This window comes from Podarcis liolepis (genome assembly GCF_965112155.1).
Source record: "Podarcis liolepis genome assembly, chromosome: 17".
NCBI lineage: Eukaryota > Metazoa > Chordata > Lepidosauria > Squamata > Lacertidae > Podarcis > Podarcis liolepis.
Genome location: NC_139571.1, coordinates 12,293,223 through 12,399,053, shown reverse-complemented (window position 1 = coordinate 12,399,053; position 105,831 = coordinate 12,293,223). Strand labels below are relative to the sequence as shown.

The 105,831-nt window shown below is 44.0% G+C and overlaps 1 protein-coding gene across 2 annotated transcripts; it reads right to left on the bottom strand.

Moving 5' to 3' along the window:
- Nucleotides 1-13,790: 13,790 nt before the first annotated feature.
- Nucleotides 13,791-83,283, bottom strand: TRPC4 (transient receptor potential cation channel subfamily C member 4). Of its 2 annotated transcripts, none has more exons than XM_083483313.1 (11): nucleotides 82,809-83,283; nucleotides 70,608-71,012; nucleotides 49,892-50,410; nucleotides 29,757-30,093; nucleotides 27,186-27,325; nucleotides 24,537-24,850; nucleotides 21,516-21,711; nucleotides 19,806-20,000; nucleotides 17,978-18,019; nucleotides 16,793-16,882; nucleotides 13,791-15,905 (listed from the first exon to the last, which is right to left on the bottom strand). In XM_083483313.1, the coding sequence occupies exons 2-11, from the start codon at nucleotides 70,983-70,985 to the stop codon at nucleotides 15,210-15,212; spliced, it is 2,907 nt and encodes a 968-aa protein (XP_083339439.1). In that variant the 5' UTR covers nucleotides 70,986-71,012; nucleotides 82,809-83,283; the 3' UTR covers nucleotides 13,791-15,209. The 2 variants fall into 2 exon arrangements, with proteins under 2 accessions (XP_083339439.1, XP_083339440.1); XM_083483314.1 differs by having other exon boundaries at nucleotides 29,925-30,093.
- Between the last annotated feature and the right edge of the window lie 22,548 nt (nucleotides 83,284-105,831).

The window sequence follows — 105,831 nt, the reverse complement described above, 5'->3', positions numbered from 1 at the left end:
GGACGAGATAGTTAGACAGTGTTCTCGAAGCTACAAACATGAGTTTGACCAAACTGCGGGAGGCAGTAGAAGACAGGAGTGCCTGGCGTGCTCTGGTCCATGGGGTCATGAAGAGTCGGACACGACTAAACGACTAAACAACAACAACAGTCACCGTAAAGGGAGATGGTGTTGTTAGGAAAGTGGGAGGAGGAGATCAGTTTGGAGCAACACCATTGTTAAGGTTCATTGCGTTCTTTTGTCTCTCGCTATTAGGATTGACTAAAACTCATTAAATAGGACTCTGCCTCGTTTACTCTGCTCTTGCTGCAACGGGGGAGGAATAGCTGTCCCGAAGCCTTGGCAGAGCCTTGGCAATAAATTTCTGCACGATAAATCAAAAATGAATCCTCACCACGTCCAACCCAGCCTGTTGCTCTCCTTTCGCCATAAAGCCTTCTTGTGATTCTTTCAGCAGTCGTACTGATCGATCCACACCACTAATTCTCAGTTTGTGTGATGGACATGACAATACACCTGCCAAAAGAAATCAGTTACAAGATGCTGCAAGCTTCAGCGCTTGCCCACAATGGATGGCACCTGTTACATGTCTGAAGGAAGCTCTGTTCTGGCCTTCTTTCTTCCCGCACAGCCTTTGCCCTGGGCATGTGATTCTGCCTCATTTTCTACATCTGGAATCACTGAATCATTTTTTAAAACAGCAGAACTGTCTGACCTCAGAAATGTTGCCTGTCCCCTTTGTTCATAAGCCCCTGGTCCAGACGTGTTTTGTGGCTGATGCTTTTGTTTTTGTAAGAGAAACATCTGGGTGTAAGCAAATGGTTTACCTTCCATTGTAATTCCAGGTGTGGGGGAAGGATGGTGCCTCAGCTATCAGAAACCGGAGGTGTGCGTGCAGTGGGAGGTGCCCTTAGCAAAAGTGTGCCTCAGGATAAGAAAGGTTTCAGCTTAAGAACGGACCTCCGGAACGAATTAAGTTCGTAACCAGAGGTACCACTGTTTATATATATTTAGTGGTATTCACACAATCTAAAAAGCCAAGTTGTTCACGATATGTGACTATCTGTGGGCTAGAGGTCATTAATAGGCAACAAAGATAGAGTTTATTGAAGAGCCTCTACAGTCGTACCTTGGAAGTCGACTGGAATCAGTTCCGGAAGTCCATTCAATTTCCAAAATGTTTGGAAACCAAAGCACGGCTTCTGATTGGCTGCCGGAAACTCCTGCAGCCAATTAGAAGCCATGGAAGCCCTGTTGGACTTTCAGCATCTAAAAATAGTTTGCAAACCGGAACAGTCACTTCTGGGTTTGCTGCGTTCAGGAGCCAAAATGTTCGAGAACCAAGCTGTTAAAAAACCAAGGTACGACTGTGTTAGAGTCCACAGTCTGTGTTAGAGTCCACGACACAGTGCTAGAGTCCAACTGTGTTAGTCCAAGCTAACGTTACCTGGATCGGGGCCTTTATAGGCTTATTGCATGATTTCAACAGCCTCACTTTACCTTACTATGAAATGCAAATATTGATGAGCTCAATGAATTATTTGCGAATCATATAATTGTAGGGTTGTAAGGGACTATCATCTAGTGCAACTCAATATGCAGCTGTCCCATATGGAGATTGAATCTGCAACCTTGGCATTAACCAACTGTACCAAGCTCAAGATTGCAAAGCCCTTCACTGCAGAATTTTGTCAGTCCTTCGGCATAGCGGAGGGGTGCACGTGACACTCTTCACACAGGTGTGAGGGAATTGTGGGGTTGTATTTGGCAGGTTCCCCTCCTCCTGCGCAACGACGCATGTGCTAAGCCCTGCAGTTGGCACAAGTATGAACGGGTCCTTCACACAACCACCACACGTCCATTGTTTGGAAGATAGCCCCAACAGCTGCCAAGCATATGGTAGGTCATGAGAGCAGCCGATGAGCACACTGCCATGTGGGGCGAGACTAGCCCGCAAGATCCTATGAGCTGCCGTACATGCTTTGCAAAGTACAAGATAGTTTCCTCTAGAAATGTCCCTGAATGCATCAACCTTAGCATCGGCAGAACATTGTGGGACCAAGCACATAACTGCTGATTTTTAAGCCTACGCTAACCTATTTTGCAATGGTAATTTCAGATATACGTACATATACATGGAACAGTAACAATGCAAGCTTATTATTTTTAACCTTTGCCTTAGGAACCTTTAAACCTGTCCTATTTTGAAGCTAATCATTTATGAATTTAATTTAACTAGACTTTAGATCTTGCTTAGAAAACTTCGTGCCCTTTCTAAATATATTGCAAACCTAATTCTAAAGCAGGTTGTTTTCCTAAGGTGGGGATAGAACTATCACACATTCATATTATTTTCAAAATTTTCAAAGAAACTTCCATCTGGAGCATTGCTGGGGAAAAGAACGTTGGAGAATTTTGAAAAAAAGTGGGAAATGCTCCAGTTCTTGTGTTTGCATCTGGTGAGGAACAGAAATCAGTCAAGCCAATATGATTGATAGTTGTTGTTCACATCTCTGCAAATAATACATAATTTTCTTTTGGGTTTTTTACATTGTTTTGACATTCACTTTACAGCCATTGGAATGGATTTAAGTTAGCTAAATAGTTACATAGTGGGCAATGAGAGGAATAATGTAGTATCTGGCAGAAACTGAAATGCAGGCAAAGTGGAAAGAGCGCTGATTGTGATGAATACAGGTCAGAATGGAAATCTCTGCCTTCTTAACATGCCTAGCTGGGGATTCCACATTCTCATCCTATGAGAGGAGGGAAATCAAGGGAAATCAACTGCAGTCATCCATTCCTTACCATTTAGATCAGGGGTCAGCAACCTTTTTCAGCAGTGGACCGGTCCTCCGTCCCTCAGACCATGTGGTGGGCCAGACTATATTTTGAAGGGCGGGGGGAGAACAAATTCCTATGCCCCACAAATCACCCAGAGATGCATTTTAAATAAAAGGACATATTCTACTCATGTAAAAACACGCTGATTCCCGGACCTACCACGGGCTGGATTAAGAAGGCGATTGGGCCACATCCGGCCCCCGGGCCTTAGGTTGGCGACCCCGATTTAGATTTTGCCCCCCAGCTGTCTTCCAACAAATGTCAAGCTTAGAGCTGGGCTCAATGGGCTACTCCAAATTTACTACCCCGTTTTTCAGGAAGTGAATATGGGTACCCATTTCTGGCGATTTCTTCAGAGCAGCTATTTTTGTGGAAGGGGTTTATGAGGAACAATGGTAGTGGCTTTTTCTTTTTTAACCTTAATTTCAAATAATTAAAGAAAAAGACCCTAGTTGTTTGCTAAGCACTGCAACTGTGAGGAAAATCAATGTCAGTCAACAGCAGACAAGTGACTGTAGGAGTTTTGAACTTCTTTTATTTTCTGCCATCTATTGTAAAGGCCTTTGAATGTATACAATCAAAAATGACTTGACTATAGGAGTGTCATCACTGCTATTTGCAATGCCTGTTAAGTAAGAAACCAAAGTTTTTATAACCTATTAAAAAGTTTTTGTTTTGTTTTTTAAAGGAAAAGTTGCTACCTTCTCTCAAAAAATTGTAACCTCCTCCCGCAATTGGCCAGTAATTTTCAAGCCCCCTTTTCACTGCCCCCAGTCTCCTTTAAAAGCTTATCTGAGGGGAAGCAATTAGATCAGCACTCCTTTGGATAAAAAGTACTGCATCTTCTTTTGCATTTCTCTGGAGACCTCTAGTGGGGAAAATCTTGTAAACATTTTTGTTCACCTTTCTAAAAAGGTTTGCATCTATTGCGATACAAAGCCAGCTTGCTTGAGTTTTTTTAAGTTGAGTTTCAAGAAAAAAATACAATATAGTAAAAAAAGAAAAGAAAAGTGTGATACAGCATGTTTGCAAATGCTCAAACGTTTGCAGCAAGGATTCTCATACAGTAATTAGATTCAAGTTTTGAATTATGGTGCTGGAGGAGACTCTTGCGAGTCCCATGGACTGCAAGAAGATCAAACCTCTCCATTCTGAAGGAAATCAGCCCTGAGTGCTCACTGGAAGGACAGATCCTGAAGCTGAGGCTCCAATACTTTGGCCGCCTCATGAGAAGAGAAGACTCCCTGGAAAAGACCCTGATGTTGGGAAAGATGGAGGGCACAAGGAGAAGGGGACGACAGAGGACAAGATGGTTGGACAATATTCTTGAAGCTACCAAGAGTTTGACCAAGCTGAGGGAGGCAGTGGAAGACAGGAGTGCCTGGCGTGCTCTGGTCCATGGGGTCACGAAGAGTCGGATACGACTAAACGACTAAACAACAACATTGGATTCCAGAAAAGAATACTCATGTTTCAGTCAAACAGCATGACTGGCCTCCTCTATCAACTCATGCAGCTTTAAGGAGTGATATGGAGTTTGACTGAGTTAATACCAGCCCAGCCTTTCTCTTTATGCTTGGTTAGCTGATGATTCCCTGATTGCTTTGCTTAGTGTTTGTTTATCCATGTGTTATGGACTATATATTTGTGGGAGATTTCCCATTGCCTACTCATTTTGCTCATGAACAAATGAATAGGTGCACACACTCTGAGGTTGTTGTTGTTGTTTATTTCCTTGCTTGCTTTCATTTGCTATGAAAAGTGTTATATATAGCCTCTTTCTAGTGAGCTTTCAAAATAGATTTATTATTCTTACCTTGTTGTCTGCTTACCTTGTTGTCTGTCTGTCTGGATCTACATTGACCTTTGTAACATTATTAGAATAGTATTAGATATATTGTTCTAAAACGTTGCATACTGGTAAATTGAAAACATTCCTTACCTTATTTTGTCCGTCAAAAGGTGGTTCCCCTATTGCGGGTTCCTGGTTGTTCTGCAGCACCCTATGGTGCCACGTTTTAATAACTAATAATAATAATATTTTTTATTTATACCCTGCCCTCCCCAGCCGAGACCTGGCTCAGGGTGGCTAACACCAAGTATAAAAACAATTGATTAAAATACAACTTAAAAACAAGATTAAAATACAACATTAAAATGCAGCCTCATTTCAGTAGAACTCAAATAAAAAAACTTTTTGGGGATGAAAACGTCAAATCTTCACCAAGGCCAGCTATCCAGACTGGTCCTATGTGGGCCAGAAAAAAGAACATTATGAACGTTAAAACTGGGACGTAATGTGTCCACCCACGCTATGAAAACCCTTCCTTAACATTATAAGCCATGCTGCATCGCACTCATGACGTCATGCATGTGCAATGCGCCCCTCCCCCAATCTTGGGCGCAAGACAGCACCTCTGTTCCATGCTAGGGATTCTCAGGAAAGAACTGAAAATAAAACTGTTGATATTATAATGCTGTTACATAAATCCATGGTGTGACTGAATTTGGAATATTGTGTACAGTCCTGGTCACCTCACCTCAGAAAGGATCTGGTGGAGATGGAAATGGTTCAGAAAAGGTTTTAAATGATGGAGGGGATGGAGTGGAGGAAAGGTTGCAGTATTGTGAACTTTTTTGTTTAGAGAAAAGGTAAGGACAAGTCGACATGATAGAAATGTTTGCAATTATGGATGACAGGCAGAAAATGGATAGAGAAAAGCGTTTCTCCCTCTTTCATAACACTAGAATTCAGGGACACCCATCAAAGCAAAATCTTGAACAGTTCAGGAGAGATAAAAGAAAGTGCTTCTTTGTGCAAACTATGGAGGTTCTTTCCCACATAAAACTGTGGTGACTACCTGTCAGGGACTCGACATCGGAGGACAAATGGTGGAGACCTCCTCCCCCTTCTCCAAACATCTGACAGGGCTTCCGCGGCTTCTGATTGGCTTCAGGAGCTTCCTGCAGCCAATCGGAAGCCACGCTTTGGTTTCCGAATGTTTTGGAAGTCGAACGGACTTCCGGAATGAATTCCGTTCGACTTCCAAGGTACGACTGTCTTCTGCACCCCACATCCATGCACCTTACAACCTTGCATCTATCTCTGCTACAGGATTAATTAATGCAACATTTGAATAGAATTTTGCCCCTCCGAATGCAGCTGCAAGTGGGAATTTTCTTTATATGGAATGGATCGGGGCAATAATTTGTAGAGAACTTCATGAAAACACACAGCCTGAATCTTGTGCTTCTGGAGGTGAATGTATGAGATCAAAAGAGCAATTTATATCTGGGGTTGGGGCAAAGGGTTTAGCATTTTTCTTCGAAATTGATTCTTACCGCATGTGTGCATTACAAGCAAGGAATGGAAGTACACGTGGTCCTGTTCCTTCTCCACTGGTGGCAGCCTGCTGTCCAAGGTAATTAGTGTTGCCATTTGTGTGCAGCACAGTGGCATTTTCAGCAGAGAGATCTCCAGCCCCAGGTTGCTTTCCCCAGCATGCCTCGGCATTAGAAAAAAAAAACCCACCTGCTTTTAGGGAACTGCAAGGAGAGGAAAATGGGAAAATATTGTCCCTTTTATTGACAAGTTAAGTATTCTGCACTTAGATATGTTCAGAATCTGGATCATACAGTGTTCGAGCTCCTGCGGAGTTAATTGGGCTATTTCATTTGGATATGTTAAAAACAGCAGAAGGCAACTAAAATAAGTCCACTTTCTTTTTAGCATTACAAATGGCAATCATGCAGCGCAACTATTCAGAAGTCAATATGAAGAAGGTGTCATTGCAATTACTTTGCAACAGGGGCTGCTGGGGGGTTTTCTTCAATAAGGAAGGGCTGAAATCTCTCCCACAAAAGTATATTTTAAAAAATGAAACAGAATAATCTGAACATTTACTTTCTCCTCATATATTGTACATTGCCTGGACACAGATACTGTGACCTGTGCACTGGCAACCTCACAACTAGACTGCTGAAATCTCCTCAGTGTGGGGCTGCCCTTAAAGTTGGATTGGAAACTGCAGTTGGTGTATAATCCATCTGCTATACATAAAGAAGTTGCACGGGCTGCCAATAAACAGGGTTAAGGTTTTTGTATTTACCTACAAAGCCCTAAAGGGACACGGGTGGCACGGTGGGTTAAACCACAGAGCCTAGGACTTGCTGATCAGAAGATCGGCGGTTTGAATCCCCGCGACGGGGTGAGCTCCCATTGATCTGTCCCAGCCCCTGCCAACCTAGCAGTTCGAAAGCACGTCAAAGTGCAAGTAGATAAATAGGTACTGCTCCAGCAGGAAGGTAAACGGCGTTTCCGTGTGCTGCTCTGGTTCACCAGAAGAGGCTTAGTCATGCTGGCCACATGACCTGGAAGCTGTACGCCGGATCCCTCGGCCAGTAAAGCGAGGTGAGCGCCGCAACCCCTGAGTCGGTCATAACTGGACCTAATGGTCAGGGGTCCCTTTACCCTTTACCTTACAAAGCCCTGAACAAATTTTGAACCATAATACCAAAGGCAGCCCTGTATAGGGAAGCTTTTTAAGCTTTAATGTTTTACTATGTTTTTATGTATGCTGGAAGCTTCATTATTATTATTATTATTATTATTATTATTATTATTATTATTATTACCTGAATGCACCTGTCTGTCTAGAAGTGTGTGTTCATGTGTGCTAAGCACCTGGCAGGCAAAACAAACATGACAAACTTCAGAAGTTACTACAGTGGTACCTCGGGTGCTGCCGCGCTGCCGGAGCACGATTTCTGTTCACATCCTGAAGTAAAGTTCTTAACCTGAGGTACCTCTTTTAATGGTGTCAACATGACGTCCTCATCCAAGTGGCAGCCTACACACACACACATACACACACACACACACCCTGCAGATAATCCGATAGCAGAAGAAAATAAAAAATAAAACCACAAATTAGCGGACTGTAGATGTACTGAACTGTATTGTGCTGAAAGACTTCTTTACATGTGTGTTACATACCAGCCCAAAGGACAGGATGCAGCCTGCCCCTTTCCATCAGTTCTTGCTGTTTGGGCACTTGCATTTTTAAAACAGCAGAACTGCTCTTGCACAAGACAGCTGTGTTTTAAGAGAAAATAAAACTTGCCCTTGCAGGTACAGGAGGTGTGAAAGGAAAAGGGAAGTACAGTGGTACCTCGGGTTAAGTACTTAATTCGTTCCAGAGGTCCGTACTTAACCTGAAACTGTTCTTAACCTGAAGCACCACTTTAGCTAATGGGGCCTCCTCTTGCCACTGCGCCACCGGAGCCCAATTTCTGTTCTCATCCTGAAGCAAAGTTCTTAACTTGAAGCACTATTTCTGGGTTTAGCGGAGTCTGTAACCTGAAGTGTATGTAACCTGAAGCGTATGTAACCTGAGGTACCACTGTATTCTCTGTATGTGTAAGACGTACATCACAACCAGATTATCTTTGTAAAGTAGCTAAAAACACAGCTGTGAAACATTCCTGAACCTGGTCACATTGTTTTTGTCATGTCTTCTGCATTATGCGCTCCCACAGTTGAACTGGTCAGGTTGCGGTAGGCATGTGTCAATCTGAATTTTTCTGTGTTTTCTTATTGTAGATGATGACATAGGGAAGAAAAGTAACATAACCTAATATAGCAAGAGATCCCCCCCCCATCCCAAACTTTGGTGACACTGGTACCAGTCAGACCCCAGCCTCATCTCCTGAAAGGCATTCAGGAAATTCTGAGTTCCTCACATTTTGCATAGAAGTCAGCACATGCAAATTTAGTTTCCAAGTGAAGTCTATTCACTCCCTGAATGGAGACCATCAAGAAGATAATGTTAGATGATTTGAAGGCAGAGAGCAGAGAAAATGTAACCAGTTCAGTCACAGCCCACTGGAATGCTAGACTTTCAAATGCTTAATTTGCAAGAAAGGCAAGGTGAGAAACGGGCAAGAACTCTGGAGGAAGACAACAGAAACTATAAAAACTGGTCATCTCAAAGCCCCCTACCTAAAATTTGTAGTCAATGGCTCTCTTAGTTTTAACAAGGACCTTCATTCAGCTCAGAGTCACAAGGAATGAACACACACGTGCTTAAGGATAGCTCTACTCTTCCTCCCTTGCCGTTCATTTCTTAGCTTACTATTATTGTGAGTCCTGCTGACAAAGCTGCCACACTAACTTCTGTAGGCTTTTGAGACTAGATAGGGATTATTCCACTCTTTAGATCAATTTGCTGCTTGCTTAAATTGTAATTTCACTGTCTGAAACAGCATTTATGTCTTCTGCCATGTTCATTCATATAATAAACCAAGCTTCCTTTGTTGACGTGTTTCTTGAGAATCTAATAGTAAAACTATTTATTTGCCTTTAAACATTACTGGCTTGCCCAGCTGATAGTTAACAGGGTGTTAGGATCACCCACCCAGGACAAAAAATATATCAGGTGTCAGGAGTTTTACTTAGGCAGGAATAGAAGCAAACATATATTCATAAACAGTCACAAGTTATAGCTCTAGCAAAAGATCCCCAACCTCCTGATAGTGTGTGCATGGCTACACGTGACTGCTGGACACATATGTGAGTTCAGACATGTACTGTGACAAATGTCATCCATTTGTTTATTTAAAACATTTTAATACTGCCCTTAAGGCGACTGATTCCTCAGCTTACAAGAGGAAAAAGAAAATATCTAAAATCAAGCAACAGCTAGCAGATCAAAGATCATCAAGTCAATATGTTTCTATTGTTGCACTCAAATAGAACACGCTCTATTGATGTGGAGATCACGATAGTCCTGTGCTATCCCTTTTTAATCAGCATCAGTTTGCCATGTTCTCTGCAAGAATGCTGCAAGGTGAGAGTGATTCCTATGAAAATCAATTGGAGCTGCTTCCCCAGGTTCCAGCAGAATTCTTGTTAAGAGCAAGATAGGCTCTTAAAAGCTTAAAATAAAGAACAGAGTCCTCTGACAATGATCTGATTTGCAAGATTGGGTGCACCATCCTTTTTGTGTGAAGCTTTCCAGACCTCTAATAATAAAGGAGGCCTGCTAAAAATTGTTTTCATTTTAACCACATTACTAAACATGTGGTGTTGCCAGATTTAGTTTCGTGCTATCATAGCTGTCAAGGGTAAGTGTTGGTTTTCCGATGTGCTATAAACAAACAAAAAAATATATAGTCTTCTGGATCGGGCATATTGCATTGAAAAGCAGGAGGATTCCTGGTGTTCGGGTGAGATTATCTTAATGATGAGACATTAAGGTCTTCCTGGAAATTGAAACTGTGATACTGTGAAAGCTCCATCTGTTTCTTCATCAAACCCAGAACACTTCAGTGCACCTTGAATGCAGTGCTAAACTGTTCTGAGAAACAGAGCAAAAAGGTTACTGGAAATGTGAGACAAAACTTGTAATCTGATACTGAAGTCTGTGAAGTGATAAGGCCCTCATTCAAGAAAAAGCTTTAGGTTCAACACACTTCTGGCCACCTAGAGTCAGTCCAACCCCCAACCCCGCTTATAAGTTTTAGGATGAATGACATGCGGCTGTGCCAAACTGACAAGGACCATTTCTCAGACATTTCACCCCTTGGTTACCAGCTGTTTTGGAGGCAAAATCCCTCTGAGAATGAATAGAATCAGAATGACTACTATCCCCTGCTCCCCAAAAGCCTTGTTTGAATGCTGGGAAATTCAAAATGGCGGTCGCCATAAAAAATGGCCGCTCAGTGATGGCTGCCATTAGACTGGACAACAGCTGAATATAAAGGTCATGTTGAATTGCTGTTTTAGGGGTTGTTTTTAAAACTCTGGAACGGATTGATCTGTTTTGCATTACTTTCTATGGGAAAGTGCGCCTTGGTTTTGGAATGCTTTGGTTTTGGAATGGACTTCCGGAATGGATTGAGAACCAAGGTACCACTGTATTGATTTAGAAGAGTGGTTTGCAGAGGGGCATAGCCCAGAGGGGAAAAGCTGGGAAAGACTGGGTGAGGAACAACTAGAAGAGAAAACACCAGGAGACAGCTGGCAGATTCAGTGTCCTTGGACAACATTCCTGACCCCAACCCTTCTTCTTAAAACTAGACGGGCTTTGAGAGTGATAGAACAGAGAGCGCAACAGCAACAAGCTCAGATTACCCGACATAGGTGTGATGTAGATTAATGGGGATGGATTAACTGGGAGCAACACCATTTCTAGAGAAATATGCATTCCTTTGTCTCTCGCTGTGATCATTAAAGAAACTAACTGGTAAGAACGCTCCTTTCATTTGATCTGCTCATTTACTGCCACCAGGGGAGGGATCCAATTTCCCTAAAAAGGACAGAAACCCTTGGTACAGTTCAGTGCTGTGTTTCTATAACACGCCCTAACCTGTAGTCTTTTCAAAATATAGAAGAAACACCATCAGGAATGAGCTCTGGATTTAAATAATAGGTGCTGATGATTTGGTTTTTTTGTTGCAAGTATGAGCCATTCTGTACTCTGGAAGCTCCCCAAAGGACAAGCCTGCTGAGCCCCATTGCAAGGTGTGTTGGTCAAGATCTGCAGCTCCACAGGTAACCGGGTGAGTCAGTGTAGTGGGAGGATGCAAAAGAACATGGCTCTTTCTCTTCCACCTCCAGTGAAACGGGCCCGTTTCATTCATTCACCGCCTTAGAGCTACATGCATATTATTCCATTTTTGTTCACACTGTGAAAAATATTAAGAGAGAGAGAGGAAAAAAACAACTACAATGTCCTTTCAATACAAAGCACAGTCGCAACTGATACAGCTGAAAAGCACTTTTTCCATTACAGGAACTGTAATTGTTACTTCATGTGGTTTTCGGATATGAAAAAAACTGTATCACTACCATGGGAATGTAAAATTAGTCTTTTAGAAATGCATTGTAAAAACATATTTCATTAGCGTGGATTCACACAGAACCTTTGAGGATACAGTACATGATCCCAGGCGGGAGCACTAGACTTGCATACACTTCAACTTTTTCTACCCCAAACCCCACCAGGCTGCTGCTGCCTGCCCACTGACACCCACCCACTTGCTGCCAGAGCCCGGAGGCACCTTCCCCCCAAATGGGGATGTTCCACTTAATACAGGGCGCTTAGCACCTAGGTACAGGTGTTGGGGGAAGAAAACTAGACATTATGATGCCCATAATGAGCTCCCCATCAAAACCACACTCATTGACTTTAAATGTGTGCTGAATGTAGCATTTCTGTGAGTGCAGTAATGTGGCAGCTAGACTGGTGATTGGGAGGGGCCGCCGAGACCACATAACACCGGTTCTGAAAGACCTACATTGGCTCCCAGTACATTTCTGATCACAATTCAAAGTGTTGGTAAAAGGTAAAGGGACCCCTGACCATTAGGTCCAGTCGTGGCCGACTCTGGGGTAGCGGCGCTCATCTCACTTTATTGGCCAAGGGAGCCGGTGTACAGCTTCCGGGTCATGTGGCCAGCAGGACTAAGCTGCTTCTGGCAAACCAGAGCAGCGCACGGAAACCCCGTTTACCTTTCCGTTGGTGCGGTACCTATTTATCTACTTGCACTTTGACGTGCTTTCAAACTGCTAGGTTGGCAGGAGCAGAGATCGAGCAACGGGAGCTCACACCGTCGCGGGGATTCGAACCGCTAACCTTCTGATCAGCAAGCCCTAGGCTCAGTGGTTTAGACCACAGCGCCACCCACATGCTGACCTCTAAAGCCCTAAACAGCCTCGGCTCAGTATACCTGAAGGAGCGTCTCTATGCCCATCGTTCAGCCGGGACACTGAGGTCCAGCGCAGAGGGCCTTCTGGCGGTTCCCTCACTGTGAGAGGCGAGGTTACAGGGAACCAGGCAGAGGGCCTTCTCAGTAGTGGAACGCCCTCCCACAGCTACCTGCCCTGTTTAGGGAAGTTTTTAATGTTTGATGTTTTATTGTGTTTTTAATATTCTGTTGGGAGCAGCCCAGAGTGGCTAGGGAAACCCAGCCACATGGGTGGAAAGAAAGAAAGAAAGAAAGAAAGAAAGAAAGAAAGAAAGAAAGAAAGAAAGAAAGAAAGAAAGAAAGGAAATTAGGTTTTGTTCTGAACAATTATCCATATAACACACACACACACACACTCCGCCTTGGGATGTCCGCCACTCAAGAGACACAATATCCTATTTGGGCATATCAGAGGCTGGCAAGTGACACAGATTGGGAATCTTTTCTTGTTCAAGAGAGATCAGAACTATGGAGAGATAAACTTCAGTGCTCCCATTCTAAAAACAATTTAGATTATATGGGATTGTATTTCCGGATGTCTGGTGGAAGAGAAATGTCTCCTCAGTATTTTTGAGTTGAGACCTAATGCCCTGTTACCAACCACTAACATGAGAAAATCAGATCATTGTGTGTTGCTATGGCAATCCCAGGCACAGAAAGCACAGTCATTTGCTACGCTGCCAATGAGGAAGACCTTCCTTCATCTAAGAGAGGGAGTCTGCAACAACAGCACAGAGCATCGTGCTACATGTGGTGTGGGCCTGGTAGCAGGTTAATCATAACATTCAGCATAGAAGGTGCTGCCTCAGGTGTAGTGCGGACCAGAACTACATGAACAGATTTCAGGAAGGGTTGCCAGATCAGGAGTCTAAACCTGAATCCTAGGGGCAGCCCCTGGTGATGTCATAGGAGACGGCCCCCAGTGATGTCATAGGATGGGCTCTCATGATGTCATTAAGTATGATGCATTAAGTGTTAACCACAATGTCTAACCAATGAGAAACTCATAGAATGGTATAATTTTAAAGTTGGAAGGAAACTCTACAACTCTGCAAGGGAACTTTTGCTTTCAGTTGTCTATGCTCTCTGCCTTACCACAGCCATGCTTTATCACATGGTCAATTTACTGGAACAGATGTTCAGATATGAATGTAGTGTATATTAGTCTTTTTATAACATAAAACACCAGTCGTTGATGAGAAAGAAACAGACTGTTTAATTTCAAAAATTATTTTGGCTGACAGTAAAACACTTGTTTATGAAAATACTCTCAGATTAATAATATTGTACATTTAAAAGCCAACGGGTGGCATTCAACTTAGTTTTAGTCAGAGTATACCTACTGAAATTAATGGGGATAACACAGTCATGTTCACTAACTCCAATATGTCTACTCTAAGTAAAACTTAGTTGAATACCAGCCATCGTATTTATTGTGCAAAGAGTCAGAAAGGAGGCCACCAACATCTCGGAAAGGAGACTGATTCTGTTCAGATTTGTCTTTAGAAGATTTTGAATGATTGTCATAATTTGATAGCACATCAATTAGATTATTCTGAAGCACTCTTGTGTTGCTAGTGAAATACACTGGGATTATGAATGCAGAAGTGAAAAGAGACTTCTCGAAAGAGTACGGCTCACAGATTAATCTAAGCTTGAGCGTGTGTGGAGAGTCAGAACTGCTTCCAGGTTATCATTCACCCCCACCCCCAACCCACACCATTGAGGGGTATGGGTGTGGCTTAGAGAGGCTAAGGATGGATTAACCCATTTTCCATCAAAATGCATGTGCAAAGTTGCTTTGATATGGGCATCTTCCACTAAAGAAGTCTTAGTATTTTATTTTGCTGCAGGGTTATATCTGAAGTTTTCAAATTTAAAAATTTGGTTGCAACATTTTTTAGGCATGGAAATGGTGGTCGCTAATAGGGTATACATAAATAACAAATTTACGCTATTTTACATAAATAGCAAAATGATTACTAGTAAATTATAGGCACTAACAATTTCAATAAATTATTTCACTGTTTAAAATTTAATTTATAAATAAGATTTCTAACTAGTTAAATAATTTTGGGTAAAGCCAGCTAAATCATATTCAGAGCAGACCCACCAAAATCAATTTATTTAAGTTGTCCGTTGCTTTCAATGGGTCAGAGTAGATATCCGACATTAATCATAGAGTAATATTGGCTATCACCCTTTGACAGAAAGCACTGACAATTCTCTCTCGTCCATTTTTAGGAATCCTAAAAAAAGGTTCATAAAGGCTCGCACCTTTGTTAAGCTACATTTATTTGCATAGAAAAATATTTACCATAGGCAATTAACTATCACAGGAGAGAAATGGCATTTATTTCAAATTGAAAAAGATAGCTAAAAAGTATCTGTGGGTTATTGCAACAGTACAAGAATACAAGATGCTCCCATTTAATAAAAAATGTAAAAGAAGCTGTGAAAGCTAAAGCAGGCTACAAAACAGAAGGCTCCTCCATTTCCTCTTCTTCGCTGAGCTATGTTACAGCTATGTTGCCTCTGAATGCTTTGATTCTTTATTTTCTGATTTAAGCATCGCCACCACCAAGTGTGTTTCTATAGGCTTCTGCCTCCACTCATCACAATCTTGTTGTCAGGTAATTGTCCTGAACAATTGTTTCTTGTTTCACAACAGAGTCACTACTACTGAAGTCCTGCTCATTGTCCGGAGAATCCTTTGGTGTGGGCAAATTAGCCTTCTTCATTTCAGAAGCAGCAACTTTCTCATCCACCTTTGAGTCCAGTGCCTCATTTCTGGCCTGATTATGAGTGCCTGCGGTACAGCTTTCGCTGAGATCCCGAATGTTGAGTTCACAGTTCACAACCAATGCTTTCACTCCCATTTCAGGAGTTTTCTCACATTCGTCTGCTTGTTGGCGGGAAACTTCTTCAGAAATCGAGTAAATACTGGTCCTTTGCTCAGCACTTTTGGATTGTCTATGAAAGAACCCAAACTTCTTCACGTCACTCACAAAATTCACTTTCCTATGCTTTTCCTTGGAGGAAACTCTTGTCATCATGGCTGACCCATTGCTGTGGCTGTGGGCTTCAGAGGCTCTTGCCACTGCTTTGGGGTGAATCATTGAAGTTATGTCAAAAAGGCTAAGGTTTCTCTTCTTAGTTTTCTCGTCTCCTCCATTTTCATTTCCTTCATCAGATTCCGGCAAAGAGGACTCTTCTCTGCTGACTTTTGAGGACTGTAAGTTAGACAGCTTGTTTCCTTTTAACAAACCCAGGACTTCAAAGCGGAAACTGGAAATATCTTGCTTTAACTCCTAAAACATTAGAAGAAAAATGCTATGCTTAACATGAAAGGAATTGTAAATAAATAAATAGCCACCCTTCATCCGATGATCTCAGGGCAGTTCACAAGATAAATGCTGAAATATCATTAAATTGCTATTTTAATAAGTATCTTGCTATTTACGAGTAGCATAAATGTTTTCGGCTGCTAAGAATTGACTATAGGGATGTCAGAAAGAGATATAGAAGGAAGTCTAAGCTCACTTTGAGCAAATAATATAAGCTGTGAATATGTGTATTGAATTAAATGAAATATGGGAAAATTTAATAAAAAATATGTTTAAAAAAGAGAGAGAGAATTGAAACTTGGGTTTGGGGATGCAGTGTGGGTTTTGGAGGGGGAAGGGGGAAATAAATAAAAGTTCACTTGAGGCCATTTATAGTATTCCAAGTTCTCCCCCACTTAGTAAATTGTTTCACGCAAGGTGAATACAGTCTGCCTATGGAAAGGTGCAAGAGACGTCATAAAGTTTAGCTCTCATGATTTTTTCACAAACCCTTCCCTGCTATGTTATGAGATCATTAAGTGGCAGTGTGTGGATTCCTGTCATGTTTTCCTCACAAGGCATCCAGATTTCATGGGCTGGCTATGCTTCTACATCTTGGTTTACTTCTACATCCAGTAAACCCTACAGACTCTCTGTGTTTCTATTTTTAATGTTTCATATTTGATATTAGACACTGTATGTGAAAATTGCAAATTGTTGCATTACAATGTATTTCACGTACGTTTTTGTGTGTAAATGCACTCAACTTTCAGTGGCAAATATCTTAGATTATTCCCCACCACCACTACCACGTGAAGCTCTTTAATGTTTTGATTCATTGTTATTAAGGTGTCCAACATAAGAACAGTCACCTTAAAATTCTCTTCGGTCAACCCCTCTTCAGTTTTAGCATCTCTTATCATTGCAGCCACGTATCTCTTAACCAGATTTCTCATGACCTCCTGGAAGATAAGAACAGTCCAATTTTGACATCACTTCTAACTGTGCTGCTTGACATTTGATGAATCAGAAATTTCATCACCTTTTGCTTTAAATTATGCCATTACAAAAAAGGACAAAAAATCATTATATGTAGAGTAATTGCCAGCTGGTCACTTTTCTGGGAAACAGATTCTGCCACACAGGAGTTGTAGGGATCCAAGGGAACCTGTCTTCATTTTGACCCTTGTTTATAGAAAAATTAAATTTGTGCAGGTGCCATGTTTTGAACTGAGCTGAAGGGCCACAACAGCCCTTAGCTTTGGCCCCTGACTTGCTCTAGCACAAGTTGAGACATCGGCAAAAATGTCATTAATTCTCACAGTGAATGGCACTGCTCACTCCCATTTACTTGTGATCTGACAAGTGCCAGTCATTGAGATGCATAAGGGAGGCAATGTTACATAGACACAGTTGATCTTCACACTTTTCTTGTGTTAACAGTTGGGAGAAAGCAATTGAAGTAAATACATTTGAAAGTAGCTTGAATTAGCCCAAAGGTGGATGCTGTCCATTACTTTCAATGAGATGATCATCTGGTTGTACGACCAGATATTCAAGCAAGTGGGGATGCCTTCCTGGCTTTCAATGAGATGTGCACCTGCATATATAGTGGTACCTTGGTTCTCAAACTTAATCCGTTCTGGGAGTCTGTTCGATTCCTGAAATGGTTCGAAAACCAAGGTACAGCTTCCGATTGGCTGCAGGAGCTCCCTGCACTGAATCAGAAGCCGCGTCGGATGTTCGGCTTCCAAAAAACGTTCGCAAACCAGAACATTTACTTCTGGGTTTGTGGCATTCAGGAGCCAAGCCGTTTGAGTACCAAGATAGCACTGTATATTCATTTGCAAATTCCCCAGGCACTAAGGTTTGCAGCTGCAACTGGAAGCATTTATTCTTGGACAGCTTTGGGCAGAAGATAAGCTCGAATAATTGTATCCAACAATGGAATGGCAATATCTATGTTGGAAACTAAATCGGTATCCTATCTTGAGTGACATCCTGAGCAAAATGCTCAATTCCTTCTGGTAAAAAAAGTAAACGATGAGATTGGTTACCTGATACTGATTATGCCTTCTCAAATTATCAGCTGCACGCCTCTGAAAATAAAGAACATAAATTAGCTGGAATGATATTTGAAAAGCAATTATGTCTGAATAGCAGAAATGTCCACCATGCCCAAAATCATCCACAAAAGGTCTGCCTCAAAATTAGGCTTAATTTGATGCAAACCTTTTGTTAAAAAGATAATATCCAAGGAAGAATATGAATAGTGTTACATCTTAATGTGAAGTCCATGTCAATTTTACAGGAAAGACGCATTCACAAGAGCTCCCAAATTAAACCTTTTACTTCAAGGAAAGTAATACTTGGCTAAGAGTGATGGCCAAAGAAGATGAGAAGAAGAAGATTGATTGCTTAAGACAGCTGCAAAATGATGAGTAGAAGTGAACATGGATCAACTTCAGTGTACAGGAAAGGCATTAGGATTTTGAAAACAGAGGCCACATTCAGACTACAGTGGTACCTCGGGTTAAGTACTTAATTCGTTCCGGAGGTCCGTACTTAACCTGAAACTGTTCTTAACCTGAAGCACCACTTTAGCTAATGGGGCCTCCTGCTGCTGCCGCGCCACCGGAGTACGATTTCTGTTCTCATCCTGAAGCAAAGTTCTTAACCTGAAGCACTATTTCTGGGTTAGCGGAGTCTGTAACCTGAAGCATATGTAACCTGAAGCGTATGTAACCCGAGGTACCACTGTACATAAGACCTTATGGAGAATGTGCATATAATCTGCCCATGAAGAAGGAATTGTGTTCATTTCCTGGTCAATATACATAAACCAGGATGCATGTATCAATTGCATTTTGTACATTCTCCAGTCAGTATGCATAGCCTCCAAGAAACATGCTCTTGTCTTTTTTAATCTATCTCTTGTTCAGAAGTGTGAAATCTGTGCCCCCCGCCCTCTGCTTCTGGCCCACTGCCTAATCTTACATGGCTTACAACATGCCTTCCCTGTGACCAGCCAAGCATTGGAAAGAGGGGGTAGGTCTGCAGATATTTATTCTGTTGGGGATTGTGCAGAATGGCCAGAGAGTGCACAAAATGCAGCTGGAGAGATTTAGTTTTTCCCCAAAGGCCTATTGGGGTGGGGTTGCATTTATTGACCAGGAAAGGTGCACAATTCTCTCTTCATGGGCAGATTCTTCAGGAGGTCTAGTGAATGAGCACAATGGCCAGTTCTTATGCATATTAACTGCTCATCTTACATTGCACCTAACATATACATTTAGGAAAAATATCCTTTGTAATGAGGAAAAGAAAGTGGCAAAATAGTGACTTGGGAGACGCATGACTACAGTCGTGCTGTGTGTGTGTGTGTGTGTGCATGCGTGTGCAATTCCACACTTTATATGGCAGTTAACTCGGGCTGACTATTGAATGTCTAATCCTGACTCCCTGATGTGTGTATTAATATGATACACATGCACAAACATTACTAATTCAGCAGTCTTTTTACATGATAGTAAGTCGGGAGTTCCCATCCATAGCTTTTTGGTAATGAAAACCATCATTGGGGATTGTTTGGGGGAAAGTTATTTTAAGATGTCAAAGTTATGGTATGTCTTTCCAAATTCATAACACCTGACTCATTATTTTGGTGGTGATGGGCAACACTGATCAGTTCTGGTTTCCCTTAACCAGAAAAGGGAAGGGGTGGATATTTTCATTTTGTGCTTGTCTCCCAACAGTGGTATGAGATAGATGGAAAATAGTAGCGCCCAGGATAGCTTTTGCCCAACATGCTGGTGTCTAATATCTATGATAACACCTAAACATAAAGAAAGGCAGGTGGTGAGGAAAACAGCAATTTTTGCTTACCCCAATTGTTCCAAAACTTTCAGGTTTCTTTCTGATTTTTTTCCTGAACACTTGTCTCCACAGCCATCTGATCAGGTACCAGAGAGATTTGGGACTTGGTATGACATTAAATGGAGTAGGCAGAGTCCCTCCTTCTTCGAAGTAACTCATCCAAAGTTTTGTTCGAGCAAATTTCCATTCAATGTCTGCATGATCCTGAATACAGGAAATATGGAAACATATTTTCATTTCTTATTGGAGAGAGCTGAAATTCTCCCTCTCTACCTGTTTTTACACAGGTGCTGAAAACCTTTTTAGTCCATCAGGTATGTTACAGGTAAGGGTTTTTACCGTATTTTTCACCTTATAGGATGCACTTTTTCCCCTCCAAAAATGAAGGGGAAATGTGGGTGCGTCCTATGGGGCGAATACAGGCTTCAGGAAGCTCTGTGCGACCCTCCGGAGCCCGGCGCCAAGCCGCGCCAGGCTCCGGAGGGTTGCGCAGAGCTGCCTGCATTCTGAAGCCTTGGGCGCACTGAAGAGCGTGCCCGGGCTTCACACAGCTGTCCGCAAGCCTGGGGAGACCGGCACGGCTGTTCTGGGGGCTGTGGTCGGGGGAAGCTCGGGCTTCCCCCCGCGCCAGCCCCGTGCCTGGGGGGAAAATAATTTTTTTTCTTTATTTCCCCCCCCCCCCAAAAAAAAACCTAGGTGCGTCCTATAGGGTGGTGCATCCTATGGGGCGGAAAATACAGTATGCTGTCTCCTTTGCTTTTAAAGCAAAAGTTATTTTTATTCTAGAAATTGGACCCAATTTGGATCACGGCTGTGTTACAATGGGAAAGGAACCTCCTCAAGTTGTTACTCTATACCAAATTAGAATCCCCTGTAGCTTTTTTAGGGTAAGCACAATTACGTGGGGAGATCAAATCATGGATTTTCCACATAACTTTTACTTTGGTTCTAGGAAAGGGAGAAATATATATAGATCTTTAAGGCAGATAATATCTTTTTCAAAACCTGATCTGTAAAGCTACTTGAGGAGCCTTTTCTGCTGAAGAGGAGGATGGAAAATAATAAATAAACAAGGACAAGAAAGAAGTAGGACAAAAGTAGGTGTGTTCAATGTACGATAAGTAAAGCAAAAAGAATGGTATGGGGAAGAATGCAGGGAAAAAGGAAAAAACAAATGAAGGAAAACAGAAATGAGAATAATGGGAAGAAGATAGAAAGACCCAGACAGATTTGGTCTTCTCAGTACAAGGAAAAATTAAAGTATTAATGTTAGTTGATGAAACTGAGAAGTATCTAGAAGAGAATCAAATGTATATAAGAGAATATAGGTCTAATAAGATGGCTGGCTAGGAACAGAAAGTCAGTAACACTTTGGCATAATTTGGCAAAACTAGAAATCTCAACTTTCTTGCTTAGAAAAGTAGGTTCTTTATATGTCTGCCAATGTTGAATACTGATTGAAGTATGAGATGCCGGGGACTAAATACCAAATGGTATGCAAAGCCAGGCTTATTTAATTTTGCACCTGGTGAAAAATTATTCTTGCTAGAATGCTCAGGTAGCTGATTTCTGCTTCTTTGGAGGCTAGAGCACATTCTAGGGAACCTAATTTTGTAAGCATACATAAGCACAGGGCTTATTGTTCTCAAACAGTTGGAATTTTGGTCAACTGACAGATACGGCTTTCAAAGTGAACAAGAATCAAACCAAGGAACTGACAGCAATGAGCTGATAAGAATTGTTCATCATAGCTATCAACATGTTGAGAAGGACGACCAGAGAGATGACATTGTAGGTCCCAAACATGGTGGCCCCAACAAACTCAGTGAATTCATGTCGTGCGTCTACATTGGTCACATAAAGGTTGATGAGCCCAAACACGGACCAAAACAGTGACTGGAGAGTTTCAAACAAACTGCAAAAAAAGAAAGAAAGAAAAGGAAAAGTCTTAAAGAAAACAGAAGCATCTCATTTGTTTCAAATACTACATCCTCACCCCAAACTTTAATTAAAACCTTTAAACTTAAAACAGCAAATGAGACATTTAAATGCAAGTAAGTTATAGCCCAGTTCTAGGCTGTGATCACTGGGATTCGAGCACTGATTAGCACATGGGGAAATCAGGTCCCCTTGCAAAACCTCAATGTATCATAAAGGGATTTTGGATAACAGGGAAATAGCGAAGAGGGAGGGTGGGGCAGGCTATCTATCGTCCCTGGCATAGCATCCTAAGGGCACATTGGTACCAGCGGAAACAGTGCAGCTATATAGGACTTGGTGGCTTTTACATGGCACTAGATTAGGTATTGAAATGCAAATTGGGGCTTGCAGTTCAGTACTGCAATTAGGGTGAAACTAGATGTTACAAATAAACACTGAGCTGCCGCTGAAAAACATCACCCCCAACTGAAGTGTCCCCCCCCGTACTTATATATGTGCTGACATCATCATGCTTTGTATCTCCCCAGCTACTGCAGCCAATTATGCTGCCTACATGCAGGAAAACGCACAGGATGAGAATGCATCTGTACACGATGTAAGTTTTGCTGCATGTTACAGAGAGGAATAACTTGAAACAATGCTGTCACTTTGGGTGGCCGCTCCTTTTCATCATAACGTCTAGATCTCCTATTACATTTCCTCAGTCAAATTTTTGGTACTGATTCTTTCACATCTGGGGTTTTTTTTAGCAGCATTAAAGGTATGAGTCATAAGAATATAAGCAAAGCCTGCTGGGTCAGGCCAAACTTCCAAGAGACTGCGATCTACTCCCACTATAAAAAAACTGGCAGTGATCTACCCATCAAAGTTGTTCAGCTTTTTTTAGGGGGGCAATCGGGGTCCCAGGGTCCCAAGATTGACCAAGGACACTCCGCGATCGGCCAGTAAATCACGATTGACCTGTTGGACACCCCTGGTCTACAGAATCCTGCTCTCACAGTGGTCAATCACATGGGGAGCCCACAAGAAGGATTTGAGGACAAGAACCCTCTCCCCTCATGTGGTATCCAGAAACTGGTATTCAGAAGCATTACTGCCTCTGGTCATGGAGGACAGCACAAACCATCGTGGCTAGTAGTCGTCAATAGCCTTCTCCTCCAGGAATTTAAACAAAATTTGTTTAAAGCCATCGAAATCAGTGGCCATGACTGCCTCCCACTGAAGCAAGTTCCATAGTTTAACTATGTGTTGTATGAAGAAGTACAGTGGTACCTCGGTTTTCAAATGTCTCCACTGACGAACATTTCGGTTTTCGAACATGCCTCGGAAGTCGAACGTGTCACATGGCTTCCACTGAGTGCAAGATCCTGAGGCCTAGCTGTTGGCTATTGAGTTTTCAGTTTTTCAACGTTTCAGAACTCGAAAGGTCTTCCAAAACAGATTATGTTCAAAAATCGAAGTACCACTGTACCTTATTTTATCTGTCCTGAATTTTCCAGCATTCAGCTTCATGAGATTTCCATAGGTTTTAGTGAGATGACAGTGGGAGATTCCCCCCCCCCTAGCCACTTTCTCCATGCCTTGCATAGTTGCATAAATTTCTATCATCTCATCTCTTGCTCTTCTTTTCTCTAAACTAAGAAGTCCTAAATGCTGTAACATTTATTCATAGGGAATCACTCTTGATCATTTTGGTTACCCTTTTCTGATGCTTTCCCAGACAGCCATTAATATAGTGCTATATTCCCCACAAGAATCCAACAATGCCTATTCCCATGTAAGACTGAGCTGGAATTTCTCACTTGAACTCTTTTGGCTCAGATAGGCTTGTGGGTGCCTTCATCTTTTGTGTGTGTGTGTGTGTGTGGCAGCAGCAGCAGCAGCAGCAGCAGCAGCAGCAGCAGCAGCAATATCCCTTCCTGTTGCTGTCATTCCCACCCATCCCAAGAAAATCTGCTGCACACTATGTCATGACCTAGTATCACATCAAGGAAATTTATGGAGCAGACTTTGCTTTTCTGGGGCAACTACCGTTTTTCTTCCAGAAGCCCCCATCCACAGTGTGACGCAGCATCATTCAACAGTGTCCTGGCAGCAAAGCTGTGACCACATATTCCGAAACTTTTGTTTAGGAATATCTCTTACCCCCAAGTTACTGACCACTGAATTGGCAGTAATTAATCAAAATGAAAGGTAATCATTTTTGATTAATGCTTCCAGAGGAAAATTCCATCCCTTCCAGTCATAAAGTCATCCCAGTCCCTGAAATTTGCAGAAGCCCCTTTTGGTGCTAGAAAGTGTACTTATGGCCCCTTCTGTTTTCCACCAATGAAATGAAGAGTGGTTAAGCAGCAGCAATTATAGGAATGGAAAACGTGTTATGTTTCCTCTGCAACCTCATTGTGTCCAAAGGAAGCCTAATTCATCATCTGTACAAGCTATCATAACATTTTAAAACATCCTTCCCCAACTCTGTGATCTCCAGGTGTTTCTAACTACAACCCCCATCATCCCTGACCACTGATCATATTGGTCTCTCCAGCAGAGAATTAGCCACCAGACAGTTTTGACGTAGTCTAGCTCACATTATTATTGTTGTCAAACAATAGGTTTTGGTCAATGTTATGACCAAACCTGTAAGTATCAGTTTGTTGCCTTGTATGTTGTGCATTTAAATTCCTTCCTTAAAATGAAATCAGTTTGCCGCCCTAGACAACTCTTTAGCAACAAATCAACATGGAGCACTGTGCAATAAAAAAAGAATACTATGAATCATTTAAGTAGGAAATGCTAACTTACGTTGAAAATGCATTATTTTGATTTTCACACCGAATCCCTTTACAGCGATTGGCATCATTTGTTTCATAATAGAAATATAGCTGGTTAAGTCCATTTGCAAAAGCTAGCAGCACAAGACAGTAGATGAAAAGAAACTTTAAAATGTCCAGTAACATTCTTCCAAGAGAGATCTGCAATGGTCCCAGATGAGAATTTGCAGTGAATAATGAGATCAGGCGCAGAGAACTAAAGATGTTTGCAATAGCAAACAGTGCCTCAGCCACCAGTGTTGGGTGCCACATATCCCAGCTCTGTCTTGGGAGCAGCCCACTGTACTGAAAACAATAGAGTTATGCAAAATTAGCAAGGTCTTTCCCCAACAATACAAAAACCATTATGTTCTGCAATCACTTTTTATTTCAGCAAGACCATACTCTTCCAAGACAGACCCTCAATGAGTAATTGTTAGATATGACTCCTTTCATTTGCTGCTTCACAATCCTTTTGAGAATACAGCCTTGGTACTCAAACAACTTGGAACCCAAACACTGCAAACCCAGAAGTAAGGGTTCCGGTTTGCAAACTTTTTTCGGAAGCCGAACTTGCTCCATTTTGAGTGTTACGCTTCCGATTTGAGTGCCACACTTCCGTTTTGAGTGTTACACTGAGGTCTGTCAGTTTTTGCTATTTATTTTGCATTTTTGTTTCTGTGGCTTTTTGTTTTGTTTTTGTGACTGTGTGGAACCCAGTTCAGCTACTGATTGATTGATTGTGTGACTGCAGTACATTGTTTCTTGCTTTCATTTTATGGATCAATGGTCTCGTTAGATAGTAAAATTCATGTTAAATTGCTGTTTTAGGGGCTGTTTTTAAAAGTCTGGAATGGATTAATCCATTTTGCATTACTTTCTATGGGAAAGCGCACCTTGGTTTTGGAACGCTTTGGTTTTGGAATGGACTTCTGGAACGGGTTAAGTTTGAGAACCAAGATACCACTGTAATAATAATAATAATAAAATAAAATAAAAATTTGTACCCTGCCCATCTGACTGGGTTGCCCCAGCCACTGTGGGTGGCTTCCAACACATTTAAAAACAATATTTTGTGAGGTACCCTATATTCTGAACAGATGAACAGTCCTTCCCTTGTAACTGTGACCAGACCACTCCCCTGGAAATTCCCCACAGATAGTTATTCTATGTTTTGTTTCTGAATATACATCTTCCAGAATATACACCTTCTTCACAAAAGCTAACTGGCCAGAATTAGGTAGATATTTTGACATGTCACACTCTACAGTCATTGAGAAAGAGAGAGCAGGCTCTAAATAAATTTCTAAAACATCACCTAGACTACGCTGCAAAATTGAAGTTAAAACATCACAAATCTCTTGCGATGATGGCAGTCCTGTGTTCAGGACACTCATTATCTGTGCTATCCAACAAAGTCTGTATAATCCATGTTCCAAAGTTCAATTGTCTTTTATGACCACTGGATGGTGACCCCACTGGGCGCAGTAATCCAGCCAGAGAAAAATGGTGGCAGACTATGTTTAGGGCACCTTTTCTAGCACCTCCCTCTTTTTGGAGCCAGCAGAGTGGTTCCTAAATATGACTGCTCAGTTATGGATACAGCTGCTGAGCTACTCAACTGCCTCACTCCTTGAGTCGGAACGACTGAATCTGTATTCACTGCCCATGTGCCGGTTCATGACGAGGGGCTTCCAGATTTCACAGTCCTGCCCCCGTTACCATTTGCTGATTGCCATGGGACTTCTTTGGGTCCGGGATGGGCTTTTGGAAGACGCCTGTGCGTGAATTTGTTTTATGTTGCAGTATTCACAGTAAGGCTTTATTCCCATGGCATGAGTATCACAATGACCAATAGGTTCATATCTGCTGCAGCCTTCATCCGCCTTCACAGCCATTGTAACATACCACTTGTTATCTTCTGCCTGTTCTGCTGCTGAGGAAGTCTTGGATCATTCCTTGTCTCCCTTTGACCTTACTGCCTTGGGTGACCCTGCTGGGAATACGAGACTCCCGACGGCTTCGTTCAAAGGGTCATAGGAACGTGCAAGCCCAGTCACCACAACAAGGTGATGATCCAGCGAGTGAGACATCAGGAATGGAACTGAACTGGTACATAAAATAATTCATCTCCACAAGCAGGCTGGATTTTACTGGTCTCAGGTACCTATGAAGTTTAACCTGAAATTGAATCCAGTCAAGATGTGCCTTGCAGCCTCTTGAGTTTGGGAAATGAGTAGATTTCCTGTTCTTGTTGGGATTGCTCTCCCCTGGAGAGTTCAGGTATGTTGTTTGGGAGATACTCCCTGATCTGATTTTATTTCACTAATCAACAGAAATTATTCAGGAAATTGTGACATTTGAATTCCTTAACAGTGAATTTCCATTTTGCTTTTGTCCTATTTGTTCACTCCAAAAATTCTAATTCAGAATGGGCATTTTCCACAATGAGCCAAAACTTTTGTTTAGGATTATCTCTTATCCCCAAGTTACTGATTACTGACTTGGCATTTATTAATCAACAACGAAAGGCAATATAAAGAGAACAGATTTTGAAAAAGGGAAAACAACAATAAAATCACATTCAAAGTAAATGTCAAGTATACAGTATATTCACAATATGAATAGATGTCTTGATTACCTTTGAAAATGCAACAATTTTTAAAGATATTGTTGCCAGGTACAATGAGTTCATTACAAAATCCATCAGGTTCCACCAGTCATGAATATAATCCTGCAGGCCGCCATCCCACATTTGTTTAATTTCACCCCAGATAAACCCTGCAAATATAGAAAGCAGTGATATAAGTTAGTTGTATGAATTGCTTAAGCTGTTGTGTTTATTTGCTTAAAATGAAATAAAAGCACAATACATTTTAAGCATGCTCAACTACAACCGTAATAACCATTACAATCTATTAGTCACATATATTGTTATTTTTCATTTGTGATTCAAGTTTTCAATATATATATATATGGCATAATCAATGGGAAAATTTCCAGTGCAGTCCCACGGAAGAGAACAGGAGCTGCAGCAACAATGGTTACTATTCTGCTCACCATGTACTTTGGTTCCACTGACTGCAGCCTAAAGGCAATGGGGAGAAGAATTACTCTGAACTTGGCAGGCTGTGAATTCAGGTTCAAATTTATAACTGCTTTTCAAACTTTGATTTTTGACCTTTAAACAACACTTCCTGAAATTTAGCACCAGTGGTCACCTGCTGTTTAAATGACACTTCAGAGGAACTGAATGTGAGGAAAAACTCAGTCACCTAAAGTGAAATTTATTGTTGGGAAATAATTGTTTTATTACTATTCATAGCAACGAACACCACCTTTTTGTTTTCCATAGCACTCGTAACTGATTTAAGACACTCATTCTGGGAAACAGCTAATAGGAAACACTTATCAGATGTTATGCATACAGGCAGCTTTGCTTGACCAAATCAGGATGTATTTCAAGCAGCTAATAAATTTCAGTGTGGCTGATATACCTTGGAAAATAATAGTTCTAGGGAGAGAATGTAAAGAGCCTTTTAGGGTGTAATCCAGTACTCAACATCCTTCAGTTGAGGGGCTAAAGGATTTGGTGACAACCATGGTAGATGCCACTCCAAAAATACAGGTGAAATGGCCAAAACAGGGCAGACATAGGTGAGATGTGGGTGGCACAGGAGAGTAAAATACTTGGATCAAATCCTATACCCTTAGAATTTTACAACAGCCACAGACCTGCTGCAAATAACTTTTCTCCCATTGTATTTTTTTTAAAGGCTAGGCAACTTCCTGTGCCATCACAAGAGTGTAGGATGTGAACTCAGCATCCAGTTACAGCATATTGCTGCCATATATAATTCCCCAAAAGAGATACCATAACTCAAGATGACAGGGTGAACACAACATGGGATTTGGTTATATATTTTTGTGCACATTTAGGAGTTCTCAAGAAGGAGCCATTAAATTCCAGCTTTTTCTCCATCACATTCACACATTCCCAAAACATTGCTAATGGTCTTTTTGATCATCATGAATAGCAGTAACTGGAATCATTGCAGCTAGGGCCAAAATAATAATGCCAAATGTATTCAGCAAAAGGACTTGGAAGTTAAGCACATGCTTAAATCTCTTCTGTTGATTGAAATCAGTGGGTGAAAAAGAACATATGAGATGGTAAGCAGCTTGGAGGAGATTCTGATCAGAAAAAGGCCAGGAGCAAAGAGAGGTCAGCACTTCCTTCCATGTAACTACTTTGTTGAAAACGGCAACCGACTGGGGCTGATTTTAGTTGTTGTTTTTTATTTCTAAAGAGAAACTTGCCAAGACCTTATTAATGTGCACTTGCACGAAAACACAGAGTTTGACAGTCTATCTTTTGCTCTACTGGTAATCCTCTCTCTCCCCTTCATCTCCGGTAATCTAGCAAAACCAATAAACATTAACCTATATTGTCTCAATACTAAGGTCAGTGACACAAGCAATTATTTTAGGGGAATGTCGCAAGATGTTTAGTGGTATTTACAAAGAAGAATGGTAGCCTCTTTACGGGAAACAAACATTTTGAAACTGCTTTTAGAATAAAGTCAAACTGTTCAAGATCTGACAAGAATCCCAGGAGCATAATGACAGGAATGATTAATATATTAGAGGCTGCATTCCTGCTCACTCCAGTCACAGGTTTCTTCACATAAACCCACTAGAGCTTCTGCCTCCTACCCCAGGCAACTGCTAAGCTCACTTTTCACCTTACAAACTCCATTTCTGCAACCACTTCTCCAACTGCCCTACAGCCCTGCTCTGGACCTGTTTTCCACCTTTGCCCCCATGTCTGTGACTCCCCTTGCATCTTCCTCCTACCTTGCAACTACATCATTTCCCATTTTTAAAATCTAGAGCAAAAATGCTAGTTTAGCCTATTTGTCCAAGTGGAGAAAACCATCTGGATCTGACTGCCCACCATTCAACATATTAATTTGAAAGTAATTTTAATTCTGAAATGAAATTAAAGTTTAAATTCCTTTCCTTAAAAATTCCTTAATCTTAAATGGAATTTTCTGTTATTGACCTAGATGGGTTGCGGATAGATTAATGAACTAGTTTATAATAGAACCATAGAATAAACTACAATGCCCTGCTGTATATGCTAGGCAATGCTAGACAATTATGGAAGAGTTATGCAAGTCAACTGAATTTTCTTTACTAATACATTTACCCAGGACCCACGGTAATATCATCCATTCGACGATGGTTGGTGGAGGTCCCTGCATGTTCAGATCTGACCTGTCAATGTGCTGAGAGGCAAGCAGCAGAAGGAACAAGAAAGTCAAGTAGGATGCAGTATGGCAGATAAATTTGATGAATGGCTTCCTGATGAACAGACCCAGTGGGCTCTTGGGAGCTATCAGGTAGCAGATAGAGAAGACGGGGAAAAGAAATCCAATGATGACGCAAGTCAACATCTTCACGGCCCAGTGGCGCCTCCTCCAGCCAGGGAACTCATCATACCAGCGAGAGGCAAGCAGTTGTTGGCAGTTTGGCTGGGCAACAAACTAAAGCAAAAGAAAAAGAACAGTCAAATCTCTCCCACCTACTACATCATTATCTGTACATTGTACCATGGCAAAGGAATTTCAGCAGGTACCGAGATGTTTTGCCTGCCTGCCTAACGGAAATTGTCTGTATGCCAATCTGAAATGGGCTCCCTTTATGACCAAATATTAAAGGTACAAGAATCTTGTCATCCATTAACTCCAGTCATATTAATGCATTTTCTTCTTCTTCTTAATCTCAGTGGTACAGCCATGGAAAAACCCACCTGGAGGAAATGTTCTCTTCAGTGCAACTTTTACTGGAACCCTCTCAAGCACTGGACTTATCAACACTACTCAGCTGTCATTAGATCAACTTTCAAATTCAAATAAAAATTAAAAGAACACAAAAGTCCTAGTTGCTATGCAATTCATCTTGGGACTTAGAACACCAAATGTTCTGAACCTGCTGTGTGTGTCCATCAATAGGGCCCTGGAACTGAATCCAAAGTGGCTTAATTCATGCAGATTTGGGTTTAGCCCAGAACTGCATACATGCACCTTTTAAGAACAAATGTTCTGTAATGGTATTAAGTTTGCCACTGTTTTATCAACCCTGACACTGCATCCAATGCAGAGAAATTAGGCAGGTGGAATTTCCCCTTTACATCAAACCAGCAAATGTTTCATCTTTATCATTTTTAGCTGCTAGTAAAGACACAGCAGCAGCAACTCTAAATACCGTATTTTTCGCTCTATAACACGCACCCGACCATAACATGCACGTAGTTTTTAGAGGAGGAAAATCCGTAGGCATGCCACCCGTAGGCATTTCCTCCATAACACGCACAGACATTTCCCCTTACTTTCTAGGAGGAAAAAAGTGAGTGTTATGGTGCAAAAAATACGGTAGAATATGCACTTACTGCACAAATACCTGCAATTTCCTCTGCAACATACAATAGCAGCCACTGATAAAGAAGCAGCAGAGAAACCATAGTTGGTGTCTTTTGTCCTGCCTAATTCCTGCCCCCACTTCATAGACATAGAACAGGCATATCCACAATTAGCATATAATGTGAACAGAACAGGAATCATGAAGGTTATGACTAGCCACAGCTGAAAAGACTAGATGGACCACCATTTCTGATGTTCAGGAGTGCTGATGCTGCGAAAGCACAAGGAAACTCTAATATTGTGACTAGCTTAAAGTGTTTCTCTTGAGGATATACAGGACGATCTATTTCCAGTCTGTGTCATTTTACACTAATTAACAACAACAACAAAAGTATGAAAATTTGAATTTAAATACATATTTTAAAATGTCTTTTATTTATTTTTAATTTCAAAAAATAAGGGTTTTGATGCCTTCTAAGTCAAGAATTATGTTGCAATAGTCAGAAAATTTGATTTGCATATTAGTTTGGAAGGGACGAATCAGGCCAGCTCATACTGGAATTTGTAAAAATTAAATCCAAAAATCTCTAGATTCTCTTTAGAAGATAATCATAGGAACACAGGAATCATAGGAACATGGGCAACTGCCTTATAGTGAGTCAAACCACTGGTCCGTTTAGCTCAGTTCTTCATTGTCTACGCAGGCAGCAACATTCCAGGATTTCAGGCAGAGAATATCTCCCAGAGTTTAGGGCAGGGGACAGCAAACTTTTTTCAGCAGGGGGCCGGTCCACTGTCCCTCAGACCTTGTGGGCGGGGGGCAGATTCTATATTTGGGGTGTGTGTGTGAATGAACGAATTCCTATGCCCCACAAATAACCCAGAGATGCATTTTAAATACAGTGGTGCCCCGCAAGACGAATGCCTCGCAAGACAAAAAACTCGCTAGACGAAAGGTTTTTTCGTTCGCGATTTGCCTCGCAAGACGAATTCCCCTATGGGCTTGCTTCGCAAGACGAAAACGTCTTGTGACTTTGTTAAACCGTTTAAACCATGCTTCGCAAGACGAAAAATTCGCTAGACGGCAAAAATTGCGGAACGAATTAATTTCGTCTTGCGGGGCACCACTGTAAAAGGACACTTTCTACTCATGTAAAAACACGCTGATTCCCGGACCGTCCACGGACCGGATTTAGAAGGCGATTGGGCTGGATCTGGCCTTAGTTTGCCTACCCATGGTTTAGGACAATGAAGCAAGCCCAGAGAAGGCTTGAATGGAAGTGGAAGGAAACGCCAAACAAATGGAACCAAATGCTAGTAAGTGCTCATTTTCATGTTGATTTGGTAGAGTTGAAAGCAGTGGAGAAAGCGTATTTTTCTGCTTTCATTGCATCTCCACTATTCCATCCATCTGCCTCTCTCCACATGAACCCTGCATTCATCATCTGAGGCCCTTCTCTGGGTGCCCCTCTGAAGGGAGGTTGGGAGAGCGATGACGTGATAACAGGCCTTTTTCAGTAGTGGTTCCCCATTGTGGAATGCTCAGCTGGCAACACCATTGCGTTTTTAGCTGCCAGGCAAAACCATTTTTATTCTCCCAGGCCTTTGGCCCTAAAGGATAATTTGGTATGTCTGCGGCACCTTTTTGTGCTAATCGTTTTAGTGTGGTGGGTTGGATCAGTCGCAGTAGCATGTTATTTCTATTCTTACTTTTTAAGTCACTTTGAGACACTCTAGTGAAGAAGTACCAAATAACTGTAATAAATAAATAAATGGCAGCTCCAGTCATTGCACACAGTCAAAGCATGGCCAACAGAAGGAAACCATTAGCGTAATACTTAAGGCACTTTTCAGACTATTAAAACATGATGGATGGTTGAATTTAATTTAATCTACCGGATACTAATGTATTTTTAGAAACTCAATTATCTCTTCTAATTAAACATGTCAGTTGGTAGTTATTTAAATCCTACCAATTTATAATACATGCTTCAATGTGCTAGAATATAAAATATATAGAAAGCACGGAGTAGGTCCCAGAATGCAATTACCTTACCCCTAAGAGTTTTATCAGCATGGAATTATCATGGAATTATCATCCATACAATTGTTATTGGGTAACAATAAAATAAAATAAGTAAATAAACTAGATTTTTTGGGCAAATCTGAAACCCCTACCTTATGCTTGAGGGGTTTATTTTCTTTTCATGCTGATAGGAATAAGAGAAACTGAGACTCCAAAGTGTTGCAGGACAATAGCAGACGTTGTGATGGTGCTTATCTGAACACATGGTTTAAATATATATTTGGGCATATGGATTGCTTATATTAATCTGTATATTTAAATAAGAATTGATGGAATATTATTATTGTGGCTGGGGAAACCCAGCCAGATGGGCGGAGTAAAAATAATAAATTATTTTAAAAAATAAATATGATGTCAGTTGAAAAGGCTGTTATCTCACCTACCTTTTTTCTTTTTGTATTTGCAAATAAACAGATCTATTTAAAAAGAAGTAAAAAATAATGATTTATGCAAAGTACTGTTTTCACTGCCCTGGAGAGTGGAGGGCTGGAAACCCTGGTTGTGTGTGTCTTGTCTTTACATGTGTTTATTTGTGAGAATGCATGTTTGAGAATGTGCGTTTGTGAGAGAGGCAGAGTGCGCCTTCATACCTGGTGACTGTGTGCATTGTGTATGTGTGGTGAATATGCATATATGCGGTATGTGGTGTGTGTGTGAGAGAGAGAGAGAGAGAGAGAGAGAGAGAGAGAGAGAGAGAGTTCACACACATACAAAATTAGCCATTCTCAGTGCTGGCATGTGGCCCTTAAGGAGGTGGGCCGACCATCAATATGACCCTCAAACCAAAAAATGTTTAGCCACTCCTGCTCTACAGTATGAACCTGGCTGATTTTGGAGATCATCTGAGGAGGCCTTCTGACTATCTTGCTGATAACCGAGGCTTGATTTGTGAGAACATGTGATAGCACCTCCTCTCTTGCTGTACTTAGGCTCGGAATGCCATAAAGCAAGGAAGTCTTGATGTCCTCCTTTTTATTTACGGACATGGTTTGTTTGTTTTTTACTTACAAACTTTATACTGAAACATTTAAAAACAAATTACCAAACACAAAACCATTGTCTTTCAGCACAGATACATGTACAGATATTAAGTCTTGTATATAGTCATCCACGTGACATCTAAGCTTGTAAAATCGTGTAAATTAGAGTATACTTCAATCTAAAGCATTAAGATAATTTATCTACTGGCTGCTGCGACTGAGACCAAAGGGAGGTTACTGTACTGTTAATAAACAATAATACATTGAAAATCAACCTCTTATCACTCTCCAAAGGTGAGTTAAGTGTTCCATATGTGCTATATTACACACATATCGGGTCCAAGTTTCTGTGATGGGAGGGGGTGTTTATTACAATTGGAAGCAAATATTTGCCTCTTTATGTTTAACATTTGGGTTGATATCATTTCCCATTGACAGCAGGGCTAACATGGGATCGCGTACAAGATGTTGCCCTATAATGGTGGGTGATTGTGGGGGGGAAATGGGTGCAGAAATCTTTAAGAGACACTCCCCCCACATGTGGAGAAATGTGCCTTTAAGCTTATATCCTCTCCAGCATAAAGGTGAGAGAGTACCGTATTTTTCTGTATATAAGACACCTCCATGTATAAAACATCCCCTATTTTGAGGGACCCAGATTTAAGAAAATGGGGGGAGACATTATCCGTGTATAAGATGCCCCCTAATTTTTGACATTATTTTTTAGGTAAACAACCTAGTCTTATACAAGGAAAAATGTGGTAGTTGACTTCTTAAAAAGCAGAGGGGCATCCAGGGGCATCTTATAATGACTTCCTACAGTTTAGCCAAAATGGTATGCAGTGTTGGTTTAGATCATATAGAATCCCATTTGTGTTCATCAATTTGTTGGCCTAAATCTGCTTTCCACAACTCTTTTAAGATTCTGCCCATTGCCCATTTGTAGGTTCAATAGTGTCTTATAAAGCAGAGAAGATTAATCTTTAAACTCCATATTAGATCAAATTCCCAAAGCGTCAAACATTACTTTATTTATTAGGATCTTATGCATATCTATGACTAATTATTTTTTTCTTGTATTTTTGAATGTTTCAGTTATTTTACTGAATATTGTTAATTGTGGTGTTATCCTGTTGTAAATGATCCGGAGTACCTGACACTGAGGCAGAAAAGTAAAACAGAAGGCCTTTAGATTAAATAAATAGTATATGAAGATGCTGGGGAATATTGTACTCTGATTTTGAGTTTGATGTGACCAAGATACTGATAATTCTAGCTCTCATTTCCATGGTATTCCAGGGAGACTGATGAGATTAGAGCTGTATAAAAATAGAGTTTGTGGTCAGAAATGACTGGGTAGGGGCAAGCAAACTGGAGCTCTGTACAGAACGGGCAGGTGTTTAAGACTATGCATTCGCCTCAGATAATGTGGCTAAGATGAAAATACTTGCCCTGGAGATATTCCGAATACCTCAGAATGCAGGGTGGCTGTGATCCAAGGAAATCCAAGAAACAGGCCAAGGCTTCAGAATTGCTTGTTTTCTAGTATGATACGTTTTTGTAATCTCCCCAAAAGTCTCCATAAATGGAAACCATCAGGCAGTCAGGAGGGGAAAAGCAGAGGATGTGAGTGTAGGTTTGTGATTAATAGCTCTAGTTTCCAATCAGGGAATGTCTTTACTTGGGGTCTCATTTACCGTAATTTCCAGTCACATTGCTAGTTCTGCTTTGCCTCATGAGCATAGGCGCCGACTCCATGGGGCCTGAGGGGGCTCGAGCCCCCTCAAAAATTCGTTTGGGGGGGCTCAGCCCCCCCCCCAATAATCTCGGGCGGCGGTGGGCGCGTCCGCGGCTTTTATAGGGCGCCCGGCGCGCACCAGCTCGATAACGGGCACCGGCGCGGCGGGGGGCGCCGGGCCGGGGGAAGGGGGCGGCCGGCCTGTCTCCTTGGCAACCCCATTGAGCAGCGCCGGCTCCCCCGGGAGGGCCATCCCCCCGCGCCGCCGATCGCCAACACCGCCGACGCTATGGCTGCCCGAGCCCGAGCCCAAGCCCGTCAGTCAGGAAGGAAGGAAGGAAGGAGAAATGGGGAGGGAGACGAGGGAGGAAAATTGCGCGCAGGGTGAAGAAAGGAGAAGGGCGAACGAGACGAGCTTCCAACCCAAAAAAGGGCTGGAAGACTGGGAGGATGAAGGATCGGGAAAGAAAGCGACGCCTTCCCCGCCCGCGACGTCGCCCGCTTGTCATTGGCAGCGCAGCGGGCGCCCAGAGGGGCTGGGCACCGGCGCAGGGCCGCTCCGCAGCCGCGGAGGACAGCTGCGCGGCTAGCAAGGTGCGCCGCGTAGAGCGCGGCCCTTGTGTGGCCCGGTGGCCAGGCAAGCTCGGGCGGGGACCCCCATGCAAATCTAAGACGGGAGAAGAGGGCAGAGCAAAGGGGGTCCCTTCCCCAACCTCCGGCTCTGAGACTTCCCTGCGCCCCAGAAAAGCGAAAGGATTTTCTCTTCTTTTTTTTATAAATATTTTATTAAGTTTTCAAATACAAAGTTAGAAACATACACTGAAGAAAAAAGTAAAAGAACAAGAAAAAGAAAAAAAGAAAAAGAAGAAAAGAAAACCAACCATTCAACACATTTTTTATATAACTAACTGGACTTCCTCGCATCTCCCTTACCCTGCATTCTTTATAATAAAGATATCAGCAAATTATTACCTTGTTTCGTACCTTATTTTGTACTTTTCAAATACTATACCTCTAAATTTAACATACTTTTCATCAGTTACTTATATCTTAAATTAAACATAGTATTACCTTAGATTTTGACCTTTTCTTACTTAAAATATAATTTCCTGTTTCCCAAATCTAATTGCTGAAGCTATAGTGTCCGAATCGTGTAAATTTTTAACATTCATACAACTTATATTGTTTTTGTAAATAGTCCTTAAATTTTTTCCAGTCCTCTTCCGTTGTTTCTTCTCCCAAATCTTGGATTCTGCCCGTCATTTCAGCAAGTTCCATGTAGTCCATCAATTGCGTCTGCCACTCTTCCAGTGTGGGCAAATCTTGTGTCTTCCAATATTTTGCGATAAGTATTCTTGCTGCTGTAGTTGCATACATAAAGAAAGTTCTATCCTTCTTTAACACTTTCTGGCCAACAATGCCCAAGAGGAAGGCCTCTGGTTTCTTGGGAAAGGTATACTTAAATACCTTTTTTAACTCATTATAGATCATTTCCCAGAAGGCCTTCACTTTTGGACAAGTCCACCAGAGGTGAAAGAATGTCCCTTCAGCCTCCTTACATTTCCAACATTTATTATCAGACAGGTGATATATTTTTGCAAGCTTGACTGGGGTCATGTACCACCTATAAATCATTTTCATAATATTTTCCTTCAAGGCATTACATGCCGTGAATTTCATTCCGGTGGTCCATAACCTTTCCCAGTCCTCAAACATGATGTTATACCCAATATCCTGAGCCCATTTTATCATGGCTGATTTGACTGTCTCATCCTGAGTGATTTTCTCTTCAACCTGCCCTCCATCCTCTTGCAGAAAACTCTTTGCCTGCCCTGCCCGTATCTCGTTTTTGCTTTTTAATTCCACACACGCACCCTTCGGACTTCGTGGCAATCGGGCGCGCGGGTGCGTTTCCTAAGAGAGTGAGGACCCCTGCCTCCTCCCCACCTGCTCCCTCGCCAGCCAGCCAGCCGCGCGCCCTAGCCGGAGAGCCCCGGCCGTCCCCGTCGCGCAATCGGCTGGATCTCCCTTCAGCAGGCCGTGCTCACAACTCGGCCCAGGGACCCCCAGCAGCGGATCTCCGGCTCAGCTGAAGAATCCGGCAACAAGCCCCCTCCTCCCCAATCGCTCCGCCGAAATACGCTCCAGAACCCCCCAGATAGGCCGCCGGCCGCCAAGTCTAGTGGCGCCCTGAGCGAGGGTCTCTCCCCAACACTGCCACCTCAAACTGCGTTCTCCCGGCTACCCGAGCGAACCAGCGGCAGGACCCCGGTATGGGCCCCCCCAATATTTTTTATAAGTCGGCGCCCCTGCTCATGAGTCATGCCCACATCCAACTCTGTCCTAATTAGATCTGCACTATCTGTGTCATTAATGCGAATGAGTAGAGTGTGTGTGTGTGTGTGCGCGCGCGCGTGTGCTTTTGTACATGGTCCAGAACTGTAGTTTATAAATATAAACAACAAATTCAAAAATAAGCTGGGGACGTCTATCTGAAAGGCCTGGTTTAAGAATCACAATTCATTCTTAAACCATCTCTTGCTGAAATTAATTTAGGTACTGAATCAGGCCAAAGGAGGTGGGAATGAGGCTGACCAGTTAACTTGCCTCAGTGTTTTCTGCTTTTATATAATGTAATACATACTTAAAGATTCTACTTCTGATGTTCGAGCAAAACTAGGACCCTTGTTAAGTCGGGGGTTGACATAGCAGCCGGCACAGCGATTTCTCCAAGTAGCTCTTTATTGTGGTAAGCTGAAATAGAACTGGCTGAGAACAGCTCAGCCGGCCTGTATTTATAGGCAGCCGGCTGTCAACATTGTAACCACCACAGCCCAGAGTTCCCGCCTAAAATAACTGCCGCGGACCTGAGTGAAAACTATCTACAGACCTGAGTGAAAACTATATACAGTATCCCCCTGTTGGCCCAGGGGGAAACTACACTACATAACACCCCTCCCCACCGAGATAAGGCGTTAGTTACAATCGTAATGGTTTCCTTATATACAGCACTACGCGTAATGGTTCAATTAGGCACAAAAGCATATCGGTTACATTTCCCATACTTAGACCAACAGTGATACCTGTCCAACAACATAGTCCTTTAAATACGTTGGGCGCTTGGAAACTCTGCCAGACCGCCGGGGACTGGTAGCCAAGTCCGGAGGGCCACACAGTTCTCGCTGAGGCTGTGGTGCGACCCTAGGTGGCGTTGGAACCAACTCCCCTGGATCCGCTGCTGTGGGTGGAGCCTCCGCAAGTGGAGTGGTCTGAGTCTGTTCTGAAACGGCTTGGTTCGGCTCCACGCTGGCAGTTTGCGAGGAAGGTGTAGGTGGGGCCTCGCCATCTGTACGTGTCTCTTCTGGAGCCGCAAGCGCAGTTGGGGGCACCTCGGTAGTGTCCAAGTCCCCAACCCTGCGCCTAAGCTGGTCTATGTGCCGTCGCCACAAGCGTCCGTCTTCGAGTGCCACCTGGTACGAGCGAGGTCCAGTGACTCCCACTACTGTGGCTGGCACCCAAGGGATGTCCCCCACATAGTTCCGGGCAAAGACCTGGTTTCCTGGGACAAATGACCGTGGTGCATTGGCACAGCCTGGGGGTTCAGCCACGGCAAAGTCTGGGTGTAGCCGGTCGAGCGGTGACCTGAGGCGGCGGCCCATAAGCAGTTCAGCAGGACTCCTCCCTGTGGCCGCATGAGGGGTGATGTGTTGCACGAACAAGTATTCGGCGACCCGCTCATGCCAGTCTCCCCGGTCCAGGCGCGCCAGTGCCTCTTTTGTCGAGCGCACCATTCTTTCCGCTTGCCCGTTGCTGGATGGATGAAAGGGTGCCGTTAGGGCATGGCGGATGCCCAGTCCCAAAAGATACCGCTCAAACGTGCCTGACGTGAACTGCGGTCCGTTGTCAGAGACAAGGACATCAGGACACCCATGCGTTGCAAACAGGCCTCGCAGCACCCGGATGACAGCTTCGGTAGTGGTGGAGGGCATCAGGGCGACCTCCAGCCATTTGGAATAGGCGTCCACCACTACCATAAAGGTCCGGCCGTGAAAGGGACCAGCCAGATCGATGTGCACCCTCGACCAGGGTGTCTTTGGCGTCTCCCAGGTGTGTCCCTTAGCTGCCGGTGGTGCAGGCCTCGACTCCTGGCACGCTTGACAGGCGGACACCCAGGCAGTGATGGCATCGTCCATATTAGGCCACCAGACGTAACACCGAGCCAACGCCTTCATTTTGACAATTCCCGGGTGGCCAACGTGCAGAGCCTCCAGGACGCGCTGACGGAGTCCCTGGGGAATCACGACGCGGTCTCCCCACAGCAGGCAGCCGCGATGAGCTGAGAGTTCATGTTGTCTGGTTGCGAAGGGCTGGAACTCCGATGCAAAAGGCCCTTGTGGCCACCCCCTCCACACCCAGTTGAGCACCCGGCTGATGGTGCGATCCTGGGCAGATGCGGAGGCCACAGTGGCAGCCGATACAGGCGCTGCCGGAAGATCCTCAATCAGAAGGAGCGATGAAGCTGGAGCCGGGTCTTCCACAAATGCTGGAAGAGGGCAACGGCTGAGGGCGTCGGCATGGCCCATCGATTTTCCCGGGCGATGGATGAGCCGGTAGTGGTAGGCAGCCAGGAAAACAGTCCATCGCAGCATGCGTGGTGAGAGGACCGGTGGAGTTGGACGATCACCGGCGAGGAGGCCCAGGAGTGGCTTGTGGTCAGTGATGAGGTCAAAAGTCCTGCCATAGAGGTATTCATGGAACCTCTTCACTCCAGCCACAAGTGCCAATGCCTCCTTGTCGAGCTGGCTGTAATTCCGTTCCGTCGGAGATAGTGTCCTGGAAAAGTAGGCGAGCGGTGCTTCTCTCCCATCTGGAAAACGGTGACTAAGGACAGCACCGATGCCAAAAGGTGAGGCGTCGCAGGCAAGGACCAGCGGCCTGGATTCACTGTACTGTACCAGCACACTGTCTGAAGAAAGGAGAGCCTTGACCGCGTTGAAGGCCGCCGTCTCCCGATGACCCCAGGCCCAAGGCGTCTTAGTGCTAAGGAGTCGGTGAAGAGGCTCAGCCACTGTGGCTTTGTGGGGCAGGAACATGTTATAAAAGTTCAGCAGCCCCAGGAATGCCTGCAACTCCGTTTTGTTCTTTGGGGTGGGGGCCTGCTGGATAGCGCGGATCTTGGATGTGGTTGGATGAAGACCGGAGGCATCGATAAGATAGCCCAGGAACTCTACCTGTGGAACGGCGATCTGGCACTTCTCCCTCTTTACCTTGAGCCCGGCCTCCTGGAACCTGGTCAGCACGGCACGGAGGCGCTCGAACAGCTGCTGGTGTGAGTCTGCAGACACCAAGACGTCATCAAAATATGGTACCACGCCCGGAAGCCCTTGCAGGAGACGCTCCATAAGGCTTTGGAAGATGCCAGGAGCCACACTCACCCCGAACTGCAACCGGCGGCAACGGAATGCCCCCCGGTGGGTGACGATCGTCTGGGCTTCAGCAGTGGCATCATCGACTGGCAGTTGTTGATAGGCTTGGGCAAGGTCCAGCTTAGCGAAGACCTTACCCTCACCCAGGGAATGCAGCAGGTGTTGGACAACAGGAACCGGATAAGCATGCTGCTGAAGTGCCTTGTTGATCGTGCACTTGTAGTCAGCGCAGATTCTCACCGACCCATCTGGCTTGACAGGCGTGACGATGGGGGTTTCCCACTTTGCGTGGTCAACCGGCTCCAAAACTCCTTGGGCGATCAGTTTGTCCAGTTGTTCGTCCACCTTAGCCTTGAGAGCAAAGGGAACCCGGCGTGGCTTTAGCTTGATGGGGGCGACTTGTGGATCAAGGCTAAAGGAGATGGGCGTACCTGTATATTGGCCCAAGGTGCCGTCAAAAACCTCGGCAAAGTCTTTGACCAGACCCTCAGTCTCTGCGTTAGAGATGCAGTTGATGCCGGTGACTTCCAGGCCGAGGGCATCAAACCAGTCTAGCCCTAGAAGGCTTGGCCGCTGACCTTCGACCACCACCAACCGGAGCAGGCCCGAAAAATCCTTGAAGGCGATCCGGAACCGGCCAACGCCTACCACGGGAATGTCGTTTCCCTGGTAGTCTCTCAGGTGTACGCGGTGAGAGTCGAGTTGCCTTTTGGACACTCTGGGTACCAGTCTTTTGATGGTGCTCCATGACACGATGGACAGGGCAGACCCGGTGTCGATCTCCATGTCACATGGAGCTCCTTCAATGAGCACCGTGACGTTCAGCTTGCGTCGCGCAGTCGAGTCGGTTTGGCCAATCGTGGTTCCAGACGGGCAGCGGCAGTTGGTGAGAGCGAAACAACTTTCCTTGGCAGACTGGAGTGAAGACTTGGACTTGCGAGTCGATGAAGGGGGGGTGTCAGACGGAGCCGATCGGCAGACCTTAGCGATGTGGCCCCTTCTGGAACACTTCCTACAGATGGCGTCTCTGAATCGACACTTGGCACGGGAATGGTTGCCTCCGCAGCCAGCACATTCCGGTTGGCCCTTGGACTTCTGTTGGAACTTCCTGCGCTCCCGCTTTGTCTGGTGCACATCATCGTCTTCACTGGAGGATGCCTCCTCACTGCTGGCCTCTTCATGATGCACCGGAACTGGCTCCCTAGCAAGACGCGGGCTGCTGGACTTGCGGATCTCCTGGGCGGAGCGTTCAGCAGCTTCTGAGGCCACAGCCTCCTCAATGGCTTTCTGTAGCGTGAGGTCTGGCTTGGCTAGGAGGCGCCGTTGCAGATGGATGTCCCGGACCCCGCAGACGATTCGATCCATCAGGGCATCGTCTAAGTCTCGGAACTCACAGTGCATTGCAGCCTGTCGCAGGGCGGTGGTGTAGTTGTTGATTGACTCCCCCTCTGCCTGGTTCCGGTGGTAGAACGCATGGCGGGCAGCAATCTTGGACGGCTTTGGTGCGTAGTGGTTGCGGAGCTTCTCTTGGATCGTGTCCCATGGTGTTGCCTGGACTGCTTCAGGCGCAACCAACGCTCGGGCCGTCTCAAACACTTCAGGCCCACAGAGGCTGAGGAATAGGCCCCGCTTCCGATCCTTTGATACTGCTGTCAGCTCGTTGGCTTGGAGGTAGCAGTCGAACCGAGCGAGGTAGGAGTCCCATGATTCAGAGGCTGGCGCAAACGGCGGTAGAGGCACAAGTGAAGCCATGATTCCGATGCCGGCGTGAAGGGCGATGGATGGAACACAGTGCTCTAGCCAGAACAGTCAGCTCTGAATGGGTTCTGCTGCCCAGTGATTTCGCTCAGTGATTTCGCTCTGTGATTCAGCTCAGTGATTCAGCTCAGTTCAGAGGCTGGCCGCATCTGGCTGTGCTCTGATGTCCATCCATCCCATCCTCGTCGCCAGTGTTAAGTCGTGGGTTGACATAGCAGCCGGCACAGCGATTTCTCCAAGTAGCTCTTTATTGTGGTAAGCTGAAATAGAACTGGCTGAGAACAGCTCAGCCGGCCTGTATTTATAGGCAGCCGGCTGTCAACATTGTAACCACCACAGCCCAGAGTTCCCGCCTAAAATAACTGCCGCGGACCTGAGTGAAAACTATCTACAGACCTGAGTGAAAACTATATACAGTATCCCCCTGTTGGCCCAGGGGGAAACTACACTACATAACAACCCTGGTTTGAACAAATTAACACATGACCCTTATGTAATATTTTTTAAAAACTCCAACTTGTCATCATGTTCCGCAGTACTCGCGTTCAGTAGGGGGCCACACCAACTGCGGCATTAGGTATGGCCGGCTGGCCCAGGTGAGCTGTTTAATGGAGGGGAGGTACTGTGAAGCCCTACCCCCTCCATTAAACGTGGAGAGGTGGGACTCAAGAGGGAAAAGGAAGGGCTTGGAGCAAACTCGGGGGGGATAGGGGGTGGCTGGAGGCACTGGATGAAGAGGAGTGCGGGGGGAGCACACCGCCCCCGGCAGCGTGATCCCGGTGGGATGCTATTGAGGCTGCCCCCTGCCTGCACTGGGCGCCACATCCCCAGGACAGGCGCCGCCCCCCCCGCCCCCACCTGTTTTCTGCCCCCCGGTGCCAGAGCATGAAGCTCCGCCACTGACTGGAGGGTGGAGGAAGGGGTGGGGAAGGGTAAAGGAGTAGGTGATGGTGGCAAGCAGAGCGGCAGCACCTAGTTACAGTGGTACCTTGGGTTACAGACGCTTCAGGTTACATACACTTCAGGTTACAGACTCCAGTATCCCTGAAATAGTACCTCGGTTTAAGAACTTTGCTTCAGGATGAGAACAGAAATCTCACAGCGGCGGAGCAGTGGCAGCAGGAGGCCCCATTAGCTAAAGTGGTACCTCAGATTGAGAACCGTTTCAGGTTAATAACGGACCTCCAGAACAAATTAAGTTCTTAACCCAAGGTACCACTGTATTAATATTTTGTCAAATAACTTCCACCTCTAATCGCATTTTTAGCTTGGCTTAGTGTCAAATTCTGAGTAACTCAGCCACGCATAGGCTTCTGGCAAATGATAAAAAATGTGCTAATGCAGTCCTTGAGGTTAGCTATTTACAAGTATCTCCTTCTTTGCTGAATCCGTTTCTCTGGTAATTAAATATTATATCTCCTACACAGAATTATTTTCTCTTTAGGCTTTTGTTGAATAAAAAGAACACTGATCCACATTTCCAGCAAGTCAGCATTAAATTCACCGCTGTTAGCAGTGGGAAGGCCATTTAGACTCTGCTCAAGTTGCACAGATGCATGCCTGCTCTAGAAAGATGTGGATGGCAAGTGGATATTTCTTATGCACCTTTGGCTATGTGTTTTCCCAGTTCCTTGGGGTAAAGTCTGCAAGCTGCATAGAGCTCCCTCAATAATTGAGAAGCAGCTTGGCATGGGCAAGGCATTTCCAAGACCACAATGCAGCCAGCCTTCTAAAAAGGAAAAATAAAAGTTTAAAATAGAGAGGGGTAGGCAGGCAGCATTTGTGCTTATTTTATGCATTTTATATCTCTCACTATTTTTTTTGTCTAAGCCATGAACAATAAAATTGCATGAAATAACAAAAAGTTCAGCAATCAAATAAACTTATAATGAAAAAGTTGACCACAATCCTGGAAAAAGGTGGAAAACAAAACAACAAAAGCAACATTGATATATTACATTGAGTTTATTTGCTTATGTATTCAAATACGAAAGTACAGTATGAACTGTTTGCATAGTTTAAGTATAATAAGATGGTTGTAATGGATAAAAGAACGAATGCTTGAAGCAGTTATAAATGAAGAAGTTCCTCTTTTTTTGGTGTCTGTGCTGAAATTTGTAACTTGTATAGCTATGAAATGATACAACAAAAAGTAATTTGTGCACAATAGAAAGTAAAAGGTAAGGTAAAGGACCCCTGGACGGTTAAGTCCATATAGGTGAACATGTATGCATACTGCAACTGATCCTTCTTATCAGGGCTCCCAGAAGAAGTCTCCCAGTTGCTCAGGGCCTGGAGTAGCTAGCACAGTCAATCTTATTGCCACTGTGCTCTTTCAATTGAACAGAACATTGCCCTGGGATCAACAGGGCTTGATGCTCCACCGCTCTTCTAAAGTGGACTTGTGATCCAATCTGGATACACTTTAGTCAGAACGGGTGAGTCCATTTTGGAATCCAAGTTCTGCAGATCCCTCTTCCACAATTTCCCATCTCTATGCAAGTGGGGGGAGGGGATTAATGGATTGTCTTTGTTTTTGTTATGTATTTTGTTTTGTTTTTAATCTCATATTTTTCTGTTGTGATCTGCCCTGAGATCCATGGATGAAGGACAGTATACAAATTTAATAAATGAAATAAAATTCCAGCCCACTACCACGTAAGAACTGGATTTAAATGCCTTCCAAACAAGTTGTTACAAACTTGGCAACCACTAGAAAAGAGGAGTTCAGCTCAGTCTTCTCCCCAGGAACTGTTTCTTAACTGTTGCCCTCAATGACAGCTTTTCCTCAATTTGCATCTTGATTCTGCTCCTTAAATGGGAAACCTTTGTATTTATGGGGTTGCTGGATAATCCACATCAGTTGCACTCTAGGATGAAAACTCAATCCCTTGCTGTAAATGCAATATAAAATTTCTGGATTTTTATTAGCAATATGCTGTTTCCATGTCGACAGTCACTTTGAAAATTCATTGAGGACACTTTTCTATATTTATTGGAATATGAACCATCCTTACAAATTTTTCGCTAACTTGCCAACTTTTAACTCCTTCCTAATTGCCACATATGGTGAAACTGTTGGCTCTGACTCATTTGCTGCTGCTTTTTATCTACTGGTATATTGATTTTTCTTCCAGTAGGTGTTGTTAAAATCATAATTCTCTTTGTGCAGACAACATGTTGGAGACAAGGAGAGCAAATCAATCCTAGGTCAAGATATTACATCTTGTTAAGGTAAAGGTAAAGGTACCCCTGCCCCTACGGGCCAGTCTTGACAGACTCTAGGGTTGTGCGCTCATCTCACTCTAGAGGCCGGGAGCCAGCGCTGTCCGCAGACACTTCCGGGTCACGTGGCCAGTGTGACAAAGCTGCTCTGGCGAGCCAGCGCAGCACACACGGAAACGCCGTTTACCTTCCCGCTAGTAAGTGGTTCCTATTTATCTACTTGCACCCAGGGGTGCTTTCGAACTGCTAGGTTGGCAGGCGCTGGGATCGAGCAACGGGAGCGCACCCGGCCGCGGGGATTCAAACCGCCGACCATGCGATCGGCAAGTCCTAGGCGCTGAGGTTTTACCCACAGCGCCACCCGCATCCCTTATTACATCTTGTTAGTATCCCATAAAAACACTGGGGCTGGAAATAGAAAGGCATACAGCAAAAAGCCAAAAATGTGAAATAATTGGCACGAAGGAGGTCAACCCTGTTCCACCATACCCTGGGACAGACTCATAGACTTTGGGCACTTCCAGATTAGCTATTTTCTGGTGGGATTCCATCACATACTGTTCTATCTAGCCCTGACCTGGCACCAGACATGAGGTCCTTGAAGGATCAACCAGATACCCCAGGTCAAGAACTTTGAGGAGCTAGGAGGGTCCTGTGAAACCAATGCCAAGTATGCCCTTGAGGGGTCCTCCAGGTTGGGACCTGCTGGAGAACTCCTGGAGCTATCAGAGGAGGAGGTAGCACCACCCATCAGTTCTCAAGAACACTGGCGCTAAAATATTTGGGTCAAGGCTAAAGAAAACATTACAGTATGCATCTGTGGACTCAAAATCAGTGGTCTACTGATGAGTAAGGGGTATACACATGAATATGCAACTAACATCAGCTGTGGTCAGGCTGTGGTCCAGGAGGCCAGAGTACATAATGTCTCCTTCCCGAGTCTTTCATTTGCTGGAAACAACACAACCTTGTTTCTAAGTCTAGTTCCCACGGCTTGATGAACTTATGATACTAATCTTGGACTGTTTCCTAGACCGATTCCCTGTGCTTGACCTTGGTTTGTTTGGACTGTGCTGCACCACCAACCCTGACTATTCTGTTGACTAATTTGGTGAAAGGCTTATGCCTCCTGGGATTGGGACCTTAGCCCCTGAGGATATGCACTGTTTTTACTGATGTCATTGTTACTGAGGATTTGTCCTCTTAATGGTGTTGCATTAGTCACAAGTGCTCCCACATTAAAGTTGATTTGTACTTTTAAAACTGATGAGATGGTCACATGGCATAAGTAGCAATCTGTGTGTGATCCATAACTTTTGGCACATATCATTAAACTTTTCATACCAGCAATGTTCCCTTTTTTTCTTTTTTAACTACTGATGTGCTATGGTACTATGGCAATGTGCCGAATTGAAGTTGCTTCTTTGTGAAATAGCTACTCCCACATGCTTCCTGTTGATGCTGTTTTTGTGGAACCGAGTGAAGGTTTAGCACAGTAATCACAGCCTGAATATTAAAACTGTAAAAGTGGAAGTATGGTGCTGGCATGCTGCCATTCTGCAAATAACTTGTACTTAAAAGGGGGATGGGGGAGAGATAAAATTGCTGCCCACCTGCTCTTTTTTGCTGCTTGCTGGCAGCTATGGTGGTTCCACTTGTGTCGGGGGGGGGGGGTCAAAGGGAAGCTTTGTGACTGGCTCAGCCTCTTAAGGTTCTGTTTTGCTCAGAGATGGGTGTATGCTTAAACGCAGAACAATGTGATGGCTGTGTGTGTGCAGAGCAAGAGAGAAACTAGAGAGGTGATTGTGTGCCACTGCAACACAGAGGCAACTGACGATTTATGTATTTTCCTCCTTCTTTCCCAGCTCCCTTCCTTCCAGATGTCAGATCTTTGCCCAGCTACAGGGCACAGGGAGGGAAGAAGAAATCAGTCTTCTTGCTGCAGACTGAGAGAAAAGAACAGCTGTGCTACTGCTGGTGCTTGGAAAAAGCAGTGATATGGCAGCACCGTATCATACAGCACATCTAACTTCTACTTTTGTAGAGGGGGAGGGTCAATAGAGTGGATGGTGAGGGTGCAAAAAATGGCCTTGGAATTGCTGGAGGATGCCAGTGCAGAGTTAATAATGCAGGAGTATTGGAAAACATTAATGTAGCAGGAGGAGGATCAGATAAATACATTATAAATCCACATTGAAAGTGTATAATGCTTATTGCTGCATAAACCTGGTATAAGACATCTGTCTGGAGTTGCTCAGACTGGCAAATTCAGGTTGTGCAACTCAAGCTGTTTGGGAGGTTGCATGCAACAAGTCTGCTTCCCCCCAAATTCAGACTTCTCGCACATCATCAAACCTCCCCGCAAGCCAATTGGAAAATGGCCAATATCATCTATTCCTGCAAAAAAATCAGGATGTATGTTCAATAAACAGATATTCTGGAAGTGCCCTTACAAAAGAGAGGAAATCATTTTTTAAAAAAATGGCTGAATGAGTTGGATAGCAGTGGTTCATTGCAGAAATCAAGCTTTATGAATTAAATTTTTCATATGCTACATTAAAGGCAGATGGAATGGACTCCACAAAAAATAATCTAGGGTTCTTCTAGAATTCTCATGTGATGGGATTCTGTGCAAGCAGAAAACGGCTACATATTCATAACTGATCTACAAATTGTTGCAACAGATGAGCTGTTTGGATAGAAACAGGCAGGTTAATCCAAACAGAGATGCAGGCTGAGATTCACTTAGACAGTCACCCCTCCTGCCTTGTGTGTTTCTCATTGGAGCTTTTTACACTCCCTCCACACATACTTTTGAACAGTCTCTTCCCACTACGGGTTAATCACAGACTGCTGTGAGAATATGCCTCAGTTTTAAAGGAATTTTATTGCTTGGGATGATGGAGCGGCATTAGAAAAGTACAATTCTAAAAGCCCACTTGGGGCTGCAGAATTGGTAGTCATGTGGTTCTTGGAATCTTAGCCATAATTAGTTTCCTCCTCCCTACAGTCTGATTTCAGGTAACAGCTAATTAAAAGGCAAAGGATGCCATCTGTTAAAATGGAGCTTGAGGAAATTGCTCAGCTTCGACGAAGTATCAAAGACCAAATGAAACCTCTGCAATATCACAGTTGTTATGATGGCTTTCTAACTTGGTTATACTTTTGTTATAAAGCATAAAATGTTAAGGTGGCACAACCAAATAAGCAATACACAGACATAACTAAATATCATCTTAGGACTGTTTCTTTAAATGAACTCTGCTTTAAAAATATTTGTATTTATGTTAGCTATTTGCAATGTCTGAAAATCTAGCTGGGTCATTCCTTGAAGCTGGATTCTCATTTACAGGAAGCAACTATTTGCAGTAATGCACATTGCTGCTTGTGGAGGAATTCTAGGCTGTAAAATGAACCAGAAAATACTTCTGTCTTTCCACAGAGCTTAACGTCAGGCAGATCTACTAACAGGATCTTTTTTTCAGGAGAGAACACGAGCAGCAGTACTTCTGGATTTCTTATACGCTGAAGTATTTCAGTTTCTTGTATCACAAGAGCCTAATAACCGAATGTGCCCATTATTTTTTTTAAAATGAGACAATATGGAGAACAAAAGACCTTGACAGCAATTTGTCTCATTTGATGGGTATATCATCTATCTCATACATTATTTCAATTAAATCAGAAAAATATTCTTCTATACACTTACCTCTTTTTGACGGTACTTAATTGCCAGTTTGAGTCTTGCAAGTTCATTACCATTCTGCTCTTCTATTAGACTGTTATCATCTCTGTAGTTAAGAATAATTTCAAGTTCCCTGGAACTCCGTGTCTGATCCAAGAGGTCTTTTGCAAATTGCTTGCATTGCTGTGATAGTTCTTCATATTCAGATTTAAACTCATTCTCCACTTTGCTCAGTTCCTGAAGTTCCCAACTTAATTGGAAAGCTGTAAGAAAAGGATCCTCGCTTGACAGGGAAATCAAAGATGGACTTGAAAGAGCTCTGTAGATATTGAGCCTGGATCGGGAATGGCGAAGGCTGTCCACATCTGAGCTAGAGACACACTCCACACAGTTACAGCGGACTTCATGCGGTCTGGGAACAGAAACACCTTTCTGTACTAAAAGTTTTACGATCTCATAATTGTTTGTATGGGCAGCCAGGATAATGGGTGTGATGTCTGGTGTAAACTCTGAGAATTGTTTATCCAAAAGGATGGGTGGTACCTGTGGGAAGGAAAGCGAATACAGTTATATTGGATAGGTGTTATCTGTGGCTCAAGGTACAAGATATCAAGGTATAATCATACAAGGACTTATCCTTTTGGGTAGTACAAACCCATCCAGAACACAACTGAACTGGATAGATTACCTACCTGCCAACAACATCTCCATCTTATCTGACCTACACTTTATTTGCTGCCCTCCAGTGACTCAGCCATTGATTAAGCTCTTCCAATGTACTGCCTGAATCTGATGAAAATGAGAAATACAGCTGGGTGCTATCCACATGCAGATGATACCAAACCTTGCGCAATCTGGTTTCCTGACCACATGGAAGCCTATGTGCACACATCTCTATGTAAGGAGGCTTTCTCTTTGCAGACATCTTCAGTCAAATGTGTGGCAGGATCTATGGCCCTGAGGTCGGGATGTCCTGCTTCCCCTTTTCATATATTGCTAACATCTAAAAGGCTTGCTTTCACTGGGGAGAATCTATCCCAGTCTTAAATGAAACAAGAGAGTGAGGGGAAAGACGCTAGGCTGGCTGCTCTTTTATTCCTCAGTTTCAATATTTTTGCATTCCCTGTTTGTTCACCTTCTTAGTGTCGCCGTAATTATTTCTGAGATATCATTACCTTCCTCCCCCAAAAAGACAAATGCTTGTTTTGTACTTCTTATTTACCTGCTGTAATACTGTATATAGTCTGGAAACAAGTATTGTCTCCTGGTAATGCTCCTACCATTTCTATAAGGAAGAACAGAACCTGGCTTTGCCTTTTTACAGTAATTGCTCCTAACAAGTGATGAGAGAAATAAAACAGCGTGAGGAGGGTTTTTGTTTTGTCAGTAAATACAGAACAGAGGAGACTTGATACGTTATAGAAGCAGCTATTTATAGTGCACAGGTGCTATTTTTAAATCACTTACTGATGGTGTGAATATGAAATGATTCTCATAGATACAATCCTGCATTTCCCTCACTATTTGTTTGAATGGACCTCTGCCCAGTCATGACAGAATTCCTTTCATTCCTTTTCCATACCTGAAAATCCCCCAACCACTCCCAATTAAACTTAGGCTGGTTCTTAGATAAATTCGCTTTAAATTCAGCTATTTCTCCATATTTGTAAGCATTTGCTTCCATTCAGGACCTTCAACTTATAGTTTCTTCTTGTCTCACTACTGTTACTAATGGTTCAAGAAATACTATCAATGAACTAGGGCGGGAGTAGCTTTGCCCTGTTCCTCCTTCTATCTTGGAAATTTCCCTTTTATTAGGAACATTGGTGCTGGCATGGTGTATATCATATCCACCCATTTACATAGGATAAATCTTTTAAATATGACTTAAACTTTCCTTGTATCTAAAAGAAAATGCAGGCAGCTGCCATAAATTTTCAATTGCATAAAAGATAAATAACTGTTCGTATTTGTTTGCCTTTTAAAAAGGCTTGTTTTGTCTTTTTGAATATATTTTTTAACACTTTAATCATCTTGTTAATGCTGACATTAGTGTTTTATAGTCAAAATGTGAAAGCGTTTTTATCCCCCCCCCTTTGTGAAGAGAGGGAGGCACTGTGGCTTCCTCAGAGCTCTGGTGGGCAAATGGGGCATCTAGATGTGCAGATGAGTATTCTGGAAGTGGGTGGACTAAGAATGCCAATGGAGAATTGGTGACTGATTGGCAGAGAAATAAAGCAACAGAAGCTTGCATAGGCAGTGGGGTCCTGAGCAGGAAACAAAAGAAGCCAAAATGGAAAATAAAGGCACAGGAAAGCAAGAGAGAGAGATCAGCAGAAGGAAAGCAAGCAAGCGAGTGAGGACAAGGGTTGGAGACAAAGACAAAGAAGAGGTATGCTGGGGTTCTGAAGGTACTTGGCATCCTCAAGCTTTGGGGAAGAACGAGAAAATGCCTCACACCCTTTTTGCATGAATGAATTGTCCACTCCTGTGGTATAACACCCACCCATCTAGATCATTAGTTAATGGTTCTCCTATTCATTCTACAAAGCTTGTAGAGTGTTCAGTTATTAATCAGTCTGGGTCTGGTGCTTTGGTTGCTTTTAATTCTTTAATTGTCTGTACAATTTGTTGGCATCCAGCAGTCTCAAAAGACAGTGGAGTGCACCTCCAGGGATGAAGTCATACTGTTGTGTTAGCAGCACCAAAGTGAACTCCCTGAGGCATAAGCCTGGGCAGTGAGTATGGAGATACTGGGCTGCCCAGACAACAGCTCCCCTCTTGGCCTTGCTGATGTGGTCCAAAGGAAAGTAGAAAAATACGTTTGGCACAAGCTTAGTGGCAGGAGTTGCTGGAAGGAGGCATACAAGGCACCATCAAACCATCTTAGGGGCTACACTCTGGATTGGTGTAGGGTTTACTCCTTAGTCTTTTCTTCTCCCAAAGATGTCCCACAAGGCAGCAGAGATTTAGGGTCAGAGCTTTGCTTCTCCTAGAAGGGCTACCTTCCCAGGTTGACAAGCCCCATCTGCCTCTCACTTTCCTCTACAGTTTGTGTAGAAACCACCTTCTTGACCATTGCGCCCACTATTGGTCTTGTCCACTCAATCCACCAAAGCCTGTCTTCGAATGCAGAGGAAGTCCTTAACTCACCAAGGATTTAAGAGTCATCAGCTGCCCTAACATGGTTTAGCAGGCCAGTTGAAGCCATTTCCTGGGGTGTGGCCACTGTCACATGCTGACAGCTTCTAGGAGCCACAGGTGAGAGCTGAGTGGAGAGTGGGGACCAAAGGTGAGCAAACTACCGCCCCCCCCCCAAGGTACTTCCCCTCCTCTAACATCCCATGCATCCCATTGCCTGTACAGGCATGTTTTATTAGGAGAACTTTGAACTGAGATGCTGGTAAACTTTCATGGGGACTTCTTTTAAAATGCAAACTGATGAGGGCATGTGGAGAACTATGTTTAAGATTAGGAAAAAATGAGAAAGTGAGAGAAACCGACACTGACATATTCTCTTATTCTTACTCACATTCTAAGATTCTGACCTCTTATCATTGAACTCAAACTTCTCCTGTTTGTTTATCTTGTGCAAAAGAGTGCCCAATACAACCCAGGTTACTTTGAGGGCTATACAAGACAGTCTTAACATTATGTAGGCTGGGCACAGCTTTATAGGTCTGAGATAACAGATTTTGAAATTAGCAGCTGCCCTGCAGTTTGTTACATTTACCCTCCATACAGGTTCAATAGCTTTGAAAAGAAATAACGGAGCTAAATAAAAATAGGTTTTCCATTTCTGTTATCACTTCTTGCACCATAACAAAGGGTCCTATTTTTCTTAATACCATAGAATTGTAGAGTTGGAAGGGACCTGGAGGATCATCTATTCCCCTGCAATGCAAGAATATGCAGCTGTCCCTTTTGAGGATCAGGCCTGCAAACTTGGTGTTATGAGCACCAGACTCTAATCAACTAAGCTAGGTTTCCTACACTGGGCTGTTCTTGCCAAGAAAATATCTCCGAAGCTGTGGATCATTTTACATCCTCTCCCTGGCCTGAGTTTTGGTTGCCCCTGATTTCCCTGATGCCTCTATAGTCTTGCAAAGAGTTAAGTCTTCCATCAGGTGCATATCACTGTATACTGTGTCTCCATGAGGAGCTCCTTGGGGGAAAAATAAAGGTCTCTTATGAACGGCTCAACTGTTTCTCTAGACTTCTGAGCTCTTTGATAAAAGCAGGCCCTCTCAAAGAAGACTGTTGGCTCATAGTCAGCAAAAGTAAATTTTTATAATTTATAAATGTTGCTGGCTTTTTGCCTGTAACATAAAGAAATGAACTTCGGTTCAAAATTCCTTTGCTGTGAGGCAAAAAGAAGCATTCCCCCCCCCCCCCCTGTTCATGGCATACTGCAGGGTTACTAAAGCTGAAGGTGTCTGACACACTGCATGTGATTTGGCTTGTTTTTCAAAGCTCTACAAGTTTGAAACTTAACTTCTCTGGCACCATACCAGTGAAGGTCATAGAACATCAATCAGCCATGTTCTTCACTGTCTCAAAGGAACAGGGACAAAAGAACAAAAGGAAATTCTCATCTCAGTCAAAACTGCACCTTGACCAAGCCATAGAATGGTAATTTCTCCTCTCAGTTAACAATGCAAGTCTTTCTCCTCATTATATTTCCCTTTGAAACAATGCAGATTAGAGAAATGTTTTTGGGAAACTGTGAGTGAGGACTGTGTCAACTCTCATGCTCTGTAAGTTGTCAGAAAGTTGTTATGGCATTTCAGAAATCATGGTAAAAAGAACCAATGTGTTCAACCTAAATGTAAAGATATAGGGAAAAGAACACACTCCCCCTAGTGGTGGAAGAAAGTACAGAGCAAAGTAGCATCTGAACCCAGCATGCCACACTTACTTGAATGGATAGAGTTGAACTCTATGTTTTAACGTAACTACTAGAACAAAGTTGTTGTTAATTTGTACTGTATATAAACAGTACAGTCATACCTCGGGATAAATATGCTTCAGGATAAGTATTTTCAGGTTGTGCTCCGCGGCGACCTGGAAGCAACGGAGCACGTTACTTCTGGGTTTCGCCGCTCGTGCATGCGCAGATGGTCAAAATGACATCATGCGCATGCGCGGAAGCGGCGAAAGGCGACCCGCACACATGCAGACACACAGTTGCATCTTACGTTCTGTTCAGGATGCGAACGGGGCTCCGGAACGGATCCCTTTCGCATCCCGAGGTTCCACTGTACTGCCCTTCATCCAAAGATCTCAGGGCAGTTCACAACATAAAAATACAGGATAAAAGCACAAAATAAATAGTAGTGGACCATAGCCCATGGTTTGAGAAACACTATTCTCGGGGTTTTGTGATAGTGGCATAAGCGGTAGGGGTGACAGTGAAGCCTGAATATTGGAGAGGTTGGGGAGCCAGAAAGGCCCTGGGTTGTCATTGGCTCAGCTGCTCTAATTCTAGAGAAGGTCAGGGCAGGCAGAAAATCCTTAAGCAAAGAGGAGGAGTAGAAGAGGCAGAAGCCTAGAAAAGAAAGAATGAAAGGGGAAGGATGTAGAAACATGAGTGGGAAGAGAAACTGGGAGAAAAAACAAGCTGAGGAGGGATGCACAAGGCTGGGTACCACAGAGTTCAGCACATTGCTTCACAGATTTGAAGTATCGGGCTGCAATACTTCTAGTCAGGTTGTAACATGTTTGGCAACAGCTTATGATGGGATTCTTCTCCCTCTTGCTTTTGCCTTTTAGGACAGATGTTTCCATTTGTAAGGTTAAGGGTCAATTAATGTTTTAGACTCAATATAGGAGCAGAAATGAACCCTGAGACTAGTTTGGAATAACATTCTAAGTTGGGAACCAAAACATTCCATGTTGGTTTACAAGTTTAGAACTCACCATCTGATATTTGTGTGATGCCTTAGTTGAAAATTTAAGACCTTAGGATTGTAAAAATATAGACTTCTAGTGTATTATGCCTGCTGTAACTTTGCAAATCATAATACTGACAAGGGATTGAATCACTCAGTATTTGCACAGCAAACCATTATAAGCAGTATATAAACCTTGATAAACTACTGTAAATGCCATTTGTCAATTGTATTCCTAATTATTTTCTTCTTTACCTTGCTCCATTTCAGTGTATTGTTATTTCAACCAGTATGAACATAAAATATTCCTTTCTCCCTTCTGGTCATAATAATGCATTAAATTACAGACTGGTCAGCACATTGCAATGTGAGTTGGTATACTGTGGTTGCCATGGGTGTAAGCAAGAAAGTCCTTGGTTGAAATGTCAGTTGTTGATGTAGTAGTAGAAGAAAAGTCTCCAAACTTTTTTCTATGGACACATTTAGAAATCTAAGGAACTGTTACAGGCACACCACAAAATAGTAGCAAATGTCATCCACCTCTCCTAAAAAGCCCTGGGCACCACCCAAAAGCAAAACTGAATAAATTCCAGATTTTAAAAAATGAAAGGGTCATCACCATAGTCACCATATTGGGGATTCCAGAATTATAAACTCACTAGTGAACTGCCATGAGATCTTATGATGAAGGGCAGTATATATAACAACAACAAACAACAACAACAACAATAGCAGCAGCCTTGGAAAAGACACTAGCTCTCAGCCCCCACTCCCACTCCCACCTTTAGTATTGAGTTAATATAGGTTTTTTCTAAAGTTAATTTTTAGCATATATTTAATGTGTACATTCTCCTAGGAGCTTACAGCAGCATACAGGTCTTACTCTCTTTTATCTTAACAATATCCTTGTGTGCTAGATTTAGGCTGAGATGGTGCTGCTGACCAAAGATCACTCAGTATTTTTGTTTCACATTTAGCCTGAGGGTGGTTTTGTGCAAATTAGTTTCCCTCACCGTGGTGTTTGGTTGGTTCTAATAAATCAAAGGTATTGTGTGAGTTCTGCTTTCAGGATATGCAGATCATCAAGGAGATTATGACAGCAGAGAACAAAGTGGACCCACATGAAGCAAGCAAAGGCAACATTGGGACAAGCAATCTGGTTAGTACAACCAATCCAATTTATTCAAAGAAGTGAATCACACCACACTAGACAGGGCAGCAGAAAAACTAGCCTACAGCAAGAACCAGAGTAGTCCATCAATATTTCTAACTACGGTAACATCTGCATAATGAACTAGTGCTATGAGAAAAGGAAAAAAATTATCCCCTTTGACAATCCATCTTTAGTCACAAAGTGATAGCTGGGTTCTCAAACCTTTACTTGAAGTAGACAAGAACCACAGGCACAGTTTAGCCCTAAATTAGTTTGAGGTGCTCAGTTTGTTGAATTGTTTGCATAGACAGTAATTCTGGCAGGCAACTGACTACACTGAGAACTAGAGTACTAATCTGATTGGCTTCAGGTTTATGCATGGGTTTTTTCCCATACAGAGAAACTTGTTAGTTTTAGCAATTCTTGCAAGTCCACCCGCCTCGCAAAATTGACATAGACCCTGGAGCTCTCATTATCTTGGAAATTTCAGGAAAGCAGCTACAGGCAGCTAAAGGTATATTTGAGTGCAGAATGAAGACTGAAAACAGTTTCCCTTCTCCCTGTCTGTGTAATGTTGCTAAACAGTTTGACATCTCTGCCTTTGTCACTTGCAGCAGAGTAATTCCACAAGCAAGGGAAATACAAGTTCTGAACCATGTGCTTTAATTCTGTGCATAGTAGACATTTAAATAATTCAAGCTTCAAGAGGTCAAATTTCTACAGAAGAGGTGCTGTAGAAATGTAGAGTCATGATTTGCCCAGGAGATTGTGATGCAATATATAGCATATAGACTATTCCCAAAGTCTTGTAGGAGGAGCATAGCGAAAGAAGGCAAATGCATTGTCATTATTTATGTGTCCATGTTCATACATCTGCTGAATTTAAATGGGTCTGTATATCTGGATGTGACTCACAGTCTCCTCAATTATGATTGTTTCCCTGGCATAACATCATAAATAAAGACCTATCTGTCTTAGTGTGAAGGGGGAACGTTATTGACATTCCAGAGAGCATTCTCAGATAGGTTTGTCAGAATGAAGTGTTCTTGTTTTGCTTACAATATTTGCAGTCACATTCTTCTAAAAAGGAAGGCTGAATTGAAATACAGAGTGGAGAAGCAAATAAATCCTGTTTGGTATTCAAGATAAGGGAGATCAGGGGCACAGAGTTATGCCTCAGTCCCTCTGGTGCATCCCTTTTGCCCTGTTTATAGCCCTCCATGAGTTGGAGGGCAAACCTCTAAAGCAGGGGTTCTAAACTGTGGAGGGAACCTCTAAGAATATAGCAGGTGCCCCGTTTCACAATTCTGCCCTCAAGCACATGGAGGGCTGAAAACAAGAACATGACATGGTGGAGGGAGGTGGAGCTTCAAAATGTTGTCCCAGTTCTCCCTCATGCCATTATTACTGCAGAAGCACACATATAAGGCTTTAGTCTTTCACCCCAAGGTGTCTGCGGCTGTCTGCAATTTTTCTAGCAATTTCCAAGATGGTTGTGGAAGCTGATTTGAGGGTAATCACAATTATGGAGGGAGCCTGTGTGGGCATCTGTATTATGTGTGCACCAGGTAACATGCTCAGCAGCAATTTCTCATGGTGGTTAGGAAAAATGCCATTAAGATTAAAGCAATCATTGCTGACCATATGCATAATTGCCCAGTCTACATCTGCATTTATTCAGTTTCAACTATATACTGCAGCTGATTCATGTAGCCAAAAATATATAGTGGTACTTAGGGTTAAGAACTTAATTTGTTCTGGAGGTCCGTTCTTAACCTGAAACTGTTCTTAACCTGAGACACCACTTTAGCTAATGGGGCCTCCCACTGCCGCTGTGCCACCGCTGCACGATTTCTGTTCTCATCCTGAAGCAAATTCTTAACCTGATGTACTATTTCTGGGTTAGCGGTGTCTGTAACCTGAAGTGTCTGTAACCTGAAGTGTCTGTAACCCGAGGTACCACTGTATTGTGCAAATCAGCCTTTAATTGATTAGCAAATGTAGGGCTCTTTTGGAAGAAAATTCTCTTTGTTTACTGTGCCTATACAATAATAATCATCATCTTAAATTTCTTCATTTCTATTTTTTTCAAAATATTTTCCTCTGGTAATCATCCGCAAAAGTAGCACCAGAGGTATACTGTTTCTGAGCATATTGATTCATTTAGCTTCTCTGGCTAGTAGCCACTAACTGTCCTCCACCTGCTTTTTAAATTATTAAATTATTATACATTAAATTATTAATGTGGCTATGTTTTTGGACATCACTTTAAAAAAGGCTAAGGCAAGATAAATTTGTAGAAGGTTGGCAGATATCTAATGAATATAGCAAGGGGTTAAGTTTAATTCATAAACCTGACAGTTCAGAAGTCAGGTTTGACGAGGATAGGTGATTTTTTATTTAATACTAGAGGTTGCACGCCTGCCAACTCCAGTTGCCAATCCTCTTGCCATTCCCCACATTAAACCCCTAGGGCTTGCCCCTCTCACCCCATGCAACTGTAATGCTTGCTTTTCACATTCTTAAGCCCATGTCTATTTTATTGCCCCACCAACCCATGCCCCCTTCTTCCTCACTTTTGTGCAACACCCCCACCTCCTTTTACACAAGCCACCTTCATGGTGACCTCCTGCACCTTCCTCTTCTTGCACACTGCAATGAATACTAACCAACCTTTTCACCTTCTGCCCAATTATCCCCTCCTATGCTGCAGACCCTTTCATGGCCCTGATTTCATCTCCACCCCCATTCTTGTGTCTTCTACTCCCTTTTTCCAACCTTCTTTGCACCCCCCATTTTCACCCCTTTCCCTTCTCCCCCTTCTGCTAGCTTTCTCAACTCTTCCTTCCACGTACATCATCCCTGTTTCTATGCCTTCTCTCTCCTGTTCTGCAACCCCTTTGCTCACGTACAGCATGATCTATGTTACTGTATCTGTAAGATTAATAGAATCTTAAAAGCAAGGCTGTTTGTTAGCTTGTTCAGTTAGAGGTTAAGTTCAGTTGATGGATGTTGTACATCAGAGGCACCGAGTTCCAACGGACATTGGGGGCCTTGTCATGTGCATGTGATGTCAGGGGCAGACTTTGGTAATATGGGGTCCTGAGCAAGGACAAAATCTTGTGCACTCACACCCAAATATTTCTTATTTTCACAATAATTCCTTTGGTAGCGTTGCTTTTTTATGGATCTTCTCAGGAGGTCCCCATGTAAATATAGGCAATATTGTTATTGTTGTTTTGTGCCCCCTCAGCTCGGTGCCCTGTGAGAAGGAATTGCCTGAACTGTTCTAAATCCACTGCTGGCAGAGCACCCATTTCATGTATATTTCCTGGAACTAGGGAATTATCCTTGTTGTTATCAGACAGCAACAGCATGTGTGTGTGTGTGCACGTGCCCATGGGTTTGTGTGTGAAATCCATATTGTGTGATCTCTCCAATCAGGACCAGCAGAACACAGCTAACTTTCTACAGTAAACATTAGGCTGCCTGTAGGTTAGTGAAACAGCAGGAGTAAGTGTACTCTAATTTTATGTTACATCACATTCCCATGACAGCCATAATAAAGATTCTTCTTGTTGTTGTCAAAATTCCTAATGTGCCCTTTTGCCCAGAAAAAGTTGGCAACCCCTGTTCCAGGTAATTGGGCATGACTTTCAACAGCAGTCTAGCATATTCTACAGCTTTTTCAGATTCCTGGCATGCACTCATCTCCTCTTTTACATGTGAATATACACATCCCTCATTTTCTCTTTAAAAATAAAAAATAAATAAACCCTGCTACTGCAGACATGTTGCTATATGCCCTAAGTTTGCTGTTTTTGCCACATGAAACAGATTCTGTCAAGGGAAAAATAGTGTGTGATCAGCTGGGCAATATTTGACATGCAAAGTAGCTAATTTCTTACATTATCACAACTCCAGTTGCCAGCAGGATGTGTGAAAAGCATAACAAAGAGAAGATAATTGAATTCCAAAAATAATACATATTCATCAGGAGGCCAACTAGTGGATAATCTTCATCATAGCTGTGCTTTTCACCACTATAGAAACCATTGTTATGTTGCCCTTGAATAAGGAATCTGTTTAATTTGTAATGAGGACTGGCTGCAAAGTTGCTAATTTTCTATTTAATGTTGTTCACCCATCTTCAAAAATAAGAACAGTAGGTCAAGGGATTTAGCAGGGATTTTACAAATGGATGTAACATTATCTTCCTGCTATATGGATTTGAAATTTACATGGTTTTTGTTGTTATTGTGATGGGTTTGTGGGTGCTTTGACTCCCCTAAATGCCTGTGTCTAATAGCTGCTGGGTCTAATTGGTGTTGGGAGTTCAAATAATGCTTGGAGTATTGAAATGGGCTGCCAGATGCTGGATTTAGGAAAAATACAGGCCAAACTAGCTTTCCCATTCAGGAAATCACCCGGGAGAAGAACCATCAGGGAGAAAAAAAGGAAGGTGAAGAGCCATTAGGAAAATATAGGCTGTGCCAGACAGCAAGGGGATGGAGCCCCTCGTTCCATGGAGTGATAGTTAGCAAGTTGAGTTCAGGACTGCAGGGGTGATTATGTGACCTGGGGGAAAGCGGTTGCAGTCTGTTAAATGTGGCAATCTGAAGGGGGGGCGGTCAGAACACAATATGAACTGACAGTTTGAATCCAAGGCTGCAGCAATGGGAGACACAGGACCCTCTTAAAGTGTAATGCTGGAAACCCCCTCCCAACCCACATCATAGCCTCAGGTTGTATATATGTATAAACCATATATATATGTGGCATATATCAAAAGGACACCACAAAGTCTCTGCTGTGTCTCATTTCCAAAGGAAATACAGACCCTGGACCCCTGGAATCTTGCACCACCCAGAGACTGGGGTAGTGTGTAACATTATGTAGATATTTATTGTGAGCAGCTTGTAGGGCCTTAGTGGCTGGGGGAAAGAGAGGTAGATTTAAAAGTAAAGTAATAAAGAAGGCCAGTTGGGAATACTTCACTAAAGTAATGGACAACTGAAGTAAATATAGGCATCTGAATACAATATTCTGAACCAGCTTGTTTGAACCTTTTCTTCTGTGTCAATACAGAACTGACTCCAACCATGCCTGCAGCACATGAGTCACTAATTTTAATGGCACAGTGCGATTCTAAGGGTCTATAACTCAATGACTGAGCCAAAACTCTGAATGCAAAAGACCCAAGGTTGACGCCCTGCTATTTCTGCCTAAATGGATCTTGGCTGGCAGACATGTGGGGGCAAGCTACACATTTTAACACAATGAAGTGTGGCCAAGATGGGATTAAAATTTTGAACCACTTGGGCATTGCCCAAATTGCTGTACTCTCACCTATCAAAGAGGGCTAACAAGTCATTGCTAGTGGCAGTTTTGTGTAGCAAAGTGTTACAATATTGCAGGTGTTAATGTAGTGTTGCAGCTTGGGCACCATATGAAGTGATAATTTAAGAGAAGAGATGCAGGAGTCATCTGTGCTGTGATAACAAACTAGATGGAAAACCATCCAGGGCCTTCAGAATAGAACTTCTAATGCTACTGCAGAAAAAACTGGGCTCTGTCATAGAGATCCAAAATAATAAAACCAGGTCATATGACAAAGTACTTATCATAAATAGTAGCTTATTGGCTAAAAAAAGGTAATTAATGCTACAGGGCAAAATAATCGCAATCATAAACTGTAAAATAGGTTGTAATTGAAATAGCTGCAAAATACATTATAAAGATTAGCCTTAGTGACTTGGATTTAAATTGTACAAAGATCTTTTCAAAAATGAAATGCCTCATTGAAACACTAGATGGCATTTAAACTATAGTAAAATCAATACAAAGTTAGATTGTTCGCTGAAAATACGAACACTAATTGATAGCAAGATCTTCTAGCACCTTATAACTTGTTCATTTTGTTCGACAATAAAACAGTCCAGAAAGTAAAAACAACCAGAGATGCAGACTATAAAAAGCCATTCCTTCTACCTCTCTCTCTGTGGCTTCTTCCATGAACATTAATAATGAGCTAAGAGGCTAATCATGTCAGGTTTTTCAGCTTCCTTACAGCTGATGTAAGGCAGAGGTGGTTTTAGGGCAGGACCACTGGTTCCCAGTAAAGGTCTTGGAGTCCTCCTGCTTCCTTTCCCAAAGCTGGGCAAACACTTACTGAGCTTTGAGAAGGAAGCAAAGGGCTCTAGGACCCTGTCAGAGTCTTACACCTGCTTCCCAAAGCCTGGCACAGAACTTCAGCTCAGGTTCTGTGTCAGGGCCTGATGCTGGGTTCAGCATCTTCACAGCTTGCATGACTGGTCTTCTTGAGCCAGCTCCTTCCTCCTCCTTTGTGCCAGGGTTCTGGCTGTTTTTCAGGTTCAGGGTCATGAAATCCAGGATCATGTGCACTAAATATAAATAATAAATCTGGGCTTGAGCAATCTGGGAAGGTTTGGACAGTGTTTCCATGAAAGATGAGTGCCTTTGAAATTCTCCATAGAAATAACACTCCGTAGAAGCAAGTGACTGGAAAACATCCCCAGAACAGTTGATCCATTGCAGCAGCACGGCCAAAGATGGAACAGTCCATGGGAGTACAGACCACTGCAAAGTAGTGCAGCACCTTAATCACTGCAAATGCTGCTGAGTTTTGTTTGTTCTCTCTCCATCTTGCACCCACCCAGGGGAATAAATAGTAGCTATTATTAGAACAAGAAAGGGGGCTGCTTTTGCCCATTTTGAAGGAAGTATAATTCATGTCTACAAAGTCTGTGGCGTCTATCAGAGCAAAGCTGCAGGTCAGAGGTGGTACAAAACATTGAATGTCTGCCTGAGGCAGGTAGCATCAATGCTATCACCCTGTTTATTCACACACACTCTGGAACATTTAGTACTTTGCTGTGGCTAATGTGGCATTTGTGCTGGCTGTACCTTGGCCCCAAGCCCCCTCTTCCCTCTGAGAAAGGGCCAGGAGTCCTTCAGAGCAAGGAATTTGGGCAAGGTGACCCAGCAGATTGCCTGTGTGATGGCTAGAAATCTTTTTTTAAAAAATGGTTAAAAGTTTTCAATAATAAAATACAAAACAGTAATGCAGTGTGTGGCATTACCCTCTTTTATTTAATCCCTGATTGGTAGTGGTCCTTCGTGTGAGCAATACAGGAAAGCGAATGAAGCAGCCAAGGAGTAAAATGGTACCAAAGCAGCAGAAGTAGCAAGGGAGAAACCGTAGTGCTAAAAGAGAGTTAATTATTCTGTCCCCCTTCCACTGCACTCCCATTCATAATTTTCTCCTCCCCACATTGCAACTTATGAGGTAGTAGATTACAATGGCTATAAAGGCAATGCTATTTGAAAAGAGCCATAGAATCACAGAATTATAGAGTTGTAAGGGACCCTAAGGGTCATCTAGTCCAACCCCCTGCAATGCAGGAATATGTAGGTGGTCCATATGGGGATCAAACCCATGTCTTTGGCATTATCAGCACTATGCTCAAATGGGAGGGTTAAAGTGCAAAGGTTGATTTCTAAAAGGGAGCTAGAAGGAAGGAAATGATTAAAGCAATGTTTTGGGTTCCCAGTGTTATGGGAAATGATTAAAGCAATATTATGGGCCAAGAAAACAGTGCAATAGTTTATCTACATCTGAATAAATTTTGCATCTATTTTGGAGCTGTTAAGCAGATGCTCCATCAAAAGTGAATGGAAAAAGTGTGGCTATTCTACTCCAAATGTTTTTTTGGGGATCGGGCCTTTGTTTTGGCAGAAATTGAAACTTACTAACATTCAGCCCAGCTCTCTATGGAGTGCAAGGTTTTGTTTTGTTTTGTTTGCCTACAGATATCCATAATGTATCCAGCACCAAATAGTCACTGAAAAGTGAGCTAACCTCTTCAACGCTTTACTTACTTGTTCATGTTCCGAGCCCAATTCACTACTGCTTCCTAGGGTTTGCAACAAATCAAATGATTTTGTTCAGGGTAAGCAGTGGGGAACCTTTTTGGCTTGAAGGGCCTGATCCTTATCAGTATCAGCCTTTGCAGGTCAAAGTTGACAGGCAGGTGGAGCTGCCCACCTGTCAAAATCCCTTGTATGGGGTTTGCACTTGGGAACCACACAACAAAGGACAACTGAGCATATGGAGAACAAAGTGGTTGTTTTTCCCTCATCCACCATTAATAAGGATGGGACAAACAAGGCTGAAATTTGCAAGTGACAGCAGCAAGTCGGACTTCTAGGCTTTGTTGCTTGATTGGGAAGAGAGAAGCTTAACACTGGGTTCAGGAGTGCCAGACTTCAGGCACTCAAACCCAACACTTAAAAGTATCTATGATATATGGAAATATGTAGCTCACTTCATAGTTGGGATTTACTGCAGTATTTTGATGTAGCCTGATATCCTTTTTTTGGCTTTGATTTACATAGCTTCCTTCTCTCATTTAGTTGTGCTAGCCAGCAATCAGCTCTGAACATAAATAAGGATATGTGTAATAAATCAGACATTCTTGTAGACATCAGACTGTGCAATATATATATCACATTTGAACACATTTTTAGTTCTCTATGTAACTCAAAACTTGTTTGCACTCAGATAGGTAAGCTGTTGTAAAGATCAAGTATCTCAGTTCTGCAAAGCCTTGTTCTGTGTTGTTTATATGTTGTGATTTGATATATTGCTACTATTTGCATGTCATTCTTTGTGCTGGAACTCTGAGTTATTCTTGCTTGTGAAGGGAAGTATTTTAACTTATTTTGGTCTTGGATGTTTGTTCCCAAGTCCATTTCTATGTGCACTTGCTATGAAGCAATTCTAATTTTTCTAGAGCGGCATTTGTTACAACTTCAGCATGCTTCTTTAATTATCTAGCTACATACCAGAGACATTATAGAATCAAACTCCGAACAAAGCGGGGACAGAGGGTGGCGCTTGGGGGGGAACTGTCATCCCGCCACTCCTTGGTGTGTGGAGTGCCCCAGGGTGCGATACTCTCCCCGATGCTTTTTAACATCTTTATGCACCCCCTCGCCCAGCTTGTCCGGAGTTTTGGGCTGGGCTGCCATCAGTATGCTGATGACACCCAACTCTATCTGTTGATGGATGGCCATCCTGACTCGACCCCAGACACACTGATCAGATGCTTGGAAGCTGTGGCTGGATGGTTACGTGGGAGCCGGTTGAAGTTAAATCCTTCGAAGACAGAGGTTCTCTGGCTGGGACGGGACGATATGGGATTGAGGGGGCAACTCCCATCTCTTGCGGGGGTGCAATTAGTGCCAGCACCGTCTGTTAAGAGTTTGGGTGTAATCTTCGATACCTCCCTCTCCATGGAGGCGCAGGTTGCAGCTATAACAAAGGCGGCATTTTTTCATCTCCGCCAAGCTAAGCAGTTGGCTCCTTACCTCTCTAGCCCTGACCTAGCCACTGTGATCCACGCGACAGTCACCTCCAGACTGGATTATTGTAACTCGCTCTACGTGGGGCTGCCCCTGAGACTGACCCAGAAACTCCAGCGGGTGCAGAATGCCGCAGCGAGACTCCTTACAGGGTCTTCGCTGCGGGATCACATTCATCCGGTGCTATACCAGCTGCACTGGCTCCCGGTGGAGTACAGGATCAGGTTTAAGGTGCTGGTTTTAACCTTCAAAGCCCTATACGGCCTAGGACCCTCGTATCTACGGGACCGCCTCTCCTGGTATGCCCCACAGAGGAACTTACGGTATTCAAATAAAAACATCTTGAAGGTCCCAGGCCACAGAGAAGTTAGGCTGGCCTCAACTAGAGCCAGGGCTTTTTCGGCTGCGGCTCCAACCTGGTGGAACGCTCTGTCACAAGAGACAAGGGCCCTGCAGGACTTGACATCTTTCCGCAGGGCCTGCAAGACAGAGCTGTTCCACCAGGCCTTTGGTCAGGGCGCAGCCTGACTCCCTCCTTTGGCAATCTTTACAATACTTTAGTTTATGGTTGCCATCAATTTTGATTTTAATTAATTCATATGATGTTTTTATAATGTTGCACTATTTTAGTGTTAGCCGCCCTGAGCCCGGCTTCGGCTGGGGAGGGCGGGATATAAATAAAATTTATTATTATTATTATTATTATTAAAGCATTGTTTGGCCATATAGACAACTAACTGAGATGGTCCCTTGATGCAAGTATATCTATTTAACATTGACCAATGAAGTTTGGAGGATGACACACATATCCTGTGAGGGGCGTTGCTGACATGAATTAGGTGTGTAGGAGTCATGTTATTCTCAGGTGGAAGGAAAGTGTGTTCAGGGGGCATTCAGGGTCATGTGCTTAGCTCCATGCTCAAACTCATACTGCTTTTCCTGCTCCCATCATTGCTGTCATTGCATTCAGCATAATGCCTGAAACAGGAAGCCTTCTCTATGCATAGAGAAACTGTGTGACATAGTACGAGACTAAATCAGAGCTGGATTATAATGGTGCAACTACAGCAGCTGCTCCAGGATCCATGCCACAAGGAGCCTCAGACCCTCACATGCACACTTACTACTCACATACAGACCACAGACGTATCCATGCCTCACTCAGTCATATATATATACACTTCACTCATACATCTCTCCCTTTCTCTCTGCCCAAGTGCATATCTCCCACACAGACCACACACACACAGCTAACATATTCATATTTCTTTTGTACACACACACCTCTCACAGACCATAGGTACAAACAAACACTTCCCCCTTTTCACTCACACATTCACACAAGGAGGACTTATGCATCCAAAGCATGCCATATTCAAGCAAGATTAAGATTGGTTGAAACCTTGGAGCTGTACTAATTTTCAGGGATGAAAATATTTAGAGAGAGTGGCCCATCCTTTATAAGGATTGTGGAGTTGAGAATGCATTTCATATGAGTGAAGTTTCATAGTTTGTTTCCATCCTACTAAAAGTAAATAAATGGGCATAATCCAGACAAATACAAGCATTTATATGTCAGTCTGATGTCAATGGAAGACATGTAAGCACACATTAATGTACCAACTGGAAGGATTTGAATGTGCTTAACTTTGGCTGAGTTGCACTATGTGCTTTGTCCTACGTTTAATTATCTGCCGTTTCTGTGTACCGAGAAGTATGTAACTCAGCATTTTAAAAATTAACTTTCTGCAATCCAAAGTGTGCCCCAAGGAAAGTTGGATTTTATATTATGTATTAAATAAGCAAATTAATATATTTGTATATTTTCTCTTATGCATAATGTATTCTGCAATGTTTGCTGTTTTTACATAATTCAAGCCCCTCTTCCATCTACTGGAATTATTATTCAGATTGGTCCTTCCTCCTGGCTTCTGAGATTTCAGAAAGAAATTATATGTTCAATGTCATGTTCTGAGCTCTTCCTGCACTCCTGTGGAATTGTGGCATATGCAGAGCCCTAGTCATAACTCCAGAGCAAAGTAAAAGACAGTAACAACAACAACAACAACAACAACAACAACAACAACAACAACAACAACAACAACAACAACGTGATTCAGGAATTTTGCAGCTTTGGTAAGGTTCATTCTGGGTTCTTTCTTAGGGAGAGGTTTTACTTATGTAGAATTATTACTGGAATTTTGAGTCACAGAAGAATATATGAGGTCTGAAATTACAGGATACAAAATAAGCAATGTAGTATTCTGTATGAATAATATTTAGAAGAGGATACAGAAATTTCTCCTGTTCTCTCTTCCAAAAATGGAAAGATAATAAGGGGGGGGGGGGGAGAGAGAATTCCAAAGGGGAATTGATTATTCCCTTCCATTCAGACTGCATAGCATTGCAGCAGTGCAAAAACAGGGATGATACATTGAATGCTTTCACAATACAACAATGAGCTCTCATTATGCTATTGAAGAAATGAATTATACGTTTTACTCCTCTTTCACTACTGAATCCACAATGAGAACAAGATAGTGTAATTAAATGATACCTTATGCATTGTGAAATGCCCCCAGACATTTCAATATGCTGTTCATTTCAATATTTTAACAGTGCCCTGATAATGTATGAAAATTAAAGCAGACAAGAAAAGACCAGAAACTTACATCTATTTCTAATCTCTACACAAAAATGTTCTAGCACATCATTCAGGAGTGCAGGTCTTATATTATCTCTCTTGCCTTCTATACATGCTCGGATTTTCTATTTGCTAGGACTCTTCCCGGTGTTTCTGACTGACACAGAGCAGCATTTGCTGCAACCTCAGAGCTACTTTTTGCAGTAATCTCACTTACCAATCTGCCTTCACCACACCTTTCTCAACATTTCAGGGAGTAGAGCACCTATCAGCTTTGCATAGCACTTTACTATAATCCTCCACTCTTCTCCTATGATATTACTGCCATTCTGGATACACACACTGTGGCACAGCAGGATGCCCACTTCTGCATTTTAAGCCACTTCTCTTCTCCTGCCTCATTGGCTGACTCTTACCCAAGGGCTCTGACATTCAAACTATTCTCATCAGAAGCAGGAACAGAGAGGCACAAGGGGACCTAGACAAATGTTGGATATCGGATACTCTAAAGCAGGTCTTGGGAACTGCTGGTGGCGAGGGAAAATATAGGTACAGTGGTACCTGGGATTAAGAACAACCCTGTTTACGAACTATTTGGTTTACGAACTCCACAAAACCAGAAGTAGTGTCCCAGTTTGGGAACTTTACCTCGGTCTAAGAATGGAAGCCAAATGGTAAAAGGGCACCAGCGGCGGGAGGCCTCATTACGGAAAGTGTGCCTCAGTTTAAGAATGGTTTCGGTTTAAGAATGGACTTCCAGAACGGATTAAGTTCGTACCACTGTATATACAAAGGAGACTTTCTGGCTGCCAAGATCCAAGTTTGGGGCAAGTACACTTTGGTGAGAGAACCCAAACAGAGATTTAAAAACACAAAATATGCAGCAAAGCAAATCATGGAAATGGACCTTTAAAATATGTCCTTGCGAGTTCCAAAATTCTTGCCTTAACATAGAAAAAGGCCACACGATTGGTAAGTTAAAAATGATTTACATACAAACTCTCCAAAGGTCAGATTCATGTGTCTTTCCATACAGCATTTAGAAAGAATTGCACAGGCAGTAAAATTTGGCTTAGCTACAGCGGTGTAGGTTCCTAATTGTTGGTATTGGAACACGGTAATGGCTTGTAAGAGCCATGTGGTCTCAGCTATAGAACCTGCTCAAAACCTCTTCTTCTTAGGTAGGCTGGGAGAGAACAGTAGGCTTGATAACCTAGTTCCTCCAAAGGTGAGCTGAGCCTGGCAGGACAGCTTACTCTTTGATCTAAAACTTTTCATGCATTAATTAGACAAGTATGTCAGTTATGTGTGTCTGGTTATCACATAGGAACCTTACATCAGGGATCAGATGCATCCCTCCAGGTGCTTTTCAGTTACTGCACAGCTGTCTCCCACTAAGGGTTAGGATCTTTACAACTGGCCTTTTGGGAAGTTTAGGAATACAAACCTTTCAAAGGCCTAACCATTTGATGCATTCACATGAGGTAATTGGGTAAAAAAAAAATACATTCGAGGCACAGTCTCCCTTAATTTCCTTCAGCATGGGAAGAGGTTTAAGCCTTTCTACACCAACCATGATCCTGAAAAGGATCGCCCCCTCTCCACACATAGAGAGACTTAGGAGCAGCAATTATCAACAGACAAAAAGCTTCCATTGGAAAATACCTGTTTCTCCCCACTGGGCCTCTTGTGGTTTAGCAGCAGCTCAACAGCTCCAACTACCTCTTTCCTGATGGCATGTAGCAAAGCATCCCCAACATAGACGTTAAAGCTCAAAAGTAGCTCTATGAGCTCCAGGTTCTCATTTTCTATTGCAATAAGAAGAGCCGTTCTTCCAAGGGGGTCAATGCAATTAATATTGATCTTGAAATATATCTCTGCTTCTTCCAGGGCTTGCTTCACACTGGCATAATCTCCTTTTTCCACAGCATTCAAATAGGCTTTCTCAGGAGGTGAGAGTTCAGACTCAGCTCGTACAATGCGTAGCGGGATTCGATCTCGGTAAGGGGCACTGACGCTTCTTCTATAATAGAACTGGGCCATAGTTCACACCAGCCTAACCATGTCTTTCTGCAATAGAAAAGAGAACGCACATCAGTTGAACATTCCTGGAGCACAATATAGTGAGTACACCATTATTATAGCAATGGAATTTCACAGGAATGGCTGTGTTCATGTTTAGCGACAGGAAGACAAAAAAACTGCATAAATACTTAGATCAAAGAAGCTTAACTGGTTTTATGAATTTATGTACATAGCATTTTGTATTATCTTAATATTATTGAAAAACAATAGATGAATTAATATGATTTAATTGAATGTACATAATAGACCAAAGACAGCCAGAGAGCTTAACCAAGAACAGTATTTGATAAGTATTATACAAAGAGTTACGTAACTCAGGTGGCCATTGCCTGAAAATTTTTGCAAAGAAAAATTCAGAACCAAACAAAAGCCCAAATCTTACACAATGTAGTCGATATTTGTTGGGACTGCAGCATAAGGTTTGTGTTTAGGCCCTGAAGCATTGCAAGGTTGCTCATTTTGTAGTTTAGGATTCTGTTGGGAGGCACTTGAAATCATTTCATTAATGTACTGAAATATCTACTGACTGGTACTGATGCTGTTGCTCTAAATTTATATCCTTTAAAGTTGGCCTTGTTAAAAGGAAAGCACCTGGCCATTACCACAGTAACCTTTCTTTCCTCAAATTCTGTGTAGTCTCGGGGCAATATTTTTACCTCCTAAAAATAAAGACTGAAAATAAAATAATTCTGAAACATTTCGCTTTCATTTCAAAAGCAAAGGAAGCTTGTTATGATTTTGCTCTCCTTTGTTCCCTCAGGTGTCATTTTTTAAATGAGGCCAGAAACTACAGAATGAAGTTGAAAGACTAATATAATAGAAAAATGGGACTAAACTCAAACCAAACTCCACAATAATAATTTTTCTTGTTTAGAATGAAAAACAGGTGTGTGTGCAGCAGGGATATCTGAACTGTGCAATGTTTTAAATGAAAAGATTACTATTGCTCTTGTTTTTGAATGATCAAACTTACACATTTTCAAAAACATTATTGGCCATTTAAAACAAAACAATTTGGGACTCTTAGGTGGCCATGATATCTTGCAGAACATCTGTTGAAAGGGTGAGAGAGACTGTGCAGTAAGGTGAATCCGTGGTAATGTTAATTAATGCAAGGAAATACTATAGCTTAGAAAATCTCCTCTTTACTGTGAGTTCCTTCTCCAGCCTCTTCCATCACATTTCTTGCTTACCACTATGCATTCTCTTACAGAATACCCAGTACTAATCACAATTACAGCATAGTTTTCCATGATACCCCAACTTTTTTTCTTGAACCCTTTAGACTACATTGCACGTCCTCATACACTATTATACTGATCTCTTCCTTTCATCCATCAATTCCCTTTGTTATCTCCCTTCTTTCAATATTCAAAACACCGCACACACTGATGATACTGTAGAATAACAAACACTTGCATTGCATTAGGAAGGACTGTAGTTTGGGACTAATGCAGACCATTTCAGATAAGGAAATAAGTCTATGAGGAAGACCCTGTGAATGACATGCCCCCACAATTATTCCATTTTGATTTTAATGCTAAAAGGGTGGCAAGTTCATATCAGTAGAGAGAGGCATGAGCCTGCAATGACCTTTATAGAACACAACTGAATACACCATGTCCATTACCAAGGAAGCAGTCTGAGTTTGGTGTAAGGGTCCTTAAAGGCAAGCCGCCTAGATCATTCATCCCCCTGCACTGGAGCTACAACCTGAATCCATTTCTGTCATACAGCTATGTAAAGGGATTTATTCTTGCCCCCTACACCATGTAAGAAGACTCAAAAGACACCATATTGGTGAAATGTTATACAGTATTTAATCTTGTATGACAATCAGAATATCTGCAAAGTAACAAGCCAATTAAGTAAGTGTGGGCAGGTGTTGTTAACTCACAAATCTGAGAGAAACATCTGTATTTTGTGGCTTCCCGTCAATGACTGGGATAAATATCCCTTCTTGCTAACAGAACCCTGGAAACATGATCTGAGCCCAATGTAGCTTGCATTTCTTTATTAGACTCTAACTTATACACACATGTAGCATGACACCAAAATGTTCTAGGCACGAGAGGAAAATTCCCTTTGAGTCTTGACTCAGGAATGACTCAGAGGGGTGGGAATTGGAGGCACTGTATCACATTGGTTCCACTCCTACGCAGGGTCATCACCAGAAAATAGTACTAGGAGATTGTTGCTTGGTTCTGTGCCTTTTGAGCTGTGGGCTCCCACAAGGGTCCATTTTCTCTCCTATGCTATTCAACAGCTATATGAAACTGTTATCTGTCATCTGTGGAGTTGGAACATGGCGCCATCAACATGCTGATGACATGTAGCTCTTTCTCTCTCCATTCAATCTGAATCAGGAGAGGCTTGGAAGGTGTTGGACCAGTGCCTGGAAGCAGTGAAGCGCTGGAAGTGGACCAATAAAATGAGGCTGAATCCTGGTCCTGTGGGTGGTTCCCATGTCTGAGAATTAGATGTACAACCTACATTGGGAGAAGCTGCACTTCCTCTGAAGGAACAGGATCATAGTACTCCTGGATTCCAGTTAGTCACTGGAGTCTCAAGTGGCTTCTGTGGTCAGAAGTGCTTATGCCAGCTTAGGCTGTTTCCCCAGTTTTGGTTGTTCCTGGGCCAGTATAGGCTGGCCTCAGCTGTCCACACTCTAGTGACTTCTCAATTAGGCTACTTCAATGTGCTCTATGTGAAGCCACCCTCTTAGACAGTCTGGAGGCTGCCTCTTGTGCAGAATGTGGCTGCTAGGTGGGTAAGCATGGCAACCCAATGGGACCATGTGTCAGTTTAGTAAGGTACTAACATGCTCTACAGGGGGCTGGCTTCTGGCACCAGGCCAATTGGCAGACCAACTCTGTGCCACAAAGATGTCTGCAAATGTGACATGAAGGTGGGCAACCTTCATCAACCCTGCCATGTGGGAATCCCTTGCAGAAGACCACAGTGCCTGGAAACAGGCAGTCAAGTCATGTATTCATAGCAGTGACCAGAGGAGGAATGACCGCTGGGAGGAGTTCAGAGAGAAGAAACACCAGAGTGCATCTACAGCAGCACAAACGGATGCCTTCATCTGCCCCAGCCATAACAAAACTTGTCTCTCCCATGGTGGTCTCTACAGCCACAGTAGGTGCTGCAACCTTCCAACAGCTTGACCTCACCCACAAAGGTGCACTCCTTCACTGTGTCCCAAGATAGACAGATGCCAACAACGTAACAGTTTGTAAAACTGCAATGTTTAAGTGTCTACAGTATCTTTGCAAGGGAAAGGGACAGGGAGAAAACCAGAACAACTTGGTCACACCCCTGTGACCTCCTAGCAGCTCCACTAGCTGTCACTAGTCATATGACATCTCCATTTTATTTGTGCTTTAGATAATGGCAGAAAAGCAAGGCCTCAGCTTCACTAAAGGGCTTTATTATAGAAACACTTATAAAGTAACAAAATCTAAAAGACAGTGATTGCATTGTACAAAATGATAGTTTGCACATACAGTATTGCAAAATACAATGGCTTTGTAAATCCTGGCAGACCTCATTAAATCAAGCACTAAATTGCAAGCAAGTCCCTCAGCTGCAGTAAACAGAATTCATACAACAGGGTGGAGTGCGGAGTTCTTATTGAGTAAATAAACAAATCAATAATAATTTGGAAGTTTTCAGAAGTGGTTACATTTTAACTCTGTGAAAGAATCAGTCTGGAAAAAAGTATTTTTTGTCTAAAAGTGTTGTGTGTGTATGTGTGTGGACGCACACATGCAAACGGAATTTAGTGTATTTGATTTTATCATTAGTGAAAATGATCTATTTTAACAGTTGGTCAAACTTTTCGGTGCCAAAATTTTAATGACAAATTGTGACATTTTCTTTCAAATATTATATGCATTTTTTTCAGCTTTGCAGATGGTTAGTAATACACAAATCATTAAATCATTCTAACCAGCATTTGAAACCTGTTAAAATATGCTAAAATGGCAAACTTTCAAAAGATACTCATCTCTTATTAAATATACACTCTCAGGTCCAAAGAGATTTATCACTATTATTCTAAACCAACTAATTTGTTGGAAAGTAACCCAATGCCACTGAACTTCACATGATAACATGTACTAGTAATTTTCCCCTGCTATGTGTTTAAGTCTCTTTTCCACATGCAGTTCTTAATTCTTTCAGCTCTGTTCTACTACCTACATGGCCAAGACTTGCTAATGAGGACAAATAAACTGAAGCAGTGCTCACTGGAAGGACAGATCCTGAAGCCGAGGCTCCAATACTTTGGCCACTTCATGAGAAGAGAAGACTCCCTGGAAAAGACCCTGATGTTGGGAAAGATTGATGGCACAAGCAGAAGGGGATGACAGAGGACAAGATGGTTGGACAGTGTTCTCAAAACTATGAACATGAGTTTGAACAAGCTGTGGGAGGCAGTGGAAGACAGGAGTGCCTGGCGTGCTCTGGTCAATGGGGTCACGAAGAGTCGGACATGACTAAACGACTAAACAACAACAACAAACTGAAGTAAAACTAGCCTTGTGGGTAGATAGTTTCCAGGTTTGAGACAGGTCAGCTACCTGTTCTGGACAGGGTTGCACTCTCCCTGAAGGACCAGACATGTCGCTTGAATGTGCTCCTGAATTAATCTTTGTTGCCTGAGGTCCAGGTGGCTTCATCAGCTTAGAGTGCCTTTTACCAGCTTTGGTTGTTATGCCAGCAATTACCATTTATGAATAGGGCTCACTCAGTTGGTAACCCTTATAAAGAGTATTAAAGGTAAAGGTACCCCTGCCCATTCGGGCCAGTCTTGCCAGACTCTAGGGTTGTGCGCTCATCTCACTCTATAGGCCGGGAGCCAGCGCTGTCCGCAGACACTTCCGGGTCATGTGGCCAGCGTGACAAGCTGCATCTGGTGAGCCAGCGCAGCACACGGAATGCTGTTTACCTTCCCGCTGGTAAGCGGTCCCTATTTATCTACTTGCACCCAGAGGTGCTTTCGAACTGCTAGGTTTGCAGGCGCTGGGACCGAAGGACGGGAGCGCACCCCGCCGTGGGGATTCGAACCACCGACCATGCGATCGGCAAGTCCTAGGCGCTGAGGTTTTACCCACAGCGCCACCCGCGTCCCATAAAGAGTATTAGGAGCTGATAAAAAGGCTCCCATTTTGAAACAGCTTTCTTTTTCCCTGCAATGAGATTTCCTTTTTGTTTGTTCCCCCTTGCTTTTTTGTTCTGGATGTAATTACCTATTCTCCACAAAGGTTCAGTTGGCAGAGGCTAGCACAGTTGCCTTCAAAAAGGTTGTGTACCTGGGATCCCTACAGTGCTCCTATGTATAAGGAACCTGATTTTGCATTTTCAAAGGTTTAGGCCTTTTCTCAGCCACCGGGGCCTTTTTTTGGACTAAGGAACCACTTGCCACTTAGGAGCTGTGAGATAGCGGGATAACTAACAACAGTTGTGTAAAATGGGCTGTATCACAACTTCTGCTCAGCTAGCCACTTCACTCTTTAATTTATGAATACTGCTTTGAAACTACAGGCTATTCGGGCTTTGCCCCTCTGAAGCTATGTGGGAATTGCATGCTTTGCTTATTCAAGGGGGTCTTATACACTCCAGGCATCTGCCTTGATTCACTGGAATATTTTAATTGAAATTTGTGTTCAACTGCTCCATTTTTTTCACAGGGCAAAAGTTAGTGCCTCTTAATGATTAGATTTTAGCCAGCTCATCCAAGACTGGGATAGACTGATCTTCTACCCTGCTGTTGAGGTTTCGTTCTTTTTGCTGCTGCAGAGAGTCAATAATGAACCCTTCTGTTACCTGTGGATTTCATTTCTGCTTTCTCCTAAATTTCTAGCTTTTTATCAAAGTGGGAAGAACCATCTGGCTTTGACCACCCATTTTTTACCACCCTAAAACCTGGTTTCAAAAGCAACATTTATTTATTTATTTATTTAGTTTTGTTTGTTTGTTTGTTTGTTTATGTATTTATGCCTTTCATAAAATTTACACATTGTTTAATTTTTAAAAACCCCAACCAGAAAGTGGCTTACAAAAATATTGAATTTGCAGTTCCTTTCCTCCCCACTCCAAAGCTTTCTTGACCTATAATTAAACTGTCCCTCTCTGATATCTAAGTCAGGAAAATGAGATAGGATGACAAGTATATACTGAACTGTGAAACCAAAGTAGCAAGAGTGGCTGCAATTCCAACCTCACTTATCTAGGAGTAAACCCCACTAAATGCAATAGGACTTAATTCTGAGTAGACATAGTTAGGTTGCAGCCATAGTTAGATTTGTGATGGGCTATTAGCCACTTTATGAACTCTGAAAGGGAACATGCCAGGAAGTTAATCCAAATATCTGTTAATGGCTGAGACAAGCTGTCTGTTATAACTATTCATTAAGTAGACATATATTTCTGCATCAGCAAATGATGAAACAAAACATGGACTTGTGCAAATTAAGCCAACTGCAGCTGAGTAGAAAATACCAAATGAAAGTGCAAATGAATATCATAATGGATTGAGGCTTGTCCGTACCTCCCTAAATTCAGCAGAACAAAGAATATAACCATATTTTTAAAACAAATGAAAATCTGAAGTAGCAAATAAAAAGCAGGCTAGGATATGTTTTATCTAACTAGAGTCATCCTCCACCCACCCACAGAAAACCTCCATGAAATAAAATATTAGTGTTGATTTCACAAGAGTGCTGCTGCTGGTGGGTGGGAAGAAGCGAGATGAATATGTTTTTATGTCTATGTGCTAGTTTTGTCACATGTGGTTCTTTTCTGTTGTTGTCTTTATAGTATAAGATAATTGTTTTTGTGTGGCACCACTTAATCTTCTTTTGCACATGTCGTGGTATAAGTGCATTTTGGAATTGAAATCAGGCTCCCATCCTCAAACAGCATTCTCAGCACAAGTTTGGTCCTTTAGTGACTGGGTCGTGGGAGATAAGCAGGATTTCAGAGTGGTGGCACACAGTAGAGCCAATACTGAGCAAATGCTTTCCTAAGAATTATTGTCCCAATTCAGCATGAAGCTTTCCAATGCAAGCCGCTTTAAAATGAACAGGAGCTACACATGAGCACAGCATAGTTCTAAATAGTTTTAAGTAGAGTCGGTGCAGAAGTATTTCCAGTTAGACTGTGTTCTTTGACAAATGGCAAGCTATAATGAATCACAACTTTTTCTTATAAGCAAGTTTGGGCTGGTGTCAAGATTATATTTGCTTTGAATAAATAAGAAGCACAGAAAAAGAACTCCTGCAATGAAAATAATACTTTACATCTAAACAAGCTTTATCCCCACCACTGTTAATGAATGCACCCTGAACCTATTTTCTTACAGTCAGAAAAATATTCTCTGGGCCTGAAGCCCTATTCTAATTCTGGGGAATAACTCAGACGTACCAAGAGCTTCCCGCAAGTCATTGCAGGTGATGCCTTCTTCCAAAGAAGCCTGTCTTAACTCTCTGTCAGGGCTGGCCTGACTTCACAAGCAATACAAGTTTTTTGTTTGGAGAGTAGGGATTCTAACAGAATAGGATGAAATACAAGAAGTTTACCCAGGATCTACTGAATTCATCAGATGAGTAGTACAATGCCCAGCCTCTTCTGCAACCTTCTACTTTCATTCTGCAAGTGGTTGTCATCAGCAAGGGAAGTTTGCTCACTCTGCAACTACTCAACCACTATTTCGCAGCAATTCCACAGAGTTGCAAAATGTAAGGTTCTGTTTCAAGATCAGTTAAAGTCTAGTCCATTTTTGATGGGGGGAACCTAGAGAAGCAGACCCTTGCATTTCCGGAGGGGCTTCAACTGCCCACATTCAATCATCATCAACTGTCCACTCTGCTGCCAAAAATCCTCATTCCTAGAGGCCTAAACTGACCTAAATCCCTTCTTCAAAATTCTGGTAAATGGACTTTGGTGCAGCTCAGTAGTTGAGCCACAAGTTCTTAAATCACATAAATCCCCAAGCCCCACTTCACTACAAGTGAAGTTTACATATATTTTGGTGATGTTGCCTTATATCTGGTACACCTCCTAAATGGGATCCAGGACAGTGTCCAATTTTCTGATATGTGGACACAATCGAGGATCACCCCCTGAGAATGGAATCCTCAGTATTAAATAATGATTATAGTAAAAGGTAAAGGGACCCCTAACCAAAACCTTGCTCCACCACCACAGAGTCATCCCACTCCACATCCCACTGCTTTCTGGTGTGCCTATGTCAGGGAACTGACATCGGAGCTAGAGGCGGAGGGAAGGCTCTCAAATGATGCTGGAGAAGGGCCCAGCAGGGAGAGAGGCAGCTCCGCAGATGGGGAAGCAAATCAGCGCAACACCAGGGATATAGAGGGGCTGATGGGGGAATCGGCGAGAGGGCTCCAGGACTCTTCACCGGACACCAGCGGGGAGAGCACGGGTCCTCCGCTACCCATGCCCACCATGCGCAGAAGACTTCTGCGCAGAGAGAGTAGGAGGAGACTGGGTGTCAAACAACTTTTATGTTGGAAAAGATTTAAGAAACGCCCACTGACGGATTCTGCTAGCGACTGAGGCAGCCACGAATTGAAGGGCTGTCCAGACAGAAAGGTTTAACAAGGCAACATAACCAGGAGAGGCGGCAACTTACGCACGAGCAACCCCATACCCATTACAGACTATCCTTCTGTGGACTGGGCTCATAGTCTCTCTTTGTTCTGCAGTTTGCTAACTTCCCTGGGGTAAATGTGTCTCTGATTTAGTTTTAGTATACATTTGAGCCTTCAGATGTGCTGGGCATGTTCCCTCCATGGGGAAGGAATTCTTGGATGAGGAAAGAGCTTCTGAGATTATCTACACCCTAGGGAGCCCAAGAGGCTTCCTGGGGTGCCACACACATCTTACTTTGTGGTGTGTATGATAAGCACTCTCTGTACTTTCTTACTTTCTCTTCTTTTAATATTCCTGTCTGGCGTAAGAAGTTTATTCTGGAGTGGCCATTTTTAAATACTGAGCATTTTTTCACTGTCTCTTTTAAATATATTTTGGTTGCCAGGTGTGCTGGGAATCGATCGAGGAGATGCTAGTGGAGGCAGTGCTTGTAAAAATCAAAATTGCCCAGTAGTGTATTCCATAGTTCTGAAATTCATCTTGTCCAGATTTATCCTATTTTATGGCGTGCCAGCTACTTCTTTTTCAATTCATGGTGCCTGTAATTTAGCCAGACCATCTAGGAGCTTACAAAAGTGAACACAATGCACAGATGAATTCCTTCAGTCACTAGGTTTACCATATAAGTCTGTCTGTTGCTCCTCTCACCACAGGTCTTTGCCATATAACCAACCTCTCACTTTCTTCTCTTCCCTGACTCCTTCTCTGTGCTTGCAGACTTCTGTAGCACTTGGCTTTATATGCAAACTGAAAAAGAACAAGCCTAAAGGGCTGAATGATGCAATATTCTACTTAAGATCTGTTGCATGTTTAACTGGCTCCTATCAACTTTGATTTTTCAGAACTGAAAAAGATTTTTTTTACTGTAATCTCAAAGTTCACAAGAAGAACAAGATTCTTTGGAGGAACCTTTGAAAATTTGAAGTCTTTCTGTTTAACCTTGAAAAGCAGTCTCAAACTGCAGGTGATAGTAGCAGAACCATTTTTAAAGCAATGGTAAATAAAAATGTGAAGGCCCAATTTTAAGATTGTAAGGGGCAGCTGAGTGCCCCCTTTTGCCCATGGCTTACCTCCCTGCAGTTCTTCCAGCAGAGACAGATTTAGGGTAGTTCCGCCGCATTGGGCACTGAGCCAAAGGGGATGCCAAAGGGTTTAGCAACTATGATGTAGTGCATGTGTAGAATGGAAAGGGATGCCAGATTTTGGCGTGCCAGTGAAATTTGAAAGACTAAGGTTCGCCCCTACCTCTAGGCACTGCCAGGAACATTTTTGGTATCAGGGACCAACTGTGGAAGGGAGTAGGAACATAAACTGCAGGAGGGAAGGGGTGTTCAGAACCCCTCACCTATATGGCCACCTGCACTTAAAAGCACCTCCCCCTCCCAAGTCTTGTATTATGTGATTAGAACAGCCCCAGGTTTAAACAAATGAATCGCCAGCTTCGTGTAGAAAGGGCTAAGGAAGAAAGGTAATTTCACGGGGCTCTGAACCTCATTCTCTCATTTATTCTACAAAACAAGGTTTCAATCGGATCAGGGTTTTTTTAATCAACATCTGATTGCAATAATTATGATTAAATTTCATGTTAACTCAATACAGCATAGTATTTTTCTGTTGGTCCTCACTTCTCCAAAATTCTTTCCAGATATCACTGCATGTTTCCACTCTCCTTCTCTGATGAATGTATTGCCTCATAAACCAATTCAGATTAATGCTTTTGTGCCATACTTTGAGTATTTCCCCCTCATTTCTCATCCATTTCTAGACAGAAAAAATGTCAAGCAAAAGTTGAAATTCTACAGAACAGGACTGTATTTCTTCTGCATAATCAATAACACCGAACCAATCTATTCAAATTCATCCAATGATGATGTGGGTAAAATCAAAAAGAGCATCATTGGTCACCAAGGCTACTCATCTGTACAATAGGGTAATGTTCTCCCTTTAGTGCTACTGCCGTGCTCAAATCTAGCAAGTAGATTTGAGAAACAAATCAATTTTTTTATTGACAGGATAGAACTGCAAAGTTATTGGTGGCTGGTTTATTTTTTAAAAAAACAACAGCAACTGACAAGTTAGTAGTGAAATACCAAGACATCTTGGTTCTGCGTGAGATTTGAAAGAAACAGTCTTGAGTACAGCTCACACATGTTCAAGCGATGTACACACATATGCATGAACCGGCTCTTGACCGTACACATCACTGTCTTACAACCTCAGTCCTACATCTGAAAAAAACGGGAACAACTTCTCTCACTGGCAGCATTATAGAAAGGATTAAAAGTGCTGTCATTTATTTATTTTCTTTTGCCACCTAGCAAAACCAATGACCCTCTCTCCTATGTTCCATTCTATAGTGTTTAAAAGGCGCTCCTATGTCTGGGGGGGGGGGGGGGACACAAGAGAATTGGCTGAGGCACAGAGAGGCCGGTGTTTGCTTGGACCCGTTCACAAAACACAGAAATAATTTGACAGAAACGAGGCAGCCCGGAAAGGGGAGACACAGGCCTGGGTCTTTTTTGCTGCAACGTGTGAAGCGACCCTTCTGCAAGCCTTCAAAGAGAGCAATAACAATGCCTCCCTCTCTACCCCACAACCTGCCTTCTTATTTTGTGAGGATTTTAAGTTCCTCTGAACCTCAGCATTGGGAGGATGGGGGGGGGGGGAGAGAGAGAAGTCATGTTTGCCCCTCCAAGTTATGGGTCTCCCTAACCAACACCATCTTTTTCAACCCCTCTTCTTGGGGAGAAATAGCCCCTTTCTAAAGCTTATAAGCGCCTCTCACGGCAGGGCACGAAAAAGTTACCCCGGGTGCTAAGTGATGGAAAACCTACACAGTACTTCCCATTTGACTTTCCTTTGGCAATGTTTCATTCCGGATTGATTTAAAACCGCTTCGATGTGGCGGTTGCCTGCCCCCCCCCAATAATCTACGATTATGAATAATCACCACAGAAGAGTTGGAAAGGGACCCCCGAGGGTCATCTAGTCCAAGCCCCCCCCCCTGCAATGCAAGACTCTTTTCCCCCTAAGAATAATAAAAACCGTTCTAGAGATACAAAATAAAACAACAACCCGTGCGAGCCGAAGAGAACTTACTGGGCGTGAGAAGGAAAGGCAGGCTCGGCGAGGCAGCCGCATTTTCCCGAAGACAGCGACGGTCTCTCTCTTTCTCTCCCTCAAGTCCTCTCGCCCGCCACCCCGAGGCGCCTTCGCCCGGCGCTCCCCTCAGGATCTCCTCAGGATTCCCCCCGGCGGAGGTGCCGCTTCGCCGCGGCGCAACAGATGAGTCCGGGCGGGGTGGGGGACCGGGAGAGAGCAGCGGCTTCTCCGGGCTTGGCGAGGCGGGAGGTGGGCGTGCGTGGGGGATCCTTCCCACCCACCCATCCACGCCGGCTCCGGCAGGGCGGGCAGCGTCGTCGGAGAAGCTCCTCTTCGGCTCCCCTCGCACAAGGAACGCCGCTCGCCTCAGACGGAGGAGGGTTTCTCCCCGACTGGCTCCCTCAGTCTGCCGATACCAGCAAGAGCGCGCGCGGGCACGAATACACACACACACACATAAACACCTGGGAAAGGCGGGAATTGGCGCCTCGCCTCCGCGCGCCCCCTCTAGGTTCCTGAGGGAACGCAGGCTTTACAACCGATAGTAGCTGACAGGGCGACCCGGCGAGGGCTCCGCTGTTCTTAAGTCAGGGCCTTTCCCCCACATGCCTTTACAGTGGTACCTTGCTTCTCAAGCTTATTCCGTTCCGGAACTCTGTTCCAAAACCAAGGCGCGCTTTCCCATAGAAAGTAATGCAAAATGGATGAATCCGTTTCAAACTTTGGAAAACCACCCCTAAAACAGCAGTTGAACATGAATTTTACTATCTAACGAGACCATTGATCCATAAAATGGAAGCAATAAACAATGTTCTGCAGTTACGCAATCAATCAATCAGTAGCTGAACTGGGTTCAACAAAAACAAAAGCGCAAGATAAATAGCAATAACAGAGACCTCAGCGTAACACTCAAAATGGAGCACTCAAAATGGAGCATGTTCGGCATCCGAAAAAAGGTTCACAAAACAGAACACTTAGTTCCAGGTTTGCAGTGTTTGAGTTCCAAGTTACTAATAATAATAATAATAACAATTTATTATTTATACCCCAGCCAATCAAGTTTTAAAAACAATACAGCATTAAATATTAAAAACATTCCTAAACAGGGCTGCCTTCAGATGTCTTGTAAAAATAGGATAGATGCTTATTTCCTTCACATCTGAAGGGAGGGCGTTCCACAGGGCGGGTGCCACTACCAAGAAGGCCCTCTGCCTGGTTCCCTGTAACTTCACTTCTTGCAATGAGGGAACCGCCAGAAGGCCCTCGGCACTGGATCTCAGTGTCCAGGCTGAATGATGGGGGTGGAGACGCTCCTTCAGGTATACTGGACCGAGGCCATTTAGGGCTTTAAAGGTCAGCACCAACACTTTGAATTGTGCTCGGAAACGTACTGGGAGCCAATGCTGATCTCTCAGGACCGGTGTTATGTGGTCCCAGCAACCACTCCCAGTCACCAGTCTGGATTAATTGCACATTCTGAATTAATTGCAGTTTCCAGGTCACCTTCAAAGGTAGCCCCACGTAGAGCGCATTGCAGTAGTCCAAGCGAGAGATAACTAGAGCATGCACCACTCTGGCGAGACAGTCCGCGAGCAGATAGGGTCTCAGCCTGTGTACGAGATGGAGCTGGTAGACACAGAATTAACCTATGCCTCCATGGACAGCTGTGAGTCCAAAATGACTCCGAGGTTGCGCACCTGGTCCTTCAGGGGTACAGTTACCCCATTCAGGACCAGGAAGTCCCCCACACCCACCCGCCCCCTGCCCCCCAAAAACAGTACTTCTGTCTTGTCAGGATTCAACCTCAATCTGTTAGCCACCATCCATCCTCCAACCGCCTCCAGGCACTCACACAGGACATTCACCGCCTTCACTGGTTCTGATTTAAAAGAGAGGTAGAGCTGGGTGTCTCTCTCACCAAAAGCGTTTGAGTACCAAAGCGTTTGAGAACCAAGGTACCACAGTACTGTGGTGGCTGGCTACCTTGGCAAGGTTCAACAATGCCACTCCGCAGGAACTTCTCAGTTCCTGGCCAGTGGCGTGGTTGTGGGAGACGCCAGCTTTGTTGCCCCCAGAGGCTGAAGGGTGCCAGCTCTCTGCCCCTGAGCCTGGCATCGCTGTTGGGCTGCTAGAGCTGGTGGTTCCAGGGGCCGGCCCACCCATGAGGCAAGGCGAGGCGACCGCCTAATTGGCCTCTTGGCAAACAGGAGGTGCTGCTGGTTCCACCACCCCTTATTCCTCGATGTAGGTCTTTACCCACCCACCCCTTTGTTTCTGAGGAAGATCTTAGCTCACCCCTTCTTCCATGGCTGGCAGGAGGTGGTGCCATTTGGCGGCTCACCTCAGGTGCCAAATTTTATTGAGCGGGCCATAGTTGTTGTTAATGTTATTACTTTATATCCCGCCTTTTCCCCCTGACAGGGACTCAAGGTGGCTTACAGATGAAAATAAGACCCACTGAAAACATAAAGGGGAGGGAGGCTCATAAAGGGGAGGGAAGCAGTGCTTTTCTTCTAAAAAAATGTTTAGGGGCACATACCTCATGTTACGGACGCTTCAGGTTATGTGTTTTCGGGTTGCGGACCGCGGCAAACCCGGAAGTACCAGAATGGGTTACTTCCAGGTTTCGCCGCTCGCACATGGACAGAAGTGCCAAATTGCGCCGGCGCAGACGCGACACTTCAGGATGCGAACGCTGTGGGTTTTTGCGGACGTGCCTCCGTCACAGATTATGTCCACAACCCGAGGTTCCACTGTACTCTCATTTTCCTACTCATATTGAAATACTGCCCCTCAGTGAGGCCAAACTTAGATTCACAAAATGTTTAGGCGTATGCGTACCCCTGTCCCCCCCCAGAAAAAAGCACTGAATGGAACATTGATAGGATTAAAATGCACATCTGCACACACTCTCCACATAGGTAAAAAGGTAAAGGACCCCTGGACAGTTAAGTCCAGTCAAAGGCGACTATGGGGTTGCAGCGCTTTCAGGCCGAGAGAGCTGGCATTTGTCCACAGACAGGCTTTCTGGGTTATGTGGCCAGCATGATTAAACCGCTTCTGGTGCAATGGAACACCGTGACAGAAACTGGAGCGCACGGAAACGCCATTTACCTTCCCGCCACAGCAGTACCTATTTATCTACTCGTACTGGGATGTTTTCGAACTGCTAGATTGGCAGGAGCTGGGACAAAGCAATGGGAGCTCACTCAGTTACAGGGATTCAAACCGCGGACCTTCTGATTGGCAAGCCCAAGAGGCTCAGTGGCTTAGACCACAGCGCCACCCACAAACACACAAGAAATCGTTTAAGATCGTACAGAAAATTACGATGAGATAATTACGGCTCCAGCTCTTTCATTAAAAGCAGTCAGTTTGCAAAAGTCTGCCGGAACAAGAAAGTCTTCGCCTGCTGGTGGAAGGACAACAAGCCGGGAGCCAGCCTAACTTCTCCAAGGAGGAAGTTCCAGAGTCTGGGAGCAGCCACTGAGAAGGCCCTTTGCCACCTCCCCACCAAGCGTGCCTGTGATGGTGGTGGGGCCAAGAGAAGGGCTTCCCCTGAAGATCTCAACCTGGGCAGGTTCATAAGAGGGAATACAGTCTTTCAGGTACCTTGGACCTAAGCCATGCAGGGCTTTATAGGTCATAACAGCCAGTGGAACTATTGTAACAAGGCAGTCATATGCACTCTATAACCAGCCCTGGTCAACAGTCTGTCTCAGTGTTAGAAGCTGAGCTATGAAAGCTAGGAGCTAAATGGCACCTTAAACCTAGATTATGAGCACAACAACGGAATGCCTAGGTGTGTTTCTTTTATAACAAGGACACAAAGGTGAAAATGAATGAACTGCAGCTAAAATACTATGTTCACTTTTCACATGGTCTAGTCCTTCCCCTGCCCACCCCCCTAATATCTCAAGAGGGTCTCTTTTCCAGTCTTCAGAGAGTAGCTGGAAGTGGGGAAGCAGAAAAAGGTCCTCCTTTCCTTCTACTCTGCAGTTTAAATCTCAAATCTGAGGTGCAGTACTGCGTCCAGAGCTCAGAAACTGCTCACGCTAATGAAATTCCTTGTCGCAAAGTGCACCTAGAACAATGGGAGTTTCAAACATTGGTCTGGCTGCAGCTGTTTGAGCCAGCTGAAGTTTCTGAGAACTTTTCAAAGGCAGCCCCATGTTGTGTTTACTTGCTTATAATTTGCTTTCCCCCCATTTTGTATTTTTCTCCCAAGAGCAGCTAGGTGGGGGGAGGCCTCAGGATACATCACCAGCCAAGTACAAACTGTAAAAGGGGCTGTAATTGTGGGAATTGAACTAACTCAGAGGCTCCATGCACATGCGATGTTGGGGGCAACTTGGCGCACCTGAGCTATGTATTTGTATGTGTGTGTATGGAAATTCATTCTTCAGCAGTGGAAAATGGAACTGAAGAATTAAGTTCCTCTAGTGGGCACCACAGAGCTGTTTTAAGTGTCACCAAGGCATTACATTAGTACCATCATCTCACAATTATGACGTGCACTCTGGTTATTTAAAATGGTCTATCCTATTTTTCCTTCTAAACTGAAATATACTCAGAGTCGCAAAGTGATTTCATGCTCTTTATTCAGCTCATAGTGGTGAGGAGGAATGAATGAAAGTCCCCTCAAAGTATCTGCTTTATATACATTATTTACACAATGGGCTGCACATGATTGGCTAATTCCGGAATTCTACTGTAAGCCAATCAGGTTGTGGATTCACTTCTATCTGGATCAGGATTGGGTGGTTCCTGCCAACCAATCATACTGCTGCATTGTTCTAGGACCAATCAGACTGCTGCATTCTCAATCCTATTGTTCTAGGACTAATCAGACTGCTGCAATTTGGATCCTATTGTTCTAGGACCAATCAGACTGCTTCAGTTTGGATCCTATTCAACTCAGTACATAACACCCCTCCCCTCTAAGTTCCAGTCCTGCCCGGGAGGTCGCATTCATAGTCCTCAAGGTATGCCGGCGGCCTACGTGTGCGTTGCGGCCTGGGGTGTTCCCTGGTCTGGGCTCCAGGTTCTGGCTCGTGTTCCAAGGATGCTGGCTGTGATGGGCCTGTTTGGTCTGGCGCAACCGGCTCGCTCAGTCGTGGTTCTGGTTCCGGTGTCCTTTCGGCCTCACGGGTCCTCTCTGTATTTACTGATTCTGCCTCTCCTACTGGCCCCTCCTGCTCTAGGGGCCTCACTGCCCCGCTGTTCCCTTGGGACTCCTCTGACCTGTCCTCCTCCTGGGTTTCTCCCAGGAATCGTCGCCGTATCTGGTCGCAGTGGCGGCGCCAGCATTGCCCCCCATCCGTTAGCACCTCGTACGACACTGGGCCAGTGACCCTGGTGACTGTGGCGGGTACCCATGCTGGGCCTGCCCCAAAATTCTTTGCGTACACTGGGTCCTGGGCCTTGAAGGTCCGGGGGTTCCTGCCTTCCCCCACCACTACCTCATCCTGAGCTCTATCGGGGTGAAGGCGGTCCAATCTGATTGCAAGGCGCCGACCCATTAGTAGTTCAGCGGGGCTCCGGCCAGTCGTTGAGCTGGGGGTGCTGTGCTGTGCTAGAAGGAATGTGGCAAGGCGGTACTCCCAGTCCCCTTGTGTCATGCGGCGGAGGGTGTCCTTGGTGGTCCGCACCATGCGTTCTGCTTGGCCATTGGTGGCAGGGTGGAACGGCGCCGAACGGATGTGGCGGATGGCGTTCTGTGCTGTGAAGGTTTGGAATTCTCCTGACGTAAATGCAGTCCCATTGTCTGAGACGAGAGTGTCAGGGAGCCCGTGGGTTGCAAACAGCCTGCGTAGTACCCGGATGGCTGCGGACGTGGAAGTGGACGGTACCAGTGCGACTTCCAGCCATTTGGTGTAGGAGTCCACCACTATGAAGAATGTTTTCCCCTGAAAGGGGCCAGCGAAATCCACATGCAGGCGTGACCATGGTGCTCGGGCAGACTCCCAGGACTGGACTGGGGCCCTTGGGGGATCTGGGCGGGATTCTTGGCAGGCCTGGCAGTGTTTGACCCAGGCCTCTATCTCTCCATCGATCCCCGGCCACCACACATAACTCCTGGCCAGGGCCTTCATTCTTACTACCCCTGGATGTGTCTCGTGTAGGGCTGTGAGGACCCTTTTGCGGAGGGGCTGGGGAACAACGACCCTGCTTCCCCATAACAGGCACCCCTTGTGGGCCGACAGTTCATGTTTGCGGGTTGTGTAGCCGGCGAATTCTGGCCCGGGGCTGCTGCTGGGCCATCCCCTCCACACCCAGTCCAGGACCCGGGAGATGACCCTATCTTTCTTGGAATGGTGTGCAACTTCTTGTGCCTGAATGGGGCGGTCGGGAAGCAGCTCCAGGGTCATAACCTCTTGTGCAGGTGCTGGGTCGGGGCCTGTTTCCGGTAGTGGTAGCCTGCTGAGGGCGTCCGCATGGCCCATCGCCTTCCCAGGTCGGTGAATCAGTGCATACTGGTAGCTGGCAAGGAAAATTGACCATCTGAGGACGCGAGGAGACAGCACTTGGGGGGTCTGCTTTTCGGGAGCAAACAAGCCAAGCAACGGCTTGTGGTCAGTCACCACGGTGAAGGGCCGCCCGTACAAGAAATCATGGAATTTTTTTACTCCCTTCACGATTGCCAGACCCTCCTTGTCGATTTGCGAATAGTTCCGCTCGGTTGCGTTGAGTGTCTGTGAAAAGTACGCCACCGGTACCTCTCTTCCATCCGGGAGTTGGTGCCCCAGGACAGCGCCAATGCCATAGGGTGAGGCGTCGCATGCTAGCACCACCGGCAGCCTCTCGTCGAAGTGTGCCAAGACAGAGTTTGAGACAAGCAAGTCCTTGACTGCCTGGAATGCGGCCTCCTGGCGCTGGCCCCACACCCAAGGGGCCCGCTTGTCCAGGAGTCTGTGTAGGGGCTCCGCTACCGCCGCCTTGTGGGGAAGGAAGGAATGGTAAAAGTTCAATAGTCCCAAGAAGGCCTGAAGTTCAGTCTTGCTCTTGGGTGCTGGGGCATCACAAATGGCCCGTACCTTGTCCCCAGTCGGGTGGACCCCTTCTGCGTCCACCATAAATCCCAGAAAGTCCACCTGAGGCACTCCTAGTAGACATTTTTCCCGCTTCACCTTGAGACCCGCCGTCTGGAAACGGTGCAGAACTGTGCGGAGGCGGTCCTCAAACTCCTCTGGTGTGGGCCCGGCAATCAACACATCATCGAAGAAGGGGGTGACGCCAGGAATCCCTTTAAGGAGAGAGTCCATTAGATTCTGGAATATGCCTGGTGCCACGCTGACCCCGAATTGCAGCCGCTTTACCCTGAACGCTCCTCTGTGCGTCACAATCGTCTGTGCCTCTGCTGTGGCCTCATCTACTGGCAGCTGTTGATATGCTTGGGCCAAGTCCAGCTTGCCAAAAATTTTCGACCCAGCCAGGGTGGCAAGGACATGGCTGACCACTGGCACTGGGTATGCATGGGCCGTGAGGGCCTTGTTTATGGTACATTTGTAGTCTGCGCAGATGCGGACCGAACCATTAGGCTTGACGGGTGTGACGATTGGGGTTTCCCAGGGGGCATTAGGCACCGGCTCCAGCACTCCTTGCTCCACAAGTCGGTCCAATTCCTCGTCTATACGGGGTTTCAAGGCGAATGGGACCCGGCGGGCCTTGAGCCTGACCGGTCGTACTGCGGGGTCAAGCTGTAGCGCAATGGGGGGGCCCGTATACTGTCCCAATTTCCCGTCGAAAACCCCTGGAAATTCCTTGCATATGGCATCCACGTCCACTTGTAAGCTAGTGTGGTTCACCCCAGTGACAGCTAGCCCCAATGGTCCAAACCATGCCAATCCCAGTAAGCTAATGTAGGGGCCCTTGACCACAAGCAAGTCCAGTTGCCGCGTCCGCCCTCGGTATTGCACCCTGAAGGTCCCCACCCCCATTGTGGGGACCTTACGTTTCTGGAAGTCCCGTAGGGTGAATGGGGCCGGCCTGAGTTTGGGACCCCCAGTAGGACACAGTTTCCTTAAGGTCCTTGCCGAGATTATGGATAGAGTTGAACCAGTGTCAAGCTCCATGCGGCATGGGGCCCCCTCTATCTGTACCTCTACATAAATTTTCTCTATGTTGGGGTGGGGCAACTGGTATATCTGGCAGTCCGTGAGCTCCGTCGAGTTGCCTTGGTGCGTTGGGCCCCGGGACCTGGGGCTCTTGGGTTGGTCATCTGATGCCTGGTGTCGGGTGGGCCGAGCCCGACACACCCGGGCGATGTGTCCCAATTTTCTGCACTGCCTGCACTCTGCGTTGCGGAAACGGCAGGTCCTCCTCTCGTGACTCTCCCCGCAGCTAGCGCAGTTTCCTCCTTCTCGTCGAGGCAGCTGTGGTCTGTGCGCTGCTTGAGTGCGCTGCTGTACTCGGTGCACCTCCTCTCTGTCGGATCCTGAGTCGTCGGTGAGGTCTTCGTGGTGGACCCTCGGTTGGGATGGCAGGCTCGGCCGTGCCTCTTGCGTCGACCTCTCGGCAGCTTCCGTTGCCAGGGCCTCCTCCAGAGCGACCTGGAACGTTAGGTCCTTCTTGGCGTAGAGGCGTCGTTGCAGCTTCTCATCCTTCAGGCCACCGACGAGGCGGTCACGAAGCATGTTCTCCAGCTCTGAGAAGTTGCAGAACCGGGCGGCTTGGCGGAGAGAGGTCACAAACCCAGTTATGGTTTCCCCAGGGGCTTGTCGCTTTGCGTAGAAGGCATTTCGACGAGCCGCCACTGAGGGCTGCGGCGAAAAGTGCCCCTTCAGCTGTTCCATTATTGTTTTGTATGGAACAGTAGCGACGTCTTCAGGCGCAAGGAGAGCCCGGGCGATTTCAAACGTCTCCTCTCCGCAGACGCTGAAGAATATCGCCCTCTTCTTGGCGTCTTCTTCGTCGGTGACCCCTTTGGCTTCTAGGAGGAAGGTGAAACGGGAGGCATACGCTTCCCAGTCTCCAGATGCTGGGTTGAATGGCGAGAAGCTGCTGTTGGCTGCCATTCTGAGTTCCTTGTGTCCCGGAGCTGAAGCCTGGATCCACGGTGCGAGGCAGCGTTGCGGCAGGTGGCGGTGCTGCGGTGCTGTGTGTGGCAGTCAGCTCAGCGGGATCCCATCCTCGTCGCCAGTGAAATATACTCAGAGTCGCAAAGTGATTTCATGCTCTTTATTCAGCTCATAGTGGTGAGGAGGAATGAATGAAAGTCCCCTCAAAGTATCTGCTTTATATACATTATTTACACAATGGGCTGCACATGATTGGCTAATTCCGGAATTCTACTGTAAGCCAATCAGGTTGTGGATTCACTTCTATCTGGAGCAGGATTGGGTGGTTCCTGCCAACCAATCATACTGCTGCATTGTTCTAGGACCAATCAGACTGCTGCATTCTCAATCCTATTGTTCTAGGACTAATCAGACTGCTGCAATTTGGATCCTATTGTTCTAGGACCAATCAGACTGCTTCAGTTTGGATCCTATTCAACTCAGTACATAACATAAACCAAAGAACCCAAACATAGACATAAAACAAAAACATAAAACAACAAAATCAATATTAATGCTGAATCTATGATTTAAAAAATGCAAAAGAAAGGGCTGGCTCAAGATATTTTGCTACCTGAAAAAAGGACAAGATGGTTACCTCTCTTATTCAGTGTACAGAAAGTGACCGTACTGACAGCTGAATTTTTCTTCCAGCACTGGGTGGGATATTGTCTACCACTATACCTGAAAGCAGGAGTCTGGCAAAGGGCAGGCCATGTAGCCAAGGGTTTTCTGGGCCCAGTCTACACTTGCCAAATAACACCCACATTTGCATAAAATTGCATATACTTTATGTCACAGGCAAGTTTGTACCCTCTTCCACAAGTGGGAAAATAAAAAAAATAAATCAGGAGTCACACACAAGTCATAAGATGCCCAACAGATATAATATCAGCAGCTGAAGCTTTCCCCATAATTGTAGTTCCATACTACAAAGGGCTTACTCTGATTAATATCTGGCTGCCACATAGCTGTTAAAGGCACAAAAGCCATTCTCTCTTCCGGAGCCAACTCATGCAAGGAACTCAAGTTTCATGAGGTTTAACTTGTAAATGAGTTATATTACGTTATTAGGCAGGCAATACTACATTCATTGCAAGACCAGGCATGGTATTTCAGGTGGAGGGGGTAAAAAAATGACTTAAGATTTACAGCACGTCTGCTTAGAATGCTTGGATAAATTCAAGATTTAAAAAGTTGAAAAGCAAGCAGTGTAATCATTTAAAAGCAAAAGCATTTTTTTCCCTTTTTCTCTTGGAAAAAAAAGGGAGGGATTTGAGATCCCCACCCAGCCACGAAGCTTTATCGCTTGCATGCCAAGGCTTTGTGCCTCCCACCACCCTGACTGCGTAGAATAAGGACGCCACACACTTGACTTTGGATCGAATAAGGCCACAACTTTATTGAATACAGATGAAAGAGGTTTGGCATAGGCACTGGGTAACCATTAATTCTGGCCCGTTTGCCGGAAGTGACGCCATAGGTCAATCCAAGCACGGGAGTGCCTAAAACTTACATAAAAAAGGAATACCCCTGCAGAGATCGCTGACTTGAGAAATGCTATAAGAACCAGCCCTCATCTGAGCATATGGACATAGGCAACTCCTGGATCCCTTTCACAGGATCCCTTAGGATTGGAGGAACAGGTAGAAACTACAACCTCCGCCCACCATGCTTTGATTGCTGTGTTCCATTTCTGTTTCTTTTACAGAAAACAAAAGCAAAAACCAGTTTGCCTATACAGTGGTACCTCGGGTTACATATGCTTCAGGTTACATACGCTTCAGGTTACAGACTCCACTAACCCAGAAATAGTACCTCGGGTTAAGAACTTTGCTTCAGGATGAGAACAGAAATTCCGTGGTGGCGGCGCAGCAGCAGCGGGAGGCCCCATTAGCTAAAGTGGTGCTTCAGGTTAAGAACAGTTTCAGGTTAAGAACGGACTTCCAAAACGAATGTACCAGAGATACCACTGTATAACCAGAGATACCACTGTATAAACAGACAAACTATGTTTCCCACAGGCATCTGGTTAGCTAATGAGAGAACAGGGTGCTGGACTAGATCGGCCATTGGCCTGATCCAGTAGGCTCTTCTTGTGTTCTCATGAAATATACCTACATTAACACATGCCCTATGACACGCGTGGCGCTGTGGTCTAAACCACTGAGCCTCTCGGGCTTGCCAATCAGAAGGTCGGCAGTTCAAATCCCCGTGATGAGGTGAGCTCCCGTTGCTCTGCCTCAGCTCATGCCAACCTAGCAGTTCGAAAGCACACCAGTGCAAGTAGATAAATAAGTACCACTGTGGCGGGAAGGTAAACGGTATTTCCATGCAGTCTGGTTTCCGTCACGGTGTTCAGTTGCGCCAGAAGCAGTTTAGTCATGCTGGCCTCATGACCCAGAAAGCTGTCTGTGGACAAACGCCGGCTCCCTCGGCCTAAAAGCGAGATGGGCACCACAACCCCATAGTTGCCTTTAACCGCCCAGGGGTCCTTTATCTTTATGAACATGAGCAGTTTCACATTTTAAATTCACTTAACTCATCATTGTCTTTTCCTTACTTTCTATCTTGGTCCAATCAACAATTCTCAGTCAAACCTACCTGACATCCAGGCTTTATGTTAGGGGGCGGGCATGACACCCGCCTGTCACCATAATCTGTTTGGCTCTGTCTAGCAGATTTGGAAAGAGATGTCTCAACAGCAGTTGTTTTAAATTACTTTCTTTTGACCCCAAGTGTTCAAGTGCTCAGAAAGATCTGTCAAAATCTCCAGTCATTTGAAAACTATTTTTAAATAAAAACATTAGCATCCATCCACACTTACTGCATAATAGAATCTGCAGAAAATAATTTATAGGGAGTATCTGATCTCAAACAGAGATTACAAAGAGACAGAAACCACTAGCCAGAAAGTAAACAGCAGAGAAGGGGAGCACAATGCCTCTTTAGGACCTCAGGGATTCCTGTTGTCCAAACAACTCACTTCTCACAGACACACCCTAGCCCAGTGATGGCGAAACTTTTAGAGACCGAGTGCCCAAACTGCAACCCAAAACCCACTTATTTATTGCAAAGTGCCAACATGGCAATTTAACCTGTATATCTCATTTTTTCTGTGTGTTTCACGTTTCTTCTTTATGACTGCTGCTGTAATACATAATCCTCCATAAAGGTTATTGCACTACATTCTTCATTAAATTATCTTTCCATTGATATATGATCTTATGGTATAACTCAGTGCTTTTTTTCTAAAATAATGTTTATGGGTACTCTCATTTTGACTCAAGAAAATCACCACCGGGAGTAGGGCAGATAAATACAGTTCAATCGCGGAAAATAAATACAGTTCAAATTGGGAAAAATAAATACCTTCAGATGGTGCAGGGGCTCTCAGATGCATTTTCTGGCGATGGTGTGCGTGCCCACAGAGAGGGCTCTGTGTGCCCTCTCTGGCACCGGTGCCATAGGTTTGCCACCACTGCCCTAGCCCCTGTATCTACCAACAAAAGCAGCCACCTCACTCTACCTAGTGCTTGGAAAAGATGACACACTTCCATTGATATTGGATTTTAAGAAAGGCAAGTCTGATTCTGAGACCCATAGGCTGTGTCCACAGTTGGGTGTTAATATGGGGGTGCTTTTTCTGTGTGTTCATCTGCACCCTTTTGTCCACATGAGAGCACTTCCAATTTTATCCCTCCCAAATGTGACTTGGTGTTTCCGCCCACACAAGTGGGTGGTGCCTGAGAGGATACATTCACGCTGTGTGTTGTTTTCTTCTCCCTTCAATTAGCACTTCCTAACCCACCATAGGGACGCGGGTGGCGCTGTGGGTTAAACCACAGAGCCTAGGACTTGCCGATCAGAAGGTCAGCGGTTCCAATCCCCGTAATGGGGTGAGCTCCCATTGCTCGGTCCCTTCTCCTGCCAACCTAGCAGTTTGAAAGCATGTCAAAGTGCAAGTAGATAAATAGGTACCACTCTGGCGGGAAGGTAAACGTGCGCTGCTCTGGTTCACCAGAAGCGGCTTAGTCATGCTGGCCACATGACCCAGAAGCTGTACGCCGGCTCCCTCGGCCAATAAATCGAGATGAGCGCCGCAACCCCAGATTCGGCCACGACTGGACCTAATGGTCAGGGGTCCCTTTACCTTTAACCCACCATAGCTTCCAGAAACCTGAGATTCATTATGAGCATGCATGCAGGTATTTATTTCCCTGTGCATGAATACTTAGATGGCGGGGGGGGGGGGCCTCATTCTTTTTTTTACAAAAACCCAGATTTACACAAAAGAGCAAGCAACAGCAACAATGTGTGTGTCGCTCCAAGCCACGAAACAAGAGGTCCGTTTTGACATGCATCCATTTGCAGGAGGGCGGAATGTTCAGTTTCACTAGACTGTGAACAGAGACTTCAGCATTTCTTGGTAAGTTTTGGCAGAATATCACATCAAAACACGGCAAATTGATGTTTCTGTTTCAGAAAATATGCAATCAAAGGGGAGTGAATATGCTTGGTTTAGCATGTTTCACTAGTATTCTTGGTCACGTATAAAGGTTCAGGGGAGGTAGAAGCATCCAGTGTATATATTGCATCTAAACAATAAGCAGCTGCATTAGACAATGAAGTGTGGGGCTATTTAATTTTCCTGTCTGCAGAGGAAGTGAACCAGAAAGCAGCTGCAGTGATGTTGTTTACTGTTATTTGTGGAGCGTAACTTGCCACTGGCAACAGCAGCAGCCTCTGCAGTTTCTGTCAGTGTGCACGATTCACTGCCATTTCATTATCCTTAAGCAAAAGAGCAACGGATGTTTTTATTCTTAGTTCTACTGACATTGCCCTAAAACTGCCCTTGTCGTATCACTGTAAGCATGACACTTTTCCTAGAGAGAATCGCCATGTTGGAGAAACACATGCAGGTCAACAGTGGGAGAAGATTTTTATTCTTTGGTCTAGAAAATTCAAATACCAAGAAAGAAAATGAAAAAATGAAAAGCAGAACAAGTCATGGAAAATACATATGTTAAGAAACAGAAACACCAATGGATGTATGATGTAGACAAAGAGAAATAAAAAGACTAATCATTTTGCTATATTGTTTGAACCGTGGGGTTTTTTTTTCAATACACACATGCACACACACACTTCAATAAAGCAGTGCATGAAAACATTTTTAAGGTAGATGTTTGCTAGAACATTAGAAGAAAATTGCAAAACATTATGCAGAACAGGACAATCAAAAGAAAACAAAGACCAAACATCTGGTGTATTCTGGCATTATCACCCCACTGATACCTATTTGTTGGTGTCGACGGAGTTCAAAAAGCATTAATCCATAATTTGGCTTGCTGTTCATATACAATTTGAATGGGAACTATGTTACAGTAATTAAAACAGTTTTATGATCTTCCAACATTTAATTCCCCCCCCCCTCATATTCGTTTTGTCCATCTTCCTCCTGAGAGACCTCAGACAACCTTCCAGAAATGTTGCCACTTTCATTTTGTTGAGATCCTTATGTAGTAAGTTCTCACTGCAATCCTCAAAGATGGTTAAGAGTCTGTGAAGGCTCAATTTTCTGCAGAGTTATGTCAGGCACGATAACAAAGACTTGCTTCCAAAGCTATCTATCCCATTCAAAATGCTGCCACATATCTGCTAGTGTCCTTCTTTCTTTACATCCTAGCAGTACAGAAAGAATAAGTTATTGATTCTGTGAAGATGTAGCAGAGTATAGTACCACCTGTAAATCAGCTACTTTGATCTAGAGTGAAATTGTTTTGATGATTTCGAGACCCACAGTGAACTCCATTGCCACTCTGAGATTGCAGGAACTGTAACTCAACAGTTTGACTTAACTCACAAAGCCACACTCTTCCACTGTCTTCTGAGACAGACGGATGCCAATCATTTTTGGAATTTTATTTCTCGTTCTACAAATTGCGTTATGACTTCTGCTGGTTGTGGGATGTGACCAACAAATTCACTAAACCACTCATCCACAAATTGATCGATCTTGTGCCTTACCTTATCAATTTGCACTCCCTCTGTGTCTTTTAGGCACCGGATTTCATCTGCTGGAATAGGTTTTGTGGTTATTAGAATAATAAGTGTAACCCCGTGTGACTTGATACAGCTGCCTCCATGATCACACTGAGACTATGCAAGCCCAGTGTGTACAAGGCAGTCAAACTCTGATTTGAGCTCTCTCTCTCTCTCTTTTTTAGTTGAAAACATAATTTAAACCATGTATTAAAATATCAGTTTTCTAAACAATCCTAATTTTTCTCAAGCATCTCAGCAAAAAAATGCTTCTAGTCATTCAGGCAGTAAGAAGAGCCTAAGGTTAGATGCAGACACGTCCTCCCCTTGTTCCTTCCATTGGGATTATGAAAGGTTGTTTATAGTACATTTGTTGACTAATCATATGCCTACTTCCCTGTGCTGTAGATGTGCCTGCTGTACTAATTTGTCCTCTGAACCCAGAACATTTCAATTGACATGTGAGCTTGCTTCAGGTACATTCCTTGGAGCAGCATTCTGTCTGGGTGTCCCTTCATACAGCCATTTCTGTCCATCTTTTAATGATATCATAGAACCACAGGGATGCAGGTGGCGCTGTGGTCTAAACCACTGAGCCTCTTGGGCTTGCCGATCAAAGGTTAGCGGTTCAAATCCGCACAATGAGGTGAGCTCCTGTTGCTCAGTCCCAGCTCCTGCCTCCCTAGCAGTTTGAAAGCACACCAGTGCAACTGGATAAATAGGTACCACTATAGCGGGGAGGTAAACGACATTTACATGCGCTTTGGCACTCATCACGGTCCTCCATGTGCCAGAAGCGGTTTAGTCCTGCTGGCCACATGTCCCAGAAAGCTGTCTGTGGACAAACGCCGGTTCGCTCGGCTTGAAAGCAAAATGAGCCCCACAACCCCATAGTCACCTTTGACTGGACTTAACAGCCCAGGGGTCCTTTACCTTACCTTTTCTAACCTAGAACCACAGAACTGTATACAGTCATACCTCGTGTTGCGTTAGGTTCATGTTGCGTCTTTTCAGCTTGCAAATGCAGCAAATCCGGAAGTGTATACTTCCGGGTTTCACCCCGTGCGCATGCACAGAAGCGTTCTGTGTGCTTCAGGCATGCGCAAAAGCAATCTGTGTGCTTTGGGAATGCGCAAAAGCGATCTGCATGCTTCAGGCATGCGCAGAAGCACTCGATCGCACCGCACACATGTGCAGAAGAGGCGCTCTAGTTGTGGACTTTTCAGGGTGCAAACAGCACCCTGAAATGGATCATGGCCGCAACTAGAGGTACCACTGTAGTTTTAAGGTACTCCCAGGGGTCATCTAGGGGTGCAAGGCAGCAAGCACAGCTAAAGCATCCCTGGCAGGTGGCCACCCAATCTCTGCTTTGACATCTCCCATACATCACCTTCTGAGGTGGTCTGGAGCTGCTATTTTCCCAGCTCATTTACCTTGTGGCGTAATCTGCAATTTAGCTATGGCTACAAAACACAATTCAATTTCTTAAGGCAGGGCTCTGTTGATCTAACTGTGGAGTGAAGGACAACAGATTATTTGCAAATGCAAAAGGTCACAGAACAGCATAAAACAGTTAACCAGGAAAGAGTCCCGGATAATGGGCTCCTTGTGACAAGGTTTGCATGGTCTCTTCATCCCAAGGTTGCCTGCGGGGAGGAAAGATTGTACATTATACCAGAAATTATAATTAAGTCCAGCATATTGGCATTAAATCCTTATAAAGGTTAAACTGAAACCCTTTGATATTCTTATAATGAGCCACAGAGAGTCGGAATAGGCACTGAAAATGGCCGTTTTATCTTGTAGGTGACAGTTTTTCAGCGGGGGACAATGGGTGTGGGATGCTGATCACTTCTCATTCCCCTTCCCCAGGCTTCGGAGTGCAGCTGAGCAGAATGAGTCCCGTGGTTGTCAAGTAACAGCAGAGCAGGAAAACACTGATTAAAGGGTGCCTGCTTCCTTCTCAAGCCTTTCTTAGATATTGGGCATCTGAATCCAGGCGCAAGATGCAGATGGGCAGTTCCTGTATTGCCTTGGTGAAGCCGCATCGCAATGTCTATTCTGCCACTTTCTGGCAGCTGCATTTAATTCTCCATAAGCTTTCCTTCCTCCAAAGACACCAAACTACCTTGTTTAAAAGAAGGACACTGACAAACTGGAACGTGTCCAGAGGAGGGCAACCAAAATGGTCAAAGGCCTGGAAACGATGCCTTATGAGGAACGGCTAAGGGAGCTGGGCATGTTTAGCCTGGAGAAGAGGAGGTTAAGGGGTGATATGATAGCCATGTTCAAATATATAAAAGGATGTCATATAGAGGAGGGAGAAAGGTTGTTTTCTGCTGCTCCAGAGAAGCGGACACGGAGCAATGGATCCAAACTACAAGAAAGAAGATTCCACCTAAACATTAGGAAGAACTTCCTGACAGTAAGAGCTGTTTGACAGTGGAATTTGCTGCCAAGGAGTGTGGTGGAGTCTCCTACTTTGGAGGTCTTTAAGCAGAGGCTTGACAACCATATGTCAGGAGTGCTCTGATGGTGTTTCCTGCTTGGCAGGGGGTTGGACTCGATGGCCCTTGTGGTCTATTCCAACTCTATGATTCTATGATTCTAAAAGCATGTTTTTCCCAGATAAATCAGCAGAAGCAAAAGAAACTGTTCATCAATCACAGACCTTGATTTATTTGGGAGAGAGAAGGTTAGTTTAGTAAATGGTTTAAAATGATTTGTGAACACAAAAGAAGTTGGAATCAGTCAAAGTTATACGAGCTTCCAAAGTTCTCTTAATCTAAATTACTCTCATGATTTTTGAGTCTCAATTCTGCAAGAGCACATTGAAAAAGCATGGAGAAAAGGCATTCTGTTAATGTAGAGAATACATGTTTATAAATAAAAACTCATTTATTTACAAACAGGAGTCGATATGAGGGTGAATCCATATCAGGAAATGTCAAGGTACAGTGGTAACTCGGGTTAAGAACTTAATTTGTTCCGGAGGTCCGTTCTTAACCTAAAACTGTTCTTAACCTGAGGTACCACTTTTGCTAATGGGTCTCCCGCTGCCGCCGCCGTGTAATTTCTGTTCTCATCCTGAAGCAAAGTTCTTAACCCGAGGTACTATTTCTGGGTTAGCGGAGTCTGTAACCTGAAGCGTCTGTAACCCGAGGTACCACTGTATTATCACAGTGTGTGTTTATGACAAGTTTGATGCTTTCAATCCAAATGCGCGCAAGACTGAAACTTTGCTATTGAACCCTTGATTCGGAGCGAAAATGGCTTAGTGGCTTTCTTTTTAAAAATGAAATGGCAAGACATCACAATTTTAAAAAGAAAAGAAAGAAACAGCTTACTGTTATGCTACTACAACTGTGTGCTGCTTCAATGTGGGAGAATCTGGATCAGGGGTCAGCAAACTTTTTCAGCAGGGGGCCAGTTCACTGTCCCTCAGACCTTGTGGGGGGCCAGACTATATTTTTTAGGGGGAAATGAACAAATTCCTGTGCCCCACAAATAACCCAGAGATGAATTTTAAATAAAAGCACACATTCTAATATTGTAAAAACACCAGGCAGGCCCCACAAATAACCCAGAGATGCATCTTAAATAAAAGCACACATTCTACTCATGTAAAAACACGCTGATTCCCAAACCATCCGCGGGCCGGATCTAGAAGGTGATTGGGCTGGATCCAGCCCCCGGGCCTTAGTTTGCCTACCCATGACCTGGGGAGTTCTTTTAAACTTCTTACTAAGGGGCAAAAGATTTGTTGTTTAGTTGTTTAGTTGTTTAGTTGTTTAGCTTTAACTATACGGACCTTTCTTGGCAAGGTGATGTCTCTGCTTTTTAAGATGCTGTCTAGGTGGGCAACAGATAACAACTGCTAACTATATTAGGTTCTGGGGGGATGAAACTTCCCCAGATTTCCTGTTCATTTTTATTTAGAAGGGAGCAAGAGTCACAGAGCAATAGTTAAAGTGGCATAGAAAGTGACACAAAGTGGAAGGAAGTGAGCAAAATGAAAAGGTGAGAGGGAGACAAAAAGGTAATACTAGCAGGTGAAAGGAAGTAGAATAAGGTGGAGGGGTGGTGGTGGATAGAAATATTCAAGAACTCTAAAGAAGCAGAGAGAAAATTGGTAAGGTGTGGCACCCAGAGTGGAGAAGAAGGAAAGGGAGGGGGCAAAGTACCCTGGGAAACTCTGGGAACTTAAAAAAATTTCTAGTTAACCTTCATGCTTATTCCTTCTCTCTTACACATGTCCAGCATTGGGGCAGAATCCTAGCACTCTCTCTCTCTCTCTCTCTCTCTCTCAAAAAGTAAGGCAATTGGACATCTATAAAGAAAGTTAGAAAGCAAAATGTGGAAGCAACATTATAAGACAGCAACAGAGACGCCACTGTTGCTAAGATTGCAAAATCATTGAATCACTGTTGCTCAGCAATCAGATGGAAGGGATGCAAAGCATTCCCCTGCTGAAAAAATCCACTCTTGGTACAAGAAGGTACAGTGGTGCCTCGCAAGACGAAATTAATTCGTTCCGCAAGTCTCTTCGTCTTGCGAGTTTTTCGTCTTGCGATGCACGGTTTCCCATAGGAATGCATTGAAAATCAATTAATGCGTTCCTAGGGAAACCGCCTTCAGACCAGGTCCGGGGACAGTCTGTCCCCGGACCTCTTCTGAAGGCTGGGGGGGGGGACAAGGGCTTTTCTTCCCACCCCCAGCATTTTAAAAAACCCTGGGACAGCGGAGGACTTCTCCGCTGTCCGGGCGATCTTAAAATGCTGGCGGGCGGCATTTTAAAATCGCCCCGGGACAGCGGAGGACTTCTCCGCTGTCCGGGGCGATTTAAAAGCCCCTGGGAAGGCAGGCAGGGGGGACAAAGACTTTTGCCCCCCGCCAGCCTTCAGAAGAGGTCCTGGACCTCTTCTGAAGGCGGGCGGTGGGCGAAAGTCTTTGCTCCCCCCCGCCTGCCTTCAAAAGCCCTCCGGGACAGGCAGGCGGGGGGAGCAAAGACTTTTGCCCCCCGCCCGCCTTCAGAAGGTGTTCCCTCCCCCCCGCCCGGCTTCGGAGCACCGTTCCGAAGCCCGGCGGTGGGTGGAGGTGTTCCCGCCCCACCGCCCGGCTTCAGAGGAGCCTTCCGAAGCCCGGCGGCGGTGGGAGGAGGTGTCCCCGCCCCACCGCCAGGCTTCGGAGGAGGTCCGAGGACAGTGGGGAAGACGCGCTGCACTTCCCCGCTGTCCCTGAGATTTCCCTATGGGCTGTCGTCTTGCGAAGCAAGCCCATAGGGAAATTCGTTTTGCGAAGCGCCTCCAAAACGGAAAACCCTTTCGTCTAGCGGGTTTTCCGTCTTGCGAGGCGTTCGTCTTGCGGGGTACCACTGTATTTTCCAGTGAGAAGTATAGGTACAGAAACAAAGCAAATGATGGCTTATGTCTTTAACCATGCATTATACAGGGTAAGTTTTTTCTAGTACCATAAGGAAATACAATTTTGGGGAAAGATCCATTTGTTCACATTCTGTCTATCAGACATTTTATTACTTGCATGTGAGCCCGATGTACTTTTGGGTCCTAAACTTTAGCACAGGAGCTTGTGACATTCTGAATGCCAATCATTTGTTGCAGTTGTCAGAAGTTTTATGAACTAAAAAGTTCATTTGGAAGAACTTGAACTGATCTAGCTCATTCTTTAAATGAACTGAAATGAGTTCCTTTTTGTACAGGATGAATCATTATTATTATTAATAATATTAATTAGATTTATATATTGCCCTTCATCTAAAGATCACAGGGCAGTTTACAACATAAAATCCTTTCAGAAACGAACTAGTTATACTCAGTCTCCTTGCTTCATTTTAATTGCCTTCCTGTAGCTCCTTCCCTCTTACATTTTCTCACCTTGCTTTGTGGGTGGAAAATACTTTTTATTATGAAACAGTTTTTAGACCCCTGTGTGTGTGTGTGTGTGTGTGTGTGTGTGTGCGTGCGTGCGTGTGTGCACACACACACTATAATTGCTATAATTTTCTGAAACCTGAAGTTTTTTCAATGGTGCGGTAAATAATAAACTTCTCAACAATGTCTAGAAATTGCTTGCATGGGTATTATAAGTGCAGAACTCAATTTCAACTCTCTTTACAAGAAAGTCTGCAGTGCTGTGTTATGCTCACCAATAATCTTGCAAAATAGAAAGTTACCGTCATCTTTTGTTTGAGTTCCAACAGGCTCATAATTCTGTTTCCTGCAACAACAATAAAAGCACTTGTAATCAGATGGAAAACCACTGGCCGGATCTTTAGAAGATGGAAAGCAATCCTTTCCCATTTCCATAGTATCCATACTTAATGACATTTGAGAAGAACATGAAGACAAATGAAGGATGGAACAGCGCTTCAGATTTCAGGGCAGTGTGTGTGTGTGTGTGTGTGTGTGTGTGTGTGTGTGTGGATTTCTAGGAGGAAATAATATTCAAAGCATGATTCAAAGATCTCCTGTAAAGTACAATCAAAGAGTGAACTGAAAAGCATCCATTATTGTTTATTTTTACATAATTCACAATGGGCGGGAGTGGTACCTGGTACTATGTCACAGAAGGTGCACTTAAATGTGTACAGTTTAACAATAGTCAATCAGCTATAGAACCAGTTAGCTAGCCAGAGATGCAGGTGCTCCTGTAGTCTAAAACAAAAAGGGAAGGAAGACTGATTCCAGACTCTGTGAATCCTGTGTAGGGACCAAGGCCATATTAAAGAGGTTGGGGGGTCTTGGTGCAGTCCCAAAAATAGCCCCTACCCCACCCTCAAAGGAACACATGAAATAATGTATCACAAAATATTTTTGTGTTAACTCCCTTTTATCAGCCAGCAACAGTGTAATTGTGTGTGTGTGTAAAAGAGAGCATTTCTCTGATGAAAATAAGTACATCCTATTCCATCATCTATATATAAAAACATAATATGTTGTTGTTGTTGTTTAGTCATGTCTGACTCTTCGTGACCCCATGGACCAGAGCACGCCAGGCACTCCTGTCTTCCACTGCCTCCCCCAGTTTGGTCAAACTCATGTTCATAGCTTCGAGAACACTGTCCAAGCATCTCGTCCTCTATCGTCCCCTTCTTCTTGTGCCCTCCATCTTTCCCGACATCAGGGTCTTTTCCAGGGAGACTTCTCTTCTCTTCTCATGAGGTGGCCAAAGCACTGGAGCCTCAGCTCCACGATCTGTCCTTCCAGTGAGCACTCAGGGCTGATTTCCTTCAGAATGGAGAGGTTTGATCTTCTTGCAGTCCATGGGACTCTCAAGAGTCTCCTTCAGCACCATAATTCAAGAGCATCAATTCTTCGGCGATCAGCCTTCTTTATGGTCCAGCTCTCACTTCCATACCTCACTACTGGGAAAACCATAGCTTTAACTATACGGACCTTTGTCGGCAAGGTGATGCTGTCTAGGTTTGTCATTGCTTTTCTCCCAAGAAGCAGGTGTCTTTTAATTTCGTGACTGCTGTCACCATCTGCAGTGAAAAAACATAATATATAAAACATATATAAAAACATAATAAAACATTAAACATTAAAAACAACTTCCCTATACAGGGCTGCTTTCAGATGTCTTCTAAAGGTTGTATAGTTACTTATCTCCTCAGCTCAGGGGTTGTGTAACTCCATATCATCCAACATTTCTCTGATGAAAGTAGTAGTAGTAGTAGTAGTAGTAGTAGCAGCAGCAGTAATTTTATTATTTATACCCCGCCCATCTGGCTGGGTTTTCCAAGCCACTCTGGGTGGCTTACAGCACATAAAAAAAATGTAAAATATTAGAAATAAAAATTTCTCAACACAGGGTTGCCTTCAGAGGTTTTCTAAAAGTCAGATAGTTGTTTATTTCCTTGACATCTGATGGGAGGGACATCCTAAGGGAAAGTA

Excerpts from the sequence above, each read along its gene's own strand:
- TRPC4 (XM_083483313.1), bottom strand. The coding sequence starts at position 70,985 with ATGGCCCAGTTCTATTATAGAAGAAGCGTCAGTGCCCCTTACCGAGAT. Across the intron at positions 50,411-70,607 it reads GGCCCAGTGGGGAGAAACAG|GTACCACCCATCCTTTTGGA; the intron begins GTATTTTCCAAT and ends TCCTTCCCACAG. Across the intron at positions 30,094-49,891 it reads TTAAGTACCGTCAAAAAGAG|TTTGTTGCCCAGCCAAACTG; the intron begins GTAAGTGTATAG and ends CTTTTGCTTTAG.